Source organism: Salmo trutta, chromosome 25 (genome assembly GCF_901001165.1).
Source record: "Salmo trutta chromosome 25, fSalTru1.1, whole genome shotgun sequence".
NCBI classification, from domain to species: domain Eukaryota; kingdom Metazoa; phylum Chordata; class Actinopteri; order Salmoniformes; family Salmonidae; genus Salmo; species Salmo trutta.
The window spans coordinates 16,337,007-16,480,715 of NC_042981.1; the positions used below are offsets into that span (position 1 = coordinate 16,337,007).

At 42.4% G+C, this 143,709-nt stretch overlaps 7 protein-coding genes across 14 annotated transcripts in view; 5 read left to right on the plus strand and 2 right to left on the minus strand.

Annotated features, from left to right (window-relative positions):
* Positions 1-12,329: 12,329 nt before the first annotated feature.
* Positions 12,330-54,161, minus strand: LOC115162075 (protein transport protein Sec23A). Its single transcript, XM_029713024.1, has 18 exons — positions 54,022-54,161; positions 49,731-49,964; positions 45,209-45,353; positions 44,492-44,808; positions 43,013-43,157; positions 42,379-42,537; positions 41,439-41,554; positions 40,990-41,113; positions 40,608-40,688; positions 40,280-40,369; positions 30,217-30,323; positions 29,260-29,413; positions 28,781-28,858; positions 28,405-28,566; positions 25,030-25,116; positions 15,955-16,110; positions 15,801-15,866; positions 12,330-13,800 (listed from the first exon to the last, which is right to left on the minus strand). The coding sequence occupies exons 2-18, from the start codon at positions 49,949-49,951 to the stop codon at positions 13,711-13,713; spliced, it is 2,298 nt and encodes a 765-aa protein (XP_029568884.1). The 5' UTR covers positions 49,952-49,964; positions 54,022-54,161; the 3' UTR covers positions 12,330-13,710.
* A 545-nt stretch (positions 54,162-54,706) lies between these two features.
* On the minus strand, positions 54,707-61,617 carry LOC115162077 (signal recognition particle 54 kDa protein). The gene is made up of 17 exons (XM_029713027.1): positions 61,534-61,617; positions 61,022-61,136; positions 60,825-60,922; positions 60,584-60,675; positions 60,412-60,496; positions 59,659-59,763; positions 59,484-59,550; positions 59,325-59,382; positions 58,999-59,149; positions 57,274-57,422; positions 57,035-57,135; positions 56,849-56,935; positions 56,622-56,695; positions 56,217-56,325; positions 55,934-56,104; positions 55,534-55,629; positions 54,707-55,294 (listed from the first exon to the last, which is right to left on the minus strand). Exons 3-17 carry the CDS (start codon positions 60,900-60,902, stop codon positions 55,203-55,205), a joined length of 1,515 nt encoding a protein of 504 aa, XP_029568887.1. The 5' UTR covers positions 60,903-60,922; positions 61,022-61,136; positions 61,534-61,617; the 3' UTR covers positions 54,707-55,202.
* A 249-nt stretch (positions 61,618-61,866) lies between these two features.
* On the plus strand, positions 61,867-66,883 carry zgc:109986 (class I SAM-dependent methyltransferase). Its single transcript, XM_029713042.1, has 8 exons — positions 61,867-62,019; positions 62,131-62,252; positions 62,866-63,004; positions 64,786-64,907; positions 65,050-65,160; positions 65,270-65,376; positions 65,955-66,045; positions 66,171-66,883. Exons 1-8 carry the CDS (start codon positions 61,923-61,925, stop codon positions 66,285-66,287), a joined length of 906 nt encoding a protein of 301 aa, XP_029568902.1. The 5' UTR covers positions 61,867-61,922; the 3' UTR covers positions 66,288-66,883.
* A 520-nt stretch (positions 66,884-67,403) lies between these two features.
* LOC115162071 (bromodomain adjacent to zinc finger domain protein 1A) lies at positions 67,404-102,082 on the plus strand. 7 transcript variants are annotated; one of them, XM_029713015.1, is made up of 26 exons: positions 67,404-67,515; positions 67,843-67,993; positions 69,350-69,628; positions 74,027-74,188; positions 74,366-74,464; positions 74,592-74,679; positions 76,975-77,109; positions 77,356-77,410; positions 77,640-77,800; positions 77,927-78,022; positions 78,298-78,436; positions 78,610-78,756; positions 78,977-79,072; positions 79,176-79,400; positions 79,855-80,208; positions 80,426-81,013; positions 81,290-81,453; positions 82,241-82,383; positions 84,973-85,142; positions 90,464-90,535; positions 93,740-93,987; positions 94,263-94,432; positions 97,985-98,340; positions 98,615-98,796; positions 100,907-100,994; positions 101,093-102,082. In XM_029713015.1, the coding sequence occupies exons 2-26, from the start codon at positions 67,881-67,883 to the stop codon at positions 101,263-101,265; spliced, it is 4,503 nt and encodes a 1,500-aa protein (XP_029568875.1). In that variant the 5' UTR covers positions 67,404-67,515; positions 67,843-67,880; the 3' UTR covers positions 101,266-102,082. The 7 variants fall into 7 exon arrangements, with proteins under 7 accessions (XP_029568875.1, XP_029568870.1, XP_029568876.1 ...); XM_029713010.1 differs by having other exon boundaries at positions 100,907-100,966; positions 101,066-102,082; XM_029713016.1 differs by having other exon boundaries at positions 98,618-98,796.
* Positions 102,083-102,299: 217 nt separating this feature from the next.
* On the plus strand, positions 102,300-110,739 carry LOC115162087 (cofilin-2). Of its 2 annotated transcripts, none has more exons than XM_029713049.1 (4): positions 102,300-102,450; positions 104,506-104,813; positions 105,150-105,226; positions 109,706-110,739. In XM_029713049.1, the coding sequence occupies exons 1-4, from the start codon at positions 102,448-102,450 to the stop codon at positions 109,816-109,818; spliced, it is 501 nt and encodes a 166-aa protein (XP_029568909.1). In that variant the 5' UTR covers positions 102,300-102,447; the 3' UTR covers positions 109,819-110,739. The 2 variants fall into 2 exon arrangements, with proteins under 2 accessions (XP_029568909.1, XP_029568908.1); XM_029713048.1 differs by lacking the exon at positions 102,300-102,450 and adding an exon at positions 103,996-104,114.
* Positions 110,740-124,589: 13,850 nt separating this feature from the next.
* LOC115162079 (sorting nexin-6) lies at positions 124,590-132,284 on the plus strand. Its single transcript, XM_029713029.1, has 14 exons — positions 124,590-124,647; positions 124,809-124,859; positions 125,683-125,787; positions 127,641-127,751; positions 128,024-128,145; positions 128,375-128,498; positions 128,703-128,798; positions 129,083-129,188; positions 129,931-130,006; positions 130,106-130,145; positions 130,351-130,437; positions 130,658-130,817; positions 131,016-131,101; positions 131,196-132,284. Exons 1-14 carry the CDS (start codon positions 124,642-124,644, stop codon positions 131,247-131,249), a joined length of 1,224 nt encoding a protein of 407 aa, XP_029568889.1. The 5' UTR covers positions 124,590-124,641; the 3' UTR covers positions 131,250-132,284.
* Positions 132,285-132,516: 232 nt separating this feature from the next.
* The window catches only part of LOC115162084 (E2F-associated phosphoprotein), an 11,577-nt gene continuing 384 nt past the window's right edge, over positions 132,517-143,709 (plus strand). Inside the window, exons 1-7 of the mRNA XM_029713043.1 lie at positions 132,517-132,704; positions 133,091-133,278; positions 133,476-133,580; positions 133,754-133,871; positions 138,739-138,864; positions 138,978-140,169; positions 143,235-143,709. The exon at positions 143,235-143,709 is cut by the window's right edge and continues 384 nt beyond it. Coding sequence (XP_029568903.1) covers positions 132,634-132,704; positions 133,091-133,278; positions 133,476-133,580; positions 133,754-133,871; positions 138,739-138,864; positions 138,978-139,272 — 903 coding nt within the window. The 5' untranslated portion in view covers positions 132,517-132,633 and the 3' untranslated portion in view covers positions 139,273-140,169; positions 143,235-143,709. The remainder of the gene's footprint in view (positions 132,705-133,090; positions 133,279-133,475; positions 133,581-133,753; positions 133,872-138,738; positions 138,865-138,977; positions 140,170-143,234) is intronic.

Genomic DNA, 143,709 nt, shown 5'->3' on the forward strand with positions numbered 1-143,709 from the left:
GCATTGCCTCATAAATCTAGTCACAGTCTCTTGGTATTACTATCATCAATAAACAAGTGTGCTGCCTACTTGAATAGCAATTAAACTCATGATGAGTGCATGCACAATATTATCACGTGATGATGTATGGAGTTTGATTGACTCTTCAGCACAGCGTACAAGCCGACCGCCATATAACCTTTAAACCTCCATATAGGCTTTAGTTCAATCAATAGCCATTAATTGAAATAATATACTTATGTGTAAAATGTTCATTCGAGCCAAAGTTGCCATGGAAACTCAACTGCAATTTATATCACTGTATAGATCCCTTCATGTATTCATGTTGTATAAAAGCCTTTATAACTTCATGTTCTCTTTCACTGACCGGATCAAATGAAAACAAACTCAAATGTCACGCTTTATGCATCATGGATGTGTCATAGGGCGTGTTACGTGTTCTCACATCTGAATATATGGTTTCAAGTGCTGTACCATAAATACATGTTCAGCACAATGAATATATTGTCAGTCAGCTCGGAGCTGCTTATTACATGTATTTCTTCTGGTGTGCCAACCTGCCTCTGCTGAACTCTAATGATGTTGCCGCCTATCTAGCTCTCTGGAGGGTTGTTTGTCTCCATATATTACATTACAGCGTGTCTTCTATGTGAGACTGGGTGGAGGTTTAAGGTTGGAGAGTAAGTCGGGAAAAGCAATCTTATAGCTGAGCTATAGCACTCTGTTCTGCTCTGACCTGAACATGACCTAGGTTGACAGCTTCCTCCTGATTGGACGGGGATGTTCCAGGCTCTATTCAATTCACATTGCGGAAGTTCAGCTTGACAGCGTGATTTAAATGTAAAAGGCAATGTTCTCACTTTAGCGGAGACCGCGTTCATGGTAAACGCTGCATATGTCGGCTCAATCGAAAATTACTTTCAGCTTTACGCCATGATTGAAATGTAAAGTCAATGTTCCCGTTTTAGCTGAGACTGCATTCACGGTAAACGCTGCATATGTCGGCTCAATCGAAAATCACCTTTACATTTCTATCGTGGAATCTGTAACTCTTCAGCTTTCCAGACTGAACAGATCCCCAAAAGCCTCAGAGATGGTCCTATTTGAAGGAACACGGCAGAAATTGATAAAGCAGACATTTCCATTGGACATTTGGGTAAATTGGACCAAATCTGAGAACATTCCTTGTCTCACCGTACAGAAGCCATAGATGATTAGTGAAATCTGTCCTCCACCCCCAGACATACCCGCAGGAATTTGGAGTGAAATTAGTGCCAACAGATTCAAAAAGGTTAAATCCAGATTCAATTTATGTTGCCACTAATATAACTCCATATAGACATGCCTAAACCTTGCCATGTCTCTCTGATCAGTCCAGCTCTACAGCTGTATAGAAATGCATGGATCAAAACACATTTTCTTCCCTCCCCAATAACCTGTGCATGGTTGAATAAAAAAAACAGATACTGTAAAATTGGTCACATAATTACTAAACAAGTTGTAGGAAAAACTGAAATGGATATAAATTACTGGTACATTCAACCAAACTTGAAATTCTCTGCTGCAAGGCTCTATATACAGTTGAAGTCGATAGTTTACATACACCTTAGCCAAATACATTTAAACTCAGTTTTCACAATTCCTGACATGTAATCCTAGTAAAAATTCCAGTCAGTTAGGATCACCACTTTATTTTAAAATATTAGAGAGAATTATTTATTTCAGCTAACTTGAGTCAAAGGTTTCGGGTAGCCTTCCACAAGCTTCCCACAATAAGTTGGGTGAATTTTGTCCCATTCCTCCTGACACAGCTGGTATAACGTAGTCAGGTTTGTAGGCCTCCTTGCTCGCACACACTTTTTCAGTTCTGCCCACAAATCTTCTATAGGATTGAGGTCAGGGCTTTGTGATGGCCACTCCAATACCTTGACTTTGCTGTACTTAAGCCATTTTGCCACAACTTTGGAAGTATGCTTGGGGTCATTGTCCATTTGGAAGACCCATTTGCGACCAATATTTAACTTCCTGACTGATGTCTTGAGATGTTGTTTCAATATATCCACCTAATTTTCTCCCCATGATGCCATCCATTTTGTGAAGTGCACCAGTCCCTCCTGCAGCAAAGCACCCCCACAACATGATGCTGCCACCCCCGTGCTTCACGGTTGGGATGGTGTTCTTCGGCTTGCAATCCTCACCCTTTTTCCTCCAAACATAACGATGGTCATTATGGCCAAGAAGTTCTATTTTTGTTTCATCAGACCAGAGGACATTTCTCCAAAAAGTATGATCTTTGTCCCCATGTGCAGTTGCAAAACGTAGTCTGGCTTTTTTATGGCGGTTTTCGAGCAGTGGCTTCTTCCTTGCTGAGCGGCCTTTCAGGTTATGTCAATATAGGACTCGTTTTACTGTGGATATAGATACTTTTGTACCTGTTTCCTCCAGCATCTTCACAAGGTCCTTTGCTGTTGCTCTGGGATTGATTTGCACTTTTCGCACCAAAGTACGTTCATCTCTAGGAGAAAGAATGCGTCTCCTTCCTGAGCGGTATGACGGCTGCGTGATCCCATGGTGTTTATACTTGTGAACTATTGTTTGTACAGATGAACGTGATACCTTCAGGCATTTAGAAATTGCTCCCAAGGATGAACCAGACTTGTGGAGGTCTACAATTTTTTTTCTGAGGTCTTGGCTGATTTCTTTTGATTTTCCAATAATGTCAAGCAAAGAGGCACTGAGTTTGAAGGTAGGCCTTGAAATACATCCACAGGTACACCTCCAATTGACTCAAATGATGTCAATTGGCCTATCAGAAGCTTCTAAAGCCATGACATCATTTTCTGGAATTTTCCAAGCTGTTTAAAGGCACAGTCAACTTAGTGTATGTAAACTTCTGACCCACTGGAATTGTGATACAGTAGATTGTAAGTGAAATAATCTGTCTGTAAACAATTGTTGTAAAAATGACTTGTGTCATGCACAAGGTAGATGTCCTATCCAACTTGCCAAAACTATAGTTTGTTAACAAGACATTTGTGGAGTGGTTGAAAAACTCCAACCTAAGTGTATGTAAACTTCCGACTTCAGCTGTAAATGCAAAGTATTACTACGGCATGGGGGGCTGCCAGGTCCCTCACAAAAGAGGTTTCTAAAGAACGGTTAAATTGCACCCAATTCCCTTTACAGTCTACTACACTTATACTTGAGAGGTATTGACATGTTGAATGCACTGAGCTGGTTGTTTGAACTTCTGGCACACAGCTCGGACACCCATGCATGCCCCACAAGACATGCCACCAGAGGTCTCTTCACAGTCCCCAAGTCCAGAACAGACTATGGGAGGCGCACAGTAATACATAGAGCCATGACTACATGGAACTCTATTTCACATCAAGTAACTCATGCAAGCAGTAGATTTAAAAAACAGATAAAAATATACTTTATGGAACAGTGGGGACTGTGAAGCAACACAAAATGGGCACAGACGCATGCATACACACACATAACATACGCAATATACACACACGTACACATGGATTTTGTGTTGTAGATATGTGATAGTGGAGTAGGGGCCTGAGGGCACACACTTAGTGTGTTGTGAAATCTGTTGTAAATGTATTGTCATGTTTTTTTAAATTGCATAACTGCCTGAATTTGCTGGACCTCAGGAAGAGCTAATGGGGATCCATAATAAATCCAAATTGGATCATTGTCCTTACTTAGAATGTCTGCTCACTTGGTCTCATGGCAACATGCATACAGTACATACAACACTTTGATTTGTCTATTTCAGTGCCTTTTTCATCAACAGACTACCCATTCTCTCTGCTGTTGTTAGTCTATTCTGTTATTTTCTTGTATTATATATACACATTTAATATTTATACAGTATTTGTGTGGCTGATCTTGCCTATTGGTGTTATGTATTTTGTCATGTGTTCATGTTTTGTGCCGAGCCCAGGAAAAGTAGCTGCTTCTTCTGCAACAGCTAATGGGGATCCTAATAAAATACCAAATTGTATGCTCTTGTCATTTGCTCATAACACTATATCAGTGGCTGACATGAAAAAAAATTGTTCTTTGCTTACTTTGAACAAATAGTACAGCTTATTAGAGAACGATGAGTAATTTGCCCTATGTAACCTGTAACATGTGACCAACAATGCCTCATGTAAGGTTACAAGAAAATGTGCTGCTAAATGCAAAAGCTGACTCATCTCTCTTCAAATGTAATTTCAGGTTGTGTAATTTTGAGCCCTGATTGGAGTCCTTCAGGGCGGAACACAATTGGCCCAGTGTCGTCTGTCATTGTAAATAAGAATTTGTTCTTAACTGACTTGCCTAGTTAAATAAAGGTTACATTTTAAAAATGTAAACGTAACAATAACAATAGATACATTTTGAGGTCTGATCCAGTGAAAAGCTGCTTGCACAATGGCTGTGATGCTATTCTACAACTGAAATGCCACATAACCTCAGAGTTCAGTGAGATCTGCTGCGCTCTGCTGGTATACAGTGCATTTGAAAATTATTCAGACCCCTTAACCTTTTCCACATTTTGTTACGTTACAGCCTTAATCTAAGATGGATTTTTTTTTTTTGCCTCATCAATCTACAAACAATACCCCATAATGACAAAGCAAAAACAGGTTCAGACATTTTTTCTAATTTAGAAAAATGAAATATCACATTTGCATAAGTATTCAGACCCTTTACTCAGTACTTTGTTGAAGCACCTTTGGCAGCGATTACAGCCTCGAGTCTTCTTGGGTATGATGCTACAAGCTTGGCACACCTGTATTTGGGGAGTTTCTCCCATTCTTTTCTGCAGATCCTCTCAAGCTCTGTCAGCTGCACAGCTATTTTCAGGTCTCTCCATAGATGTTCGATCAGGTTCAAATCCGGGCTCTGGCTGGGCCACTCAAGGACATTCAGAGACTTATCCCAAAGCCACTCCTGCGTTGTCTTGGCTGTTTGTTTAGGGTCGTTATCCTGATGGAAGGTGAACCTTCACCCGAGTCTGAGGTCCAGAGCTCTCTGAAGCAGGTATTCATCAAGGATCTCTCTGTACTTTGTTCCGTTCATCTTTCCCTCGATCCTGACTAGTCTCCCAGTCCCTGCCGCTGAAAAATATCCCCAAGGGCATGATGCTGTCACCACCATGCTTCAACGTAGGGATAGTGCCAGGTTTCCTCCAGATGTGACGCTTGGCATTCAGGCCAAAGAGTTCATTCTTTGTTTTTTCAGACCAGAAAATCTTGTTTCTCATGGTCTGAGTCTCCTTTAGGTGCCTTTTGGCAAACTCTAAGCCGGCTGTCATGTGCCTTTTACTGAGGAGTGGCTTCCGTTTGGCCACTACCATAAAGACCTGATTGGTGGAATGCTGCAGAGATGGTTGTCCTTCTGGAAGGTTCTCCCATCACAGAGGAACTCTGGAGCTCTGTCAGAGTGACCATCGGGTTCCCCCGATTGCTCAGTTTGGTCGGGCGGCCAGCTCTAGGAAGAGTCTTGGTGGTTCCAAACTTCTTCCATTTAAGAATGATGGAGGCAACTGTGTTCTTGGGGACCTTCAATGCTGCAGAAATGTTTTGGTACCCTTCCCCAGATCTGTGCCTTGACACAATCCTGTCTCGGAGGTATACGGACAATTCCTCCGACCTCATAGCTTGGTTTTTGCTCTGACATGCACTGTCAACTGTGGGACCTTATATAGACAGGTGTGTGCCTTTCCAAATCATGTCCAATCAATTGAATTTACCACAGGTTGACTCCAAGTTGTAGAAACATCTCAAGCATGATCAATGGAAACAGGATGTACCTGGGCTTAATTTCGAGTCTCATAGTAAAAGGGTCTGAATACTTATGTAAATAAGGTATTTATTTTTTTATTTCTATTTTACATTTGGAAAAATCTAAAAAAAACTGTTTTCGCTTTGTCGTTATGGGGTATTGTGTGTACTGAATGTCAGAGAATAGCTTTGTATCCATTGCAGTGCTCTGGATGTTCTATCGTGCTTTCTTTGAATGCCTGACTTTTAAACCGACATATCTTTTCAATAAAGAACATTTATGCCAATTCAGTTAACTGCTCTGGTTCGCTTAAGTTCAGGTTGTGATTGTGCCTTACAACTTCAAGGAGATGGGCAGCATGTAGGAACATACAGGTAACTGCCAAAATAAAGGAAACAAATGAGTAAATTAGGAATACAAAGTATATTGAAAGCAGGTGCTTCCACACAGGTGTGGTTCCTGAGTTAATAAAGCAATTAACATCCCATCATGCTCAGGGTCATGTATAAAAATGCCCAATTGTCCATTATTTTGGCTACCATGGCTAGAAGAGAGCTCAGTGACTTTGAAAGAGGGGTCTCAAAGGAGCATAGGGGGTTTAAAGTGTGTGTGTGTGTGTGTGTGTGTGTGAGTGTGTGTGTGTGTGTCAGTTACCAGATCTCAACCCAATTGAACACTTATGTGAGATTCTGGAACAGCGCCCAAGACAGCGTTTTTCACCACCATCAACAATACACCAAATTATGGAATTTTTCATGGGTCAATGGTGTCGCATCCCTCCAAAAGAGTTCCAGACACTTGGAGAATCTATGCCAAGGCACATTGAAGCTGTTCTGGTGGCTCGTGGTGGCCCAATGCCCTATTAAGATATTTTATGTTGGTGTTTCCTTTAGTGCTGACCCCATTTAGTCGACTGGTCAATTGTTTGGTCGTTAGGTTATTGGTCGACTGAGATTTCTTTAGTTGAGTAGCAGCAAAACATATAGATTTTTTTTTAAATCATGGTGCGATTGGCACCTGTCTGAGCGGACTAATCCATTGTGGAGGCCATGGGGATGGCACAGTTCATCAGTCTAATATGTGCTACTGAAATTGTATCTGGTTAAATTACATAAGAACAATGGTGCAACACTAATAAAAATTATATTTATAACAAATGCGCTTTCTCCCGCGTTGGATAGTGGTCGGGGTCCGCGGTTCAGAAGCACATCAGTGAGCTGTTGAATTGGTGCCTTTTCCTAGACCATGTTGCTATGTGCATAATAGCAAAGTTAACCAGCATATTGGTGTTAAGAACAATGTGGGGGAAACAGCAGCAGAATGAGATGAGAAAACAGGCCTTGCCTTATTGTCTAAGAAAAGTGACGAGAGAGCAAACCTCAACTTAATTAGATCTATAATCAATAACCTAACGAATAAATGTGCCTGGATTTATAAATAATCAATATATCTACAGAAATAAGACAGATCCTGCTTCTGTTGCCTGTTTGAGTTTTTGTTTAATAATAGCCTACTGATTCCGCAAGCACCAAGCCTCACTCAATGACATGTCAAGTAAACTATTTTACAAATTTGACTGTTTTTAATCTTTGCTATACTGTAATTTGTAATTTGTATTAGGATCCCCATTAGCTAACGCCGTAACGCTAGCTAATCTTACTGGGGTCCAACAAAAATGAATAAGACTTTACAAACAATAACAAATCAAGACTTCACAAACATTCAACAAGTAGACAATTAAAATACCTGACAGGAAACACATTTAACATTCAGTTGATGCACAAGGCTGCAGGGCCAGATGGATTACCAGGACGTGTACTGCGAGCATGCGCTGACCAACAGGCAAGTGTCTTCACTGACATTTTCAACCTCTCCCTGTCCGAGTCTGTAATACCAACATGTTTTAAGCAGATCACCATTGTGTCTGTGCCCAAGAACATTAAGATAACCTGCCTAAATGACTACTGACCCATAGCACTCACGACTGTAGCCATGAAGTGCTTTGAAAGGCTGGTCATGGCTCACATCACCATTATCCCAGAAACCCTAGACCCACTCCAATTTGCATACCGCCCCAACAGATCCACAGATGATGCAGTCTCTATTGCACTCCACACTGCCCTTTCCCACCTGGACAAAAGGAACACCTATGTGAGAATGCTGTTCATTGACTACAGCTCAGCATTCAACACCAGTGTGCCCTCAAAGCTCATCAACAAGCTAAGGACCCTGGGACTAAACACCTCCCTCTGCAACTGGATCCTGGACTTCCTGACGGGCCGCCCCCAGGTGGTAAGGGTAGGTAACAACACATCCGCCACGCTGATCCTCAACACAGGTGCCCCTCAGGGGTGCGTGCTCACTCCCCTCCTGTACTCCCTGTTCGCTCATGACTGCACGGCCAGGCACGACTCCATCACCATCATTAAATTTACCGATGACACAACAGTGGCCCTGCAGCCTGATCACCGACAACGACGAGACAGCCTATAGGGAGGAGGTCAGAGACCTGGCCGTGTGGTGCCAGGACAACAACCTCTCCCTCATCGTGATCAAGACAAAGGAGATGTTTGTGGACTACAGGAAAAAGAAAACCGAGCACGCTCCCATTCTCATCAACAGGGCTGCAGTGGAGCAGGTTGAGAGCTTCAAGTTCTTTGGTGTCCACATCACCAGCAAACTAACATGGTCCAAGCACACCAAGACAGTCATGAAGAGGGAACAAGAAAACTTATTCCCCCTCAGGAGACTGAAAAGATTTGGCATGGGTCCTCAGATCCTCAAAAGGTTCTACAGCTGCACCATCGAGAGCATCCTGACTGGTTGCATCACTGCCTGGTATGGCAACTGCTCAGCCTCTGACCGCAAGGCACTGCAGGGGGTAGTGCGAATGGTCCAGTACATCACTGGGGCCAAGCTTCCTGCCATCCAGGACCTCTATACCAGGTGGTGTCAGAGGAAGGCCCTAAAAATGGTCAAAGACTCCCGCCACCCTAATCATACACTGTTCTCTCTGCTACCGCACGGTGCCAAGTCTAGGTCCAAGAGGCTTCTAAACAGCTTCTACCCCCAAGCCATAAGACTCCTGAACATTTAATCAAATGACTATCCAGACTCTTTACACCGCTGCTACTCTCTGTTGTTGTCATCTATGCATAGTCACTTCAGTAACTCTACCTACATGTACATACTACCTCAACTAACCGGTGCCCCCTGCACATTGACTCTGTACAGGTACCCCCCTGTACAGTCATGGCCAAAGGTTTTGAGAATGACACAAATATTAATTACCACAAAGTTTGCTGCTTCAGTGTCTTTAGATATTTTTGTCAGATGATACTATGGAATGGTTGAAGTATAATTACAAGCATTACATAAGCGTCAAAGGCTTTTATTGACAATTACATGAAGTTGATGCAAAGAGTCAATATTTGCAGTGTTGACCGTTCTTTTTCAAGACCTCTGCAATCCGACCTGGCATGCTGTCAATTAACTTCTGGGCCACATCCTGACTGATGGCAGCCCATTCTTGCATAATCAATGCTTGGAGTTTGTCAGAATTTGTGGGTTTTTGTTTGTCCACCCGCCTCTTGAGGATTGACCACAAGTTCTCAATGGGATTAAGGTCTGGGGAGTTTCCTGGCCATGGACCCAAAATATTGATGTTTTGTTCCCCGGGCCACTTAGTTATCACTTTTGCCTTATGGCAAGGTGCTCCATCATGCTGGAAAAGGCATTGTTCGTCACCAAACTGTTCCTGGATGGTTGGGAGAAGTTGCTCTCGTAGGATGTGTTGGTACCATTCTTTATACATGGCTGTGTTTTTATGCAAAATTGTGAGTGAGCCCACTCCCTTGGCTGAGAAGCAACCCCACACATGAATGGTCTCAGGATGCTTTACTGTTGGCATGACACAGGACTGATGGTAGCGCTCACCTTGTCTTCTCCGGCCAAGCTTTTTTCCGGATGCCCCAAACAATCGGAAAGGGGATTCATCAGAGAAAAGGACTTTGCCCCAGTCCTCAGCAGTCCAATCCCTGTACCTTTTGCAGAATATCAGTCTGTCCCTGATGTTTTTTTTCTTTGCTGCCCTTCTTGACACCAGGCCATCCTCCAAAAGTCTTCGCCTCACTGTGCATGCAGATGCACTCACACCTGCCTGCTGCCATTCCTGAGCAAGCTCTGTACTGGTGGTGCCCCGATCCCGCAGCTGAATCAACTTTAGGAGACGGTCCTGGTGCTTGCTGGACTTTCTTGGGCGCCCTGAAGCCTTCTTTACAACAATTTAACCGCTCTCCTTGAAGTTCTTGATGATCCGATAAATGGTTGATTTAGGTGCAATCTTACTGACAACAATATCCTTGCCCATGAAGCCCTTTTTGTGCAAAGCAATGATGACGGCACGTGTTTCCTTGCAGGTAACCATCGTTGACAGATGAAGAACAATGATTCCAAGCACCAACCTCCTTTTGAAGCTTCCAGTCTGTTATTCGAACTCAATCAGCATGACAGAGTGATCTCCAGCCTTGTCCTCGTCAACACTCACACCTGTGTTAATGAGAGAATCACTGACATGATGTCAGCTGGTCCTTTTGTGGCAGGGCTGAAATGCAGTGGAAATGTTTTTGGGGGATTCAGTTAATTTGCATGGCAAAGAGGGACTTTGCAATTAATTGCAATTCATCTGATCACTCTTCATAACATTCTGGAGTATATGCAAATTGCCATCATACTAACTGAGGCAGCAGACTTTGTTAAAATTAATATGTGTGTCATTCTCAAAACTTTTGGCCACGACTGTACAGTCTCGCTATTGTTGTTTTACTGCTGCTCTTTAATTACTTGTTACTTTTCTCTTATTCTTGTCCGTATTTTTGAAACTGCATTGTTGGTTGGGGGCTCATAAGTACCGTAATTTCCAGACTATTAAGCGCACCTGAATTTAAGCCGCAGCCACTGAATTTTTTAAAAAGTATTATTTTGAACATAAATAAGCCGCACATGTCTATAAGCCGCAGGTGCCTACTGGTACATTGAAACAAATTAACTTTACACAGGCTTTAACGAAACACGGCTTGTAACAAAAATAAATAGGCTTTAACGAAACACGGCTTGTAACAAAAATAAATAGGCTTTAACGAAACACGGCTTGTAACAAAAATAAATAGGCTTTAACGAAGCACGGCTTGTAACAAAAATAAATAGGCTTTAACGAAGCACGGCTTGTAACAAAAATAAATAGGCTTTAACGAAAAACGGCTTGTAACAAAAATAAATAGGCTTTAAAGAAACACGGCTTGTAACAAAAAATTTGCAGTAAACAGTAGCCTACCAAGAAAGTCATTGGTCACCATCTTCCTTCTCCTGTGCACTGAAACCATCTCCTTCGGTGTCGGAGTTAAATAGCCTCAGAATTGCTTCATCCGATATTGGATCGTTTTCATTGTCGCTCTCGTCACTTTCATCCGGAGGCAAATCCCCCGCTGAGCCCTCTTCAACATGCAGCAGTCCAGCCTTTCGAAACCTGTTGATGATAGTGGATTTTTTGACAATGATCCACGCTGTCAGGACCCACTGGCAGACTTGACCATAAGTTGCTCTTCGCATGCGGCCCGTTTTAGTGAAGGATTTCTCCCCACTTGTCATCCAAGCCTCCCGCTGAACACGGAGCGCCACCTTAAATGCACGATTTACACTGATGTAGAGTGGCTGCAAATACTTTGTTGTACCCCGAGGAATCAGGGTGACAAAATGACTACCGTAATCAGAATGATGGGAAGTTTGAGAGCGCTCGATTTAATCTAAACAGTAAACAAAAAAGTTGTTTGACCTTAACCCGTTCGGCAATTTCATTGGTCTAATGAAAGCTTCATGCCGCCAAAAAAACTGAGCACGTCACAGAATGTGTTTAAAAAAAAAAAAAATTGAAAGCGGGAAAAATCCATATATTAGCCGCGTCATTGTTTAAGCCGCGAGGCTCAAAGTGTGGGAAAAAAGTTGCGGTTTATAGTCCGGAAATTACGGTAAGCATTTCACTGTAAGGTCTACACCTGTTGTGTTCGGTGCATGGGACTAATAAAATTTGATTTGATACACTTTGATGTTATATGGTGGTCAGTGGAGGAGGGAGGAGAAACAACGGGTGCTCGTCACACAGTCACTCGCTGTCTCTTTTTAAAACACAGAGTAACAAGTCTGGGCCCGGCACAATCAATTGCTGGTTGGACTTCCTCTAGTAATTTGTGTTTAGTCATTGTTTAATCAAACAGTGTGCTTAAAACATCAGATAAGCTCAGTGCATATAGTTGATTTGATTAAACCACATAGGAAGTGTCAATATAAGAAAAATACACTTGAAAATTTGGACCAATCAATTGGACGACTCTTGGTTGACCAAGATTTATTTTAGTCGGGGACAGCCCTAGTTTCCTTTATTTTGGCAGTTACCTGTACAAGTTCATAAAATCAGATAAAACATCTAGTTGAAAACAGCATCACTCAAAGTAAATCAAATAGAAAGTGTTAATACACAACAAAAATGATTTTTACAGTAAGGTATTTTATTAGAAATGTCAAAAATAATACTGTTAGTAACAAGGCAGATATGATATGAGATCCGGAGAATAGGAAGGGCAGGTTTAATACCCTGCAAATCTGTCTGTATCGTGGAGCATGTTAGTACCACTGTCTGTGTAGTACAGATGTAGGATCTTCATTTGAGCCAGTTTGCTACAGCAGGAAAATAATCCTGCAGAAATAGAAAATGTAAATTATGTGGATTATAATTAATGCCATTTTTCTAGAGGTTGATACATTTTTTGTAAAGGAAAAGTCTGACATTACAAACTTCCGAAGCCTTTTTAAACCTCAAATACACTACAACTGTTAAATATAATGCATTGCAGGAATGTTATTCCACAACAAGGTGATCAAATTACGATCCAACCTCTGTACTAGGCAGGGTTTTGTACCACAATGAGTGTTTGATATGAATGACTAACATTAATTAGATAGCACACACTAAAGGTCTGAAAATAACCTATTATTCTGTGGCATATGCAGGGAGAACAGAAAACGAATTAAATTAAGTTGTATTGGATTCCCCAAGCTTTACCAACTGACGATACAACACCCACCTGTTCTCTTTCTGTAGCCTGCAGCTATGACAGCTCCGACTGACTGGACGATAGTATTGTACATTTCTCTGTTTGATATATATTTTTTTATAGAAACACAGACCGAAAATATAATATAAAGTAAGTCTGGATGCTGTATTGTTCTAGATAAAGTAGACGTATTGCCATTGAAGCATCAAAATAAAACATCCAATAAAATGTCTCCAACTGGATGTTGGGTTAGTTAGTGTTCTGAGGGGAAAGTACATCTACATAAATATCAGACTCATCTTACGATTCATATACTGATCCGGGACCAAACATTTAAGCTAGTAGTCACCAACTGATGTTTTCTTTTGTTTGTTCTTTTTACAATCATTGACCACCGACTAGTCGCATAAAAAGGCTGTTCTGCAGATCATTTTCTGTGTTTCGTCACATTCCTGTACATAGCCATTTCCAATATTAAAAAGGAGAAAGAGGAAGACATATCCTCTTCTGGTTGTTGACTTTCCCAAGTATAGTATGAGTTGACTGCTGTTGAGCAAACCTGGGTTCATATAGTATTTGTTTTCTCCAAATACTTTAAGTGTTTGAGCCTGTCTCGAGTGCCAGATGGGAGGGGTTTGCTTTTGGGTCTATTCCATTGGCTTTATTGCGCCAGACAAGCTCAATCAAGCGCAGATTAAGTACTTGAAAGAAAACAAATACAATCTGCACCCAGGTCTGCTGTTGAGTGAATGATGAGGTGGAACCATGGTCTGTGATGCTGACGTTCAGTGGTTACATAGGATCTGTCTCAGTCTCAGGCAGCGCTGGACACAGCCAGCTTCTTCAGGTGGTCCATGAATACCTGTAGACTGACATCATCTGTCAGGATTGGGGCTCCCGACTCCTACACAGAGGACGAGAGTGTAATTCAGTTATATAACCTGGAAAAGTGGTTACACCCTGGAGGCTCCTCAGAGGAGGAAAAGGTGGACCATCCTCAGTGAATTTCATAAAAATAATTAAGCATAAAAAAAGTGATCATTTTTAAATAAAACTATTCACGTCACCAAATAACGTATTAAAAAACACACTGTTTTGCAAAGGTCTACAGTAGCCTCAACAGCACTCTGTAGGGTAGCACCATGGTGTAGCAGGAGGACCGGTTCTCACCCCCTTCCATAGACTTACACAGTAATTCTGACAATTTCCGGAGGACGTCCTCCAACCTATCAGAGCTCTTGTAGGATGAACTGACATGTTGTCCACCCAATCAAAGGATCAGAGAATAAATAGTACTGAAAGCATAAGCTACATCTAGCTAGCATTGCAGTGCATAAAATGTAGTGAGTAATTGACACAGAGAGAGAAAGACAATAGTTGAACAGTTTTGAACAAACTAATTTCTTCAAGGCAAGAGAGAAAGTGAGAGCTATATTTCGTTGTATTTTATCCACTTTCACTTATCTAATGAATGCAGCTAGCTAGTTTAGCCTACTCAAACACCCGGCTCAAACAGAGAGGGATGCTATGTTAGCTAGCTGGCTATGGCTATCCAACACGGTAACTCTTCCAAGTCAAGGTAAGCTTTTGGCTTTATCAATTTATTGCCACTGGGGCCCACTGGTGTAACTGCTAAACTACTTGCTGACTGTACTGCATGATTGTAGCTAGCGGGTTCACTAATGCGTTAGTTCTAGTAGCTATGTTGACTATGACGTCAGCTAATATGGTTACAAAGATGTATGCTGTTTGTAGCGATTAGCGGTAATTATATGAAGGTTTGGCTTGGAAAGTTTTTTTGCATGGTCACAGACAGTTGATGTGTTGTACACTGAAGTCCACAAGCAAAGGGAAAAGGTGAGAGAAGGAGAGTGCGTAGATATAAGTAGAAATTATACAACGCGCAAAGTGATCATGCTGTTTGAATGTGGTAGCTATGAAAGTAAATTGTGTTTGCACGTGATCAGGGGTGTATTCATTCCACTGATTCTGTTGAATGAAACGGGGATAAACATACCTGAATTTGTCCAATAGAAACTTGTTTGCAACTGTTGGACTAATGATTACACCCTAGGTCAACTAGCTGCAGGCAATAGTGTGCAATGCGGTATTGAATGTGCCACTGTCTGTCACCATGATTACTTAAAATGTTCTCTTGACCTGTGCACTTAAGTTGTAAACTTTCATTCATAGACAAGGTTGTAGCAACCTCATGATCATTCGCTATAGGAAAAATCTGAGTATCACGTAGTAGTCTAAACCTATCGATGTTACATTGAGCTGGATGAATGGATTATGAATGACTGCCATCCAATATGCTGTAATAGAAATAAGGCCATGCTCATGAACAAAATGAGTGTCCTCCCTCATCTTAAATGGCACCGACCGCCACTAAGTTACACCTTCATTATCCACTAAAAAATGTAAGATGACTACACTAATTTGTGTAGACTTTACCAGCTTGTGTAAAAGAAACGGACAACAAGTAAGAGTTGAAGAAAAATGATTAGTCAAGAACAGGAGTAGGATTGTGTGCGTCTCAGGAGGAGTGTAATAATAATTCAAAAGGTTCCATAGGTCCATTACTCTCTGTGCGTCTCCTCTAATAAGTAGTAGTAGCAGCTGTAAGCCATGACAAACAGGTACAGGGACTCTCTCTCTCCAGCTACATAATGACTTTCAATATGACAAGCTGAGTCAGGCTGAACCACAGTGGACCCTATGCTCCTCCAGGATCAACAGTCACTATTGCACACACATGCCATTCAGAAAGAGACAACGTGCTTATCTTTTACATTATAAAATACTAAAAACACCATCCTTAGCAGTATGTACTTTTTATTAATAGTATCTTCTCTAGTTCCTGGGTAAAAAAATAAATGAAATAATCAGTAGAAGTCTTACCTGGCCCCACGCATACATGTTGTTGTGGGTTTGTGATGGGTTAACTTTAGATAGCAGGAAACGAGCCTAGAAAACAACAAGAACATCCATACATGAAGTTGAATAGACTTGACAGTTGACATTCACATACATTTTAGTGAGTGTGTGTATGTACCTGTGATCCGCCAAACTCTGTGTCTATGTAGCGGGGCATAGGGAAGCGGCTGTGCAGGATCTCCTGGGCGTCATCCGCTGGAGCCTGCAGCAGGTGGCGGAAGTTCTCGTACTCGGGCATCTCCTGGTAGCCTGCCTTACGCCACTGAGACACAGTCTGATGGATAGACAGAGAGAAAGGGTTAGAGAGAGGCCAGTTAGACATGAATAATTACATGTAGACGTTTACAGATCTGAGAAATTAAGAGAAGTCTGTTTAGGAGCAGATTGGTTTTGCTTGACATTATTTCAATAGCAATCAATGACACTGTGTTTAATGTATTTCTTTTTTTCAAACAATACAAAACATACAAACGCACACAAACATCAACGACCTCACACCCCCATCTCCAGCGCCCGCATCCCTCTCCGCCACATGGCCTCAAACTGCACCATTTTATTTCTCTCCGTCGACAACGCATTTTCAATATTTAGATAACAAAGCATCTGACATCTCCATTGTGTTAACTATGGAGTATTGGTTGATTTCCAATTTAAGTATACATTTTTTAAAGATGATTTCTGAGAAAAGTATCTCTATGCACCCTCATATGCCATATCTTGAAATATGCAAACAGATGAAAAGTACATTTACATTGTAATACTTCTGACAGCTAACTTTATAACTCCACCCATAACTTTTGGACTTTATAGCATTACCAGAAGGCATGGATAATTGAGTCATTGTTAGTTTTACACTTAAGACAGGACGCTTGTATAATATTAAGCGTACATTTTTGTTAAATAATGTCGTTAGTTATGCTCCAACATTCCCTCCATCTTGTGCTAATATAAGTCTTGGTTCCAATAGTTTATATTTTTTCTAAGAGGTTGTCAGTTGGATATGCTCTCTGCAAGGTTCTGTATAGCTTACCTATCATATGAACATCCTTTTCTGACTCAAATAGGATTCCCTCAAGATTGCGCTGATGACCAAGAGATTTCAAATCAAACATTTTTAAGCTGCATGTATTTGAAAATATCTACATTGGTCAGTCTAAAATTGCTTTTTAATTTTGTCAAATAAATAAATATATTTCCTATTACCAAGTCAGTTTTCCATGTGGACCATATTAAATCGGTGAATTGTGAAAAGCTATCCAAGGATTGTTCCATAGGGTTGTGTTTTTAGGTAGTGATAATAGTTATTGTAGAATATGTATCATTTTCATCAATATTGTTATAGTGTTCTTAACTATGAAGTTAATGTTCTTAGCTTTATCCTTTGAAAATAGACACGTGAAAAGATTCTGGGGATGCACATGCTCATCTTCAATATGTACCCATTGTTCCTCTTTAGTGCACTTAACTATATGTCGCAAATAAAAGCCTTGGGTGGCGAGTTGATACAATTCCAAGTCTGGAAGGATAAAACCCCACTCAGACTTAGGAAGATCTAAAACTTACATTTTTATTTCTATGAGTGTTATTTGCCCATAAAAAAGTATGTTATGAAGGAGTATAGTTTTTTTAAAGAATGTCTTTGGTGGGGTAATTAGAATCACTGAGAATAAATATAAAATATTTGGGAGCTATGCCATTTTGAAGAGGTTTAATCTACATGTAAGATTTATTGGTCCATTTAATAAGATCTGCTTTCATATTGGTAAGTAATGGGATTAAGTCATCTTTATATACAGTTGAAGTCGGAAGTTTACATACCCCTTAGCCAAATACATTTAAACTCAGTTTTTCACAATTCTAGACATTTAATCCTCGTAAAAATTCCCTGTCTTAGGTCAGTTAGGATCACCACTAAAGAATGTGAAATGTCAGAATAATAGGAGAGAGAAGGATTTATCTCAGCTTTTATTTCTTTCATCACATTCCCAGTGGGTCAGACATTTACATACACTCAATTAGTATTTGGTAGCATTGCCTTTAAATTGCTTAACTTGGATCAAACATTTCGGGTAGCCTTCCACAAGCTTCCCACAATAAGTTGGGTGAATTTTGTCCCATTCCTCCTAACAGAGCTGGTGTAACTGAGTCAGGCTTGTAGGCCTCCTTGCTCGCAAACGCTTTTTCAGTTCTGCCCACAAATTTTCTATAGGATTGAGGTCAGGGCTTTGTGATGGCCACTCCAATACCTTGACTTTGTTGTACTTAAGCCATTTTGCCACAACTTTGAATATGCTTGGGGTCATTGTCCATTTGGAAGACCCATTTGCGACCAAACTTTAACTTCCTGACTGATGTCTTGAGATGTTGCTTCAAAATATCCACATACTTTTCTCCCTCATGGTGCCATCTATTTTGTGAAGTGCACCAGTCCCTCCTGCAGCAAAGCACCCCCACAACATGATGCTGCCACCCTTGTTCTTCACGGTTGGTATGGTGTTCTTCAGCTTGCAAGCATCCCCCCTTTTCCACCAAACATAACGATGGTCATTATGGCCAACAGTTCTATTTTTCTTTCATCAGACCAGAGGACATTTCTCCAAAAACTACGATCTTTGTCCCCATGTGCAGTTGCAAACTGTAGTCTGGCTTTTTTTATGGCGGCTTTGGAGCAGAGGCTTCTTCCTTGCTGAGCGGCCTTTCAGGTTATGTAAATATAGGACTCATTTTACTGTGGATATAGATACTTTTGTACCTGTTTCCTCCAGCATCTTCACAAGGTCCTTTGCTGTTATTCTGGGATTGATTTGCACTTTTCGCACCAAAGTACGTTCATCTCTAGGAGACAGAACGTGTCTCCTTCCTGAGCGGTATGATGGCTGCGTGGTCCCATGGTGTTTATATTTGCGTGCTATTGTTTGTACAGATGAACGTGGTACCTTCAGGCATTTGGAAATTGCTCCCAAGGATGAACCAGACTTGTGGAGGTCTAGAATTATTTTTCTGAGGTCTTGGCTGATTCCTTTTGATTTTCCCATGATGTCAAGCAGAGGCACTGCGTTTGAAGTTAGGCCTTGAAATGCATCCACAGGTACACCTCCAATTGACTCAAATGATGTCAAGTAGCCTATCAGAAGCTTCTAAAGCCATGATATCATTTTCTGGAATTTTCCTAGCTTTTTAAAGGCACAGTCAACTTAGTGTATGTTAACTTCTGACCCACTGGAATTGTGACACAGTGAATTATAAGTGAAATAATCTGTCTGTAAACAATAGTTGGAAAAATGACTTGTGTCATGCACAAAGTAGATGTCCTAACCGACTTGCCAAAACTATAAACTGTTAAGTTAACCTCTACGGGCCACGGTGGCAGTATTGAGAATTTTGAAAAAAATACGTGCCCATTTTTAACTGCCTCCTACACCAACTCAGAAGCTAGGATATGCATATTATTAACACATTCGGATAGAAAACACTCTGAATTTTCTAAAACAGTTTGAATGGTGTCTGTAAGTATAACAAAACTCATATTGCAGGCAAAAACCTGAGAAAAATAGATTAAAAAAAAAATGAGAATTTTGTGGCTGTACTATTTAGTGTCATTGTTTATTAGATACCATAGTGAGAAAGGATTCAGTTCGCAACTCCTACGGATTCCACTAGATGTCAGCGATCTTTATAAAGTTGTTTGAAGCTTCCATGATTAACAGGGAGCAAATAAGAATGCATTGAAGTTGACGTCCGTGGGATGTCGTCACTTCCATTATGGCCTGCACCTGCGCAATCATGAGACACGGGACATTTTTCAAAAACGTTTTTCTAGACACAGGTGAGGTCGGGTTGAAACATTACTGATGTTTCACGTTAAAAATGGCTCTAAAGATTGATGCTAAACAACGTTTGACATGTTTGAACAAACATAAATAGATTATTTTTGTAACTTTTTTAACTTTTTGCCGTGACTTCACACACCCCCCCCGCGCTACTTTTTAGTAGCCACCGAAGCGCTAACAACATGGAACAACTTGGAGTTCTTTGGACATCAATTATGAACTTTGTCAAAAGAAACCACATTTGTTGTGGACCTGGAATTCCTGGAACTGCCAATGGATGAAGATAATCAAAGGTAATGGATTATTGACAATAGTATTATTGATATTACATGGTTACAAGATGATGCTAAGCTAATTAGGCTAGCTTATTGTTCTTAGCACAGCACCTGGTTTATTGCAACTTGTGATTTCCCAGTAAAGTTATTTTGAAATCTGGCAAGACAGTATCATTTACGAAATGTTAAACTATAATTATTTGAATGACAATATTATAATTTACCAATGTTTTCGAATAGTAATTTTGAAAATTGTAACGTTGTTCACCGGAAGCATTTCAGAGAAAAAAAAAATCAGAATTTCACAGCTACTGTAAAATGCGGTTTTTGGATATAAATATGAACTTGATGGAACAAAAAATGCATGTATTGTATAACATAATGTCCTAGGAGTGTCATCTGATGGAGATTGTCAAAGGTTGGTGCATAATTTTAGCTGGTTTCTGCTTTTGGTGACGCCTGACCTTGAATTGAAAATGGATGTTTGTACTTTTGTGGCTATGTACTGTCCTAACATAATCTAACTTTATGCTTTTGCCGTAAAGCCTCTTTGAAAATCGGACAATGTGGTTAGATTAAGGAGATGTTTATCTTTTAAATGGTGTAAAATAGTTGATTGTTTGAGAAATTGAAATTATTAGATTTTTGATGTTTTGAATTTCCAGCCTTGCTAGCAATCCCGTCTCAGGGTTCATTGCTAACCCGTGGCCTCAACAGGTTTTAACAAGAAATTTGTGGAGTGGTTTGAAAAACGAGTTTAAATGACTCCAACCTAAGTGTATGTAAACTTCCGACTTCAACTGTATGTGTTTGTTGTCACTAATTAAGCATCCTAAGTATTTAATATAGTTTTGTGGTCAATATAAAGGATTGTTGTAGATCATGAGTTATTATTTTTCTTATTGCCATTATTTCGTTTTTTTCCACTTGAATTTGAGTATTCAGAAAATATTTTTAGCGAGGGGGGCATTGAGTTTTTAATACTGGACATAATCTGCAAATAAATGCAGTTTATATTCATGTTCACCAAATACTCATACCCAAGCGGTTCAATTGCCAGTGCAAACAGGAAGGGGGGGACTTCCCTGTCTTGTACCTCTTTCTAAAGCAATTTCATGAGAAAATATAAACGCAACATGCAACAATTTCAAGATTTTACTGAGTTACAGTTCATATAAGGAAATCAGTCAATTGAAAAATGTATTAGGCCCTAATCTATGGATTTCACATGACTAGGCAGGGGCGCAACCATAGGTGGGCTAAGGGCACAGGCCCATCCACTTGGGAGCCAGGCCCTCCCACTGGGGAGCCAGGCCCAGCCAATCAGAATTAGTTTTTCCCAATGTTATGTGACAAGACTGCACGTTTTAGAGTGGCCTTCTATTGTCCGCTCTTGATATGCCACACCTGTCAGGTGGATGGATTATCTTGGCACAGGAGAAAGGCTCACTAACAGGATGTAAACAAATTTGTCCACCAAATTTGAAAAAAATAAGCTTTTGTGTATGGAACATTTCTGGGATCTTTTATTTCAGCTCATGAAACATGGGACCAACAGTTTACATGTTGCATTAAAATATTTTTGTTGACTATATTATTTCTGTATATTTTTGCTTAAGGTCAAAAGATTTGAATAGAAAAGACCATTCAAGACAGTCGAAAGCCTTTTAGTATCAACAGCCATTATTGATAAAGCGGGTGTAAAAAAACATTAGGAATACTTGTTCTTTCCATGACAGACTGACCAGGTGAATCCAGGTGAAAGCTATGATCCCTTATTGATGTCACCTGTTAAATCCACTTCAATCAGTGTTCACCAACCGGTCGTTTGCGATCGACTGGTCGATCTCCAAACCATTCTTAGTCGATCACCATCGAAACATTTCTGAAAAAACCCAACAATAAAGCCTTGCGTACCTAATTTTTGTATTTGTTTTACATTGTTGGCGGTAGGTGCACGTGATTCAGCAGCCCTAGTGCCGGGAAGGCAAAGTGTTCTCATTTTGAATCATTTCATGTGTCTGAAGGTTGAACTCTGCCTACTCGGCAGGCCCAGAGATCAAATCAAAGGCACCTAAAGGCCTACCGCTGGCCAATCAGACAGCGTCTTTCTCAACATTTTCCACACGCCATATACTGTAAAAGGAAGCCTCTAACGCACAGAAAAGTTGATCATGTGAGATTTCAAAACTTTTAAAACCATAACTAGAGACAGACTCAACTAATACAGCAAAGAGCTGCTGTTTTATTGAGTAAGTTCATTTTAAGTTGTTATTCAGCACTATCAACACTTCGTTCAACAGTTTAATAAGCCATTAAATGCGTGTTGTCCCTACTTCCACTCACGCTACAACCAGCACTTAAGCTGCAATAAAAGAGTATAGCTCTTTTATTGCGTTTCGATAAGCCTGCATTGTTATTATTTGCGGCTTGTTTTTTTTGTATCAAGGAATACATTGCTTTCTCTGGTCATAGGAGTAACATGAATTGCTGCATGAGGCAGAAATAATGCAATGCGACTTAAGTTTTGCCATCAGTTGGAAGACAGTCTCCTTTTCTCAGTGGAGAGAGGAGGGACGGTGAGTCAGGTGATCAGCAGCCTCACCGCTGCTCCCTCCCTACCCTCAGACTGACTGTCAGATGCAGGCCATCAGTCCAGTAAATAAAGGCTACTTATTATGCTCACTCAGCTGTCTCACAAGTAATACAACAAATGATATATTACCAGTGTGATCATTTACAGTGAGGGAAAAAAGTATTTGATCCCCTGCTGATTTTGTATGTTTGCCCACTGACAAAGAAATGATCACTCTATAACTTTAATGGTAGGTTTATTTGAACAGTGAGAGACCTGGGGACCGTCGCCGGAAGCTCTGGACTGGGGACCGTCGCCGGAAGCTCTGGACTGGGGACCGTCGCAGGAAGCTCTGGACTGTGAACCGTCGCCGGAAGCTCTGGACTGGGGACCGTCGCCGGAAGCTCTGGACTGGGGACCGTCGCCGGAAGCTCTGGACTGTGAACCGTCGCCGGAAGCTCTGGACTGGGGACCGTTGCCGGAAGCTCTGGACTGTTGATGCGCACTGGAGGCCTAGCGCGTGGAGCCGGTACCATTTGTACCGGAATGATTACACATTTCGCACAGCGAGTGCGGGGAGCTGGCACAGGACGTACTGGGCTGTGGAGGCGCACTGGAGACCTGGTGCGTAGAGCCGGCACAAATTGTACCGGAACGATGACACATTTCGCACAGCGAGTGCGGGGAGCTGGCACAGGACGTACAAGGCTGTGGAGGCATACTGGAGACCTGGTGCGTGGAGCTGGCACAGTTTTTACCAGACTGCTAGCACGCTCCTCAGGATGAGTACGGAGAGCTGACTCAGGTGGCATCAAACAGATAACACGCTCCTTAGGGCGAATGTCGTGCATCATACACCAACACAACAACTCTCTCATTTCTCTCTCCTCCAATTTCTCCATCAACTCACTGACGGTCTTTGACTCTCTCCGTTCACTCTCCTCCAATTTCTCCCTCTTCTCCCAGATTGGCTCTGGTTCACTCCTCGGCTCTGCCGACCACCTCGTGTGCCCCCCCCCAAAGAAAATGTGGGCTGTCCTTTGGGTTTTCTTGTGGCCGCGAACCCCGGCGTCGTCGCTGTCCTCCCTTCTCTTCTTGCGTCTGCCGCCAAGGAAGGCAATCCTGTCCTGCAAGGATTTCCTCCCAAGTCCAGGATCACTTCCCATCCAAAATCTCCTCCCAAGTCCAGGATGCTCTCTCCTCCTGGGCACGCTGCTTGGTCCTGTTGTGGTGGGATCTTCTGTCACGATCGTCGTAAGAACATTCAGACCAAAGCGCAGCGTGAAATTGGTTCGACATTTTATTTGAAGTGAACCGAAATAAATAACAAACGAAACGTGACGTTCTGGAGTGCTCACAGGCAACTACACAAAAATAAAACAAGATCCCACAAAACACAGTGGGGAAATGGCTGCCTAAATATGATCCCCAATCAGAGACAACGATAAACGGCTGCCTCTGATTGGGAACCATACCAGGCCAACATAGAAATAAAACAACCTAGATTACCCACCCTAGTCACATCCCGACCTAACCAACATAGAGAATAAAAGGCTCTCTATTGTCAGGGCGTGACACATAGTATGAATACATAGTTATTGAATACATCACATATATACACTACCGGTCAAAAGTTTTAGAACACCTACTCATTCAAGGGTTTTGATTTATTTTGACTATTTTCTACATTGTAGATTAATAGTGAAGACATAAAAACTATGAAATAACACATCATGTAGAAACCAGAAAAGTGTTAAACAAATCAAAACATATTTTATATTTGAGATTCTTCAAATATCCACCCTTTACCTTGATGACATCTTTGCACACTCATACATACATACATACATACATACATACATACATACATACATACATACATACATACATACATACATACATACATACATACATACATACATACATACATACATACTTACACACACTTTTTTTGGGGGGGTGCATAAAATACAAAAAATACCAGCAAATCAGCTCCAAGTGATTTTAATTATGGAAATCTGTCCCAAAGTATTCTGACGCATAATAGAGAGGTATACAAATGTAAGCAAGGTTTGAAATTATTACGTTTTAGTCAAATACTATATCTGTTTGGGCTACTTGCAGTCAATTTGCAGTCTGCAAATTATGTGTAATTATGTTCCGGCACCCTGACCATCCACTGCGGCTGAATCTAGTTGATGATCCCTGCACTAGTGCAACACTGGCATTACAGTCCCTACAACTCCCTCATCTATTCACAAATTTCAAATAAGGACAATAGTATCTGGCTGCAACCTGAAATGAAATCAGTCTAGTGTTATGATAGAACAGGGATCATCAAATAGATTCAGCCGCGTGACGATTTTTTCTTGAGCGGATGGTGAAGGGGCTGGAACATAATACAAAATAACTTGTAGACTGCAAATTGACCGCAAGAAGCCCAAACAGATCTAATATTTGATGTAGTCTGTTAATAGGTATGTTGATTATGATTGGATGACTGATGAACATACCTCGCCATGGTAGATGAGGATCTGGAAGAAGGTGTCCATGAGAAGGATGCGATCAGGAAGGATACTGCTACTGTCCAGCAACACAGGCTAGGAGAAGAAAAGTTGAAAAAGTTCTACATTTAAACCACATGTAAACAATACTAATAGCAGGATACTGAACACAGGCTAGGAGGATACTGAACACAGGCTCATCCTTCTAATGCAGCTCCAATCAATAATACTGTTTAATGACTAAACCAGGTTTGTTGAGGTATGGGGTGGGGGTTAATCCCAGATACTAATAGGAATGTCACAATATCGGCATATTCCAAAACAAATGTCACAACACACCAACTCTCATCTCAGGTACAAAAAAATGTGTTGGTGTTTTAAAGGACACAAACAGCGCAGATGGAGTGGTTCTGTTTATCTTTCAATGTTTAACAGGCGAGTAGACAGAATATAAAGTCAGAGCCAGTGGAAACATTACAACTGAATCCCAAATGGCACCCTATTCCCTATATAGTGCACTAAGGTCAAAACTAGTGCACTATATAGGGAATAGGGAGCCATTTGAAAGGTAGCCTAGGTCTCTGCTAGTCTAAAAAAGGAATAGAGGTCGACCGATTAATCGGAATGGCCGATTAATTAGGGCCAATTTCAAGTTTTCATAACAATCGGTAATCGGCAATTTTGGACACCGATTGTGGCCGATTGCATTGCACTCCACGAGGAGACTGCGTGGCAGGCTGACTACCTGTTACGCGAGTGCAGCAAGAAGCCAAGTTAAGTTGCTAGCTAGGATTAAACTTATCTTATAAAAAACAATCAATCTTAACATAATCACTAGTTAACTACACATGGTTGAAGATATTGTCCTGCGTTGCATATAATCGATGCGGTGCCTGTTCATTTCTCATTGAATCACAGCCTACTTCGCCAAACGGGTGATGATTTAACAAGCGCATTCGCGAAAAAAACACTGTCGGTGCACCAATGTGTACCTAACCATAAACATCAATGCCTTTCTTTAAAATCAATACACAAGTATATATTTTTAAACCTGCATATTTAGTTAATATTGCCTGCTAACATGAATTTCTTTTAACTAGAGAAATTGTCTCACTTCTCTTGCGTTCCGTGCAAGCAGTCAGGGTACATGCAGCAGTTTGGGCCGCCTGGCTCGTTGCAAACTGTGTGAAGACCATTTATTCCTAACAAAGACCGTAATTAATTTGCCAGAATTGTACATAATTATGACATTACATTGTGTGTTTATTATGTTATAATTAAGTCTATGATTTCATATTTGATAGAGCAGTCTGACTGAGCGGTGGTAGGCAGCAGCAGGCTCGTAAGCATTCATTCAAACAGTACTTTCGTGCGTTTGCCAGTAGCTCTTCGCTGTGCTTCAAGCATTGAGCCGTTTATGACTTCAAGCCTATCGACTCCCGGGATTAGGCTGGTGTAACCGATGTGAAATGGCTAGCTAGTTAGCAGGGTGCGCGCTAATAGCGTTTCAATCAGTGACGTCACTCGCTCTGAGACCTTGAAGTAGTTGTTCCCCTTGCTCTGCAAGGGCCGCGGCTTTGTGGAGCGATGGGTAACGATTCTTTGAGGGTGGCTGTTGTCGATGTGTTCCTGGTTCGAGCCCAGGTAGGGGCGAGGAGAGGGACGGAAGCTATACTGTTACATTGGCAATACTAAAGTGCCTATAAGAACATCCAATAGTCAAAGGTATATGAAATACAAATGGTATAGAGAGAAATAGTCCTATAATTCCTATAATAACTACAACCTAAAACTTCTTACCTGGGAATATTGAAGACTCATGTTAAAAGGAACCACCAGCTTTCATATGTTCTCATGTTCTGAGCAAGGAACTTGAACGTTAGCTTTTTTTACATGGCACATATTGCACTTTTACTTTCTTCTCCAACACTTTGTTTTTGCATTATTTAAACCAAATTGAACATGTTTCATTATTTATTTGAGGCTAATTTTTTTTTATTTATGTATTATATTAAGTTAAAATAAAAGTGTTCATTCAGTATTGTTGTAATTGTCATTATTACAAATAAAAAAACATTTAAAAAAAATGGGTATCGGCTTTTTTTGGTCCTCCAATAATCGGTATCGGCGTTGAAAAATCATAAATCGGTCGACCTCTAAAAAGCAACACCTGAAGAGCTGTGCCAGAAGAATTTCACTGTTAAATGACTAAGACTAACATACTGACCACACCGCTCGCGTTGAAAAATAAATTCACACATACATGTTATTCAATCATTGCCCCCACACTGCCTGTGCGCCTCAGCGAGCATCTGCTTGGCCAGGCGCTAAAATAGAAATAGGTTCTATTTGTGACACTCAACGCGCTGCAAGTCCGGCCTCTCCCTTCTCCTCATTGGTTTTTAGGAGCATATACCCACGTGGTTGATTGAAAGATTAACTGACGTCCACACTCCAGTCGGTTGTAGTTATGCACCGTAAAGTTGGTTGCCAACCACCATATAAAGTCCAAAGAAGTCAAAAAGAAGCCAGAAGAAGGAGGAGAGATGACGAGAAAGGAATTTGGTTTACCGTTTTATGTGTGGATTAATTGTCGGAGTAGAGGACCTTGTGCATTTCAGGTAAAATAACAACCAATGTTTATATCCAAGGACAAATTAGCTAGCAACAGCAAGCTAGCTAGCTAAATTGCCATAAATGTTTAATGCTTTTCGACCTGTCCCCAAATTAATATAATTGGTTCAGAGTTTGTTTTGATATTTCAACCTGCGTGTCGTGATCGTGTTTGGTGTGAGGGTACAAAATCAACAGGCGCAGGCAGGTGACACGCGCACGTCCGGTTTGGTCAGCATGTAAGTCCCAAATGGCACCCTATTTCCAACGTAGTGCACTATTTTTGACTAGAACCCCGTAGTGCACTATGTAGGGAATAAGGAGCCATTTGATGCAACCACTGTTAAATAACTTACCCTTTTCAGAAAGGTGTGTACTACGCTGTCTGTCTGTAAGTTGTTAAAAATCACACTGTTGATATCTGCACTGAAAGAAACGCTTTTCTGGAACACATTACTGTACTCACACACACTACACTAATTAACCACAAGGTTATCTGTAATAAAAGGACCGGGGAATTTGTGCACTCTCTCTCTGTTGACCTGAGGAACACAGCTAGGCTTGCAGAATGTGAGTGGGAGGGAGGTGGGAGAGTCAGAGATTGAGGTCTTCATTAGGCATCCATGATTTACATTTAGAAAGAAGACTGAAAGCACATTTTTCAATGGAAAAATGAGTTTGTGAGTGTCTGTGTGTGTGTCTGCTTGTGCATGTCTGTGTCTGTGTGCGCGTTGGTCTGTGTGTGTTGGTCTGTGTGTGTGTCGGTCTTACCTCTGGGGGCCCGTTGAAGGAGTAGGCATAGAGAATGGGTTGTATCATGATGAGCGACTGGGTCAGGTCCTGACGCATGAACTGGTGTCTGTAGTACGAGCTCTCATCTGGACTGTTGTTGAACACTTGCAGAAAGGGAGACCTTCTCAGATGGAACATAAACTGAGGGACAAATGAGAAGCAGGTTTTAAAAAGCATTCCATCATGCTGCCAAAGCTATAATGTGCATTTTAAAATCCTCTTCATACAAAGACTGAAACATTACTTAAAAATATATATTTTTACCGTTAAGCTATTTATAACACATCTGTGTACTAGCTATAACTGTGCTGTTCCACTAAAGAGCCAATCAGTCATTCAGCACATTATCACTTACCTGGGGATAGAGAGAAAAGGTTTCTGAGAAGCGGAAGGAGTTGGGATCATCCTTATGATAATCTCCAAACTTCTGACACTGGAAAGGAGAGAGAAAAAGGCAATGAAACAGGAGACCAACCAGAAAGTCCTGCCTGCAACAGAGTCTACACTAAAAAAAAAACGTGACTTCACACTTCATCACACTACTTGAGCATGCCTGCTAGCCTGGAAATTGCTACTTTCACTGGTTAGCAGTAGGAAATAATGATATTGTTACATTTCAACATCTCCATTTAAAAAAAAAAACCTGGTCCATTTATGAAGGCTCTGTGGAGGGGAAAATAAAGCAGCCCCCTGCCTTGACCCCTGCCAATCTTCCATGTCATGTGTTGCTCTGTCTTACCTATAAGGCTCTGGCCAAAAGTGGTGCACTATAAAGGGAATGGGGTGCCATTTGGGATGCAGCGACTAGGAATAGTAGTGAGAATACTGTCTTACCAGTCGGATGAGCTGTCTGTCCAGCCAGCGTAGCACGTCGGGACCCTCCTCCGTCTCAGCGCGATACACAGCCAGTCTAGCCATCAGGATGGCTGAGGCCTCCTGGTCAAATGATGCTGCAATGCTCTGGATCTGGGTCCCTGCATCTGCCCAGCTGAGAGGGAGGGGTGAGAGAGGCAGAGAAAGAAAGAGGAGAGAGAAACAACCTGCATAAGCATTGCATATCATTTGACGCAAACACTTTTGTTTATTTCAGTTGTAAGGTTCTCCTTTATAAGGCAAGTGATACTACCAACACGAATCTCAACTATAGTTAGTATGGCTACATGAGTTAAATTAGGGATATGATTTCAGATGTTTTATTTTGGTTGCTTTGACATCGAAAAGCCTTTAAGCATAATAAGCCCTTTAAATGAGTAAGTCCACCCCAAGTAAATTGAACTGATGTTTTGAAAACAGTCTGGGACTGCTTATCTATACAAATTTCCACTTGCCACTGCCCTGTCACATGTTGAGCATTGTATAAACACAGATCTCATAAGGTAAAATACAATAAAATACAATAACAAACATGAACTTCAACACTGATCAAACCCCATACTGAGAGTTACATCACAGCTCAGTTAGTATCTACATAAATACACATTTAACAGTAACAACCAAGATAATCTCCTCTGATCACAAGACAACAAACACACTTTGCCCTCTTTCCCTATCGCGTTGCTATGGAAACAAGATGCATTTGCAGATGCAGTTCCATAGTGGAATAAAAAGTGGTAGATAAACCTTAAAGTCTATAGTTACTTTGAAAAGAAGATGTAAATGATGAATCAAATCCAGATTAATATGTTTGTGTGTTTTTATAAGTTTTATGTTTTGAAGTGAGTTAAATACGCAATCTGTGTGTGTGTGTGTGTGTGTGCGCGCGCGCATGCGCGCATGTCTGTGTGTATTTACTTTCTGGCTGTGGTGGTGACTCGGATGCGTTTCTGTCCACTGGAGTGTTGGTACTGGGTGACGTACTGGACCGCTCCTCGGCCCCCCTGGGGTATAGGTGCATTATGCTGTGTAGAGAGGAGACAAGAACGGTTGGTAGGATCATTAGAAAACAATTGAGAACAAGCTATCTGATTATAAATGTGCACATGTTATAAAACAACGGCAAGATATGATAAATGTAAATTACCCATCTAACTAGGCTAATATAAGTGGGTGGTACCTGTGAGTTTTATTCAAATGGTTTGCCCTGTACAAACACACAACTGCTACTGCCTTCTGGACAACTTTCAGAACAACTGAAATAATTGTGTGATATGAGGGGGCTTAATAATTCATAATAATTCATTAATAATTCATGATTGGGAGCTTAGATCAAATTAGAGGCATGCTCCTTACCAATAACCCCAAAAACACTCCAGAGCCAAATGGCTCATTAACTGTGCTGCAGCCATTAGAGTGGAGGAGAGGATATTGGATCTCAAGCTTCTGTTTACACAGAGAGCATCTCTCTCCCTCTCTCACTCCTCAAAAATCTAGTGCTTGAAAGTGAGTTGTTCTGGTCTGTTTCTCTTTCCCTTCCACACTCTAATAGTGTATAGTAAGGAGCAAGCTAAGCCTTTGTACTGGACTCCACAGGCCGGAGAATAGGAGGATAGCTTGATGACTTGGAGAGGACCATCCCCTCCCAGAGAACAGCAGGAGACTGACACATCACAACGTCAACCGGCTCCCTGGAGCCCCAGAGGATCGACACACACAGGATAACGTGACTTTACACGTCAGACTCTGTCCACCAGTCAGCCAGTCAAGTCAGCCAGTCAGTGCTCATGGACTGAACCAGGTGAGAGGAGAGTTAGCAGCCAGCCAACCCAGGGAGGCCGTGAGGATGCCGGTGGCCCAGGTCTATGCAGCTCTGATGGTGGTCTCCAGTCTGTGCTCTGTGTGTGGTAATGTGGTTTTATTACTGGTGGTTCTTCTCAACAAGGAGCTCCGCACTGAAACCTGGGCCCTGACCCTGAGCTTCTGCCTAAGTGACCTAGCCCTTGGTCTCTCCATCATTCCCTTCGGAGTCCACAACAGCCTGTTCAGAACGCAGGGCTACCCCAGCGACGGGCCCCTCTGCCAGGGCAGTGCCTTCCTCTACCTGCTTCTTCAGCTGGCCTCCATCCACTCCCTGACCTGGGCCACCATCGACAAGTTTACAGAGATCTGTTTCGCCCTGAGCTACAGCACCATCTGCACGTCCAGGAGGACCAAGGTGGTGCTGGTTCTGGTGTGGCTCTACGGCCTGATCAACGCAGCCTTGCCACTGCTGGGCTTCGGCCACTACACCTACAGCAGCACCAGGTTCCTATGTGCCCCCAGCTTCCAGCCAGACTACAAGGGCTTCAGTCTGCTCTTCATCGTGGTCGGGATCATAGCACCCATACTCATCATGTGCTCCACGTATGCGTACATTGTGTATATTGTGAGGAAACAGGTGCGGCGAGGGACGTTTGTTTGCAATGACCAGCACTGTTTTTATGTCCCTGCTAATAACTACTTCAGGAGCTCCTTAGTGATGGTGGCAACTGTGGGTGAGTCTCAATGGTGCTTAACCTTGTGAATAGTACAGTGAAGCTATTGATTTGTTGATGCAATTTATTTAAAACAAAGCCTTTGATATAACCCTTTGATATACTCTGAGCACTGAGCACAGACACAGAATAAAAGCCTTTTATGTAAGGAACAAATGCAAACAAAATGTCAAGGTCCATCAGTGGCTGTTACTCACATTTTTCTGTTGGCTACATTTGTAGATGGTGAAATTCAGTCTTCTTGAATTTGTTAATATTAATGTGCTACAATAACATTACACGCATCACAATAAGGCTCATTGTTATATATTTGCGAGATTCCATAAATATACCAAATAGAATTATTGTAACGTTCCCGTAATTAGTAAAATAACCGCCTTTCTGTATTTTTCCATAAATATACTTTTCTAACGTAATTACTCTGATAATCTCCTGTCTTAATTCTCTCCATTGTAAGTGTGCCTGCTAGTGTGCTGGCTGCCTTACATCACCACCTGTTTCTATGAGACGTTCAGTGGCCATGACCCGCCAGCAGCAGCCTCAGCCGTGGCTACCTGGCTCATCCTCCTCACTTCCGCTCTCAACCCATGGATCAACTCCATGACGCAGACGTAAGCAATAGCCAACAACTGCTCGCTGGGCGCCGATGACATGGACGTCGATTAAGGCAGCCCCTTGCACCTCTCTGATTCAGAGGGGTTGGGTTAAATGCGGAAGAAACATTTCAATTGAATGCATTCAGTTGTGCAACTGACTAGGTATCCCCTTTCAACTTCCCCTTAATAGCCCCAAACAAACAGTCATTCAGACAATATAAAGTAATTTAAATGCTGTGTCTCAGGAAGAATAAGGATCAATATTATGAAGCTGTTATACCTCAATATAAAGCCACTCGAAATCCTTGTGGCCCATCAATGGCCACATGAAACCAAAATCAGAGGGAATTGAGAAGTGATCAACTCCATGATTCAGAAGGGATAACCAATAGGGCTGGGACCTCACAATACTATCAAGATACTTAGGTGCCAATACAATATGTATTGCGATTCTCACAATTGTATATGTATTGCGATTCGATACTGCGACTTTATTGTGATTTGATGTTCCAAACACGTTGTAGGGCGTTCACTCATGCTCTAGTATGTAGTGAAATACAGGTCAATTCAAGAGGGTGCTACTAATTTAATGTCTAAATGTGGCCGATGTCATTATGAATCACCTAAAATAAATCATCAGATTGTTGTCTACAATATTACAACCTTTATATGCTTGTGCTTAACAGTATTGATGAACTAAGAACGTTTGCTGTGACCACTGCTAGTTTAGATCGCACAGCTCTTTGTTGTATCTCTTCCATATTTTAGTGTTGGGAGGTGGTAACATTTGGTCCAAAGCACGGAAACACCTCCAATCAAAATCAACTTGATACCCTCCTCATTTTCATCTCCAAATCCATGGCTTTCTATTCCTGTAACCTCAGTCAATCAACGTTGAGAGGGGCTGTTTCTATGGAGATTTAAATAGAAAGACTTTCTTTTTTTGGTTAGTTTTGTGTGTGTGTGTGTGTGTGTGTACAGTGCCTTCGGAAAGAATTCAGACCCCTTGACTTTTTCCACATTTTGTTACGTTACAGCCTTATTCAAAAATGTATTAAATAAAACAAATCTTCAGTAATCTACACACAATACCCCATCATAACAAAGCGAAAACAGGTTTAGAAACTTTTGCAAATTTAATAAAAACAGAAATACCTTATTTACAGAAGTATTCAGCCCCTTTGCTATGAGACTCGAAATTGAGCTCAGGTGCATCCTGTTTCCATTTGTCACGGTTGTCGTAAGGAGAAGCGGACCAAAGTGCAGCGTGTGTGTCGTTCCACATTTTATTTACACTGTGAAACTAAGTTTATGTTTATGTATCGAAACAAAAGAACAAAACAACAAACCGTGACGCAGAGTCGAAACATACACTACTCAAAAAACAATCTCCCACAAACCCAGGTGGAAAAAAACCCTACTTAACATTTACATTTTAGTCATTTAGCAGACGCTCTTATCCAGAGCGACTTACAGTAGTGAATGCATACATTTCATGCATTTTGTTTTAAAATATATTTTTTGTACTGGCCCCCCTGGGAATCGAACCCACAACCCTGGCGTTGCACACACCATGCTGGCGTTGCAAGCACCATGCTCTACCAACTGAGCCACTGGGAAGACTAAGTATGATCTCCAATTAGAGACAACAAGGACCAGCTGCCTCTAATTGGAGATCATCCCAAACAAAACCCCAACATAGAAATACAAAACTAGAACCTGACAACATAGAAATAGAAAACAGAGAAAAAACCCTGTCACGCCCTGACAACAACAACCCCCCTCCGCCCCCCAAAAAAAGGGAGGGTAGGGTGGGTAACTACTGTCTATGGCGGCTCTGGTGCAGTACACATGACCTTCTCATCCCGCGGATCCTCCAACAGAGGCGGCGGCTCCGGTTCGGGGCGTAACCCCCGCTCCGCCCGCTGATCCCTCTGCTTCTGTGCCACCGGACCGTGGATCGTCGTCGGAGGAACCGGACCGTAGATCATCGCCGGAGGCTCTGTGCTGCAGGCCGCCGCCGGAGGGTCCGGACTGGGGAACGTCGCCGGAGGTTCCGGACTGGGGAACGTCGCCGGAGGTTCCGGACTGGAGAACTGTCGCCGGGAGCTCCGGACTGGAGAACTGTCGCCGGGAGCTCCGGACTGGAGAACTGTCGCCGGGAGCTCCAGACTGGAGAACTGTCGCCGGGAGCTCCGGACTGGAGAACTGTCGCCGGGAGCTCCGGACTGGGGAACTGTCGCCGGGAGCTCCGGACTGGGGAACTGTCGCCGGGAGCTCCGGACTGGGGAACTGTCGCCGGGAGCTCCGGACTGGGGAACTGTCGCCGGGAGCTCCGGACTGGGGAACTGTCGCCGGGAGCTCCGGACTGGGGAACTGTCGCCGGGAGCTCCGGACTGGGGAACTGTCGCCGGGAGCTCCGGACTGGGGAACTGTCGCCGGGAGCTCCGGACTGGGGAACTGTCGCCGGGAGCTCCGGACTGGGAACTGTCGCCGGGAGCTCCGGACTGGAGAACTGTCGCCGGGAGCTCCGGACTGGGAACTGTCGCCGGGAGCTCCGGACTGGGAACTGTCGCCGGAAGCTCCGGACTGGGAACTGTCGCCGGAAGCTCCGGACTGGGAACTGTCGCCGGAAGCTCCGGACTGGGAACTGTCGCCGGAAGCTCTGGACTGGGAATGCGCACTGGAGGCCTGATGCGTGGGGCTGGCACAGGTGGCGCCAGACTAGTAACACACACCTCAGGGCGAGTGTGGGGAGCAGGAACACGACACCCCGGACTGGGCAGGCGCACTGGAGGCCTGATGCGTGGGGCTGGCACAGGTGGCGCCAGACTGGTAACACGCACCTCAGGGCAAAAGCGAGGAGCAGGCACTGGGCATACCAGGCTGAATAAACTCACTGGAGGCCAGGTACGTGGGGCAGGCACAGGATATACTGGACCGTGGAGGTGCACTGGAGATCTCGAGCGTAGAGCCGGCACAACCCATCCTGGCTGGATGCTCAACCTAGCTCGACAAATGCGGGGCGCGGGCACAGATCGCACCGGCCTGTGAATGCGCACTGGCGACACAGTGCACATCACCGCATAACACGGTGCTTGCTTCGTCACTCGCTCCCCACGGTAAGCACAGGGAGTTGGCTCAGGTCTCCAACCTGACTCTGCCAATCTCCCTGTGTGCCCCCCCCCAAAAAGAATTGGGGGGCTGCCTCTCGCACTTGCCTCGTGGTTGGTATAGTGCCTCGTAATATCGCGGCTCAGCTTTAGCTACCTCAATCCCCTCTTTTGGATGGCGATACTCCCCAGCCTGACTCCAGGGTCCTTTCTCGTCCAGAATTCCCTCCCAAGTACATTCCTGTTTCTCCTGGGCACGCTGCTTGGTCCATTGGTGGTGGGAGATTCTGTCACGGTTGTCGTAAGGAGAAGCGGACCAAAGTGCAGCCTGTGTGTCGTTCCACATTTTATTTACATTGTGAAACTATGCGATACATAAACATAAACTAAAGAACAAAACAACAAACCGTGACGCAGAGTCGAAACATACACTACTCAAAAAACAATCTCCCACAAACCCAGGTGGAAAAAGCCCCTACTTAAGTATGATCTCCAATTAGAGACAACGAGGACCAGCTGCCTCTAATTGGAGATCATCCCAAACAAAACCCCAACATAGAAATACAAAACTAGAACCTGACAACATAGAAATAGAAAACAGAGGAAAAAACGTCACACCCTGACCTACTCTACCATAGAAAATAACATCTTTCTATGGTCAGGACGTGACACCATTGATCATCCTTGAGATGTTTCTACAATTTGATTGGAGTCCACTTGTGGTAAATTTAATTGATTGGACACTATCTGGAAAGGCACAGCCTGTCTATAAGGTCCCACAATTGACAGTGCATGTCAGAGCAAAAACCAAGCTATGAGGTCGAAGGAATTGTCCGTAGAGCTCCTAGATCTTGGGAAGGGTACCAAAACATTTCTGCAGCATTGAAGGTCCCCAAGAAGACAATGGCCTCCGTCATTCTTAAATGGAAGATGTTTGGAACCACTAAGAGACTCTTCCTAGAGCTGGCCGCCCGGCCAAACTGAGCAATAGGGGGAGAAGGGCCTTGGTCAGGGAGGTGACCAAGAACCCAATGGTCACTCTGACAGAGCTCTAGACTTCCTCTGTGGAGATGGGAGAACCTTCCAGAAGGACAACCATCTCTGCAGCACTCCACCAATCAGGCCTTTATGGTAGAGTGGCCAGGCGGAAGCTACTCCTCAGTAAAAGGCACATGACAGCCCCTTTGGAGTTTGCCAAAAGGCACCTAAAGACTCTCAGAGCATGAGAAACAAGATTATCTGGTCTGATAAACTCTTTGGCCTGAATGCCAAGCGTCACATCTGGAGGAAACCTGGCACCATCCCTACGGTGAAGCATGGTGGTGGCAGCATCATGCTGTGTGGATGTTTTTAAGCGGCAGGGACTGGGAGACTAGTCAGGATCGAGGCAAAGATGAACGGAGCAAAGTACAGAGAGATCCTTGATGAAAACCTGATCCAGAGCGCTCAGGACCTGACTGGGGCGAAGGATCACCTTGCAACAGGACAACGACCCTAAGCACACAGCCAAGACAATGCAGAAGTGCTTCGGGATAAGTCTGAATGTCCTTGAGTGTCCCAGCCAAAGCCCGGACTTGAACCCGATCGAACATCTTTGGAGAGACCTGAAAATAGCTGTGCATCGAAGCTCCCCATCCAACCTAACAGAGCTTGAGAGGATCTGCAGAGAAGAATGTGAGAAACTCCCCAAATACAGGTGTGCCAAGCTTGTAGCGTCATACCCAAGAAAACTCCAGGCCGTAATCGCTGCCAAAGGTGCTTCAACAAAGTACTGAGTAAAGGGTCTACTTATGTAAATGTGATATCAGTTTTTAGAAGTAATAAATTAGCTAACATTTCTAAAAATCTGTTTTTGCTTTGTCATTATGGGGTATTGTGTGTAGATTGATGAGGGGAAAAAAACAATTTAATACATTTTAGAACAAAGCCGTAACATAACAAAATGTGGTAAAAGTCAAGAGGTCTGAATGAAGACTTTCCGAAGGCACTGTATATTATTTAGTAGGTCTATATGTAAAGACAAGACTACATTAAGAATAGTCTGATGGATGACAATACTATCACTTGTGAATGATGTATTTATTATCACATGTGAATGATGCCCATAGTGTGCAGTAAATCAAGAAACAGCGCATGCCTTTTTTTGCGACTTTTTCTAATCATAGTCGCACACCTCATCTAGCCTAGCCCATAGGCCTATATGTTTGATAAGGATTGTATCACAACTAAAACATCCTAATAACCTAAAATTAAGCACATTAATCCGCTTTGCAACTGGTGTAGAGCCTAACTGGCATACATTGGATGACATGGGTCCCATTATGCCTGGCAAAAACCAAACACTGCATTCCACAGTAAGAGCCTCATATCAACGGTCAAGCATGGTGATGGTTTGGGAATGCTTTGCTGCCTCAGGACCTGGACGACTTGCTTTAATAGAAGGAATCATGAATTCTGCTTTGTATCAGAGAATTGAGCTGAAGTTAAAGTGCAGCTGGGTCATGCAGCAAGACAATGATCCAAAACAAACAATCAAGTCTACATGAAAATGGCTAAAAAGCAACATATTTGAAGTTTTGGAATGGCCTAGTCAAAGTCTAGACCTAATCCCAATTGGGATGTAGTGGCAGGACTTGAAACAAGCAGTTCATGCTTGAAAACCCACAAATGTCACTGAGTTACAGCAGTTCTATATGAAAGAGTGGGCCAAAATTCATCCACAGTGTTGTGAGAGACTGATCAACAACTACAGAAAGTGTTAGGTTGGTTGGAGTCATTGCAGTTAAAGGTGGCACAACCAGTTATTGAGTGTAAGGGGGCAATTACTTTTTCACACAGGGGAATTGGGTGTTACATAACTTTGTTTATGAAATATGGAATTGTTGTGTTATTTCTTCACTCAGGTTCCCTTTATCTAATATCAGGTTTGGGTTGAAGATCTGATAACATTCAGTATCAAAAATATGCAAAAGTAGAGTAAATTAGAAGGGGGACAAATACTTTTTCATGGCACTGTATATAATATTTCTACAAATCGATACTTGGGAGTCAAAATATTGAGATAAAATCATCCAAAATAATAATATGTAACTCTAGGGTTTTTTCCAACAACACTTACAATCAATATCCCAAACAGTCATTCAATAATGTAGTGAGTAGTTCTCTCTCTCATTCAACAAATATAAAGACTAGTCCAACTTCCCCCACCCCCATATCTCAAGAACGAGGCTCAATCTTGTACAGGTGATATGAATTGCCAATAGCCAATTGAAACAAATCCTGATGGAATTCACAAGCTAGCTCCAGTACATTTCTAAATGACGACTGTTATGAGGGGGAAAAGCTGAGCGTTTAAGATTATGAATTGAGCTTCTCAGTGATGCCGATGAGGCCGAGTGGCTGGCTACACTGCATTGTTGGTTGGTTATTTATTTACTCTCTCCCTCCCTCCCTCTCTCCCATCTCTTTCTCCCTCCCATCTCTTTCTCCCTCCCATCTCTTTCTCCCTCTCAGGCGCTACAGAGCGGCTCTGCGGAAAAGCCTGAATAAAATACGATGGCTGTTCCAGCGCCCTCTGAAGAACTCCTGCCCACAGAGCACCGCCATCCAACTTGAGATAGTGAGCCAAGACCACCAGCATCACAACATCTCCAACCCATCACTCCTGTCAGAAACCAACTCCAAAATAGGGTCACCAGAGGCCAAGTCTGTGTCAGAGGTGACTATGGAGGATGGTAAAGAGACTATGGACACTACACTAGGCCAGGACTCTGTCACTGTGGTGCCATCTGGAAAACTAGCCTGACTACAGATTAAAATACAGACAAACTACAGACTTGATTTTATGAATCCCAGGACTCCCTGAAAAAAAAGTGCCAATTGTTACTGAGTGAACAAGATGAATGAATGAAATGAAATACAATACAGGTTGGGACTAAACACCAGAGAAGGACCATATGAAGGATCATTGTGGCGACAGGATGCAACAGACTGACAGTCTCTAGTATGACCAATGGGATTGTGACACTTATGTCTTAAGTGGATCTATACACCAAGATCATCATATCAGCGATCTTATCTGTTCTGTTTCTAACTGAAAAGGCTAGCTTACAATGCACATTGTACAGTCAATCAGGGACATTGGACCATTGTCTGTTTGAACTACAATGTTGAACTACAATGTTTGAACTAGATTGCAGACAGTACTAAACTGTACATATACAAACATTACTGTCTATCCAAATGTTTTCTTCCTCAATAAATATACCTATGGCAACACTGCCCATCTAAAATCATTGAAATGTAATTTTTCAGTTTATCATAACTGGACGTATTGGATTAAAATGAATGTGATCTTCTCAATTACATTTATAGATCAATTTTATACTACTGTATGTTTCATAAAGAGGCCATAGTGGTTTAATATACGAGCACACCATCTGGTGGCACAGTGATACTGTTGCACCTCTATCCAGTACCTCTGACCAGCCCAGTACAGCAGTGGAAGAGATCACTATGGAACAGCTAGTACCCTCTATGGTGGTGCAATCAAATTCTCTGAGTCTTTGGCACAAGTGGAACATTGCTTTGTGGATCACCTAATCTCAGATTACTGTGATATAAAAGCGACTACTTAGCGATCTTGACAATAAAAAGCTTTTAACACAAAACATGGCAGTTATTGACAAAAGTAGCTTAGTGATCACAATCCAGAGTGTGTAATATGAAGGCATACCTGATTGACCACCTCAAAGTACACTGCCAGAGTGGTGTTATGGTCAAGACCACATATCTTCCATTGAGATGTGCCCCCTGTTCCAATTTCCTTTAAGGAAACAAACAGAAGGTATCAGTATCAGAATGACATTGTTCTAGAAGGGATCAGAAACAGAGCAACGTTGTTACATCTCCTTCAGCAGAAATTCAGGACACACAATATTCTGGATAAACAACTACAGTTACAAAAGGGTTGACCGGTCAAAAGTACAAGTCTGTTCTGCATATCAGCTGATTGATGACGTAGAGTATTCGGTCACTGGTCTATGTATTTGACATGGACTCACATTTTCAGACACACACGGTCCTTTGGCATTTAATGACACACATGGCCCGATGGCTCCTGAAATCTTGATCTCTCGAGACGTCTGAAATGAAGAAGGACAGGTGATATTAGAAGATATTAGCAGTTTGCACACAATTCTATTTGGTAAAATACAAAGTCAAGAAATCTGAAATTTCCCATCGAGTTTTATGGATAGAATCAACTATCCAAGAGAGCATGTCGCTCTGTTCCAATATCCACACTACGTAGAAGCAATGTATTAGGTATGCGTGGATATTGGAACAGTGGCTGTGTTCTAAAATGACACCCTATTCCTTAAAAGTGCACTACATTAGGTAAAACAGTACCATTTCAGACACAGCCAGTCTGTGCAATGGCTCTACCTTTATCTCCAGAGTGCCAGCGAAGGCCATCTTGAAGGCTCCAGACACATCTTTGGTAAAGACCCTCTGGAAGGTTTGTTTGAATAGTGAGGTGTTGAAAGAGTCTGCCATCACCATGTAGCCTCTGCAAAACAGATATACTCATAGGAGTTCAACTATACATAGGGTGAATCTCAGAAGTCTCTCTTCGCCGCCTCCTTTCTCCTCGCCTTCCTTCTCTTCCTCAAAGCATCAGACGAGAGCATTGGAGAAGAAGAACAGAGGACAAACTTTCCTCTTACTATGGGAGGAGCCAGTGTTATTGACATGTGTGTGTGTTCAGCGTATCAAATGGCACTCTATTCCCTATATAGTGCACTACTTTTGACAAGCCCTGGTCAAAAGTAGTGAACTATATAGGGAGCCATTTTGGACTCAGCCTGTGTGTTCACCAGACAGAGTGTCCTCACCCGGTGTGATTGGAACAACACTTCATCTCCAGCAGTCCGGTCTGGTCCAGAGCACAGGCATAGATGTCTATGATGTGGCCGTTGGTGGAGGCACGGCTCGCCAATGCCTCGTAATGCTGAAAATGAAGAAAAGGGTTTTACCCCAACTTCATACAGGATAAAAAGAAGATCCAATATCAGGTTGTTTTCTGGATCAAAAAGGGGTGGTGGGCGTGGCAGGGGGCGTGGCACTACGCTCACTGGGCGTGGTTGAATTTCAGAGAACATTTTAGAGGCCTCCCATCTTGGTGGTGTAGAGATGTTTTTGCATTTTTCAGTCAATTTCCTGTAATTCTACACATTTCTTCATTGAGGTGAGAGAAATGTTTAAACCTGTAAAGGACATTTCCGCAATTCTACACATTTTGCTATGGATCGGAAAGAAAATGTTGCAGTTTTAAAGCTATTTTACATCGAATCTACATATTCTGCCATGGAGCTGAGATAGCAATCAGTTTTAAAGCTAATTTCCTGCAATTCTCATGCTATGTTCTTTTGCTCAAACATAATCAAATCTATACTGATAAATTCATTGTTTGGGGAATTTTCTATTCTACCTAACTGTCTAGCTTTTATGGTGATTGTTAGTTCTCAAATATTATAAAAATAAATGTAAACATTTAGGCGGCCCAAAAAAACACTTAGGAAGCCCGCCCAAGGATTTCCATGGCAGAAAAATCCCATAATATAATATACAGAAAAAGGTAATACCTGTCTGTAACTTGTTATGCTAAAACACACATCTAGCCATTTAACTGATTGTCTCACTTTAATGTGTTATAACACAAGACTTCATCATCATTCACAGACAGTGGCAACGGACCTGAAAAAAGTTCAGATCATGGTAAACTCATCTAAATAACAGGAAAAGTGAACAGTCAAAGGTTGAGCCAAAACTTACTTTGGTCCCCTTTTTCATGAACTTGGCGTTGTCCTTCTCAATGTCGTGCCAGGAGCGAATAGGGGTCTTCAGCTCATCTCCTACCACCATGCCTGGACCCTGAGTGGCTGGTCCACCGATGAAGGTCATGATGCGTGCCCCAGTGTTAGGGAAGGTGCACTGGATAGTGGAAAAAAGGGACATTTTATTACAAAACATTTCTATGAAGCTGAGTAAACAATGCAACCAAACACAGACTAAAGCTAGTAATTCTGGCCTGTTCCCATGGCATAATAGGTTTATACATCTTACAAATCCTACTTCATACAGAGGAACACAGGGAAATATGAATTTGAAGTAGTGTGCGGGGGCTGAGCAGACTAAAACGGTAATATTGAAAATGGTGTCATTGAAATATGTACCATTATATTCCAATAACAAATATGAACAGACCTGGGTTTAAATATTATTTTAAATCTTTCAAACACTTTGAAAACACTTGCTTGAGTCTGCCTGAGATGCCAGATAACTATTTTATTGGTGAGGTTGGGTAAGGAAAAATCTATCAAATCAAGCAAAAGTATTTTAAATATTTAAAATACTATTTGAACCCAGGTCTGCATTGAGGCAGTTTATATTTCTGTCTAGGTCTAACCTCCAGCAAGCCAACAGCGATGGACATGGCCGACCCTAACGAGCGGAGGGGCCGTTTGCCCTGAGTGACAGGCCAGGGATCCCTCTGGAGCTCTCCGAGCAGGTCTGTCAGGTTCATGTCAATCTTCTGGACAGGCTGGAGGAATCTAGGCAAAAGGAAATAAGTCCTAAGATTAGACTCATTTTGTGTCATGCTAAATTATTTTAATGTACAGTACCAGTCAAAGGTTTGGACACACCAACTCTATCCAGAGTTTTTCTTTATTTTTACTATTTTCTACAATGTAGAAAACTATGCAATAACACATCTGGGAAATAAAGAAAAAAAAAGTGTTAAACAAATCAAAATATATTCTTCAATGTAGCCACCCTTTGCCTTGATGACACCTATTTCATAGGTTTGATGTCTTCACTATTATTTTACAATGTAGAAAATAATAAAAATAAAGAAAAACCCTTGAGTGTCCAAACTTTTGACTGGTACTGTGTGTACTGCCATGGCATTGGTGTGTGGCTGTATGTGTATTTGTTTTCTTATACATTCAATAAAATCAGCCAATTCAACCAATCTACAGACCACAATCCAAAAGTTACTATACTGAACAAAAATATAAATGCAACATGCAACAATTTCAACGATTATACTGAGTTTATTATATAAGGAAATAAGTCAATTGAAATTAATTAATTAGGCCCTAATCTATTGATTTCACATGACTGGGCAGGGGCACAGCCATGGGTGGGCATGAGCCCACTCACTTAGGAGCCAGGCCCACCCACTGGGGAGCCATGCCCAGCCAATCAGAATAAGTTTTTCCCCACAAAAGGGCTTTATTACAGACAGAAATACTCCTCAGTTTCATCAGCTATCCAGATAGCTGGTCTCAAATGATCCCACAGGTGAAGAAGCCGGATGTGGAGTCCCTGGGCTGGCGTGGTTACATATGGTCTGAGGTTGAGGCCAGTTGGACGTACTGCCAAATTCTCGAAAACTGCGTTGGAGGCGGCTTATGGTAGAGAAATTAACATTGAATTATCTGGCAACAGCTCTGGTGGACATTCCTGCAGTCAGCATGCAAATAGCATGCTCCGTCAAAACATGAGACATTTGTGGCATTGTGTTGTGTGACAAAACTGCACATTTTAGAGTGGCCTTTTAGATTCCCCAGCACAAGGTGCACCTGTGAAATGATTATGCTGTTTAAATCAGCTTCTTGATATGCCACACCCGTCAGGTGGATGGATTATCTTTGCAAAGGAGAAATGCTCACTAACAGGGATGTAAAAAAATGTGCGCGCAAACTTTGAGAGAAATAAGCTTTTTCGTGGTCTGAAAAATGCCTGGGATCTTTTATTTCAGCTCATGAAAAGATGGGACCAACACTTTAGATGGTGCGTTTATATTTTTGTTCAGTATACAATGTCAAAACAATGTTGTAGACTGTAGCTTTGTAGACTGTAGCTTTGAAGAGTGGTTTACCTGTTGGAGAGGGGGGGCTGTGGAGCTTGTGGTCCCCGTCCTGCCTGTGCAGCAGTGGGTTTGGTCAAGCCCAGCATCTCCTGCAGCTGCTTGGCGTTAAGGTCTTTAGTTCCCCTGAAGACGTAGCTCTTTGAGATGCCATCGCAGCCCAGCTCGTGGACCTGGATCATGCGTCCGAAGGTGACGAGGCCAACCAGGGCTGTAGGAGGCAGCAGCGACAGGGACATCTGTAAGGACTCCTTCAGGGCCTGCAGGTCTTCATCCTCCATGCAGGTGTCCACCACGTACAGGAAGACCAGAGGCATCTGGGGACCTCTCTGTGGGGTAAAGAGAGAGAACCTGGTCAACTATCCTATTGCATAAAACAGTGAAAGGATGCTAGAATCCAACAGATGACTGACAGTTTCATTTTCACCTCTCTGTGGGGGTCAGGGGGACAGCAAACTCATTTTAAGGTGGACTAATAAAAAATGACAAAATGGTTTTCAAGTAACATTATCAAGATGTATGAGAGGTCCATCACAGGCCTTGTTTTAATACACTAAATGAAAATGAAATAACATAAATGTGTAGGAAAGATGAGATCTTATCTGAATGCTGTTAAAAACTATTATAAAACGCATCAAATTGAGATAAATGAAAATATTTTGATTTGGGGGAAAAAAAATTACTGTATTACAATATGAGAATCCAGCATCGATCAAATAGAAACATTACCTGGACAACATATTCAATGGTGGAGAACTGTGGCAGCAGCTCAGCTGGCTGGTTCACCTCTGATATCCCAGCATAGGTAGGTGGAAACTGATTTCTCTGATAGCAGAAGTTGCAAGCCCACAGTTTGGCTCCGTAATCCACTTGGCTAGGTTGAGAGACAAAATTATTGTGGTAAAAATCTGAGAGAGAATGACCACACAGTTTAGTGGCAATTCCACTGTAACAGAATTACGCTTTAACTCACATTTTTCAACAAAAAACATTGATTTCAAAGTTTAACAAACAATACAACTCTATGCACAAGGATTACGAAGAAAATGTACACAGAACAATTCACATACATATTTACTGGAAGAATGTGCAGATGCAAAGTTTGGTAACAGAACTACGGTAAAATGTCTCAGTTTGTTATGCAACCACATTTTCCAAAAGCTCTTAAAAATCTGTTCTGAATTACAATTTAAAGATGTGGCATGACACATTGAGTTTGAAAAAAATACACACAGTATTTTGGTTATTCAAATACAGTAGGAGACAGACTCCGGTAACAGAATAACGGTAACAGAATGACATCACGGTTCCCTGATCTGTACTACACAGAAATTCATCATTATGGATATGTATATCATTCCCGTCATGGTGATGTATCCTGAATAGGTACACAAAAAGGTAGAAATATGCAATATCCTTTATTTGCATATTTGGGTATTATTCTAAACACTGACTATTATTGTAATGAGCTCAGCCCCCAACAAGACCACATCAGGCCCACCGCGGCCCATAGTTTAGGAAACACTGTCAGAAAGAGCCGGGAGAGGTGACATTAACTTGAGAGAAAAGAGAGAGAGCGGCAGAGAGACAAAGGGAGGGGTTGTTCCGACTCTTTTCACAGTCTTGCTTTGACCACCACGACAGAAAGAGAAAAAATAAACAGTTATGAGCTGAACATAATAGTATGCCAGAGGAAGGGAGCACAGTAGCAGGTGACCTAACTGTGATTTGTGACTACTATTATTTCCTATTGTAGCCAATTCAATTGCAGTAATTTCATTACTGATTTGGTTACAGACTTACAAGTTTTAATCACTTAATAATTCATAAACAAACTTTATATCAGTAAAAACACAAACTAAATTGGTAGGTCTACCTTTACTTGTTACTTCTGTGAACTTTCATTATCCTCCCTCCTCACGAGGGATGGAAATTAGGAAATATCTTCAAGATATGTAGGTTTTTGGTAACGGAGTTACAAGGCACAAGGCAACGTTTCTTAAACGTACAGAAGGCAAATAATTTATCCAAAACGAAATAGAAGTGCTGATATCAGTTGGAAGGGGTATTTACTTCAACATTATAGTGTTTTGATGTATTTCTAATACCTTTTAGACAACATCTACCATAAAGTCTCAAGACCCCTTTTCCATCTGTTTGACCAGAAACCAAAGCCTTTACTTACTCCAAATTTTTATATGCCTTAATTTCTCAAACATATAGACTCTTAGCTTTCATTTGACACCCAATTTGACATGCTCCTATGAACTTCACATGTTGGTGGTCATGGGTCCTTTTACATGGAAATGCTCCCAGACTACAACTATTTAAACAGTACATGTGAACCTTCTGAAGGCTGAGGATGTGTAAATCACCTGATTACAGTTAGGCTACAAATGGAGGAGTAGACTACAAGTCATGAATGAGGAAGAGAGAGAATAGGGCAGGGGTCTCCAACCTTTGAGCATGAGTGCTACTTTTACAAAATGAAACGTTGTGAGCTACTGATGTTTTTTCTTTAAAGAAAAAGCATTCTTCTCCTCTCCTCTCCCCTCCCCTCCCCTCCCCTGCAACGCAACTCAGCTCCAGGTTCTTAGTGTAAAAGAGAAAGACGTGCACCGTTTTCCGTCAATATACCTGGTAAAATAATGGTTAATAAAAAAACTCTAATGGGGCCCTATAAAATCTGTGTTTTTTTCTCCCCAAATTATGTTTAATATTTTCCAAAATTATGTTCCTAGTTTTATTTTTCCTGGCTTTAATTAATTTCACACTCAAATTTACAATGGTTCATAGAGAAACATCGAAATTGGATGTTCCGAGTCGATGTCAATGCTTAAATCACATCAGAAGACCATTTTTGGGGGGAGGTATAGAAAAAAAGGGTAACAAATGTAGATTTGTGTAATTCCCCTTTAATTGGGACCTTTAATTGCACATCTAGTGTGCCATCTAATGTGCCAGTCTAGCGATGATTCTGTACTGCTGCTGCTCATTTCATGGCAAAGTTTTCAAATAACAAATAGATACAAATGATATACTTTTACCAGGTAAGCCAACTGTGCAGTTAACATTTAATTGAGAAGGTTTTGGGGAAAGTATTTCTGTCAACTCACAAGACGGTTATCACATCAACTGCCAGTGATGGGCATTCCAAGTCTTTTCGAAGTAGATGTCCTAACCGACTTGTCAAAACTATAGTTTGTTAACAAGAAATTTGTGGAGTGGTTGAAAAATGAGTTTTAATGACTCCAACCTAAGTGTATGTAATCTTCCGACTTCAACTGTATATTACTGTAAATATTGATCACTTTCCCTGTGTGTATGATCATATATTTTGATACATTGAATGTTAATACTGTGAAACTGTTAAACATTTTTTTTACCTCCTGTTTCAGGAAGTGATGTCACTGAATACTGCCCCTATATATATTACCTTCCACCATCACCTGGGATATGGATGCCTGATGATGACCTAAGGGTCGAAACGTTGTTGTAAATAAATATCACCTGGGAGCATGAGCAGCAGTGTGCGGCGTTGTCCTTTCTGTTTTCCATGAGTTTGCCTACAACTCCAGCTCCTGTGGAAAGTACCTGGATGTGTGTATGTTCAGCTTTTGTATCAGACCGTATACCACGGGTATGACAAAACATGTATTTGTACTGCTCTAATTACATTGGTAACCAGTTTATAATAGCAATAAGGCACCTCGGGGGTTTGTGGTATATGGCCAATATACCACGGTAAAGGGCTGTTCTTAGGCACGACGCATCGCGGAGTACCACACCCCCTCGGGACTTGTTTTAATAATCGACATCTGCGGCTCAAAAAGCAATAGAAACAGCATGCAAATCAGGGAGCCAAATTACATTTGCGATTCGGTTACCGACGTTCACCAAAAAGAGCCGTTCAAAAAAGAGCCATTCGTTTGCAAACGACCCATCACTACTGACTACACAAGGAGTGCTAGACAAACGCCCGTACTACACAGACAGAAACGGGCAATATTTCTGGAAATTATTTGGCAGATATTGGCTTTATAAGCCAGTAGTGTCTAACCAGGGGTGGGATAATGTCAATGTTGCATTGGTTAGATAGCAGCTGGAGTTTCCAGTGTCTGATACAAGGTAGATTTGGTTATGACAGTTAGAGGTGGAACACGTGAAAATTGCATGTAATTTCAGAATTGTTTGGCGAGCTACACATAGGTGGTCGGCAAGCTACTGGTAGCTCGCAATTGACCTGTTGGAGACCCCTGGAATAGGGAATGCTGCTTTGTTCCAGTGAAAAATAAAAAAGATTAGGAGCACAATTATCAAAATGTACCAGGCATTTATTCACTCAGTGGCCAGTTTATTAGGTAAACCACCCTGTTCACAAAAATGGTTCGTTCCTACAGGCAGTGAGTCACGTGGCCATGCTATATAAAGCAGACGGCCATCCAGTTAGTGCTTGAGTGAACGTTAGAATGGGCAAAACGAGTGACCTAAGCGACTGAGCGTGGAATGATTGTCAATACCAGGCCTGCCGGTTCCAGTATCTCAGAAATGGCCGGTCTCCTGGGCTTTTTACGCACGACAGTCTCTAGGGTTTACCGAGAATGGTGCAACAAACAAAAAACATCCATTCAGCGGCAGTCCTGTGGGCGAAAACAGCTCGTTGATGAGAGAGGTTGAAGGAGAATGGCAAGAATTGTGCAAGCTAACAGGCAGGCCACAAACAGCGCAGTAAAACAGGGGTGTGCAGAACGGCATCTCAGAACGCACAACTAGTCGGTCCTTGTCACGGATGGGCTACTGCAGCAGACGATCAGTACAGGTTCCACTCCTATCAGCTAAAAACAAGAATAATTGGCTACAGTGGGCAGGCAATCACCAAAACTTAACAATTGAAGAGTGGAAAAACATTGCCTGGTCTGACGAATCCCGGTTCCTATTGTGTCATGCTGGTGGCAGTCAAGATTTAGCATAAGCATCATAAGTCCATGGCCCCTCCTGCCTTGTGTCAAAGGTACAGGCTGGTGGTGGTGGGATGGTGTGGGGAATGTTTTCCTGGCACACGTTAGATCCCTTGATACCAATTGAGCAGCGTTTCCATGTCCCAAAGAATTCAGGCTGTTCTGGAGGCAAAGGGGGGGGTCTGACACAGTACTAGATGGGTGTGCCTAATAAATGGGCCACCGAGTGTAGTGTATATCTGCTTTATTTGAAACGTGAAAAATACAAAAGTGAAAAAGTATTGTTGTCTCACCAGAGCGGGTTAAGGACAGCGCGGCAGGTCGCCCTGCTACACAGCACAGGCTCATACTGGATGGGGGGCAAGTCTGGGCGCTCCTTCAGGGGGGTGAACAAAGAGGCCACGGGGACCACCATGCGGGTGGCCTCCAGACGACTGGAGGGCCAGACGTTCCAGCTGAAACGCACCCCATCACGCTCCTCATTCTGGGCGATAAACTCTGGGAAGGTCGCCATTGCACCCTACAGTCTGAGAAGGAGAGAAAGGAGTTTCTGCGTGTTATAGCAATATAGGCTATACATTTTATGGTCATGATTCCATTTGACATTTCAACATAACATTAATTATATAATAGTCCACTGCACTGCAAGGAGTCTCATAATATTATATTTTTATAATTGCCTGGCTTTTTACCTTTGCAGTGTCCTGAGGTACCCTTTTGGACTTTGAGCATAATGTTACACTCCAGCATGTTTACTTCCAATTTGAATGCGTCATATCAATAAACGGGTAGAGGAAATGCAGTCAAATGTTATGTAACCTATGCTATGGGAAATTCTGGCTTACTTCTAAATGGGGAAAAAATGGGTCTAAAAGTCATGGCTAGAACCTGGCTAAGGTACAGAATATGATCCTGACTGTGACCCACTTCTTCACCCACTGTCTGATCAAATGTTCAAAATAATTTACTTTGAAAACACACTGAATCTGAATAGAAGTCCAATCAAATCGTATTAGTCACACACGCTGAATACAACAGGTAACCTTACAGTGAAGCCCCTAACCGACAGTGCAGTTAAAAAAAATACGGATAAGAATAAGAGATAAAAGTAACAAGCAATTAAAGAGCAGCAGTAAAAAAAGAACAATATATACAGGGGGGTGCCGGTACAGAGTCAATGTGTGGGGGTACCGGTTAGTTGAGGTAGTATGTACATGTAGGTAGAGTTAATTAAAGTGACTATGCACAGATGGCAACAGAGAGTGGCAGTGGTATGGAGAGTGGAGGGGCAATACGAATAGTCTGGGTGGCCATTTGACTAGATGTTCAGGAGTCTTATGGCTTGGGGGTAGAAGCTGATTAAAAGCCTCTTGGACCTAGACTTGGCGCTCTGGTACCGCTTGCCGTGTGGTAGCAGAGAGAACAGTCTATGACTAGGGTGGCTGGAGTCTGACAATTTTTAGGGCCTTCCTCTGACACCACCTGGTATAGAGGTCCTGGATGGCAGGAAGCTTGGCCCCAGTGATGTACTGGGACGTTCGCACTACCCCCTGCAGTGCCTTGCGGTCGGAGCCCGAACAGTTGCCATACCAGGCAGTGATGCAACCAGTCAGGATGCTCTCGATGGTGCAGCTGTAGAACCTTTTCAGTCTCCTGAGGGGGAATAGGTTTTGTCATGCCCGCTTCACGACTGTCATGGTGTGCTTGGACCATGTTAGTTTGTTGGTGATGTGGACACCAAGGAACTTGAAGCTCTCAACCTGCTCCACTGCAGCCCCATTGATGAGAATGGGGGCGTGCTCGGTCCTCTTTTTCCTGTAGTCCACAAGCATCTCCTTTGCCTTGATCTCGTTGAGGGAGAGGTTGTTGTCCTGGCACCACACGGCCAGGTCTCTGACCTCCTCCCTATAGGCTGTCTCGTTGTTGTCGGTGATCAGGCCTACCACTGTTGTGTCATCGGCAAATTTAATGATGGTGTTGGAGTCGTGCCTGGCCGTGCAGTCCTGAGTGAACAGGGAGTACAGGAGGGGGCTGAGCTCGCACCCCTGAGGGGCACCTGTGTTGAAGATCAGTGTGGCGGATGTGTTGTTACCTACCCTTACCACCTGGGGGTGGCCGTCAGGAAGTCCAGGATCCAGTTGCAGAGGGAGGTGTTTAGTCCCAGGGTCCTTAGCTTATTGATGAGCTTTTAGGGCACTATGGTGTTGAACGCTGAGCTGTAGTCAATGAATAGCATTCTCACATAGGTGTTCCTTTTGTCCAGGTGGGAAAGGGCAGTGTGGAGAGCAATAGAGACGGCATCATCTGTGGATCTGTTGGGGCTGTATGCAAATTAGAGTGGGTCTAGGGTTTCTGGGATGATGGTGTTTATGTGTGCCATGACCAGCCTTTCAAAGCACTTCATGGCTTCAGTGAGTGCTACGGGTCAGTAGTCATTTAGGGAGGTTACCTTAGTGTACTTGGGCACAGGCACTATGGTGGTCTGCTTAAAACATGTTGGTATTATAGACTCGTACAGGGAGAGGTTGAAAATGTCAGTGAAGATACTTGCCAGTTGGTCAGCGCATGCTCGCAGTACACGTCCTGGTAATCCGTCTGGCCTTGCGGCCTTGTGAATGTTGACCTGTTTAAAGGTCTTACTCACATCGGCTGCGGAGAGCGTGCTCACACAGTATTCCAGTACAGCTGGTGCTCTCATGCATGTTTCAGTGTTATTTGCCTGAAAGTGAGCATAGAAGTAGTTTAGCTCGTCCGGTAGGGTCCTGTGACTGGGCAGCTCTCGGCTGTGCTTCCCTTTGTAGTCTGTAATGGTTTGCAGGCCCTGCCACATCCGGCGAGCGTCAGAGCCGGAGTAGTACGACTCCATCTTAGTCCTGTATTGAAGCTTTGCCTGTTTGATGGTTCGTCGCAGGGCATAGCGGGATTTCTTTTAAGCTTCCGGGTTAGAATCCCGCTCCTTGAAAGCGGCAGCTCTAGCCTTTAGCTCAGTGCGGCTGCTACCTGTAATCCATGGCTTCTGGTTGGGGTATGTACATACGGTCACTGTGGGGACGACGTCATTGATACACTTATTGATGAAGCTAATGACAGATATGGTGTACTCCTCAATGCCATTAAAGGAATCCCGGGACATATTCCAGTCTGTGCTAGCAAAACAGTCCTGTAGTTTAGCATCTGCTTCATCTGACCACTTTTTTATTGATCTAGTCACTGGTACTTCCTGCTTTAATTTTTCCTTGTGAGCAGGAATCAGGAGGATGGAATTATGGTCAGATTTGCCAAATGGAGGGCAAGGGAGAGCTTTGTATGCATCCCTGTGTGTGGAGTATAGGTGGTCCAGAGTTATTTTCCCTCTGGGTGCACATTTCACATGCTGATAGAAATTTGGTAAAACTGATTTAAGTTTCCCTGCATTAAAGTCCCCGGCTACTTGGAGTCCTGTGTCTCTGTGAGCGTTTTCTTGTTTGCTTATGGCGGAATACAGCTCATTCAATGCCAGTGAATGCATAGTGGTGCCAGCTAGTAGTAAGCTCATTGTATTGAACCATCACTAACCTTTGCGATCTCCTGAAGTCACAATATTTGACCTGATGAGATTCTATCAGATGCAAATGTTCACAATTCCTTAAGAGTTAACAAAGGTCTTTCAAAATGGAAACACTCACTGTATTGGGCTTTTATCTAGCTAGTTAAGTATCTGACCTGAATCAAACATTAAGTGTAACCGATGTGAAATGGCTAGCTAGTTAGCGGTGGTGCGCGCTAATAGCGTTTCAATCTGCGACATCACTCGCTCTGAGACCTTGAAGTAGTTGTTCCCCTTGCTCTGCAAGGCCCGAGACTTTTGTGGAGCAATGGGTAACGATGCTTTGAGAGTCCCTGTTGTCTGTGTGCAGAGGGTCCCTGGTTCGAGCCCAGGTAGGGACTGAAGTTAAACTGTTACATAAACACGCGTACATTGTGGTATAACACATTTGTATTGTAGATATGTAGTGTAATAATGTAGTGTAATAATGTTATCATGTACCGTTTTATCTTTTGTGTGATGTAAGTGCTTTACTGTGTTTAAACCTAGTAGTTGCTGCCTTGGCAGGAACAACTGTAATGGGGATCCCTAATAAATACAAATGGTAACTCAATCAACAGGATTTACAAACGGATGCTGGATTAACAGCAAAGCTATTTTGATTGAATGAACAACCAGTCTCTGTACAACAACAACATTAGCTAGATACAGTAGCTAACAAGGGCACGCCAAAAACAATTACAATTGCTGAAAAGATTTCACGAGAGAAAATCACATCACAAAAAAGATAGCCAACCAAAAAAGTAGACAAGCTAGCTAACTAGAATAAATCATTGCATTCACCATGTTAGCTACCTAATTTAGCTTCAGAGTTAGCGGACCGACCGGCGAATGCAATGTGTAAAAAACATTTTTTTAAATCACCCTGCTCAGCTCGCTAAACCGCTACACAACTGTAACTTAAGTATTACATTCAAAATACATTACGTAATACACATATCCCAAAGATATGTCTTCGTCAATATTTACAGCAAATAGTAGCACATTTGAATATTTACCTGATGTCCTCAGACTGGTCGTCTGCTACGTACTGTAGTGACAGTGAACAGCGCCAAGCATAACGTTGGCTGACAACGTAGCAAACAACATGGCTGCGAGGAGTAATGCCACGTCAAGAGGTGTCCAATCATAGCCCCTCACCCAAAATAGTTTTAAGGACCGTTTTATGACAGAGTTGTTAACTAGGTTTCATCACCTTCTTATTTATTTTCAACAGTAATGTTTTGGACCTGTCTGGCTTTGTTCCAAAAGACAGAACTACCTATACAACACGTTCTGTTTGTTGGACTGATAAGAACAATAGGGAGACTATTGGTTCAACGTTTCCTTTGGAATACATTTAATATGTGAAGTGCTTGACTTGGGCTGAAATAGATACCTTTACTCATTTTCTGGGCAGGTAACGTTACTGTTTATTTGTAGATACAGAAACTCTGCAATACTTTTGAGCTAATATTCTATAAGAGGTGCTGGTACTCAGCTCCCATGATCTCCTGCCCAAGTTAAGTGCTGTATGTGATAAACACCACAATTCAACATGAAAATCAGTAGCTTTATGTACATTTACATTTTCTGCTCAGTTTCCAATCATATTTGTTATCGCTCTTTATTTGATAGAGCGATAACAAATATGATTGACAACAATGACAATCATTGCTCAAACAGAGAAAAGGAGACACTGGCTTTTTAAAACATTGCAATACAAATTTTATTACATTATGACAACAAAAAATATCCAACTAATTTCAGCATATCCTTTGCAACGTCTCCAAATAAGGGTTGGGTTCATTAGAGCACAGCGGAAAACATTTTAAATTATTTTGCAATTAAAAACACAAAAGGTTAGGGTATCTTATTGGACAAGTCCAATAGTGACTCCGGTTGAAGTCCATTTTCTTCTGTTTGGTGCCTAATGAACATGACTCAGGACAAGCATCATAATCCCATTATTTATGTATCTTTCGTGCCTAATTTACAATTAGTGTAAAAATCACAGAACTTCTTTTGATTTATCCTGATAAGTAAATAAGCCTCTGCATAATTTTATACAAACATCTTAATGAATTATATCAGAGGCAAAATAACTCGTCTCTCATCTCCTCGTTGCTAAATATTCTTCACACCTTCTTGCTAAATCCAAATGACAACCTTTTATTTAACCGGGTTAAGGCTCAGTGGTTCACATATTGTTGAATCCCATCATTCCTTTCGCGTTGCCAGCTGCACCCTGTTGGAACTGTCTCATCATGGACTGGAGACCAGACATTCCACCTGAAGAGAAATGATAATCAGAGTGTTTCAGGGGGATCAGTTAAACTCCAGAGCAAGGCAGAGAGGCACAGAATCGCTAAACAAGATCAAAGAGGTTATTTGGGTTGCAAGGCGATTTGTAGATCAGGGATTCTGCAGTCTATATCACATCTATGTCATTACGTTTGGACCGACCATGCTCAAAGTAACAAAGGAAGTTAAGGTAAAGTGAAATTACTTATTGTAAAAGTCAAGCCTACCCATATGGTGGAGAACCCTTGGGTCCATCATCTTTGCCATCTGTTGGTTCAACTTAGCCATCTGAGAGGGGTTGACATTCTTGGACATATCACCACCTGCAAACGTGTAAAAGTGCAAAATAATTTAGAGACATTCTACTGCTTGATGAAAGCAGAATTGTGTAATTGGACCAGTGCTTCCGTTTCCGGGCTGAAACGTGTCTGAAAACATGACTAGTCATGAAATCCTTGCTTCCTCTGTCCTTGTTTCCTCCCCTCACAGAGTGCATTGAAGGAGAGGATCCAAGGTCCTTCCCCTCAGACCTCCTCCAATGCGATTTGAGAGGGAAATGGAGGAAACGTGGACAGAGGAAGCAAGAATGACAACTTGTAATGTTTTAAGAGCCAAAAAAGTGCATACCTTTGAACAGGCCTTTAATGCCACCCATCTTCTTCACCATCTGGGCAAACTTGGTGTACTGGGTGAGCAGCTCCTGGACGTCCCTGGTGGCAACCCCTGAACCGCGTGCCACTCTGGCGATTCGGTTCGGCCCCTTGCTGAAGAGCTTTGCACCGTCTTTGTTGTCAAGTTCTGCAAAAACCAAAGAAAGAAACCAGTGAGGAAAACATGTACGCATTTTGTATAACCCTTTTGTTTGTATCACTTACTGTTGTTAATTGATGAAAGTGGATTGCATCTTTACCTTGGTCGTTCATGCTGTCCATAATTGTCATGAGTTTCTTCAACCTAGCCATGGACTCCTGCTCGTTGCCTTTGCTCATAAAGTCTGTTCCGAAGCCTGGGATCATACCCTTGTGACATTAACAAAAGTAAGATTAGCATTGTCATCTTTAAATACATCCCACACATGACCAGAAGAATATAAAATATTCTTAGGTATTCATTTTTTACATTTAAGTCATTTAGCAGACGCTCTTATCCAGAGCGACATACATTTACCAAGGGGGGGGGTTAATACAGTTGAGATTGTTTTCGAAAGGCCTTTGTGCTGAGACGTTGACCGTCTTCTTGTTTCATCTATAGTATGTACCCCTATGGGGACCTACATTTTTCCCCCTATTAGGTATTCTGGTTGCCGCTTACTTACCATGATCTGTCCGAAAGGTCCCATCTTCATGATGTTCTGAAACTGCTCGTACATGTCACGAAGAGTGAACTGACCTGCGGTGCAAATTGTGATTAGAAGAAACTTAAAAACCATACCGCATAACAATGTACAACTATGTTATAGACTACAGAGCATATGCATACTGTATGTCAGTTATGATATGGGGCTGGTATTACAAGTATGTCAGCTGATGATCTCATTCTCACCATGTTTCAGCTTGTCAATCAACTCCTCGTTGTCATCCAGCTTGAGTTCATTGACTTTGTCTATCAAACCTTCAATGTCTCCCATGCCTGAGGACAAAATACACACAACTCCTTCAATACTGGTTGTACATAATGTAAATGTAATGTCTTATGATGATCCATGATTCAAAAGGGAAAACAGTTTACCCAGTAGCTTGCTGATGAAGGGTTGGGTCTTAAATGGCTCTAAGTCATCAATGTGTTCTCCAGTACCAATGAAAATGATGGGACTCTTAGTAGCAGCCACTCTATAAAAGGAAACATGAGTATGAAACATTACCTAACCATCAGGATTATCATGGAGTTAATGAATTCTGCAGTCGTAAGGAAACTCAGTTGACCCTAACTTGGATAAACTGTCAAAACAAAGAGTGACATTTACTTACGCACTGAGAGCACCACCACCTTTGGCGTGACCATCCAGCTTTGTCACTATGACGGAAGCAACTTCTACTTTGTCTTTGAAGGCCTTCGCCTGGGCTTCACAAGCTTGGCCAATGGAGGCATCCATTACGTACACAATGTTGTCAGGTTGCTGGAGGAAATAGAAACATGCTTGGGGTAAGACCATGCATGCATTGATGCATTTTCTCTAAAGCAATACAGTGCATTCGGAAAGTATTCAGGCCCCTTGACTTTTTCCACATTTTGTAACGTTACAGTGTTTTTCTAAAATGTATTAAGTTGTCGTCCCATCCCCCCCAATCAATCTACACACAATAGCCCATAATGACAAAGCATAAATAAAATATCACATTTACATAAATATTCAGACCCTTTCCTCAGTACTTTGTTGAAGCACCTTTTGCAACGATTACAGCCTCGAGTCTTCTTGGGTATGACGCTACAAGCTTGGCATACCTCTATTTGGGGAGTTTATCCCACTCTTCTCTGCAGATCATCTCAAGCTCTGTCAGGTTGGATGGGGAGCATTGCTGCACAGCTATTTTCAGGTTTCTCCAGAGAAGTTCAATCTGGTTCAAGACCAGTCTCTGGCTGGGCCACTCAAGGACATTCAGAGACTTCTCCCGAAGCCACTCCTGTGTTGTCTTGGCTGTGTGCTTAGGGTCATTGTCCTGTTTTTTTCCCCCATCAAGGATCTCTGTACTTTGCTCCGTTCAGCTTTTCCTCGATCTTGACTAGTCTCTCAGTAAATGCTGCTGAAAAACATCCTCACCGTAGGAATGGTGCCAGGTTTCCTCCAGACGTGACGCTTGGCAATCAGGCCAAATAGTTACATTTTGGTTTCATCAGACGAGAGAATCTTGTTTCTCATGGTCAGAGTCCTTTAGGAGCAGTGGCTTCCATATGGTCACTCTAACATAAAGGCCTGATTGGTGGAGTGCTGCAGAGATGGTTGTCCTTCTGGAAGGTTCTCCCACCACAGAGGAACTCTAGAGCACTCTCAGAGTGATCATCGGGTTATTGGTCACCTCCCTGACCAAGGCCCTTCTCCCTTGATTGCTCAGTTTGGCCTGGCAGCCAGCTCTAGGAAGAGTCTGTTTGGTTCCAAACATCTTCCAATTAAGAATGACGGAGGCCACTGTATTCTTGGTGACCTTCAATGCTGCAGAAATGTTTTGGTACCACTCCCCAGATCTGTGCCTCGGGGCGCAAAGGACAAATCCGTTGACCTCCTAGCTTGGTTTTAGCTCTGACACCCACTGTCAACTGTGGGACCTTATTTAGACAGGTGTGTGCCTTACCAAATCATGTCCAATCAATTGAATTTACCACAGGTGGACTCTAATCAAGTTGTAGAAACATCTCAAGGATGATCAATGGAAATAGGATGCACCTGAGCTCAATTTTGAGTCTCATAGCAAAGGGCCTGAATACTTACGTAAATGTGATACTTCCATTTTTATTTGTAATAAATTTGCAAACCCTCCCAAAATAACTTTTCTCTTTGTCATTATGGGCTATTGTGTGTAGATTGATGTTGGGAAAAAATTATTTCATCAATCTGAGAACAAGGCTGTAACGTAACATAATGTGGAAAAAGTCAGGGGGTCTGAATACTTTCCGAACGCACTGTACATTTTATAATGACGATGCAAAAGCTCAGGCTGGCAGAGAGATGATCACAGCGGCGCAAAAATACTACTTACCACTGCATTGGAAACCTGCAACATCTCCTCAAAAAGGGAATCTTCTTGCTTGTGTCGGCCACTGGTATCAACAATGATTATTTCAAAGCTCTCATTTTTGAACTTTTCCACACCTTCCGCAGCTATGACGACAGGGTCCATCTCTGTGTAACTGGATTTAACAACGTTATTGTACGGTATGCAGCAAAGGCCCTGTAAAAGACTTGCGTCCCGTCTAGGGGGTGTACTTGTACATCAAGGTTCCTTACCATATACACTAGCATAAAAAAATGACTTGAGATGCATCACATACAGATTAGAAGCAACCAAATGCAAAGCATACATACCTTCCATAGAATGGAATTCTGGCTTTTGTTGCATTTTGCTTCAACTGATCGAAGGCACCTGCACACACATAAAAATGTTGTTGACTTAATTTTCTTTTAGCTAATTTTCTTTCTTTTGAGAAGGAATATCAAACAGATACATTTTGAAAATGAAACTACCAGCTCTGAAAGTGTCAGCGCATATCAAACAGGTTTTCCACCCTTTTCTTTGGTAGTAGTACGCCAGCTGTGGAAAAGGTATTCAATACAGAACATTAGTGATGGCATAATATATTTTGGACAAATGACCACCTGAATGTGCACATCTTTAGGCTGAAATCCAGGAATGGCTCACCTTGGAACACGTTGTAGTTTTCCCACTGCCCTGAAGACCCACAAACATGATGACATTGTTCTTTCCCTTTGTGGGTGTCCAAGCCTTGACCCCTGGATCCACCAGCTGAGAGACAACCACAACATTAAATCTTAGACACACTCACATCGCATCAAATGCAACAAACACAGAAACATTGCATCTTTGTAAAATATGTGAAGTGAGAACATAGGGACGGCCTCTCCAAACCACACAAGCCTCTTTAAAAAAAAAGTGTAAACAAGCCATCTAAAAGTACTTGGAAAGTCTTCTCCCCACCCAAAGACCCACATGAAATCTAAACTGATCAGTTGAGTATCCATGTCCGAGGGTAGGCCTTCTAATGTGAAACTAATTATGTATTGAGCTGAGCAATCAAAACCTTTAAATACAGGTAGACTACAGCTACTGGATCCCTTAGTTCAATTAAGGTCATTGTTTGATGGGGATGACTGTTTTGATGGTATAGTACATTGCCGAAACAGTTTACAAAACACTGTGGAATATCAATAGACCAAATGACTTTTGAAAACCACTAATATAAAAAATAACCAGGAAATCCCACCAACAACTGTCAGTCATCTACCCAAGTTTTCAATCAAAAATTAACTCCTTGGTTACTTTACACTAGACCATCATTAAAGTAATACTAATGTATTACAATACGTTCAGTTTCACACCACAACAACTGACTAACAAACAATGAAGTAAGAATAGTCAGAGAATGACACTGACCTTGACGAGCTCCTTGAACACAGAATGCTGGATCATTCTCCTCTTGTTCAGCCCAGAGGCCATCTCCTCCAGGTCAATGGATGATCTGTGGTCAAAGAAAGATTACATTAGTAGGATACAGAATTCAGCTTGTCTACTACAGTACAATGTGTTCCTGAATAATGCTACTCACTTTACATTTTCTCTGAGCTGCTTTACCAACTTGATGTTGACATCAGCTTCCAGGAGGGCAGCACACACTTCTTTCAGCATGGCATTTAATACCTAGAGAAAGTTAGAAGACATTATCTATGAGAAATATCATATGGTCTTGCATGGTTGAAACCTGGCAACATATGTAACTACTATTTAGTTAACAACACTTTGCCAAAAGTTGTACAAAAATAAGAAGTCTGATTTGGTACTAGATATACCTCCTCATTGATGATGGTGGCATTGCTCAGTGATCGCAACGCCGAGGTGATTTTTCTTCCCAAATCGGCTAACACCATGTTGGCAGGTCTTGTTGAACCTGTAAAAAATATTTAGATTGTTAAATTTGGTTATACTGCCATCGCCAACTACTATACTACTTCAATGTTGGATAATAATGTTATGGAAAGGGACTTACAAAATCAGTTGAGAAATACGGCCTCTTCGGCTTCAATGTTGAGGGAAACCCCCTTGTCTCCACACCTTTCACTGCCACTTATTGGTGATCAAACGTCCGTTGTTGACTTCCTTAACTGAGAAATGAACGAAAACAATGAGTGAAATCTAGAGATTAGTTTAGCATATAGTCAGGACAACATGACAAAAATTCTTCAAAAACTTTTCGACAAATTAGCTAGAAAAATACCGTAGTTAACTAATACAATACGTGTATGTAAAGAATACATAATATTGACCCAACTGCATCCACACAGCTCATAAAACTATCTAGCTAGATAAATTGCTAGCTAGCTAACGTTAACATCGATAACTCGAGTAAAGGCCGTGGTTCTCTGAGAATAGGATACATATAAAGACAGCATCATCATTTCATTCGATGAATGGATAGCTATCGTGCTAACATTACGACATTTACAAAACAGTAGCTAGCTACTAAATTACCATTATTATAATTTGAAAGATGATCGTTACCTAAAGCTTGCCAACTTGCTTGAGAAAAGCAACCAAACGAACGTCATCTCAATCCCAGATATCCCAGAATGCCTATCTACTTCCGGGGTTATGTTTACTTCTTTGTAACCCCTGTATTTTTAAGGTCGTCTGAAATGTCATGTTTTCTACTTAGAGTAAACGGTCATTTCATACGTGTCCATTTAATTTGCCAAAATCAATATAGTTCTACAATATCAGTTACTTTAAATGAAATAATATATACTAAATTCTCTCCATTTCACCACTACTATTAATAGGGCTCCAATTATCGCGCCTCCTTAAATCTCAAATACGTATCTGGTGTTTTCTACACATGCGTTCAATACATTCAAGCATGAGCAATCGTATGTGGCAAAATATTTGTTGAAATGAACTTTTCAGACGCAAAAAACGAAATCGTACGATTACTATCCAGAGTAAATTCCAAGGACCTGCCACGTTTAATTGACTGGATGAAAAACTCTGGTATTTAACCCTGGCATGAGCTATTTTAAGCCTAAACCAACCATCCCATGTTCATGTTGGATTATGATGCTTCAACTGTATAACATTAGCTATTCATTTTGTTTCTTGTAGATGAAGTGGATGATGGATTGGTTGACAATCAAAAGGTTATACTTCAAAGTATTTCAGAGGATCTTAGGGCATGTCTTCCTTTGGAGGCTGTGCTCTCCTCCGAGTCCTTGGCTATTCAGAAGGTGGGTTACTGTAATTGCTTTCATTCCTCAACATCTTTACTCAGGGTCAAATTTACTTGCTGGGTGCTTGTATTTGGTGCAAGGTGTGTATTTTATTTTCAGAGAGAAATAAAAATACTCACACTTAAAATTTGACTTTTAAAATGTTAAACGGGTAGTTCACCCAAATTACGTTGGTTTCCTTACGCTCTAAGCAGTCTATGGACAAGGTATGACAACAATCCATGCTTTGGTTTAGTTTCCCTGGAACTGTTTCCACATGCTAACGTGTGTGGTACAAATCCCAATCAAGTCATGGGACTGTTTTTCACACATCTCCAAATAATCCAAAAGTATCTAAACTTGTGAAACTCAACAAAGTCACAGATGATTTGAACACGTGTGAAGAATGTATTATCGGTCCCATGACTTGAATGGGATTTGTGCCACAAATGCTAAAATGTTAGCATGTGGAAACTGTGCCAGGGAAACTAAACCAAAGCATGGATTGCTGTCATACCTTGTCCAGAGACTGCTTACAGTGTAAGGAAACCAATGTCATTTTGTAATTTCGTGGGACTATCCCTTTGACTAACACAAATGAACTAATTCTGTTCATCAATTGATTATTCAGACCCAACAGAACCCCCAGCCCACACTGCATGTGGATGCTTTCCTGTATGACGAGGACACCGTGGATACACTCTGTGAGGAGGGCAAGATGAGCCGCAACTACTGCCTGAACTGTGGCACTCACAGAACAGCTCCCCTGGGTAGGTTTGCCTTGCATGGGCCTCCCGAGTGACGCAGCGGTCTAAGGCACAGCAAAGCAGTGCTTGAGGCGTAACTAGAGACCCGGGTTTGATCCCAGGCTGTGTCAAAGCCAGCCATGACCGGAGACCCATGAGGCGGCGCACAATTGGCCCAGCGTCGTCTGGGTTAGGGGAGGGTTTGGCCGGCCAGGATGTCCTTTTCCCACCGCGCTCTAGAGACTCCTTGTGATGGGCCAGGCACATGCACGCTGACTTAGGTCGCCAGTTTTACGGTGTTTCCTCCGACACGTTGGTGCGGCTGGCTTCCTGGTTAAGCAAGCAGTGTGTCAAGAAGCAGAGAGACTTGGCAGGGTCGTATTTCGGAGGATGCATGGCTCTCGACCTTCGCCTCTCCCGAGTCAGTACGGGAGTTGCAGCGATGGTACAAGACTGTAACTACCAATTGGATATCACAAAATTGGGGAGAAAAAGGTGTAAAAAGTAGAATAATTTTTTTTTTGCCTTGCCTGGTTAATCATTGTACTTGTTCTGAAGGATCATGCCATCTCACCAACAATCCAATTACCCAAAGCCCATCAATAATCATACTGAACAAAAATATAAACATTGCATGTAAAGTATTGGTTTCATGAGCTGAAATAAAATGTCCCATAAATGTTCCATACGCACAAAAATATTATTTCTCCCAAATGTTGTGCACAAATGTGTTTACATCCCTGTTAGTGAGCATTTCTCCTTTGCCAAGATAATCCATCAATGTGACAGGTGTGGCATATCAGGAAGCTGATTAAATAGCATAATCATTACACAGGTGCACGTTGTGCTGGGGACAATAAAAGGCCACTCTAAAAATGTGCAGTTTTATCACACAACACAATGCCACAGATGTCGCACATTTTGAGAGAGCGTGCAATTGACATGCTGAATACAGGAATGTCCACCAGAGCTTTTGCCAGAGAATTGAATGTTCATTTCTCTATCATAAGCCACCTCCAACGTAGTTTTAGAGAATTTGGCAGTACGTCCAACCGGCCTCACAACCTCGGACCTCATGTATGGTGTTGTGTGAGTTGAGCGGTTTGATGATGTTAACGTTCTGAACAGTGCCCCGTGGTGGTGGGGTTATGGTGTGAGTAGGCATAAGCTATGGACAATGAACACAATTGCATTTTATGGATGGCAATTTGAATGCACAGAGATACCGTGATGAGATCCTGAGGCCCATTAGCGTGCCATTCATCCACCGCCATCACCTCATGTTTCAGCATGATAATGCACTGCCCCATGTCACAAGGATCTGTACACAATTCCTAATGCTGAAAATGTCCCAGTTATTCCATGGCTTGCATACTCACCAGACATGTCACCCATTGAGCATGTTTGGGATGCCCTGGATCGACGTATACGACAGCGTGTTCCACTTCCCGACAGTATTCAGCAACTTTGCACAGCCATTGAAGAGGAGTGGGACAACATTCCACTGGCCACAATCAACAGCTTGATCATGCGAACGAGAAAATGGCCAGATTATTATAATTTTTTTTAAGGTATTTATGACCAACAGTTGCATATCTTTATTCCCAGTCAAGTGAAATCTGTAGATTAGGGCCTAATTTATTTATTTCAATTGACTGATTTCCTTATGAACTGTAACTCACTAAAATCTTTGAAATTGTTGCTAGTTGCGTTCATATTTTCGTTCAACATAGATGTGTAAGATAAGGGTGGGTTTATAACCCTCATGTTGCAGCATTGTGTCAAATGAATGTTTATTTTCTCAGAGTTCATCTCTCACTCCTTCTCGATATTGGAGCTCCAGTTCCTATTCCAGCATGTCCTACCAGACCTGACTGGGAGACTAGTGGTGGATGTGGGTTCCAGGCTAGGGGCAGTACTCTATGGGGTAAATTACAGTTTGTTTTGGAATGAAAGGGAAACCATTTATGGCATTGAGATGTATGGTTATGTGAAAATATTGCAGGAAAATGTCATGAATTCTTTGGCCAAAAAGTATTTACTCTTCCAGTCATCTGTTTGTGCTTCAGGGGTACCTGTACAGCTCTGCAGTTCGGCTTGTTGGGGTAGAGATCAGTGCAGAGTTTGTCAGGCTTCAGAATATGGCTGTGGAGAAGTATGGCTTCAGCGACCGAATACAGGTAAAGCGATCATTAGTATAATTTTACATATATTTATCTTGATCTTTATTTTATGTTTTTAAAGAATGTAAGTGCCACAGCTTTCTCTCATTGTCTCACATGTCTGCAGGTCATCCATGGAAATATCAGTACTCAGGATTCCCTGTTACAGAATGCAGATGTTCTCATCATGAACAATGTGTTTGAGTACTTTCTACAGCCCAATGACCAAATTAAGTAGGTAAACCTTGGACACCACACCAGGGGTGTATTCATTAGGACATATCGTTTCAAAACGTTTTCCAACAGAAAATATCATTATCCTATAATGCAGCGTTTCCCAAACTCGGTCCTCAGGAACCCAAGGGGTGCACATTTTGTTTTTTGCCCTAACACTACACAGCTGATTCAAATGATCAAAGCTTGATGATTATTTGAATCAGCTGTGTAGTACCAGGACAAAAACCAACACGTGCACCCTTTGGGCTCCCAAGGACCGAGTTTGGGAAACGCTGCAATATAGGATGCAGTAAGTGATCATTGGAAGATTTCAATTGAATACTCCTCGTGTCCTGTCTCCTTCTCAAAATCCATTGGATGAGAAAGCCAGAGGTCCCGCCCCTCTGACCTTTTCCTCCAATGGGTTTTGATGAGGAGAGAGGGGTAAGGATGCAATTGAGATCTTCCTCATATATTGTATCTGGTAATGATGCTGTGTAGTACCAAGACAAAAACCAACATGTGCACCTCTTGGGGTCCCGAGGATGGAGTTTGGGAAACCCTGCTCTAATGTCTCTATCCTCTTGCTTTTGTAGAGCCTGGTATTTTATCGTTCACAATTTCCGCAAGAAAGGTGCTCTATTGGTTACAGTTCCAAGCCTCCAGGAAGCACTTTCTTCACATCAGGTAAGTACTGAAAATGCCTGTAAAAACGGTCTGTTTTCCACACTTTGAGAATTGAATGTTTCTATGATGTGTAACTTCAAGCGTAATGCACACCTCTCTATTGCTGTACTGTGCTCCTCCTTCAGGGAGGGATCAACCTCAGCAAGTGGGTAGAGGAACTACCTCTGGATTACAACGTCTATCTGGGGAAGGACGGTGACCCGGACGCATTCAAAAATATACGCCTGTATAGGGTACTGTGACCCTGAGTGAAGACCAAACATCCGCTCAGACTTTCTGTCCCTTGGATATTGACTTTCTGCTGCTTTTTGCAGATGGATTCTCTTCTAGGACTGTGCCCTACCATATCATGTTCAAGGTATAACAATCTATAAAGATGACCGAGTGATCTGTGACAAGAAATCCCAAATATCACTCTGATAATGTTATGTACTTTACAGTTCAGTGAATGATTTGTCAGCCTTTTTACAGAAAATGTTGGACAAATGTCTGAAATACTGTAGTAAATGAGTGGTTAAAACATTTGCCTGATGGTTCTTGTACGTTCCCCTCTCACCCACACTACTGAAACAGGAAGCATGGGAGGGTAGCATAATTACAGCAGAAAGTGGCTATTAAATGGCACCAGCTCTGAGGAACTTCTGTGTTGCCTTCTTTACCAACAGCATGGCATCACATCTCTTTTGCAGTGCTTTAATAGTGTTTCATTTTGGACTCTGTGGCCATTGTAATTACAACCTCTTTGATGGATTTTGAACCTTAGTTATGAGGCTCTTTAACCACACCAGACAGGCATCATGCAGTCATGTTATAGTAAATAAACCATTGTTGAACATTGGCCTTCAGTCACCATCAGTATTCTGTTTATTGAAATATGACAGAAGCCAAACTAAGGCTGCGTTTACACATGCTGACCCTTTTTTTTTTTTTACCAATCATATAAGCTCTTATGCAAATAATTGGTCAATATATCAGAATAGGGCTGCCTGAGTAAACGCAGCATAAGAACAAAGCACGTACATATTGGTGATTCATACCCCCTCATGGCGGACAGACGTGAAGTTGGATGCATGTGGAAAATGTTAGGCGCTATAATATGTTGTAACTGATTATGATCACTCACTTAAACCTGTACAAAAGTTGCGTATCAGTTAAAAGTATGTTTTACCAGAACAGATATGTTATGTTCTACTATTCATTTCAAGTAGTAACAAATCCCATATTGCTTCTCCACTCCTCTGATGTTCAACGAACATAAATATGATTGGTGGTGATGATGCGAGTGGCGGGATAAACAACCAATGGAGATAACATAGTCTTCACTCAAGCTACGCCCTCCTCATCTGTGAAATAGAGCGGATCAACTGTATAGTCAACACGCAGTCTGTCCGCTGGAGAAGTGGGACAGGCCGTTGACTTTTTGTATTTTTCTCCCGCGGATTATTGTTTTAACATTACATAACCGATCCGGTAAATCTCTTGAATTCTTTCTCTAGTATGCGAAAATGTTCTCAGGTGGTTTAAACATCGAGGTTTTTAATTGATCATGTCAGACAGATTCCCATTATTTCAGCACATTTTCATGTGAGTTGGTTGGAAAAGCGTCACTTTTGTGTGTTACTGGAAGCGTGTGTCATTAACAAAGGCTAGATTTCCTCTTAAAATTGTAGATTATCACGACCATTTTTTTTGTATGTTTGGGTCACTGTCCTCATGTCTGAGTTTATTGCCGATGAATACTGATTTAAAACTTTATGTAATTACATGGTTGGCTTTCTTTTCCCCTCCTTTTTTGAGTATCAAAGAGGACAAATCGGAGACGAAGATAAAGAAAGATGCCGCTTCTCCACAGAAAGCCGTTTGTCAGACAGAAGCCCCCAGCGGACCTCAAACCAGATGAAGAAGTGTTTCTTTGCAAAGTCACACATGAAATCTTCAGGACATACGAGTACGTTAAGACCAAACTGATAAATTAATTAACGTTAAAGAATTATCAATGTTAGACCATCCGACTTTGGCTCAACTCAAATTAGGAAAGTTTAACCATAGTGACAGCAAACATTAGCTAGCTTGCTAAGAAGCTAAAATCCACTGCAGTGCTGGAAGATGGACAAAGTTCTACTTATTATAAACTAGTTGGTAAATCATTAATAATGTGTTGTCTGGTTGACACCTATTTAGCTAGTCATCAGATGAAATGGGTCGGAACCGTTATTTCTGTCCAGTTGTCAAACTTAGTTTATAGCAGGTGTAGCCAGCTTGATCACCGCTAGTTTAGCGGCTACTATTGCTAGCTAGTAGTGTTGGAGCGACTACCATTTAACGTTACCAGCCGTGTTAACCAAGTATTTGGGCCTGCTACCAGCTTGAAGCTAGCGTTGCAAAATATCCAATTTGAGTCAACTTTATTTGACTAGAATATAATTATTGCCGTAATTTACTGTCATATCCATCGAGTAACTGGTTGGTAAATCTAGCCAGTCTTGTTAGAAGTTATCGGATGCTCTCAGATACTTTTACATAGTCCTAAAATGAGAGCAGAGCAGTTCGCGCTCGTCACAACTCGTCTTGCCTCAGTTCCCTTCTGAAACTTCGGCAGGGCTATTGTCGTGTGATTGTTTTATAGCTAGCTAACTAGGAAGCAACATGTTAACTAGTGTGTTTATTTGAGAAGTTTATAGTGAAATAATTTAGCAATTTGTAACCCATAGCATAAACAAACTTTCTATGTAGGACTTGCCTACGAATAATACTCTGACTTATTTCAAGGGGGTCTTGAAAGGTTAACAATTTTCACCCTGGCCCTCATATTCCAGATAGACCGCAAGTTCGCATGTTACTGTAAATTTAGTAGAGGGACAGTGACAGGCATCTTTTAGTTTTGTTCATTATTTTATAACTATTTTGAAGATGGGCTGTTTTATATTTGTGGTTTTGTTTTAAGGTATGATTTCTTTGGAATTGTATTTAGTCAGCATGTGTGACCGACTGATCAACATGTCTTTGGAAGACTGAGGTCCTATCGATGTTTACAGTGTACACAGATGAGCAAGGTATTTGTTCATGTTGTGCAAGTGAGGTTGTTATATTTTCAACGCTGATTTGGGGTGAGCATTGGTTTTCGTTTCCTCCTATGATTATGTGGGCAGCAATATTTTGCATGTGTCCAGTCCAACATGCAAAATTAGTGAGCAATTTCATTTCATGCCCTTAAACATTAGGGCCCTTGTCAAAAGTAGTAACGTTACACTATAGGAATATGCAATTACCTGTACTGACTAGAATCACCCTGTCTCCCCACAAGTGACTTCTTTGAGAGGACCATCCTGTGCAACAGCCTGGTGTGGAGCTGTGCGGTGACGGGCAAGCCTGGCCTGACCTACCTGGAAGCTCTGGACTGTGAGAAGAGAGGTCGTCAGAGCCTCCAGAGCTTCCCCTCAGCTCTGGTGATCCCCCTGCTGCACCTCACAGCCCTCACATACCGTACCCGGCTGCACGAGATCTGTGATGATGTGTATTCTTACGTCAAGGAGAGGTTCTTCCCTGGGGAGATCGTGGACGTTGTGACCCGCTCCGATACCAGGTAAAGCGTTAATTTAACCACATGACCTCACCAAGCATCATCAGTTGTACTCAACTTTACTGTAATCTGGGTGTTCTGAGCCGCACCAGTGTCGGGTAATGTGTTAATTTTATCCATATGATGACCTCCCCGACAGTCATCGGTTTCTTTATTTTATACATATGACCTCATCTAGTGTCATCAGTTTCACTTCTAACCAGGGGTCTGATATCATTTTGGTGTTGTACCACCTTCCTGAAGGACTACAATGCCTTTTACGTTCTCTCCCTATGAGTCTCAGTGCTTTGATAGTTTCCGTATTTAGCCAAAGGAGTATTCATCCAATGTATTGTGTTTATGTTCACTAGCATTACCTCGGTGAATGTAGATCCCAGCTCTTTGACAGTGAAATCATGTTCTCTGTAGTAAACCGATACATGGATTTTTGTCAATGCGGTTGAGAGTTGGCTATGACCTCTTTGGAGAGGGGCACCAGAGGAGCTCTAATATAAAATTGTATTCGTCACAATGCGCCGAATACAACAGGTGTATACCTTACTGTGAAATGCTTACTTACAAAGTAAAACATAAACTAGCATTAATAACAATAACGAGGCTATATGCAGGGGGTACAGGTTTGTCGAGGTAAAATGTACAGTACCAGTCAAAAGTTTGGACACACTCATTCAAGGATTTCTTTATTTTTACAATTTTCTACATTGTAGAATAATAGTGAAGATGTCAAAACTACGAAATAACACATGGAATCATGTAATAACCAAAAAAGTGTTAAATCAATCTATTTTTATATTTGAGATTCTTCAAAGTAGCCACCCTTTGCCTTGATGACAGCTTTGCACTTGTTGGCTGCTTTTCCTTCACTCTGCGGTCCAACTCATCCCAAACCATCTCAATTGGGTTGAAGTCGGGTGATTGTGGAGGCCAGGTCATCTGATGCAGCACTCTCCTTCTTGGTGAAATAGCCCTTACACAGCCTAGAGGTGTGTTGGGTCATTGTCCTGTTGAAAAACAAATGATAGTACCACTAAGCGCAAACCAGATGGGATGGCTTGTCACTGTAGAATGCTGTGGTAGCCATGCTGGTTAAGTGTGCCTTGAATTCTAAATAAATCTGTGCCACCAGCAAAGCACCATCTCCATGCTTCATGGTCGGAACTGCACATACAGAGATTGTCTGTTCATCTACTCTGCGTCTCACGAAGACATGGCAAATGTCCATTCATCCTGTTTCTTGGCCCAGACAAGTTTCAAATCAAATTGTCACATTTCACCTTACAGTGAAATGCTTACTTACAAGCCCTTAACCAACAATGCAGTTTTAAGAAAAAACTTCTTTTTTTTTAAAGTAAGAGAAGAATAACAAATAATTAAAGAGCAGCAGTAAATAACAATAGCAGGGCGGTATACATGGGCTACCGGTACAGAGTCAATGTGCGGGGGAACCGGTTAGTTGAGGTAGTATGTATATGTAGGTAGAGGCCAGAGGCTGCTGTTCTGTCCTGTACCAGAGGCTGCTGTTCTGTCCTGCCGATGGCGTGTATAACCCACCAGCTGTATGTTCTTAATGTCGTCGTTCAGCCACGACTCGGTGAAACATAAGATATTACGGTTTTTAATGTCCCATTGGTAGGATATACGTGCTTTCAGTTCGTCCCATCTATTTTCCAGCGATTCAACGTTAGCTAGCAGGACAGAAGGCAAATGCAGATTAGCCACTCGTCACCTGATCCTCACAAGGCACCCTGATCTTTTTCTGCGAAATCTCAATTTCCTTCTCCAGCGAATGCCGGGGATCTGGGCCTGGTCGGGTGTCTGTAGTATCTCCCTCCCGTCCGACCCATTGAGGAACTCTTCGTCCAGTTTGAGGTGAGTAATCGCAGTTCTGATGTCCAGAAGCTCTTTTCGGTCATAAGAGACGGTAGCAGCAACATTATGTACAAAACAAGTTACGAACAACGTGAAAAAACAAACAAAACAGCATGGTTGGTTATGAGCCGATAAGACTGCAGCCATCCCCTTCGGCGCCATCTTCAAACACATTGGCTGTCTCTTCTTATTCGTGTCCTTTTAATAGTGGTGTCTTTGCAGAAATTCGACGATGAAGGCCTGATTTCACGCGGCCTTCTCCGAGCAGTTATTATTTATGTGTCTGTTACATTTATTTAGGCTGCAATTTTTGAGGCTGGTAACTGGAATGAACTCATCCTCTGCAGCAGAGGTAACTCTGGGTCTTCCTTTCCTGTGGCGGTCCTCATGAGAGCCAGTTTCATCATAGTTCTTGATGGTTTTTGCGACTGCACTTGAAGAAACGTTCAAAGTTCTTAATTTTCCAGATTGACTGACCTTCATGTCTTAAAGTAATGATGGACTGTTATTTATCTTTGCTTATTTGTGCTGTTCTTGCCATAATATGAACTTGGTCTTTTACCAAATAGGGCTATCTTCTCTATACCACCCCTACCTTGTCACAACACAACTGATTGGCTCAAATGCATTAAGAAGGAAATAAATGCCACAAATTAACTTTAAACAAGGCACACCTCATGAAGCTGGTTGAGAGATTGCCAAGAATGTCCAAAGCTGTCTTCAAGGCAAAGGGTGGCTACTTTAAAGAATCTAACACTTTTTTTCTTTTTTTTTTGGTTACTACATGATTCCTTATTTGTTATTTCATAGATTTGATGACTTCACTATTCTACAATGTAGAAAATAGTAAAAATAAAGAAATCCTTGAATGAGTGTGGGTCCCAACTTTTGACTGGTACTGTATATAATTTCTTCAACTTCCTGAGTGGGAAGTTGCCTGACTCCTTCTGGACCTCCCCCCTACATAACATTTAGGCCTACGTCAGCACCACCTTCTCAGAAAATCCTAGGGAGTGCCCTGATTGTACATTTTTAAATGAATTTCTTGTTGGTTACTGAAAAGCAGCCAGGTACCCATAACATTAAGTCTATAGTTACCATTCCTACTAAGGGTAGTCTTCTGCCAACATTATTAGGCAACAAAAAATATGCTTTGGCCTTTTGATTTGAGTAGTGTGGATGTCGCGTGCCATTGTAGGGTCCTTGGGACCGGGGTACCGCCGCTGCACAGAAGTGGTATTGGGAAACATTCTTCAAGATTGGCAAGTCTGCTGCATCGAGATAGATGGGGGCGTGCTCTTCCCTCTTATTCCTGTAGTCCACAATCAGCTCCTTGGTTTTATTGATGTTGAAGGAGAGGTTATTTTCCTGGGACCACACTAAGTCTCAGACCTCCCCTCTGTAGGCTGTCTCCTCACTGTCATAATCCTGTGGCTACTAGATTATAGAAGCCACTGGGCATATGGATCTAAATAAATGAGTCCTCTTTATTCCAAGAGAACATCGGTCAGCCATCATAAACTGAACTTGGGGGGGGGGGGGCCAGTGGTTTAGGTATTAGTGTGAGCATGTATTGTTACAAATATTCTTAAGTCTGGGCCTCAACAATGACCATTCTTTAAATTCTGCTACTATGACTATTGTTACAAGTACAGTTACTAAATCTGCTCAATCTCATTGTAAACACAAGTTAATGAACTGGACCTAGAGCCTTGCACGGCATGAATTTTAAACCCTACCCATGCTCGTGACGTTCAGACCCTACCCTACCTATGCCCAATTTGCTTCTGTGAAATTTAAGCCCCGGTCCTGCCCTAAATCAGAAATAACTTATTGTGGGAAGCTTGTGGAAGGCTACCTGAAACGTTTGACCCAAGTTAAACAATTTAAAGGCAATGATACCAAATACTAATTGAGTGTATGTAAACTCTGACCCACTGGGAATGTGATGAAATAAATAAAAGCTGAAATAAATTATTATCTTATTCTGACATTTCACGTTCTTAAAGTGGTGATCCTAACTGACCTATAACGGGGAAGTTTTACAAGGATTAAATGTCAGGAATTGTGAAACTGAGTTGAAATGTATGTAAACTTCCGACTTCAACTGTGTATGTGTTTTTGCCCCCATTTTTCTCACCAATTGCTGGTTATGACGTTGTCTCATTGCAACTCCTCAATGGGCTCGGGAGAGGCGACAGTCGAGACATGCGTCCTCTAAAACATAACCGCCTAGCCACCTGCTTCACACTGCTCACTTTACCTGGAAGTCAGCGGAGGGCTCCGTATAGCTCCGCATTGACATGATTGGTTGACGGTAGGTGGGGGCGGTAAGGTCCTGTTTAAACAAGCTCACTTCCTAGACAACTTCCTTCACAACAGCTCTGCTACACTAAGTGGAAGAAGTATAAATGCCCTGACTTCTGCAGAGGCCGTATCGCCGTAAGTGCTGCATAGCCAATGCAGGCATCGGTTTGACCATGCAGCTGTGTTTTTCAATCAATTGAAATGTGTTTTGAATATTTCCTACAGGCAGCTATGTGAAATCCTGGATGTGCAATCTCCCCACCATTCCAATGGGCCGGTCAGTGGGCCGGTCAGTGGGCATGCCAGACTTCAGATGGAGGGGGACTTCATCGTCATCAGTGACAGTGAGGAGGACACTCCTAAAAGCCCCAAATCAAAGGCCAATGGGTCAGTCTGTAAGCCAAGCTATTCAGAGCTGCATCTGCATCCTAATCCCTATGGTCAAAAGTAGTGCACTTTATAGGGACTAGGGTGCCATTGCACATGCACACCAAGTCTGCCCCTGTTTAGTTTCTTTGTTAGCATGGATTAATACCTTTTTGTTTCCTCCCCTCGTGTTTAAAGCAAGAAAAATAAATCTGTCAACCCGTCTGTGTTCAAGTACAAAGTACGGCCCATCAAGGAAGGCAGTGTTCCCATATTCACCAAGGCTGGTCAGATGAGGTGAGACTAACCTACTGACTAACAATGTTCTGTTAGCTTGTATTGTTATTATTCAACAGTTAATCCCCTCTGACTTTTTAAATGGAAAAACTAACTGTTATTCCTGTCTCTTGCTCGCTTATTTTAGCCGTAAGAAGAACACGTTTTCACGGGACAGACTAAAGCTGCTGCTCAAACAGCACTGTCAACCACAGAACGGAGTCGTTATGATCAAGGTATTAAGATTGAACTTTAAAGTATTATGATATATGCCTGTTGGTGTGAGTTCCTTTTAAAGCAAAAACTCTAAGGATCTTGTGGCCATTTGAATCAAGTAGGGCTGTCCCCAGAGAACCTTGGTCAACCAAAATGTGTCTGTTCTTTTGACCAATCGATTTGTAAATGTGTTTATTTCCATATAGACAGACCCTATGTGTTATTTTTATAAAAATCCACTGTATGCATTGAGCTTATCTGATGCTTTAAGCTTACTGTTCGATGAAATAACACACAAATGACTCGAAGGAGCCAGAGATCTAATGACCCAACCATTCTCTTCAAACTGCTGCTGGCTTTCGCAGTGTCATTACTCTCCTGAAGTTGCTTATAATAGGCTATACGAGGAGGCGGCAACCTTTCTCATGTGGAATGCCAATTTCTTACCAATTCTACCAATCTGGGTGCCAGTTATGTTTTTCATATTAACATTTTTTGTGGAACAGTTTCATTTATAATAAGTCTTCATATCTCAATCATTGTCATGTGATTTAAGAAAAATTATATCTAAAAGAAAATTATACTTTTTAGGTGTAACTTCTATTTAATCCCAGCCCCCGTCCCCGCAGGAGGTCTTTTGCCTCTTGGTAGGCCGTCATTGTAAATAAGAATTTGTTCTTAACTGACTTGCCTTGTTAAATAAAGGTTCAATAAATTAATAAATATTGCCAACTATGTAAAAATAGCCTACTTAAATCTAACAAATTAAACATTAAGTCACATTGTCTAAGCATGGCCTGTCTGCAGTGAACTGGAAACATTGTATCAACTATTAACTTGGCTCAGGCCTGAAGCTGGTGCTGGTGAACTTGCAACATTGTATCAAATTTCTGGGCCCTCAGTTTCCTGCACCAGTGAGCTTGGGACAGACACAGCTGTTTGTTTGGAAAGTTCTCAGACCCCTTGACTTCTTCCACATTTTGCTACATTGCAGCCTTATTCTAAAATTAAAATCTACACACAATACCCCATAATTACAAAGCGAAAACATGTTTTTAGAAATGTTCACATTTTATTTAAAAAATAAACATACCTTACAAGTATTCAGGCCCTTTGCTATGAGACTCGAAATTGGGCTCCGGTACATCCTGTTTCCATTGATCATCCTTGATGTTTCTGCAACTTGATTGGAGTCCATGTGGTAAATTCAATTAATTAGACATGATTTGGAAAGGCACATACCTGTCTATATAAGGTCCCACAGTTGACAGTGCATGTCAGAGCAAAAACCAAGCCATGAGGTCGAAGGAATTGTCCGTAGAGCTCCGAGACAGGATTGTGTCGAGGTAAAGATCTGGGGAAGGGTAATAAAACATTTCTGCGGCATTGAAAGGTCCCTAAGAACACCGTTGCCTCCATCATTCTTAAATGGAAGAAGTTTGGAACCACCAAGACTCTTGCTAGAGCTGGCCGCCCGGCCAAACTGAGCAATCGGGGGAGAATGGCCTTGGTCAGGGAGGTGACCAAGAACCCGGTGGTCAGTCTGACAGAGCTCTAGAGTTCCTCTGTGGAGATGGGAGAACCTTCCAGAAGGACAACCATCTCTCTGCTGCACTCCACCAATCAGGCCTTTATGGTAGTGGCCAAATGGAAGCCACTCCTCAGTAAAAGGCACATGACAGCCTGCTTGGAGTCTTCCTAAAGGACTCTGACCATGAGAAACAAGGTTCTCTGGTCTGATGAAACCAAGATTGATCTCTTTGGCCTGAATGCCAAACATCACGTCTGGAGGAAACCTGGCACCATCCCTATGGGGAGCGTGGTGGCAGCATCATGTTGTGGGGATGTTCTTCAGTGGCAGGGACTGAACGATTGAGGCAAAGATGAACGGAGCAAAGTACAGAGAGATCCTTGCTGAAGCCCAGTCGGAGGCCCTGAGCAGGTTAACAGGACAACGACCTTAAGCAGACAGCCAAGACAACGCAGGACTGGCTTCGGGACAAGTCTCAATGTCCTTAAGTGGCCCAGCCAGAGCCCGGACTTGAACCTGATCGAACATCTGGAGAGACCTGAAAAATAGTTGTGATGCGACGCTTCCCATCCAACCTGACACAGCTTGAGAGGATCTGCAGAGAAGAATAAGGCTGTAATGTAACAATGTGGAAAAAGTCTAGGGGTCTGAATACTTCCCGCTGTGTGTGCGCGCTACTGCTTGACGACAAAAAAAATCTTTGTCAACCAACAGCCTGTCGACTAATTTGGGTCAGCCCTAGAATCAAGTTGCCAACAGTTTCTTATTTGTGTTTCATGCTTAGGCATCAACTGTTGCTAAGTACAAGTTGGCAGAACAGCAATTCTCCCAGTTTTTCCCTGACCAGCCGCCTGTGTTCGTCTTCAGTCCTCCTCCTAAAGGGCGGAGCAGGCCCAAGAATGATTCTTCTCCTCGAGAGGTGAGGTTTGCAATGTAGTTGTCCCAAATGGCCCTACAGGCCCTGGTCAAGTCCTATAGAGAATAGGGTGCCATTTGGGACACATCCCATATGTACACCCTTTGTTATGATTACTCAGCGACGATAACAATCGTATTATATTGTAATACTAACTTTTTGTTTGACTTCCACCATGAATTTGCTCAGTACGAATTGTGAAGCATTTTAAGACGATTGCGTTTTGATGATTTATTTCCTTTACTGAAGGCAGCAGAGGAAAAGCTTCGTCTGATGCAGCAGAAAGAGGAGATGATGGCTACGGGTGAGTCCAGTAGATTAGTTGTATATTGGCAGATGATTGTTAGCATGTTATCATGTAAGTGCAGAAAGTAGTGCACTGTTAGCATGTAAGTGCTAATGAGTCTGTGCCAAAAGATGTACGAATGATCCCATGGTTTGGCTGCCACATTTAATCTATATATCAAGAATGGTGACTTTCACAGCATTAAAACAATATGCGTTTGTTTATACAATAAATCTGTTGTGTTCAGCACATGAAAAGGCCAATCGGGAGAGGGAAGATGACCTGGGGGCCAAAAAGAAAGAGAAGGAGGACAAAGAAAAGAAGCGGGAAGAGATGAAAAAGATGTTTGAAGAGGAGAAGCAGAGGAGGAAAGACGAGAAAGAACGCATGAAAGTGGAAAAGGAAAAAGTACGTTACGATTAATGTTATTTTTGATCGATGTTGCTGGGTTTTTAATTTACATTTGTACACCATACAACGTCTCAGATCACTTAATATAGATTATACTGTATGTATCGTTATACTATATTGCAGGAGAGAGAGAAGCTGAAGGAGGAGAAGAAGAAATATGCAGAGAGACTAAAGATCTGGAGCAAACCCAGAGAAGACATGGAGTGTGACGACCTGAAGGTAAGCAGCCCCAACATTAGCTAGTTTTTGTTTGGCCTCATCCTCTGTAATTGAAACGCTTACTTTTTCTAATTGATACAAGAAAGTTGGTGCTGTATAGGCAACTTCTGTGTTCGATATGAGTTGGCTATACAGCAGAAAAACATCTGCGACCATGTTAGCCTTTTGTGTTTTAAGACACAAAGGTTGTGAAACATTGTCCTAAATGGGATCTCTAAGTTGGTAAGTAAATTTAGCATGTTTAGGCCTCTGACTCTCTATGGAATCATGTCCAGGATCTCCCAGCCCCTGTCCCGGTGGAGACCCGTCTGCCTGCAGAGCTGTTTGGAGATGCTCTCATGGTGCTGGAGTTCCTCAAAGCCTTCGGAGAGCTCTTTGACCTCAAGGACGAGTTCCCAGAAGGCCTCACGCTCGGTGAGAAACACTGGCAAAACATTGTAAAAATACAATCACCTGTTCTACAACTTTAGGTTTATCACCCATGTTTGATATTAGAATATAGTTAATTGTGTGAAAGTAGTGACAGTCTGGTTTAGTGTTTGTTGTCAGGAGTTTTCTGACTGTTGGGCCTTGTCTGTGTGTTCCAGAGGTTCTGGAGGAGGCCCTGGTGGGGTCGGACCCCGAGGGGCCACTTTGTGAGCTGCTCTTCTTCTTCCTGTCGGCCATCTTCCAGGCCCTGGCTGAGGAGCAGGAGGAGGTGGCCCGCGACCAGGTGGCTGAGGTTGACGCCAAAGGTAGGGACAGAAACGGGCCTCGACAACGCTTGTTTACTGTCAACACCCTGTTTAGTCTACTTAACCGATCGTGATTGGTCACCAAATATACTTTGGTAGTGAGCAATACAAAGTTATTAATGGTGACATTTCACCCAGGCTGTAGAATTGACTGACTAATGACAAAGTTTAGCATATTGCAAATATATTAGTTTGTCAGTGTGTGAATCTTCCTTGTTAGATCTGAGTGAGGCTCTGGATGATGATGCGGACCCCACCCAGTCTGCCATCAGTGCTGTGGCTTCCCTGGCTGCTGCCTGGCCTCAGCTCTACCAAGGTGAGAGAAGGACGACAGTCTTTAATATAGTCAATGTTCATATACAACTACTCGCATATTTCTTTCTTTTGTACTGAGAGCCTGACTCTTCATGTCTCTGTAGGCTGCAGTCTGAAGCAGTTGGACCTGGACAGCTGTACTCTGTCAGAGATCCTGAGGCTGCACATCCTGGCATCGGGGGCTGACTGCAACTCTGCCAACGCCAAGTTCCGCTACCAGAAACGTGGAGGATTCGGCTCTACAGACGACCCCTGTGTTGAGCTAAGGCTGGCCAACCCTGGGTTGCTCAAGAGGCTGTCCTGCACTGCTGTCTACGACCTGCTGCCAGGTAACACTGAGACAAGCATATATATATATATATATACACAGCCAGCCAGCCAGCCTCTTCAGGTTGTTGCTTAAGGAAAGAAGCAGAACTGAAGAAGCTTTCTCTTTTTCTTTCTGTGCCCCCAAGTGTTCGGCTGTAGGCTACTAGGCCTGTCAATTAGACACGGAAGAAAACCAGTTTCCCAGGAATATGGGTCATATCTGGTGAACTGTTTGGTCTAGAAACACGCCATTTAAGCTGTAGTAATGGTACCACCACAGAGTTAACGACTATGCAAACTTTTTTTCTCTCTAGGGTTCCTGGAAACAACGGTAGAGCGACGCTTAATCATTACAACATATCTGGCTTTTATTAGAATTCCAGTTCTCACTCAAATTGTCGCACTTCAGAGCCATGCTTGGGAATAAGTACTGTTTATCGAATTGAGTGTAATTTGTCTGGTGTTCTGTCCCAGGTGAGAAGCTGAAGATCCTCCATGCGTTGTGTGGTAAGCTGCTGACTCTGGTGTCTACCAGGGACTTCATAGAGGACAGCGCTGACGAGCAGAGACAGGCCAAGCAGGAGCTCAGGGAACTGAAGGCTGAGCAGCACCGCAGAGGGAGGGAAGAGGCTGCAATCAGAGTACGGAAGAGGAAGGAGGAGAAGTTAAAAGAACAGGAGATGAAATTGAAAGAGAAACATGAAAAGCTGATGGAAGGAAGAAACAGCGACATGAAAACTGAAGAGATGAACACCAGCACTGAGAGCCTGAAGGAGGAACATCAGACCGAAGACGAGGAGGAGCAGACGATCAACAGGACTAGGAAGAGTAATAGCCTTCAGTCCTCTTGGCATACTGCTATCAATCATAGAAAGCGTTCACATAGTGTGACTCGATCAATTGTTGCGGATAACAATAGAATGCACATTTTGCAATGGAAATGTTTTATATTCTGTAGTCCAGTTCTATATGCATCGTCAAATATTTTCACCTCTGGTTAGTACCATATTGCCATTCTAACACAACCCTTTGATTTCACCCTTAGTGATGGGCAGCAATCTCAAGGAGAAGCAGCCTAAAGAGGTGAGCCCAGGCCTGACCCCAGAAGAGCTCACTGAGCAGCAGCCGAGGGAGAAGGATCTCCAGGAGCGCATCCAGAAGGTTGCAGCCTGCACTTATATCCTCCCCCTGGGGCGTGACCGCCTATACCGTCGTTACTGGCTCTTCCCCTCCACATCTGCCCTCTTCGTGGAGGATGACTACTTCGGCCTGACTGAGGACATGCTGGAACCCCAGGAACCGACCTCTGAACAGGAAGCAGCCAAGGCTGAGGAGATGGAGGTGTCTCAGAACGAGGCCGGAGAACCAGAGGACCTCTCCCAGACAGGCTGTACCCCAGACCCTGACTCTAAAACCATCTTCCTAGCCCCCGTCCAGAGCAGCTCTGCTCCCCCAGTGAACCGTCCTAACCACTGGGCCTTCTACAGCAGTCCCCAGGAGGTGGAGGCACTGATCGAGGCCCTGAATCCACGGGGTCACAGGGAGAGCACCCTGAAGGAGGTCCTGGTGCAGGAGAAGGAACGTATTGCACAGCTCCTCGGTACAGCAACCGCTGACCGCTACCACCAGACAGGTACTGACTACTGCAGTCTACCAGACTGTAGAGGAGAGGCCTCTGGCTAGACTAGAGCAACCTGATCCAAATGGCAAATCAATCAAATGTATTTTTGAATCACTTTTTTATTATTTTACATCAATTGTCATCAAGTCGACTATGTTGGTTTGTCTCACTGCACTTCAGCTGACAATCGCTTCAGGAGTGAATGATTGGAGTATTGAGAGAGTGGAGTATCCCAAACTACTGGACGTTTGGGATACTCACTGTTTTGCCTGTCTTTTCTCTCTCCAGATATTAAACCAGAGGCTGGTGTTAACAAAGCTGTCTCAGCCAAGTCTGCTCCTCTCCCAGAGGGCACAGCGGCTCCTGCTGAGGACTTCATGGGCAACAGGCTGAGAGATCTGCTGCTAGATATAGAGGACCGCATCTACCAGGGTACACTGGGACAAGTCAAGGTAAGACTACATCTGCCAGGGTACACGGGGAATGGTCGAGGTTAGACTACATCTGCCAGGGTACACTGGGGAATGGTCGAGGTTAGACTACATCTGCCAGGGTACACTGGGGAATAGTCGAGGTTAGACTACATCTGCCAGGGTACACTGGGGAATAGTCGAGGTTAGACTACATCTGCCAGGGTACACTGGGGAATAGTCGAGGTTAGACTACATCTGCCAGGGTACACTGGGGAATAGTCGAGGTTAGACTACATCTGCCAGGGTACACTGGGGAATAGTCGAGGTTAGACTACATCTGCCAGGGTACACTGGGGAATAGTCGAGGTTAGACTACATCTGCCAGGGTACACTGGGGAATAGTCGAGGTTAGACTACATCTGCCAGGGTACACTGGGGAATAGTCGAGGTTAGACTACATCTGCCAGGGTACACTGGGGAATAGTCGAGGCTTTGGTTGGGCAATAGCTCTTTCTGATCAATAATTTGTTTTATTTCACATAGTAATTAAGTTGAGATGCAACCGCATTACATTTACATTTGAGTCATTTAGCATACCATCTTATCCAGAGGGACTTCCATTAGTGCAAATCAGTTCATTCTTATAGTAATGATTAGGTAATTACACTTGGGTAAGATGAGGAATGAGCTGGTATGCAGAAGTGCTGTATGTTGAGTCATGAATTGCATCTGAATGCAACAAAAAAAACAACTCCCAAACTCTAAATACAAATGTAATTTTCAGTGAGTAAAAACATGGGTGCTTATTGTCTGTCTTGTATGGTAGGTGATGGAGAGGAGTGTATGGAGGAAAGCACTGGAGGAAGGACACTATGAACTACTGAGCCCTGAGCTGAAGGAGAATGGTGTCACTAAAGGAGCGAACTGTGACGTGGAGAACATGGAAATACATTACTTGAAAAAAGACAGGTAAGTACTGTACACTCACCACATCATAGTCCAGTCTGTCATCTTGTGCACCGACATTAGCTAGCTATAATGAATATTGTTTAGGGGTGTAAACGTTAAAACAAAGTTGGGAACCGAACTGAAACCCCCCCACATAATTAAAATCAGTGCCGTTGGCACAGCATTATTTTCTGTGTTATAGCCTAACTAAACGATATGGTTATAAAGGCTTGGGGAAAGGCGTGTAATTTAAATAAAACCAGAGGAAGAGGAACTTTAGGCAACAAGGTGAATTTGCAAGACAATTGCGAGATGTAGATTACCAAAACATGCTCATGCCTGCTCCGCCTCTCTCGCACTGCCTGCTCTTTCTCTTTGCTACTGACCAGTGTTCAGTCTTTGGTATGCTGCGTGTAGAATGTCCTAGCTTAGGCTATTCATGGGACCGAGATGGAAGTACAGTATCTTCAGGCCAGTCTTTCGAGCACGGGGTTGGCTAATCTTCGTTGCTGAGTGTGTGGGGGGTGTTTGCCTCATATATGAAATGACCATAGGCTACCGGTATAGCCTGTATCGGTTAGGCCTACGCTTTTCAGATAGAATGGTATGTAGCCCTTTGAAAGTGCTACGGCATGTCTTTTAGGCTAGGCTACATTACGGCTTCTAAACGTCGACACGAAACCTTCTCTTATATGAACTGTATTTTACTTGTCTGTAAAGTAACGCTGCTTCTGAAGTGGGACTCACTTCCATCAATAGGCAACCAGAACGGTCAATCCTAGCATGCCTGCTGCCTTGCACGCTGACTGCTCTTTCCTTAAAGTACTTTAGTTTTTTTAATCATCGACTTACTAAGACATTTACTTACCAAACAATATAACATGTATATGACGGCACAGAATTTTACTGTCCGCAAAGGTACAGACGCTTCTGATGCAGCACTTGTAAGTGTCTGGGAGGTTATAAATTATCGCCATGTTACTGTAGCTGCGTTCTGTGTTTTTAAAGGTTTGCGGGAGAGAACTTCATTGCCCGGCACTAGTGGTCATACGGATGTAATTGGACCATTAAAGGCTCTGCATGGTCAATCCAATCTCTGCTGTGGCCGTGCAGCATTTACTGTGATACGGCCTCTGGAGAAGTCAGGGCATTCATACTTCTTGCGCTTTGCAGAGCTGTTGTGTGAGGAAGTTATCAAGGAAGTGAGTTTGTTTATACAGCACCTCCCGCCCCCACCAACCGTCAATCAATCAATCATGTCAATATTGACATAAAATTGTATGATTAAAAAAAAAAGATAAAATGGCAGTTTAAACGTTAAAAGTTGTCCGTTTGTCACATCCCTAATATGGTTACATTGAGCTCAATTATGGTTATGTTTGAGAAAAAGGCATAGCCACCAGACACTTAAAAATGAGTAACTTTTTTTATTCCCAGTATCTTTGACTCCCTGAGCTGAGACTGCACTGGATCAGTAAAAAGCATTTATTTTTTTTCTCCAGGTTACAGGTTTCACTGGTCAGGTGACAGGAGCTGAAGGCTGAGACCAAGAGGTTAGCTAGATATATGGTTACAGTGTGAGTTAGTTGAGAAAAAGCATTCTGTTGACTAACCCCAGTCCATACAAATTTGCTCAACCGCGACTTTCAATCGAGGCTGCAATGAAAACTAATGGAACTGTAGCGACTGTGTTGTCATCAAAATCTGGGGTGTGTTGTAGGTTCCTATTCAAGCATTGATTGACATGGTAATGGCTCGATAGTATTGGAGAAAAGTAGAAAAAACCGGACCCCTCTGACGCTGTACGTTAAATTGTGACGTGTCGTACAGCCTCTCTCCACCAGGTGTAGCGCTTCTCTCACGGATATAAAACAGGAAAGGGACAGGGTAAGGAGGGATACCTAGTCAATTGTACAACCTGAATGTATAATTTTTTTTGCGTCATCACTGCAAGCCGCCGTGACAGCTGCTGTTTACTTCTGAAGATAACTTTAGCGCCACCCTTAAAACCTGACTCAAATTCGACACACCTTCAAATAGGTATTTAATGACACACTATAAAGAGTTTATATTTACATTTTAGAGGTGATAAGTTGGACAGGTCAGGTGAAAAAAGCAGTTTCCCCACACAGCTTATCTTTCACTATCACGCAGTAGGTTTCGCTTCCCCACCTGACATTTTTTAAAAGACCCGACGGCGCTCATTGCCTTCTTCAATCATGCAGAGACGGGCAGCATGAAGGTCTCGTCATTGATATTGTGGAAAGGGTACAAATTGTGCTTTACAATGGCTTTCATATTACAGTTGACCTGGAAGTATTACGTTTTTATGGCCGCTAAAATAAGGTAAATTGTAAGTTACAGTGCGATGTACAAAAGTGCGTTAGCTAACTATAGGTAACAGACTTGTAAAAATGTGTTGAACTCTTTTTGTCAATGTTTGTAATGGGGAAACTCATGACCCCAAGAACAAGCAACATCTGGTACAATAAGTCATACATTCCACATACCTTCCTGTTTTGTTTTTTTATCCCCACAGTATCTTAGACTGCGCTTCCCCAGGAGTCAAAGTTTAACACAATCTCTCTCGGTCTTGTCCGTGTTGTGCAGGTTACAGGTGTCATTGTTCAGGGTACAGGAACTGAAGGGGGAGAGTATGAGCACAGCGTCCCCCAGCCCCAACACCCCTCAGATGGTCAACAACACTGTCCACTACCTGGCTCAGGCCCTGGCCCACATCCAACAGGGAATTGAGAGAAAGTTCCTCAAGGCTCCACTGGGTAGGCCAGCAAAACTCCTCCTCACATCATAACGCCTTTCTGCAAAGAAGAGGAATTGTCCCAATTGGCACTCTAATACCTTTTATAGTGCACTACTTTTGACTAGGGCTCATAGGGAATAGGGTGCCATTTGGGACGCACAGTGTGCACACTTAGATCAATGCTAAATTTAGTAATTTTGAGATCCAGAATGAGACTTTTCCTGGATTAAAAAAATTGTAATTGAGAATCTCTTAATGCTTTTTAGGCCAAGCTTCTAGTCACAGACGATGTTCCCTCTAAGCTACGAGTGTGCGCAGTAGGCCCGTGACTTCTGCGCACCTCCCCGCTACTGCTGCGCAGAAATATCAGCCCACAGAGAGAAGCACGAGATTTAACTTCTTTACTCAACTTTCTAGAGCACCAACTGGGTGATCTCTATGGCATTCTTATTCCATCACCAAACATTTCTGTAAAAAACCCAACGATAAAGCCTTGTGTTCCCTTTTTTTTTTTTTATTCATCACGGGCTGTTGACGGTAGGTACACCCGCTTCAGCTGCCCTGCGCACCGGGTAGGCCAACTGTTGCCATTTTGAACCATTTCATGTGTCTGAAGGTACAAACTCTGCCTTCCCGGCGGGCCCAGGGAGGCCTACCTCTAGCCACTCGGATGGCTTAGATGACCTTGTCTGCAGTAACGTAGCAGGCATAAAAGAAAGCTCCAGCTAAGTTGATACTGTGAGATTTCAAAATGTTTAAAACCATAACTAGAGAGATTATCAATGAATACAGCAAAGAGCTGCTGTTTTTGAGTGAGTTCATGTTTAAGTTATAAGCCATAAAAAGCGCCTTCTGCCTATTTCCACTCAGCGCTGCAACAAGCACTGCAGCAGTAATGAATGAGGAGGATTTGTATTTTATTTCACCTTTATTTAACCAGGTAGGCCAGTTGAGAATAAGTTCTCATTTACAACTGCGACCTGGCCAAGAGAAAGCAAAGCAGTGCGACAACACAGTTACCCATGGGATAAACAAACGTACAGTCAATAACACAATAGAAAAATATATGTACAGTGTGTGCAAATGTAGTAAGTTAAGGGAGGTAAGGCAATAAATCTGCCATAGAGGTGAAGTAATTACAATTTAGCATTAATACTGGAGTGATTGATGATGATGATGATGTGCAAGTAGAGATACTGGGGTGCAAAAGAGCAAAAATAAATAACAAAATGGGGATGAGGTAGTTGGGTGTGCTGTGTACAGGGATCGGTAAGCTGCTCTGACAGCTGATGCTTAAAGTTAGAGAGGGAGATATGTCTCCAGCTTCAGTGACATTTGCAATTCGTTCCAGTCATTGGTAATAGAGAACTGGAAGGAAAGGCGGCCAAATGAGGAATTGGCTTTGGGGATAACCAGTGAAATATACCTGCTGGAGCGTGTGCTACGGGTGGGTGTTGCTATGGTGACCAGTGAGCTGAGATAATGCGGGCTTTACCTAGTAAAGACTTTTAGATGACCTGGAGCCAGTGGGTTTGGCAACGAATATGTAGCGAGTGCATACAGGTCGCAGTGGAGGGTAGTATTTGGTGACAAAACGGATGGCACTGTGATAGACTACATCCAGTTTGCTGAGTAGAGTGTTGGAGGCTATTTTGTAAATGACAATGGGCAAGTTTCTGCGGGGGGTACAGAGCTGTTGGTAGGGGTAGCCAGGTGGAAAGCATGGCCAGCCGTAGAGAGATGCTTATTGAAATTATCGTGGATTTATCGGTAGTGGCAGTGTTTCCTAGCCTCTCCTAGTGCAGTGGGCAGCTGAGCTGGGAGGAGGTGCTCTTATTCTCTATGGACTTTAGTGTCCCAGAACTTTTTTGAGTTTGTGTTGCAGGAAGCAAATTTCTGCTTGAAAAAGCTAGCCTTGGCTTTTCTAACTGCCTGTGTGTATTGGTTTCTAACTACCCTGAAAAGTTGCATATCACGGGGGCTGTTCGATGCTAATGCAGAACGCCACAGGATGTTTTTGTGCTGGTCAATGGCAGTCAAGTCCGGGGTGAACCACAGGCTATATCTGTTCTTTGTTCTACTTTTTTTTTTTTTAATGGGGCATGCTTATTTACGATGGTGAGGAAAGCACTTTTTAAAGAGCAACCAGGCATCCTCTACTGACGGGATGAGGTCAATATCCTTCCAGGGTACCTGGGCCAGGTCGATTAGAAAGGCCTGCTCGCTGAAGTGTTTTAGGGAACGTATGACAGTGATGGTCGTTTGACCGCGGACCCATTATGGACGCAGGCAATGAGGCAGTGATCACTGAGATCCTGGTTGAAGACAAAAGAGTTGTGTTAGGAGGGCAAGTTGGTCAGGATGATATCTATGAGGGTGCCCATGTTTATGGATTTAGATTTGTGAGATTGAGGGCATCTAGTTTAGATTCTAGGATGGCTGGTGTGTTAAGCATATCCCAGTTTAGGTCACCGAACAGTACGAACTCCCATCTTCAATCAATTCACATATGGTGTCCAGGGCACAGCTGGGGGCTGAGGGGGGTGTCTATAACAAGTGGCAATGGTGCGAGACTTGTTTCTGGAAAGGTGGATTTTTAAAAGTAGAAGCTCTAATTGTTTGGGCACAGACCTGGATAGTATGACAGAACTCTGCAGGCTATCTCTGCAGTAGATTGCAACTCCACCCCCTGGCAGTTCTATCTTGTTGGAAAATGAAATTTCAGCATTTTTGGTGGCCTTCCTTAGCAGGATTCAGACACAGCTAGGACATCAGGGTTGGCGGAGTGTATCGATAGGCTTGCGTTTATTAGTGGCTTGGGTATTTTTTTAAACGTCAATGAATATTTCACTTTCTCTGTTCATAGGAGTAACAACATGAATTTGTGCATGAGGCAGAAATAATGCGGTGCAACTCGAGTTTCACCATGAGCTGGAAGATGGTGTCCGTTTTTTGGTCAGTGGAGGAAAGGGATAGTGGAGTGATGTTGAGAAGCAGGCCCTCAGTCTGCTGCGCTCTCCTTCCACTAAGACTGACCATCATATCCAGGCACCATCCACCCAGTAAAATAAATAGCAAATTATTTAAAATGTATGCTCACTCAGCTGTACTTCACAAGTAATACAACAATGGATATATTACTGGTGTGATCATATAGCATGCCTCAAATTTTGAAATATAATTTTAAAAAATGGCCTGAACAACAATGCATTCATTGGCAGGGCAATTCAAGCAAAGCCAATATGTGGTGGTAAGGTTTTGGGTCTATAGCTTACTGCGCAAACCTCATTGCCACAGTACTGTTTTAATTGGTTAATGTTGCATAGGCTTACGTTTTTTTTCAAGTCATGTTAAAAAATAATCTGTGCGGTAGATCTCGGCTTGCATTTTGACTGAAAGTTATCTTGACTCAGAACAGTGGTCGCTAAAGTTTTCCCTGTTAACACTATCAACATGTCCATTTACTGTGGCAATTGTGATTGAATCAACACAATGTTAGCCATTTTCAATGCAACATATCAAATAAAACAAACAATGCAAGAGATTTTATTGTAGGCAGAACATATCAGAGTAGGATTCTATTGCAATGACACGCATGACTCAACCTGTATTTTATGTAACACTGGTCTATATAAAGTATGCAAATAGACCATTGCCGTATGGATTTGTGCCATTTACTTTGAACTGGACTGTGTTTACAGCATGAGTAGATGCGCTTGTTTTGAGATCAAAGCAGAGGCTGCATGTAGCCACGTGTTCATATCCTTTGCTAGTTAGTGAGTTATTAGCTAAGTTATAGATCATTTGTTGTCAGGAATAGGGGAGTGATTGCTTCCTACAAGAGCACAAAAGGTGTACGTTTCTAGACATCTTTGAAAAGTGAGTAAGGTGAAGTTCTTATTTTTTTCTTAAAGGGACAGTGTTGTATTTTGAAACGGGCTTGAATAAATCAAGTCGGCAGAGGGTAGCATCATTTCTGCTTCTTTGTAATAATGGTATGGGAATAATAGTGCATTTTATTTTGTAAAGTGGTTTCTTGCATCAACCACATTTTCAGTCACGTCCGAAGGACAAGTGGATAAACGGGTTAATGTCAAGCCCTGCATGTTTTTTTCAAAAGTCTCATGGATTGTAGGCCTACATTGAACATCTCACATTGGCTGCTACTGTAGGCTGAACGATAGAACAGCTTTTTCCATGTTAAAATGTTATGGGATGCATTTTCTCCATTGTTTTTGATGGTAGGTCACTCTGGTAGGCCTTAATTATGAGCAAATAGCCACAGTAGCCAACTTGGCCACTGTTATAACTGTAACTTAAAGTGGGTACAGCCTCAGTGTTCAAAGTAAACGCACGCTGGAAGTTGGACAGACTTTTCACAACGTTCAAGTCTGCACTCAGCAGACCTGAAATTTGCTCCATGCCGGAAAAAATTGGAGAGGACATGGTCAGAGGCCTTTATCTGAGCATATTTTAACTAGGGCTGAGCACTTAGTGCTTACTTGAGGTCAGTTCGATTTATTTAAATAATCACTGATTTTGATTGTTTGGGTTGAATTCTGTAACAATAAAACAATTAATACAAGTCCTGTGATGGTAGTGATTGCCCATTACTGCTTATCACCGATTAACCATTTATTCGCATTACTTTTAATTTATTTGACTTTATTTAATTACTAGTCATCTCTATAGAGCTGCTTCCTATGCTGTCTGACAAAATCACTATTTTGTAGTTCTTCAAACTAAGGCATACTTTTATGACTGCTGAATGCCAACTATCAGTCACTTAGATGATGTGTTTTCAGGGAGAGATACCTCGCCAAGCAACAGCTGCTCTCTATATCCCCTCACGATCACAAATTCCTCTTCCATACCAGGCATAAAAAACAGACCGGACAAGTAGATGCACAATGGCTTATGGTCATTGTAGGTAGTTTAGCGCATAAAATGAAGAATGTTGGCAACTACAACTCCTTCTACATCACACAGGCTGGATCTGATTCATCTTTAGAGAATGCGTTCATTGAGCTCGCAGAAAAAAATTGAATTCAAATAATTGAATCGATGTCAGTCAGTTGTTTTAAAAACGGAAAAATAAGACATTTTGGTTAATCTCTCAGCGCTACTTTCAACAGACCTTATCTGCCAGCCAGGCAGGGAATGAGTGCTCCCTGTGGTTTGTCTGCTGTGACCTGTATTTTTCACTCTAAACTGGTCATTTGAACAGTCCTCACTTATTATATTTTAGGGTTTAGCACTTTTGATTATGTTTGACATACAAATTGATATCTCTTGACTCTCATGGCAAAACATTGCCTCACCTTATTCCCCCTCCAACAGGCGACGAAGACTCTAAAAAGGACCAGAAGGCAAAGAAGAAGGAGAAGAAAGATGAGGATCAACACAGTGAAGGTAAGGATGATAGGAAGCAAGAAAGGCAAAATGAAATCTTGTACTTTTTCCTCTAGCATAACGGATTTGATGGTCTTACTCAAAAGACTGGTTGTACCCCAATAAAGGTAACCTGAAATTAGATGACAATATACAGTGAGGGGAAAAAAGTATTTGATCCCCTGCTGATTTTGTACGTTTGCCCACTGACAAGGAAATGATCAGTCTATAATTTTAATGGTAGGTTAATTTGAACAGTGAGAGACAGAATAACAACAAAAAAATCCAGAAAAACGGATGTAAAAAATGTTATAAAATGATTTGCATTTTAATGAGGGAAATAAGTATTTGACCCCTCTGCAAAACATGACTTAGTACTTGGTGGCAAAACCCTTGTTGGCAATCACAAAGGTCAGACGTTTCTTGTAGTTGGCCACCAGGTTTGCACACATCTCAGGAGGAATTTTGTCCCACTCCTCTTTGCAGATCTTCTCCAAGTCATTAAGGTTGAGGCTGACGTTTGGCAACTCGAACCTTCAGCTCCCTCCACAGATTTTCTATGGGATTAAGGTCTGGAGACTGGCTAGGCCACTCCAGGACCTTAATGTGCTTCTTCTTGAGCCACTCCTTTGTTGCCTTGGCCGTGTGTTTTGGGTCATTGTCATGCTGGAATACCCATCCACGACCCATTTTCAATGCCCTGGCTGAGGGAAGGAGGTTCTCACCCAAGATTTGACGGTACATGGCCCCGTCCATCGTCCCTTTGATGCGGTGAAGTTGTCCTGTCCCCTTAGCAGAAAACACCCCCAAAGCATAATGTTTCCACCTCCATGTTTGACGGTGGGGATGGTGTTCTTGGGGTCATAGGCAACATTCCTCCTCCTCCAAACACGGCGAGTTGAGTTGATGCCAAAGAGCTCCATTTTGGTCTCATCTGACCACAACACTTTCACCCAGTTGTCCTCTGAATCATTCAGATGTTCATTGGCAAACTTCAGACGGGCATGTATATGTGCTTTCTTGAGCAGGGGGACCTTGCGGGCGCTGCAGGATTTCAGTCCTTCACGGCGTAGTGTGTTACCAATTGTTTTCTTGGTGACTATGATCACAGCTGCCTTGAGATCATTGACAAGATCCTCCCGTGTAGTTCTGGGCTGATTCCTCACCGTTCTCATGATCATTGCAACTCCACGAGGTGAGATCTTTCATGGAGCCCCAGGCCGAGGGAGATTGACAGTTATTTTGTGTTTCTTCCATTTGCCAATAATCACACCAACTGTTGTTACCTTCTCACCAAGCTGCTTGGTGATGGTCTTGTAGCCCATTCCAGCCTTGTGTAGGTCTACAATCTTGTCCCTGACATCCTTGGAGAGCTCTTTGGTCTTGGCCATGGTGGAGAGTTTGGAATCTGATTGATTGCTTCTGTGGACAGGTGTCTCTTATACAGGTAACAAACTGAGATTAGGAGCACTCCCTTTAAGAGTGTGCTCCTAATCTCAGCTCGTTACCTGTATAAAAGACACCTGGGAGCCAGAAATCTTTCTGATTGAGAGGGGGTCATATACTTATTTCACTCATTAAAATGCAAATCAATTTATAACATTTTTGAAATGTTTTTCTGGATTTTTTTGTTGTTATTCTGTCTCTCACTGTTCAAATAAACCTACCAATAAAATTATAGACTGATCCTTTCTTTGTCAGTGGGCAAACGTACAAAATCAGCAGGGGATCAAATACTTTTTCCCTCACTGTATAATAATTCATAATATATTTTAAGGGAATTAGTGAGTGATTGCTGTTGATCTGACCGTTTGTCTCCCCTCTGAGTGCTGTGACTGGTGGGGTGGTAAAGACTGTTGGCTTATTGTAGATGATGGAGAGGAGTGTTGCATTCTGTGACATGTTTCAAGTTTTTTATGTCATGTGCACAAGAAAAGTGAAATGCCTTTCTTGCAAACTCTAAACCCAATAATGTAGTAATCAATGTAGCACTAAAAATAACAAGGTAGAACAAAAACACACAAAGGTAAGAAGCTATATGCAGGAATACTGTAGTGTTGGTGGTAGATATGTATAGGGGTAAGGTGACTAGGCATCAGGATATATGATAAACAGTAGCAGCGTGTGAGTCCTGTGTAACAATAAAATACAAGGGTGGGTCAACTCAGTCCTTGTAGCTATTTAGCAGTCTTATGGCTTTGGGATAGAAGCTGTTAAGGACTCTTGGTGTCAGACTTGATGTACCGCTAGCCATGCGGAAGCAGAAAGGACAGTCTATGGCTTGGGTGGCTGGATCTTCTGGGCCTTCCGGACTGTCTGTCTCTTCTCTCTGAACCTCAGACGGTAGGGATGGTGGTCGGGTCTAGGGATAGGCACGGATATTTGAATAGCCAAATTGAAGTTAGTATTTGATTACTTGTGAGTATACTTCTTTTCTTTTTTTTTAAGAAATGTAATTATCGACGTGACAGTGCTACATACAAGGATCAATCATGACATTAGACATTTTAATAAAACAGGTTGACTTTTTGAGTGCGCCCTGATAAAGTAAGATGTACTGGTCGACAACACACTTTTGGTGCATGTAGCTTATTGTCTGACGATCAAAGCAGCACTACGGTCAGAGGCTCCTTGTGTAGCAAGTGAAGTAGGAGGTTTCTAATTGATGCAAAAAGGAATAAATATTACAGAAATAAGTTGGCTAAATGAGAAGTAGTAGGCTGCAATGATCAACCAACAGGTAGGCTGTTTTTTAATATGAATGGATGTGGGGAGTGCAGCAAAATAGCCTTAGTTACTTAGCCTTGCTAGCTGGCTAACTTAACTGGCTAGTGTAGTTAGCTAGCTTCTTTAACCTATCGCAGCAACAAGTTTGTCTAACTTGCGCAAATGGGTTTGGCTACTTTCTCTCTCCTTCCGTGTCAGACACACTGGCCCCTGCTCATCTCGCACCCCTCCCCACCATCTGTGCTGAAACGAGTGCGCTTCCGCGCGAGCAAGAACCCATTGCAGTAGGAAAAGTTGTTTCTTTTAAACACATGTATTTCGACTATCCGGATATCTGAAATACATTGTGACATCTTAAATGCCCATCCCTAGTTGGGTGGTGAATAATACTGTAATAATGTCTGACTGTGTGTCTCTTCTCTCTCTGACCAGACGGTAGTGACGGGGTGGTGAATACTACTGTAATAATGTCTGACTGTGTGTCTTCTATCTGACCAGACGGTAGTGACAGTGGTCGGGTGGTGAAGACGGTCCAGGAGCGTTGGAGGGAGTCTCTGCTGGGTTGTTCCAGCATGTCCCAGGTCTTCCTCCACCTCTCCACCCTGGAGCGCAGTGTCATCTGGGCGAAGTCCCTGCTCAACACCCGCTGTAAGGTCTGTCGCAGGAAGGGAGATGCCGAGAACATGCTGCTGTGTGACTGCTGCGATCGAGGACACCACATCCACTGTGTCCGCCCCAAACTCAAGGTAGGATGGACGATGCTTTTCTTCTCACATGGCCTATGGATACCCTGTGTTTCCCCTACAATTTTAATGGTGGGGAAAGCACCCCCCGCCCCCCCCCTAAAATAATTGGAACTCGATCGATACAATTGGTATGAAACCTTTTTGAGGTTCATTTGGGGACCCTGTTGTCTTCTAAAGTAACCTGCTGAAAGGGTGTAGTTCCTGGTCGCCTGTAACTCTGCTGTCTACTGTACTGGTGTAATCTAAACCTCTTCTTTGCTCTGTGTTGTGTCCAGGCCGTCCCAGAAGGGGACTGGTTCTGCCCGGAGTGCCGTCCCAAACAGCGAGCCAACCGCCTCCCCTCCCGCCAACGGCCCTCTGTCGACTCTGAGGAATTGGAGAAAGAGGAGGACTCTGAGGAAGGAGACTCTGGGGAGGAGACGACGGAGGAGGAAGAGGAGAAGAGGTGTGTTCTGGGCATCACTGTACTTCATTGGGTTGATATTAGGCAGACCCCGTTTAGTCCATAGGCTGTTGGTCGACCGAGAATTCTTTAGTCAAGTAGTCACAAATTATATTTTTGTGGTACAAAACACCTGTCTAATTTGCGCCTTTCTCAGTGGACTAATCCATTGTGGAGGCCGTGGGGATGGCACAGTCCATCACTCCAAGACGTGCTACTGAAGTTGTATGTGTTGCTATTACATAAGAACGATGGTGCAACAAAAATAAAAATAATATTTATTCTATAACAAATGCGCTTTCTCCTGCGTTAGTGGTCGCTGTCCACGGTTCTGACACGTAATCTTCAGTATGCAGTTGAATTGGCGCCTTTCCCTATATGTTGCTATGCGCATAATAGCGAAGTTAACCAGCATATCGGTGTTGAAAACAATACGGCGTGGCAGCAACGAAGTGAGGAAACGGGCCTTGCCTTAATTGTCTAAGGAAATTTAGGAGAGGAAACCCCAATTGAATTAGGTCTATTATCCAATAACCTAACTGTTTAATTTGCCTGGCTTTATAAATCCATATATACAGTTGCAGTCTGAAGTTTACATACACCTTAGCCAAATATATTTAAACTCAGTTTTTCACAATTCCTGACATTGAATCCGAGTAAAAAAATCCCTGTCTTAGGGCAGTTAAAATCACCATTTTTTTATTTTAAGAATGTGAAATGTCAGGATAATAGTAGAGAGTGATTTATTTCAGCTTTTATTTCTTTCAGCACATTCCCAGTGCGTCAGAAGTTTACATACACTCCAATTAGTATTTGGTAGCATTGCCTTTAAATTGTTTCACTTGGGTCAAACGTTTCGGGTAGCCTTCCACAAGCTCCCCACAATAAGTTAGGTGAATTTTGTCCCATTCCTCCTGACAGAGCTGGTGTAACTGAGTCAGGTTTGTAGGCCTCTTTGCTCGCACACGCTTTTTCAGTTCTGCCCATAAATGTTCCATAGGTTTGAGGTCAGGGCTTTGTGATGGCCACTCCAATACCTTGACTTTGTTGTACTTAAGCCATTTTGCCACAACTTTGGAAGTATGCTTGGGGTCATTGTCCATTTGGAAGACAGATTTGCGACCAAGCTTTAACTTCCTGACTGATATCTTGAGATGTTGCTTCAAGATATCCACATAATTTTCCTGCCTCATGATGCCATCTATTTTGTGAAGTGCACCAGTCCCTCCTGCAGCAAAGCACCCCCACAACATGATGCTGCCACCCCCGTGCTTCACGGTTGGGATGATGTTCTTCGGCTTGCAAGCCTCCCCCTTTTTCCTCCAAACATAACGATGGTCATTATGGCCAAGGAGTTCTATTTTTGTTTCATCAGATCAGAGGACATTTCTCCAAAAAGTACGATCTTTGTCCCCATGTGCAGTTGCAAACCGTAGTCTGGCTTTTTTATGGCGGTTTTGGAGCAGTGGCTTCTTCCTTGCTAAGTGGCCTTTCAAGTTATGTCAATATAGGACTCCTTTTACTGTGGATATAGATACTTTTGTACCCGTTTCCGCCAGCATCTTCACAAGGTCCTTTGCTGTTGTTCTGGGATTGATTTGCACTTTTCGCACCAAAGTACGTTCATCTCTAGGAGACAAAACGCGTCTCCTTCCTGAGCGGTACAATGGCTGCTTGGTCCCATGGTGTTTATACTTGCGTACTATTGTTTTGTATAGATGAACGTGGTACCTTCAGGTATTTGGAAATTGCTCTCAAGGATGAACCAGACTTGTGGAGGTCTACAATTTTTTTTTATCTGAGATCTTGGCAGATTTTTATTTGATTTTCCAATGATGTCAAGTAAAGAGGCACTGAGTTTGAAGGTAGGCCTTGAAATACATCCTCAAATACACCTCCAATTGACTCAAATGATGTCAATTAGCCTATCAGAAGCTTCTAAAGCCATGATGTCATTTTCAGAAATTTTCCAAGCTGTTTTAAAGGCACAGTCAACTTAGTGTAAGTAAACTTCTGACCCACTGGAATTGTGATACAGTGAATTATAAGTGAAATAATCTGTCTGTAAACAATTGTTGGAAAAATTACTTGTGTCATGCACAAAGTAGACGTCCTAACCGACTTATCTAAACTATAGTTTGTTAACAAGAAATTTGTGGAGTGGTTGAAAAACGAGTTTTAATGACTCCAACCTAAGTGTATGTAAACTTCCGACTTCAACTGTATCTACAGAAATAAGGCGTATCCTGTTTTGTTTAATAGTCTACTGATTCTGCGAGGACCAAGCCTCACAACCACATGTCAGATAAAGCAATTTCACAAATTCATCTGTTTTGTCATATCTTTGCTATGCTGTAATAAAGGCTTTAAAAATATATATAATAATTTAACAAACTCTGGTATTATAATTGATTTAGTGTTTACACTGTTCCAAGTGGTCAGAAAAATATTGGCATCTAACAGCATTTAATAATATGTACGCAGCTCTTGCTCCTATACCCTCCTTTTTCTTGATCTCCTTATTGTTATTACAATAATTATAATCTGTAGGCCTAAGAGTGCGTCTGGTTTAGACTTAATACTGTAATTTACGCCTATTTCAATATAGGCTACTGTATCAATTATTCCTTCATGTAATCACTCAGCATGCATGCTTTGAAATGCAATCAAGCATTTTTGTTTTTAAAATGTAATAACAAAGGAAGCCTTGAATAATTAGCCTAAACAATAAATGTTTTTTGTCTTTGCTGTAATAAAGGCTTCATAAAAAATATAATTAGGACAGTCTATGGTACTTATAATTTTTGTGTTTACACTGTTCCAACTTTTTTTTTTTTATTCTCATGCAGCGCTTGCTCCCATAACCTCCTTTCCACAACTAAGTAAAATGTCTTACCCAGATCTAACTTCCCCCTTCCCTCCTGAGCAACCAGTAAACATTCCCATGTTTCGAGTTTATTTTTCATGTCCACTGCATCCATTTTGCTGTCACGTATAGAGTTTATAACCAATTTATTGATGCGATTATGATAGGCTATAGGTCAGGCCTTATTGGTCACGAGCATGCAATGCACACATTTCAAGCAAAGAGCGCAAAAGTTGAGGGAATAAGGAATATTTTTCCTAAACAAATGAGGGATTTCGGTAACAGAACTTTTCAGTCCAGAAATAAACTAAATGGCTGTAATTATGTTGCAGCTTCAGCACGGACGGTGAGATAAACACATGCTGTGCTGCCTGTCAGATGCAGCAGGGAGGAGCGAGACCACATGCGCCAGACGCACTCGCTGTATTTTTTTATGTTTCCTTTTGAGTCATTTGTGTGTCATTATTTCATCAAACGGTGCACTTAAAGCATCAGACAAGCTCAGTGCATAGGTGTCTATCGATTGATCGAAAGAACAAACGACTCTCGGTCAACCAAGATTTTTGTTGTACAGCTGTAGTTTCTATTAAATTGAATACTTTAAAACAATAAAAACAACCCAACACATTTAGTTTATTCAGATATCTGAAGTTTCCCTCCCACAATTCTGTCTCCCTCTTCTCCTTTAGTGCCACTAAAAAGGTCCGGACTGCTGTGAAACCTCCTGTGCCTACTACCAAAGGAAGTCGGTCGAACAGCAGGACCAACTCAAGTCATTCCACCCCCCGGAGCCAGCAGACCACCCCCAAACAGGCCCTCTCAGCTGCGAAGGGAGCTGCTTCCAGGTCCTCAGGGAAGAAGCCCACCCCAGTCTCCAATAAGCCCACCCCAGTCTCCAACGGCAGACCTCCACCACGGCCAGGCAGCAGAGTCAGCTCCCGGCTCAGTCATGAGATATTGGCAACCAACGGTACCTCTAGCAGGCCAGGCAGCCAGCCCGCTCCATCTCCCTCTCTGGCAGTCTCCCGTAAAAGACCAATCTCAGGTAAGACCAGTTAAGACAGTGGGAGGGGGAGATGGAAGAGGGTTGTGTTGGGTGATAAAAAATACAAAAATGTGTTCTTGTAAAGTAGTGTCAACATGATGTGCCAGGGTCTTTATATTGCTGAAGATGTAATGTAAAAAAAAATGTATGTTTGTATGGAAGTGTTGAATGTTAATTTTCTCATGTATCAATTACACAACTTCCCTCTAGTTGGGGCTTTCTCACTTACTGTGCTCATCTTTGGGTTTATATTCTCCTTCCGCTGTTTCTCCAGCAGAGGTCTCCCACAAGCCTAGGCTGGTCCTGACTCCCTCAGTCTCAGGTTCTTCTTCCAATCGCCGCAGCTCAGGGAGGAACCTAGGAGTCCATGAGCTGTCTGCCTGCGAGCAGTTGACTGTAGAGCTAGTCAGACATGAAGACAGCTGGCCCTTCATGAAACTGGTGTCTAGGACACAGGTAATACATGACTTTAAAGGCTGATAGGAGAGGCACGCAGAGCGACATGCATGCATTTAAAAAAACAGCACACACACATGCAAGCACTTCTATGAATACGTTTTCCTATACTATTACATAACTAGCTACGTCACTAGTGACACGCATACAGTGCCTTCAGAAAGTATGATTATACCCCTTGACTTATTCCACATTTTATTACAGCCTGAATTCAAAATCGATTCAATTTATTTGTTTCTCACCCATCTGCCACATAATGATAAAGTGAAAACATGTTTTTTTAAATGTTTGCACGTTTATTGAAAATTAAATCCAGAAGTATCTTATTTACATAAGAATTCACACCTTTGAGAGTAAATACTTTTGTAAAAGCACATTTAGCAGTGATTACAGCTGGGAGTCTTTCTGGGTAAGTCTCTAAGAGTTTTCCACACCTGGATTGTGCAACATTTACCCATTATTCTTTTCAAAATTCTGCAAGCTCTGTCAAATTGGTGTTTGGTCATTGCTAGGCAACCATTTTCAGGTCTTGCCATAGATTTAAGTCAACTGTAACTCTGCCACTCAGGAACCTTCACTGTCTTATTGGTAAGCCGCTTTGGCCTTTGTGTGTTAGGTTATTGTCCTGCTGAAAGGTGTCTGGTGGAAAGCAGACTGAACCAGGTTTTCCTCTAGGACTTTACCTATACTTAGCTCCATTTCTTTTTATCCTTAACTCCCCAGTCCTTAACAATTACAAGCATACCCATAACATGATGCAGCCACCACTATGCTGAGATTGGTACTTAGTAATCTGTTGTGTTGGATTTGCCCCATACGTAACACTTTGTATTCAGGAATAAAATGAATTGCTTTGACATTTTTTGCAGTGTTACTTTAGTGCCTTGTTGCAAAAAGGATGCGTGTTTTGGAATATATTTATTTTGTAGAGGCTTCCTCTTCACTCAGTTAGTAGGTTAGTATTGTGGATTAACTACAAAGTTGATCTATTCTCCGTTTTCTTCTATCACAGCCATTAAACTTGAACTGTTTTATAGTCACCATTGGCATCATGGTGAAACCCCTGAGTGATTTCCTTCCTCTCCGGCAACTGAGTTAGGAAGGACGCCTGTATCTTTGTAATGACTGGGTGTATTGATACACAATCGAAAGGGTAATTAATAACTTCACCATATTCAAAGTCTGCTTGTTTTTTTGTTTGTTTTTTACCCATCTACCAATAGGTGCCCTCCTTTTACAAAAACCTCCCTGGTCTTTGTGGTTGAATCTGTTTGTTTGAAATTCACTGCTCGACTGAGGGACCTTACTTACAGATAATTGTATGTGTGTGGTACAGAGATGAGGTAGTCATTCAAAAATCATGTTGAACACTATTGCACACAATGAGTCCATGCAACTTAAAACCTCTTAAGGATCGGTCCCTTTTTTACATTTTTGCCTAAGATGACATACCCGTAGCTGTAGCTTAGGACCTGAAGCAAGGATATGCATATTCTTGAAACAGTTTGAAGTTTGTGGAAATGGGAAATTAATGTAGGAGAATAACACATTAGATCTGGTAAAAGATAATACAATGGGGGGAAAAAACTTGTTAATTTTATTTTGTTTCCCCCATCTTTGAAATGCAAGAGAAAGGCCATAAAGTATTATTCCAGTTTAGGCGCAATTTAGATTTTGGCCACTTCAGTTTTGACTGATCCAATGACCCATTGCATTTCTGTTCAAAATGTTGTATCAAATCTGCCCAAATGTGCCTAATTGGTTTATTAATACATTTAAGTTCATAACTGCACTTTCCTCAAACGATAGCATGGTATTATTTCACTGTAATGGGTATTGTAAATCGGACAGTACAGTTACATTAACAAGAATTTAAGCTTTCTGCCCATATCAGATGTCTATGTCCTGGGAATTGTTCTTGTTACTTACAACCTTAAGCTAATCACATTAGCGCATGTTAGCTCAACCGTCCTGCAGGGGAGCACCGATCCTGTAGAGGTTTTAACTACTTCACTAGTCAACCTCAATACTACCTTGTTGTATTGCTTTGAGATTTGCGGATTGTTTTGTCTTTTTTAAATGACCTGATTTTGTCTCCTCACTTCTGCAGGTTCCAGACTACTTTGACATTATCAAAAAGCCCATTGCGCTGAGCACTATCCGAGAAAAGGTTAACAACTGTGCATATAAAACAGCCAGTAAGTTGATATTTTGCTTTTCTGTGTTAACTAACACATGTTTATGCCGTCATGTTTCTGTACTTCACCAGATGGGGACTTTTTTTTCTCTCTCACAGCGGCGTACGTTGAGGACGTGGAACTCATGTTCGCCAACTGTTTACAATACAACCCTCAGCACACAAATGAAGCTAAAGCAGGAGCAAGGCTCCAAGCCTTCTTCAACTCCGAGATCTCTAACCTGGGGCTGGCGGACCGGACCACTCCTCCACCGAAGCGGTCCCGGATGTAAAGCTGATTGACTGAAACTACTTGGACGTATTCATTAATGCACACCGTAGCAAAATGTTTTTTTACCTGGATGTTTTTCGACAAAAACAAGTTTATTGGACAAATTCAGGTAGTCCCTTCCTGTTTCGCTTTTGTTTTCATCCATTTGTTTTCTAGTGAATACCATCATTCATTGGAAAGTCTGAACATTCCCAAAGCATTGTGCAGTGTAATATCATTCCCTCAAGATAATGCAGGAACAACTATCTCGCTGTGAAAGTATTTGCACTGAATATTTGAAAACTACTCTTTTCTATTCGTATTCACTCAGGGAAAACGAATTGTGGTTGGAAATAAGTGTTTAACAGTGCATTTTTATATTTTGTATCTTGTGAGCATTTCTACACTTTCTTTGTGCACATACTTTTCTTCGACCATTTCAGTTAATTTAGATGACTTGAGTATTAAGTTTTTAATATGGACAGTTTTGCATTTGTTCGTTTCACAGTAGTGAACAGTAAAAACAAATTTTGCATGGACTGTTTCAGGTTCCCATCTTTCAGGGAAACACTACACTGGAATCTGATTTACTGTTCCTTATTTCCTATAATTCATTGGTTATTTATTTTAGTTAAGCTAAGAACTTGCTTTAAATTATATTTTTATAGAACGTTTGTTTTTGTAAAGAATTATTGGCATCGTTTTTAGTTCAAACTATAGGAAACTGTTTGGGGTAGGGTTTAAATATGGAGTTTTGTCCCCATTTCTTTCTCACCTCTGCTTTTGTATTTGCTATCGTGTATATTTTCTATATGTAAAAAATAAATTCAGTTTTAATATTTCTTGGTCAGCTCTCACTTGTTGCCAATCTCTGATGCATAAATATAGGGTGCATGAATATATTAATGGCGTCTATATTTTAGGTTATTTTTTTCTACACCTCACTGAGATAAAATGGGCTCGATCTTTTGATAGGGTTTGAGAAATAACTTAACTTTCCTGGTGTGTAGAAGTCCGCAAGTCAATTTAGCTTTGTTGTCAACCGTATGTCACAGGACAAATTCCCCTTATCCCATTGCTGAGCCCGCCCGCCGCAAGTGCAGTGGCTCATACCACCCGGTCAGGACGTTCATTCCCATATCTCTATACCCCTAAAGATTTCACCACATAATAGCAAATCTCACGGGACCGACGATCTTACAACATGGTAGGATAATTTACTCTTCTAGTTGAGTGCTGAAGCTACTCTGGAAGTTTCTAGTTGAGTGATGATTTTAACTTTTTGTAACTTTGTTGCAACATTGGGTAGTGTTCGACAGTAACATTGGCTTGCTTGCTTACGCACCAACGTCTTGATTGCTGGTTACAGTTCGACATTCCGCAGTGGTGAGCTATAGCTACAAGGTTTGTTATTTATATATATATATATATATATATATATATAAAAACGTGATTTCGTTTGTAAAATCAGTTCCAATTTAGGATTGTTACAGGGCCTGCATCCTCAGGCGGCCATTTTAACCTAATTATAGCGCAGTCCGCTATCTAACGTTTCTCACTCTACTACTGACAGTTACCTTCATGATCTGAAAGTTTAGCCAAGTTGGCTTGCTAGCTAATAACATAGCTACCTGATAGCAATTACATTTTCTACACGACAAGCCACATTTAATGATTGGGACAATCTAACGTCAACTTGTAATTGTCTTGCCTGCCTCCTGTGTTGTTTGATTGCACTCAAGCCAATACGCCCATGCGGGTTTGCAAAAGTTAATACTGTTCCCATAGCTACTGGTTTACTGTAGTGGGCCTAACCGACTAAACTCAACTATTTACAATATAGTTGAGTGGCGACGCACTGGAGCTACGAAGTCATACACAATTATTTCAGGACCCAAAAGACAAGTGTGCAATTGCAGGCTATGCTTTGCGTGCTCAAATCAGTCGTTTTTAAAAACGTAATTTTGTGACGTTGTTGCTCCAGTCCGCCCATACTGATCGCACCTCAACACAACTCGTGGAGTTGAGTTTAATCGGCTACGGTGGGCGTTGACACATGCACATGTTGCTATACACCAAGCGAGTTACCTGTCTCATTCACTGACGGTTGACAGTGTGGTTGTCACCAACTAGTCACTGGTCAGCGAGTGTCGTGCACTCTTTTGATATATTGAGGGTGGCTAATCAGCAGTCACCACTGTTGGAATGTCCTAATATTGCCACAGCTTGGCTTTCTGGTCCGATTGTCATCTTTAATAGAGAGAACACTTTGGCCAACTGACATAGCAGCCTATGTAGTAGCCCGAAGGCCGATAGATGGCGATATTGTTGATCCAAACGCATGTGTATGCAGTCGGTAATACACTCCTATACCCCGTGGACCGGTTCGTACCTAAAACGTTCTCCATTCAAGGCCGAAAAGTCGTCGATTTCCTCCTTAACTACATTTACTGGCGAGAAGACCATTTCCACCACCATGATAATGTTACATCCTGATGTTGCGCCCTGCTTTCAGCCAGAGTTAACAACGGACTGCTGCAAGCTAATTGGCTGAACGCGATTCGCAACATCCACGACCAGCATTCCTAGGCGCATTAGCGCTTTAGCATTGTAGTGGAAATGTGTGTCTCATAAAGAAAGTACGCATATTTTTCGTTTTTTAAGTCTACTCCAAGACAAAATAAAAAAGGTGAAAAAATAAAAATCTATGCCTTTGCAGCCTGAATCGAGAATGTTTTAGGTACGAACCGGTCCGAGGGGGATATGAGTGTATTGCCGGCTGCATACAAAGCTTTTGGACGGTAAAATGAAACCATCAATACGCCATCTCCCGGCCTGCAGCCTATGCAAAATGACTCGGCATGTGTGGTGGTAGGTAGTGCCAGAGTAAAATGGTGTTGATTCGTTGTGAGTGTCAAAGGAAAGAAAGGCTATGATCAATGCTGCACTCACTTGTTATTCTGTCTGCATGACTACTGGTAGCTAGCTACATACTGTATGTGTGAAGGTTTGTATTTGTAATACCTTGTTAAGGAAAGCATTTCCCATCGCCATGCTGTTAGCTATAGACCTAGATTCAATGTCCACATCATAAATAAACAGGATGTCTTTGCAGTCTTTAATATCAGCCATGTACCCTGTGTTTACTAGCTATTGAAGAGACGACAACAATAATCTAGGCTGCTATATCATCTGGTTCACATTTGAGTTCTAAATCACACCTTGAATGAACCTTGTATATCATTCTCCCCTCTTTCCACAGGCCTCAGGTGTCACTGTCAACGATGAAGTCATCAAGGTCTTCAATGACATGAAGGTCAGGAAGTCATCCTCTACCGAAGATGTAAAAAAGCGTAAAAAGGCTGTGCTGTTTTGCCTCAGCGATGACAAGAAGAAGATCATCGTAGAGGAGGGCAAGTGGATCCTCGTTGGTGACATTGGGGAGTCGGTGGACGACCCATACGCCTGTTTTGTCAAGCTTTTACCGCTCAACGATTGCAGATACGGCTTATACGATGCCACATACGAAACAAAAGAATCCAAGAAAGAAGACCTGGTATTTATATTTTGGTAAGTTTGTACGTTGCCCTTTGTTAGTTTGAAAGGTGCAAAGCTACTGTCAATAATGTTTCTTAAAAGCCTATATTCCCTAGCTTGGCTGGGGTGTCATTTGGTAGGCACCCTAGATCAGTGGCTGTGTCAACCACTGGTTCAATCGCTGGGATCTGACAGTGATTGAGTGTTATTAAGTGTTATCAGGAGGACCATAGCTTGGTGGTCCCTGGTATAAAAAGTTTGAGAAACAGAAACATTGCTGCTGCTTTCATTTGTGTAGTATGGATTACTATGTAATAAGCCGTTATTAGCTAGGCTTATTAAGTCATTGTGTTTCCTTCCTCATTCCAGGGCACCTGAGGGTGCGCCCTTGAAAAGCAAGATGATCTATGCTAGCTCTAAAGATGCCATTAAAAAGAAGTTCACAGGTAAGTGAAAATTGCTATATACAATCGCTATTCCTGTATGTTTGACCTGATATTGAATGATCGTGTGGTTCAGTAATTTATTCAGGTGATGTCAGAGAATTTGCATGGTAAAAACATTTACATTTACATTTAAGTCATTTAGCAGACGCTCTTATCCAGAGCGACTTACAAATTGGTGCATTCACCTTATGATATCCAGTGGAACAACCACTTTACAATAGTGCATCTAAATCTTTTAAGGGGGGGGGTTAGAAGGATTACTTTATCCTATCCTAGGTATTCCTTAAAGAGGTGGGGTTTCAGGTGACTCCGGAAGGTGGTGATTGACTCCGCTGTCCTGGCGTCGTGAGGGAGCTTGTTCCACCATTGGGGTGCCAGAGCAGCGAACAGTTTTGACTGGGCTGAGCGGGAACTGTGCTTCCTCAGAGGTAGGGAGGCGAGCAGGCCAGAGGTGGATGAACGCAGTGCCCTTGTTTGGGTGTAGGGCCTGATCAGAGCCTGAAGGTACGGAGGTGCCGTTCCCCTCACAGCTCCGTAGGCAAGCACCATGGTCTTGTAGCGGATGCGAGCTTCAACTGGAAGCCAGTGGAGAGAGCGGAGGAGCGGGGTGACGTGAGAGAACTTGGGAAGGTTGAACACCAGACGGGCTGCGGCGTTCTGGATGAGTTGTAGGGGTTTAATGGCACAGGCAGGGAGCCCAGCCAACAAGTGCCTGGATTAGGACCTGCGCCGCTTCCTGTGTGAGGCAGGGTCGTACTCTGCGAATGTTGTAGAGCATGAACCTACAGGATCGGGTCACCGCCTTGATGTTAGTGGAGAACGACAGGGTGTTGTCCAGGGTCACGCCAAGGTTCTTAGCACTCTGGGAGGAGGACACAAGGGAGTTGTCAACCGTGATGGCGAGATCATGGAACGGGCAGTCCTTCCCCGGGAGGAAGAGCAGCTCCGTCTTGCCAAGGTTCAGCTTGAGGTGGTGATCCGTCATCCACACTGATATGTCTGCCAGACATGCAGAGATGCGATTCGCCACCTGGTTATCAGAAGGGGGAAAGGAGAAGATTAATTGTGTGTCGTCTGCATAGCAATGATAGGAGAGACCATGTGAGGATATGACAGAGCCAAGTGACTTGGTGTATAGCGAGAATAGGAGAGGGCCTAGAACAGAGCCCTGGGGGACACCAGTGGTGAGAGCACGTGGTGCGGAGACAGATTCTCGCCACGCCACCTGGTAGGAGCGACCTGTCAGGTAGGACGCAATCCAAGCATGGGCCGCGCCGGAGATGCCCAACTCGGAGAGGGTGGAGAGGAGGATCTGATGGTTCACAGTATCAAAGGCAGCAGATAGGTCTAGAAGGATGAGAGCAGAGGAGAGAGAGTTAGCTTTAGCAGTGCGGAGAGCCTCCGTGACACAGAGAAGAGCAGTCTCAGTTGAATGACCAGTCTTGAAACCTGACTGATTTGGATCAAGAAGGTCATTCTGAGAGAGATAGCAGGAGAGCTGGCCAAGGACGGCACATTCAAGAGTTTTGGAGAGAAAAGAAAGAAGGGATACTGGTCTGTAGTTGTTGACATCGGAGGGATCGAGTGTAGGTTTTTTCAGAAGGGGTGCAACTCTCGCTCTCTTGAAGACGGAAGGGACGTAGCCAGCGGTCAAGGATGAGTTGATGAGCGAGGTGAGGTAAGAGAGAAGGTCTCCGGAAATGGTCTGGAGAAGAGAGGAGGGGATAGGGTCAAGCGGGCAGGTTGTTGGGCGGCCGGCCATCACAAGACTCGAGATTTCATCTGGAGAGAGAGGGGAGAAAGAGGTCAAAGCACAGGGTAGGGCAGTGTGAGCAGAACCAGCGGTGTCGTTTGACTTAGCAAAAGAGGATCGGATGTCGTCGACCTTCTTTTCAAAATGGTTGACGAAGTCATCCGCAGAGGGGGGGGGGGGGGGGGAGGAGGATTCAGGAGGGAGGAGAAGGTGGCAAAGAGCTTCCTAGGGTTAGAGGCAGATGCTTGGAAATTAGAGTGGTATAAAGTGGTTTTAGCAGCAGAGACAGAAGAGGAAAATGTAGCGAGGAGGGAGTGAAAGGATGCCAGGTCCGCAGGGAGGCGAGTTTTCCTCCATTTCCGCTCGGCTGCCCGGAGCCCTGTTCTGTGAGCTCGCAGTGAGTCGTCGAGCCACGGAGCAGGACGGGAGGACCGAGCCGGCCTGGAGGATAGGGGACATAAAGAATCAAAGGATGCAGAAAGGGAAGAGAGGAGGGTTGAGGAGGCAGAATCAGGAGATAGGTTGGAGAAGGTTTGAGCAGAGGGAAGAGATGATAGGATGGAAGAGGAGAGAGTAGCGGGAGAGAGAGAGCGAAGGTTGGGACGGCGCAATACCATCCGAGTAGGGGCAGAGTGAGAAGTGTTGGATGAGAGCGAGAGGGAAAAGGATACAAGGTAGTGGTCGGAGACTTGGAGGGGAGTTGCAATGAGATTAGTGGAAGAACAGCATCTAGTAAAGATGAGGTCAAGCGTATTGCCTGCCTTGTGAGTAGGGGGGAAGGTGAGAGGGTGAGGTCAAAAGAGGAGAGGAGTGGAAAGAAGGAGGCAGAGAGGAATGAGTCAAAGGTAGACGTGGGGAGGTTAAAGTCACCCAGAACTGTGAGAGGTGAGCCATCCTCAGGAAAGGAACTTATCAAGGCGTCAAGCTCATTGATGAACTCTCCAAGGGAACCTGGAGGGCGATAAATAATAAGGATGTTAAGCTTGAAAGGGCTGGTAACTGTGACAGCATGGAATTCAAATGAGGAGATAGACAGATGGGTCAGGGGAGAAAGAGAGAATGTCCACTTGGGAGAGATGAGGATTCCAGTGCCACCACCCCGCTGGCCAGATGCTCTCGGGGTATGCGAGAGCACGTGGGCAGACGAGGAGAGAGCAGTAGGAGTAGCAGTGTTATCTGTGGTAATCCATGTTTCCGTCAGCGCCAAGAAGTCGAGGGACTGGAGGGTAGCATAGGCTGAGATGAACTCTGCCTTGTTGGCCGCAGACCGGCAGTTCCAGAGGCTACCGGAGACCTGGAACTCCACGTGGGTCGTGCGCGCTGGGACCACCAGGTTAGAGTGGCAGTGGCCACGCGGTGTGAAGCGTTTGTATGGCCTGTGCAGAGGGGAGAGAACAGGGTTAGACAGACACATAGTTGACAGGCTACAGAAGAGGCTACGCTAATGCAAAGGAGATTGGAATGACAAGTGGACTACACGTCTCATTTTTACATTTACATTTTTAGTCATTTAGCAGACGCTCTTATCCAGAGCGACTTACAGTAGTGAATGCATACATTTCATACAATTTCATACATTTAAAAAAAATAAAAATTCTGTGCTGGCCCCCCGTGGGAATCGAACCCACAACCCTGGCGTTGCAAACACCATGCTCTACCAACTGAGCTACAGGGAAGGCAATGTTCAGAAAGTTAAGCTTACGTTGCAAAAAACGTATTGACTAAAATGACGAAAATGATACAGTACTGCTGGCTGGTGAAGTAGGCTAGCTAGCAGTAGCTGCGTTGTTGACTTTGTTTGAACGTGTAGCTGGCTAGTTAACCGCGATAGTTTCAGTACTACACCTTATCATGATACAAAAGCAACTATGTAGCTAGCTAACATAGCACTAATCAAGACGTTCCTTTGTAATGTATTTAGTTTCTACAATGCTGCTCGTCGGTAATAGTTGGCTAGGTTTGGAAAAATGGCGTCGCGGGGGACGAAAATAGCTGGCTAGCTAACCTCGATAATTACTCTAAACTACACAATTATCAAACTATGACAAAGACAACTATGTAGCTAGCTAACACTGCACTAGTCAAATCGTTCCGTTGTAATGTATTAGTTTCTACAGTGGTGCTAGTCGGTAAAGGTTGGCTAGCTAGCAGTGGGTTTGATGATGACTAGGTGTGTTGACTAAGTCTGGAGTCTGGACAACGGCGTCGCGGCTGGCTAGCTAACCTCGATAATTACTCTAAACTACACAATTATCTTAGATACAAAGACAGCAAAGACAACTATGTAGCTAGCTAACACTACACTAATCAAGTCGTTCCGTTGTAATGTAATAGTTTCTACAGTGCTGCTAGTCGGTAGAAGTTGGCTAGTTGGCTAGCTAGCAGTGTTGACTACGTTAGGAGGACGAAAATAGCTGGCTAGCTAACCTCGATAAAAACTAGGCTATCTTATCAAAACTATCAATTATTAATAACTACGAGTTATTTTATTTTCGTATTCATGTTCTATGAAAGTGTCGTGAATGTCGGTGTTGGCGTTTCAAATTTTTCAAAATACCATTTAATTTCTACCCCATAGATCCATTGAAAGTTTAGAGAAGAATGTGTGGGATCAAACAAAATTCCCCCAGATACCCCTGCAATTTTTGAAAGTGCTTCCTTAGTATTCAACACAACAGTATAAAACAGATGGGAATTAACTTGATATACTCCCCTTGGTTTTTCAGGTATCAAACACGAATGGCAAGTCAACGGATTAGACGACATCCAGGACCGCGCCACCCTGGCAGACAAGTTGGGAGGAAACGTGGTGGTATCACTCGAAGGGTTACCATTGTAAATGGGAAATACTATGTGCCATCTGGATTCCAGACGCTTTCATCTTAGCAGCTGTATCTATAGCATTTGAGTCTAAAGGAATAGCTTTAGCCTTTTTTGGTCTGTATTTTTTCCACACAATGGAAGGAGATCTCATTAACATATGCGGAAGCCTACAAGTTATTTTGCCAGACAACTTCTTCAAAAAAATCCTGGTATTTTTGATTTTTTTTTAACCTTCAAGGAATGATCACACATCACAGGTTTTTCCAAACAAATATGAACAGCAACGCCACACTACCTGAGATTAATAACACTCCCACAACAAAAACATTAAGATTAGCACTGTTTTTGCGTTCTTTGCCACTTAAACAATGATGACTAAATGCTCAGTAGCATAGGAAAATGTGAATGCTTTCTATAATGCCTTGACAGTCATATTCACTGCCCAGGTTACAGCTAATAGCAAGTATTTTGCACTCATGAGGTTTTCATAAGACTGACTTATTTATTTTCAATGTTCTATCTTATCCAATATGTTATTTGACATGGCAAAACACGTAATAGACTATGCATATACTAAGCACTTTGTTAATACACTACAAAAGTTGAGGCAAAAAGGTCAAGAATAACTAAAGAATATCTGTATTTATGTTAACTAGATAGAGATGTTACCAGTTTTCATTCCTTTTATCCATATGGACAAGAACAGATTAGTATTTGACTGTTCAATTGCCGCCTTACTTTCATTTGAATGTACAGGACACCACAGTAAAAAGGAGGGTTGGTGCTTGCAGTTTTTTTAACACTAAAAGAAAGATATTTCAAATATGTCAATAAAGATGGCAATATGTGCATTTAGAGCCTTAAGTGGAACATTGATTTTGAGATTGGGTGAGGAGGTTGCCACTTTACAATAAAACCTTGTGGCATATAACAGAAAGAAGTGTCTTTTGTTCTGTGTTGTCTGTCTGTGTGCATCTGTTCATCAGGAGGGCTGGGCAACAATACAGAGATACGTGACTGATTTCCTCTAACAGGAAATAGAAAAGATCTGGTCTACATGCTGTGTTCTGCTACATTGTACTGGTTAATGTTTTATTCAATTAAACCTGATGCAGTGGGTGACGATCTTCTTGGCTCAGTTCAGAACAGTACAATGTTACAGAACATTCGCATAGAAATATATTGTTTAGAATAGATAGCATTCTCTGTTGTGTAGAAGAAGGAATCATTTCAGTTCTATAATTTCTGTGTAAGGTGGTTTCTCTGATGCTTTTTATATGTAATGTCTACAGTCTTAGGAGGGAAGCCAAACTATTAAGGCTATTTCTGTAGGAGTACAGTAAATCATGCATGACCGATCATACTGTATGTCATGATGAATTGGAGTACTGTCAACTGTTTTTATTTTATTTAACTAGGCATTTGGTATTTTATTATTACAAAAGCATCAGCTGCTCTTCCTGGGGTCCACACAAAACATGAAACAATACAAAATGACATAATACAGAACATCAATAAACAAGAACAGCTCAAGGACAGAACTACATACATTTTTAAAAAGGCACACGAAGCCTACATATCAATGTATACACACAAACTATCTAGGTCAAATAGGGGAGAGGCATTGTGCCGCGCGGTGTTACTTTATCTGTTTTTTGAAACCAGGTTTGCTGTTTATTTGAGCAATATGAGATGGTAGGAAGTTCCATGCAATAAGGCAATAAGGGCTCTATATTATACTGTATGTTGTATTGAATTTTTTCTGGATTTGGGGACTATGAAAAGATGTCTGGTGGGATAAGTGTGTGTCAGAGCTGTGTGTAAGTTCACTATGCAAACAATTTTAGATTTTCAACACAATGTTTCTTATAAAAAGAAGTGATGCATTCAGTCTCTCAACTCTTAGCCAAGAAAGACTGTCATGCATAGTATTTATATCAGCCCTCTGATTACAATTAAGAGCAAAATGTGCCGCTCTGTTCTGGGCCAGCTGCAGCTTAACTAGGTCTTTCCTTGCCGCACTGGACTACACAAATGGACAATTATCAAGATTAGACAAAACTCGAGCCTGCAGAACTTGCTTTTTGGAGTGTGGTGTCAAAAAAGCAGAGCATCTCTTTATTATGACTAGACCTCTCCCCATCTGAGCAACCATTGAATCTATATGTTTTGACCATGACAGTTTACAATCTAAGGTAATGCCAAGTAATTTATTCCTCTCAAACATTTTAGAAAAAGTTGTTGCACAGCAACTCACTGCCTTCCTGAAGACAAACAATGTATACGAAACGCTTCAGTCTGGTTTTAGACCCCATCATAGCACTGAGACTGCACTTGTGAAGGTGGTAAATGACCTTTTAATGACGTCAGACCGAGGCTCTGCATCTGTCCTCATGCTCCTAGATCTTAGTGCCGCTTTTGATACCATCGATCACCACATTCTTTTGGAGAGATTGGAAACCCAAATTGGTCTACATGGACAAGTTCTGGCCTGGTTTAGATCTTATCTGTCGGAAAGATATCAGTTTGTCTCTGTGAATGGTTCGTCCTCTGACAAATCAATTGTAAATTTCGGTGTTCCTCAAGGTTCCGTTCTAGGACCACTATTGTTTTCACTATATATTTTACCTCTTGGGGATGTTATTCGAAAACATAATGTTAAATTTCACTGCTTTGCGGACGACACACAGCTGTACATTTCAATGAAACATGGTGAAGCCCCAAAATTGCCCTCGCTAGAAGCCTGTGTTTCAGACATAAGGAAGTGGATGGCTGCAAATTTTCTACTTTTAAACTCGGACAAAACAGAGATGCTTGTCCTAGGTCCCAAGAAACAAAGAGATCTTCTGTTGAATCTGACAATTAATCTGGATGGTTGTACAGTCGTCTCAAATAAAACTGTGAAGGACCTCGGCGTTACTCTGGACCCTGATCTCTCTTTTGAAGAACATATCAAGACTGCTTCAAGGACAGCTTTTTTCCATCTACGTAACATTGCAAAAATCAGAAACTTTCTGTCCAAAAATGACGCAGAAAAATTAATCCATGCTTTTGTTACTTCTAGGCTCGACTACTGCAATGCTCTACTTTCCGGCTACCCGGATAAAGCACTAAACAAACTTCAGTTAGTGCTAAATACGGCTGCTAGAATCCTGACAAGAACCAAAAAATTTGATCATATTACTCCAGTGCTAGCCTCCCTACACTGGCTTCCTGTTAAGGCAAGGGCTGATTTCAAGGTTTTACTGCTAACCTACAAAGCATTACATGGGCTTGCTCCTACCTATCTTTCCGATTTGGTCCTGCCGTACATACCTACACGTACGCTACGGTCACAAGACGCAGGCCTCCTAATTGTCCCTAGAATTTCTAAGCAAACGGCTGGAGGTAGGGCTTTCTCCTATAGAGCTCCATTTTTATGGAATGGTCTGCCTACCCATGTGAGAGACGCAGACTCAGTCTCAACCTTTAAGTCTTTACTGAAGACTTATCTCTTCAGTAGGTCCTATGATTAAGTATAGTCTGGCCCAGGAGTGTGAAGGTGAACGGAAAGGCTGGAGCAACGAACCGCCCTTGCTGTCTCTGCCTTGTCGGTTCCCCTCTTCCCACTGGGATTCTCTGCCTCTAACCCTTTTACAGGGGCTGAGTCACTGACTTACTGGTGTTCTTCCATGCCGTCCATGGGAGGGGTGCGTCACTTGAGTAGGTTGAGCCACTGACGTGGTCTTCCTGTCTGGGTTGGCGCCCCCCCTTGGGTTGTGCCGTGGCGGAGATCTTTGTGGGCTATACTCGGCCTTGTCTTCGGACGGTAAGTTGGTGGTTGTAGATATCCCTCTAGTGGTGTGGGGGCTGTGCTTTGGCAAAGTGGGTGGGGTTATATCCTGCCTGTTTGGCCCTGTCCGGGGGTATCATCGGATTGGGCCACAGTGTCTTCTGATCCCTCCTGTCTCAGCCTCCAGTATTTATGCTGCAGTAGTTTATGTGTCGGGGGGCTAGGGTCAGTCTGTTACATCTGGAGTATTCTCTTGTCTTATCCGGTGTCCTGTGTGAATGTAAATATGCTCTCTCTAATTCTCTCTTCTCTCTTTCTTTCTTTCTCTCGGAGGACCTGAGCCCTAGGACCATGCCTCAGGACTACCTGGCATGATGACTCCTTGCTGTCCCCAGTCCACCTGGCCATGCTGCTGCTCCAGTTTCAACTGTTCTGCCTGCGGCTACGGAACCCTGACCTGTTTCACCGGACGTGCTTGTTGCACCCTCGACAATTACTATGATTATTATTATTTGACCATGCTGGTCATTTACGAACATTTTAACATCTTGACCATGTTCTGTTATAATATCCACCCGGCACAGCCAGAAGAGGACTGGCCACCCCTCATAGCCTGGTTCCTCTCTAGGTTTCTTCCTAGGTTTTTGGCCTTTCTCAGGAGTTTTTCCTAGGGAGTTTTTCCCAGCCACCGTGCTTCTTTCACATGCATTGCTTGCTGTTTGGGGTTTTAGGCTGGGTTTCTGTACAGCACTTTGAGATTTCAGCTGATGTACGAAGTGCTATATAAATAAATTTGATTTGATTTGATTTGATTTAATTTAGTCTCCTCAACTTGTTCAACAGCCACACCATTCATTACCAGATTCAGCTGAGGGCTAGCACATAAGGAATGATTTGTACCAAATACAATGCTCTTAGTTTTAGAGATGTTCAGGACCAGTTTATTACTGGCCACCCATTCCAAAACAGACTGCAACTCTTTGTTAAGGGTTTCAGTGACTTCATTAGCTGTGGTTGCTGACACGTATATGGTTGAATCATCAGCATACATGGACACACATGCTTTGTTTAATGCCAGTGGCAGGTCATTGGTAAAAATAGAAAAGTGTAGAGGGCCTTGAGAGCTGCCCTGCGGTACACCACACTTTACATGTTTGACATTAGAGACGCTTCCATTAAAGAAACCCTTTGAGTTCTATTTGATAGATAGCTCTGAATCCACGATATGGCTGAGGTTGAAAAGCCATAGCACATACGTTTTTTCAACAACAGGTTATGGTCAATAATATCAAAGGCTGCACTGAAATCTAATAGTACAGCTCCCACAATCTTCTTATTATCAATTTATTTCAACCAATCATCAGTCATTTCTGTCAGTGCAGTACATGTTGAGTGCCCTTCTTTATAAGCATGCTGAACGTCTGTTGTTAATTTGTTTACAGAGAAATGGTATTGTATTTGGTCAAACACAATTTTTACCAACAGTTTGCTAAGAGCTGGCAGCAAGCTTATAGGTCTGCTGTTAAAACCAGTAAAGGCTGCTTTACCACTCTGGGAGACGGAATTACTTTGGCTTCCCTCCAGACCTGAGGACAAAGACTATCCTCTAGGCTCAGATTAAAAATATGACAGATAGGAGTGGCTATAGAGTCAGCTACCATCCTCAGTAGCTTTCAATCTAAGTTGTCAATGCCAGGAGGTTTGACATTATTGATAGTTAACAATTTTTCCACCTCTCCCCCACTAACTTTACAAAATTCAAACTTGCACAGCTTTTCTTTCATGATTTGTTTTTTTATGCATGAATATAATTGCTCACTGTTTGTCGTGGGCATTTCCTGACTAAGTTTGCCCACTTTTCCAATGAAATAATCATTAAAATAATTGGCAACATTAAATGGTTTTGTGATGAATAAGCCATCTGATTCGATGAAAGATGGAGTTGAATTTGTCTTTCTGCCCATAATTTCATTGAAAGTACTCCAAGTTTTTTCCATCATTCTTTATATCATTGATCTTGGCTTCATAATAAAGTTTCTTCTTCTTTTTGTTGAGTTTAGTCACATCATTTCTCAATTTGCAGTAAGTAAGCCAGTCAGATGTACAGCCAGACTTATTAGCCACTCTTTTTGCCCCATCTCTTTCAACCATACAGTTTTTCAATTCCTCATCAATCCACGGAGCCTTAACAGTACTAACAGTCAGTTTCTTAACAGGTGCATGTTTATCAATAATTGGAAGAAGCAATTTCATAAATTCATCAAGAGCAGAGTCTGGATGCTCCTCATTAATCACATCAGACCAACAAATATTGTTTAACTGACCAGCAAGTCAGTTAAGAACAAATTCTTATTTTACAATGACGGCTTACCCCGGCCAAACCCTCCCCTAACCCGGACAACGCTGGGAAATTTGTGCGCTGCCCTATGGGACTCCAAATCATGGCCAGCTGTGATACAGCCCGGAACTGAACCAGGGTCTGTAGTGACGCCTCTAGCACTTAGATGCAGTGCCTTAGACTGCTGCGCCACTCGGGAGCCAACTGTAATTTGAACATCTATAGATTAACTCATATTTGTAATTTATTTTATGCAGCGATCTTTCAACCTTAACACTAATAGTACTGCAGCTTCCCGAATTAATGTAGCCAGCTTTTCTTAAGGTCTAACTTTCAACGAACAGCCAGTCCGGTTGTTCCCTGTCCCTTCATTTGAGCAGGGCCGAGTGTTTCTAGGAGAGAGAGCAGACCGGTGTGTCTTCTACTGCAACTGGGCTGGGGGCCAGGCCTGCTGCTTGCTCCCTGTGGAGAATTTGATCTGCAGGCAGTGAGCAATCCTCTGCTGGTCAGAGCTATTTATGGCCAACACATGCTTTTGTGTCTTGTCGTCGTTGTCCACAAATGGCAAAATGGACAAGCTTCCAAAGAGCAACGAAAGGGAAGCCCTGTTAGAGGAGGAGAGCAGGCAGTTAGAGTACACACGCCCACTGCCCCCTACCAAGAATGCTTTTCACACTCAACGAACAGAATAGGAGAGGAAAGAAAGGAATGGAAAAACACATTGAAAAAATCCTTGAAGTATTATAAGATGTAAACCCCTGCTTATGGGAACTATATAAAGTTGAAGTCGGAAGTTTACATACACTGAGGTTGGAGTCATTAAAACTTGTTTTTAACCACTCCACAAATGTCTTGTTAACAAACTATAGTTTCGGCAAGTCGGTTAGGACATCTACTTTGTGCATGACACAAGTCATTTTTACAACAATTGTTTATAGACAGATTATTTCACTTATAATTCACTGTATCACAATTCCAGTGGGTCAGAAGTTTACATACACTAAGTTGACTGTGCCTTTAAACAGCTTGGAAAATTACAGAAAATGATGTCATGGCTTTAGAAGCTTCTGATAGGCTAACTGACATCATTTGAGTCAATTGGAAGTGTACCTGTAGATGTATTTCAAGGCCTACCTTCAAACTCAGTGCCTCTTTGCTTGACATCATGGGAAAATCAAAAGAATTCAGCCAAGACCTCAGAAAAAATATTGTAGACCTGCACAAGTCTGGTTCATTCTTGGGAGCAATTTAAAAATGGCTGAAGGTACCACGTTCATCTGTACAAACATTGGTACGCAAGCACAAACACCATGGGACCATACAGCCATCATACAGGCTCAGGAAGGAGACGTGTTCTGTCTCCTAGAGATGAACGTACTTTGGTGCGAAAAGTGCAAATCAATCCCAGAACAACAGCAAAGGACCTTGTGAAGATGATGGAGGACACAGGTACAAAAGTATCTATATCCACAGTAAAACAAGTCCTATATCGACATAACCTGAAAGGCCGCTCAGTAAGGAAGAAGCCACTGCTCCAAAACCGCCATAAAAAAGCCAGACGACGGTTTGCAACTGCACATGGAGAAATGTCCTCTGGTCTGATAAAACAAAAATAGAACTGTTTGGTCACAATGACCATCGTTATGTTTGGAGGAAAAAGGGGGAGGCTTGCAAGCCAAAGAACACCATCCCAACCGTGAAGCACAGGTGTGGCAGCATCATGTTGTGGGGGTGATTTGCTGCAGGAGGGACTGGTGCACTTCACAAAATAGATGGCATCATGAAGAAGGAATATTATGTGGATATATTGAAGCAACATCTCAAGACATCAGTCAGGAAGTTAAAGCTTCGTCGCAAATGGGTCTTCCAAAAGGACAATGACCCCACGCATACATCCAAAGTTGTGGCAAAATGGCTTAAGGACAACAAAGTCAAGGTATTGGAATGGCCATCACAAAGCTCTGACCTCAATCCCATAGAAAATGTGTGGGCAGAACTGAAAAAGCGTGTGCGAGCAAGGAGGCCTACAATCCTGACTCAGTTACACCAGCTCTGTCAGGAGGAACGGGCCAAAATTCACCCAACATATTGAGGGAAGCTTGTGGAAGGCTACCTGAAACATTTGATCCAAGTGAAGCACTTTAAAGGCAATGTTACCAAATACTAATTGAGTGTATGTTAACCTCTGACCCACTTGGAATCTGATAAAAGAAATAAAAGCTGAAAGAAATAATTCTCTCTACTATTATTCTGACATTTCACATTCTTAAAATAAAGTGGTGATCCTAACTGACCTAAAACAGGGAATTTTTACAAGGATTAAATGTCAGGACTTTTGAAAAACTGAGTTTAAATGTATTTGGCTAAGGTGTATGTAAACTCCCGACGATCTGAGATGAGTAAAGCAGAATGTAAACATTATTAAAGTGACTAGTGATCCATTATTAAAGTGGCCAGTGATTCCATGTCTATGTATATAGGGCAGCAGCATCTAATGTGCAGGGTTGAGTAAGCGGGTGGTAGCTGGCTAGTGATGGCTTTTTAACAGTCTGATGGCCTTGAGATAGAAGCTGTTTTTCAGTCTATTGGTCCCAGCTTTGATGCACCTGTACTGACCTCGCCTTCTGGATGATAGCGGGGTGAACAGGCCGTGGCTTGGGTGGTTGATGTCCTTGATGATCTTTTTGGCCTTCCTGTGACATCGGGTGCTGTAGGTGTCCTGGAGGGCATGTAGTTTGCCCCCCTGTGTTGCGTTGGGAAGACCGCACCACCCTCTGGAGAGCCCTGTGGTTGCGGGCGGTGCAGTTGCCGTACCAGGCGGTGATACAGCCCGACAGGATGCTCTCAATTGTGCATCTGTAAAAGTTTGTGAGGGTCTTAGGGACCAAGTTGAATTTCTTCAGCCTCCTGAGATTGAAGAGGTGCTGATACACCTTATTCACTACACTGTCTGTGTGGGTGGACCATTTCAGATCGTCAGTGATGTGTATTCAGAGGAACTTGAAGCTTTTCACCTTCTCCACTGCGGTCCCATCAATGTGGATAGGGGCATGCTCCCTCTGCTGTTTCTTGAAATCCACTCTGCCAGGGCCCGTCTCGTCATTGTTGGTAATCAGGCATACTAATGTTGTGTCATCTGCAAACTTGATGAATGAGTTGGAGGCGTGCGTCGCCATGCAGTCATAGGTGAACAGCGAGTACAGGAAGTGGCTGAGCATGCACCCTTGTGGGGCCCCTGTGTTGAGGATCAGCAAAGTGGAGGTGTTGTTTCCTTCCTTCAACACCTGGGTGCTGTTTCCTACCTTCAACACCTGGGTGCGGCCCTTCAGGAAGTCCAGGACCCAGTTGCACAGGGCTGGGTTCAGACCCAGGGCCTTGAGCTTAATGATTAGCTTGGAGGGTACTATGGTGTTGAAGGCTGAGCTATAGTCAATGAACAGCATTCTTACATAGGTATTCCTCTTGTCCAGATGGGATAGGGCAGTGCAATGGCGATTGCATCATCTGTGGATCTATTTGGACGGTATGCAAATTGAAGTGGGCCTAGGGTATCAGGTAGGGTGGAGATGATATGATCCTTAACTCGCCTCTCAAAGCACTTCATCATGACAGGAGTGAGCGCTATGTCGTCGCCCGAAGGAGGAACTAGAGGAAGCCAAGAGGGAGCGATGTTACTACGAAGCTCTATATCAACCTATAATCAAGGTGGAGAGGCAGCCCCATACATTTTTTGGGGGGGGCATAAGGGGAGTTTGTCAACATCAGGGGGAGCCCTGATCGAACTTCCCGTGCCTATCGGAGAGAGCCGTGGAGCAGACAGAAGTCAGTACAGGAGTCAAGCACGGAGCTCGACGTGAGATTCCGAAGGGAAGTACTGGCAGAAAGAGCACGGCGGAGCGGGCGTGTGGAGGAGCGAGCGATGAGTTACGGTGTGGTGCGCACTATATCGCCCATACGCACTCACAGCCCGGTGCGGTCGGTGCAAGCTCCTCGCCAGTGTAGGGCGAAGATGGTCATTGAACCCAGAAGGAGTAAGCCTGCTCACCATGCCAGGTCCCCAGTTCGCCTACATAGCCCGGTACGTCCTGTTCCTGCTCCCTGCACTCATCTTGAGGTGCATGTTACCAGTCTGGCGCCACCTAAGCCAGTTCCACGCATCAGACCTCCAGTGCGCATACCCAGTCCGGAGTGTCCTGTTCCTGCACAAGTCCTGAGGTGCGTGTTACCAGTCTGGAGCCACCCAAGCCAGTACCACGCACCAAGTCTGCAGTGCGCATCCATAACCGAGTACAGCCAGTGCTTGCTGTGAGCACTCGGCCCTTAGTGCATCTCCCCAGTCCGGTGAGACCGATTCCTGCTCCTCGCACTCTCCCTCCAGTGCGCCTCCATAGCCCAGTATGTCCTGTTCCTGCTCCCCGCACTAGCCCTGAGGTGCGTGTTACTAGTCTGGCGCCTCCTATGCCAGTCCCATGCATCAGGCCTCCAGTGCGCCTGCCCAGTCTGGGGTGTCCTGTTCCTGCTCCCTGCACTCGCCCTGAGGTGCGTGTTACTAGTCTGGCACCTCAGCCCGGGGCCTCCAGCGACGCTCCTCGGCCCGGAGCCTCCAGCGACGCTCCTCAGCCCGGAGCCTCCAGCGACGCTCTGCAACCCAGAGCCTTCAGCGGTGGTCTGCAACCCAGAGCCTTCAGCGGTGGTCTGCAACCCAGAGCCTTCAGCGGTGGTCTGCAGCCAAGAGCCTTCAGTGGCGGTCTGCAACCCAGAGCCTTCAGCGGCGGTCTGCAACCCAGAGCCTTCAGCGGCGGTCTGCAACCCAGAGCCTTCAGCGGCGGTCTGCAACCCAGAGCCTTTAGCGGCGGTCTGCAACCCAGAGCCTTCAGCGGCGGTCTGCAGCCAAGAGCCTTCAGCGGCGGTCTGCAGCCAAGAGTTTTCAACGGCGGTCTACAGCCCAGTGTCTTCAGCGGCGGTCTACAGCCCAGTGTCTTCAGCGGCGGCCTTTAGCCCAGAGGGGGGGGCGGGGTACTGTCACGTCCTGACCCTAGTAAGATGTCATTTTCTATAGTAGAGTAGGGCAGGGCGTGACAGGGGGTGTTTTGGGTTGTTCTATGTTTTCTATTTCTATGTTTAAATTCTAGTTTGTCTATTTCTCTGTTGGGATTGTTTGGGGTTGATCTCTAATTGGAGGCAGCTGATCCTCATTGCCTCTGATTAGAGATCATATTTAAGTAGGGGTTTTTCTTATTGTTGTTTGTGGGTTATTATCTTTTGAGTAGTGTGTTGTCCTCTCTGCGTCACGGTTTGTTGTTGTATATTCAAGTATTTAAGTGTATTGCATTCAGTTTCACGTTTAATAAATATATGGAACTACGAACACGCTGCATTTTGGTCCGATCCTTCAGACAGCCGTGACAAGGAGGGACTGGTGCACTTCACAAAATAGATGGCATAATGATGAAGGAAAATGATGTGGATATTTTGAAGCAACATCTCAAGACTTAAGTCAAGAAGTTAAAGCTTGGTCACAAATGGGTCTTCCAAATGGACAATGACCCCAAGCATACTTCCAAAGTTGTGGCAAAATGGCTGAAGGACAACAAAGTCAAGGTATTGGAGTGGCCATCACAAAGCCCTGACCTCAATCCTATATTAAATTTGTGGGCAGATCTGAAAAAGCGTGTGCGAGCAAGGAGGCCTACAAACCTGTCTCAGTTACACCAGCTCTGCCAGGAGGAACGGGCCAAAATTCACCCAACTTACTGTAGGAAGCTTGTGGAAGGCTACCTGAAACATTTGACCCAAGTGAAACAATTTAAAGGCAATGCTACCAAATACTAATTGAGTGTATGTAAACGTCTGACACACTGGGAATGTGATGAAAGAAATAAAAGCTGAAAGAAATTATTCTCTCTACTATTATTCTGACCTTTCACATTCTTAAAATAAAGTGATGATCTAACTGACCTAAAACAGGGAATTTTTACAAGGATTAAATGTCAAGAGTTGTTAAACTGAGTTTAAACGTATTTGGCTAAGGTGTAAGGTGTATGTAAACTTCCGACTTCAACTGTACATATGTTAAACAAAGTGCTTGTCATTCATGACAACTCAGAAAATATGTCAGGACAAGTGAGCTGAAAATAAAAAAGTGACCTCTCCTTGCTCTCAACAAAGATTGTCCATGCAAACAGGATGAGCACAGCCAGCCAGCACATGTAGCCTTTTCCAGCTACAATAGTAATTTACAACATTAATTAACAATGTCTACACTGTATTTCGGATCAATTTGATGTTATTTTAATGGACAAAAAATGTGCTTTCCTTTCAAAAACAAGGACATTTCTAAGTGGCCACAAACGTTTGAACGGTAGTGTAGGCGTCAAAATTATTGCCACCCGTTTTGTCATACTTTGTGCACCCTTCCCTTGCTAGGATAACAGCACTGAGCCCTTTTCTATGTTTTATGAGATTGGAGAACACATTGGGAGGGATTTATTCCTCCATACAGAAGCAGGAAATCATGGCAGGCCCCAATACAGATCATTAAGCTCAGATGAACTTAAGAAAGTAGAATGTTAATGCAGATTTTTTTAATTATTTTTTTTATTTATAACAATCTTAAGGGTGCCAATAATTTTGACACCTAATATTTTCTGTATTTTTTTGTATTACTTGTTAAACAAAATATATTTCTCTAAGCAATTGTATTAGTGTAAAGTAATATAATTTCCCTATTTATTTTAGCATACAATGTAGCTCAGTATTTGTAATTTTTACTTTTATACAGTTTTGTGCTCATCTTTATCAAGGCTGCCAATAATTTTGGGAGGTGACTGTATAGTCAAACCTAGAAGTCAAGCAAAACATCAGAGATGTAATGACGAAAGGGCATACATACTACAGTATCTAGTTGTGTGGATCAAACGGTAATGTATTGTTATGAAGTAACAAGGTGTTGTCACAGTTCTGCACCATGTCAAAACATATTTCTCAATTTATAAGGATTGCAAAATAGAACAACAACAAGCCTTGTTGATGCTGTGATAAAGTTACACTCACGTCTACAATTGAAGCGATCCATTACATTGTTTGTGCGTGTTTTGTATAATTGCATCAAATCACAGCAAGACACAATACATGTTTTGTAGTTAATATAATGAATATTTAAGATATTACTTTCAAGGTAAGAAAACGGAAAGATTTGATGCAATATATTACATGGTAATAACATGGCATCATACCAACACTCGCGGACTTGTTATCACTGTGTGAGTTTTGTGCCATCTATTGGTTGTTATAATATATACATGCCAAAGCTTTATGTATTTCAACAAATTGTAGTCAGCACACAGAACAAAGTTCACACCACAACTGTACCTCCAAGACAAGTTGTAGACACGCCTCTTACCCCCTTTGTTTAATACTGTCCAGTATATATTTTTCCTTCTGTCTCCCCCCCTTTCACACCCAGCTAATGCAATTACAAAGACAACAGAACTAATATAATATGAGGTCAGCTGTTCTGGACTGTCAGATTGTCGTTTATAACCATCACATTTCAAAGTACATATTCTGCCAGGTGTTAGGTAAAGAAGCAGATCAGTAGCCAGAAGATATTCTATTCCATTATATTCTTACAAAACATATTACTTTAATTGATTTTGATGTAGCTATGGTAGCTATGGTAGCTATTGCACACACATGCACGCGTACACACACAAAAACACAAATGAATTAGGGAAAAAGTCATGAAATGCTAAGAATTATGGAAAACCTTTTGCTGTTGATTCTGAATCAATAGGTTATTTAGATTCTAGATCACATGATCACTAACTCAGGGGGGTTAAGCACTGAGGCAGCCCTCATTCTCCACATACAACACCTGTTCTTCCAGTCACATTCTGTTAAAGGTCCCCAAAACATACACATCCCTGGGTCGCTCCTCTTTTCAGTTCGCTGCAGCTAGCGACTGGAACGAGCTGCAACAAACACTCAAACTGGACAGCTTTATCTCAATCTCTTCATTCAAAGACTCAATCATGGACACTCTTACTGACAGTTGTGGCTGCTTTGTATGATGTATTGTTGTCTCTACCTTTTTGACCTTTGTGCTGTTGACTTTGCCCAATGTGTGTACCATGTTTTTGTGTTGCTACCATGTTGTCGTCATGTTGTGTTGCTACCATGTTGTTTTGTCATGTGTTGCTGCCTTATGTTGTTGTCTTAGGTCTCTCTTTATGTAGTGTTGTCTCTCTTGTTGTGATGTGTGTTTTGTCCTATATTTATATTGTATTTATTTTGTATTTATTTTTAATCCCAGGCCCCGTCCCCGCAGGAGGCCTTTTACCTTTTGGTAGGCCATCATTGTAAATAAGAATTTGTTCTTAACTGACTTGCCTAGTTAAATAAATAAAAATATGACATGAACCAAGGTCATAAATTGGTGGTCTGTGCTGCTCAGCAAATGCAAATATAATCCCCAAAGGTCAAATAACTCAGTTGGATCTATCCATAGACCTGCCTAGTCAATGTTTAAACCTTTAGAATAGTTTGTGAATGTGGTGGGATGAAATTGTAAGAGTGAAAATACTTGTAAGGGCCTATTAGTACTAGTCAAGTGGCTACTCTTGGCCCCACTTGAAGATTTGGATTAAAAACTCCACGTTTTATCATCCCCACTGCGGCCTCGTCACGTGACGTCACACGACTTCCTCACTACTCCACCCGCAGCAGCCATGATGGTAGGTGTTATTCACAATTTACTCTAGCTAGCTAACCTTGTTGTTTTATGTGTGCAGTCATCTGACACATTCATCAGTAAACGATGCTTACGGTAATGTAAACGGTAATGTGGCTAACGCATGTTGTCTTGTGCCGCCGTCTTCTGTTTAACGTTACCTAGCAAGAAGGGCTGGACGATGGTCCCGATTTCCTCTCCGAGGAGGACAGAGGAGTAAGTTGTTCTTCTTAGATTTAAAAAAATATTTATCTTATTTGTCTCTGGCCGTAACCGTTAGCTAGATTAGCTATTTACCTAATTGGTATTCTGCAGTAATTACTTATTGCATGATCTGATCAGCTGTTAGACAGGTGACGTCAAATTTGTTGAATAGCTAACGTTAGCTAAGTTAGCTACAGTAGTCAGCTTGACCACATCAGAAGTCAGTTGACTTCCTAGCTGGCCAGCAACTGTTACAATCCAGTAGGTAGCTCCCTCTTGTTAATAGTGAACATGCATAACCTTATTTTAACATGTCGCTGTATAAATAAGAAGTATATTGCCATTGCTAACTAGTAGCACACCTATCTAACTATGCACTTGTATTAGCTTTCTGCTATTGTTTTGCTGGCCAGCTAAGCTAGGAAGTGCACAGACATCATTTGACAGCGCTAACTAGCCGTTATGTAATTGTTGTGTCCTGTTGGAGCATTAGCTATGTAACTAGCAGGCATTGCATGCTTGCCGTTCTGTTCATTCATTCATAATGCTGAGCAATATTGTGCTATCTTGCTAGTATAATTGGATAACAACAACATGACTTACCTTAGTAGGCAAACAAATGAGGAAGACTGCTGTCAACATTTAGTTTAAAGATTCACATACCTTCTCATTTGTATTTTGGTATATCTCTCCTCCAACAGGGGGAAAACAAACAGTAGAGTCTTGCTATATCTATCATCTCTTTCTGTTGAATGTAGCCAGCTTTAGTTGGGGGAATGGAGATTTTTGTCATTGGCTTGTCACTAAATACACTATCTATTACAATATTTTACAGCCTAGGGCAGTCAATGTTGACCTTGAAACTGATGCAACACTTCAAGTGGACATTTCTGATGCATTAAGTGAGCGGGACAAGGTTAAGTTTACTGTCCATACTAAGGTAAGAGAGTTGACCTATTTGTCAATATTTCTTCCTGTTTTCCCTGACACTTGGCACATAAAAGGGCAATAACACAGATATTTCACCAGATGTATACATGTGAAGCATCTGCTTGGCTGGCAGTGGGAGAAGATGGAACGAGATGGATTTTGGACTACATTTTGATCATTTTCTCATCGATGAAACATTTAATCTTAATTCAGTTTTCTGTTCCCAAAACTGGAATCTGTTATGAACAGAGTGCACTAAGTTTTGTAGACTTTACCCGTTGCAAAAGTTTTTTAAAAATCACGTTGTTTAGAAGGAGTGCGAAGGCGAATGGGGTTATTTCACACACACACACGCTGCGAAGAGTAGGCGTTCCCTAACGGAAATATGCAGATGCATGCTAGAACGCACCAATAGGATCTCGCTAGCTCGTGCTTGGCTCTGCCCACCTCCTTGTTTGTTCTGCCCACTATGATTAATTTGTTCCCATTAGAAACAACAGGCTGTGGTCTCTTGGTTTAGTTATAAAAAATCTTGCCAATAATGTGCGTTTCTCTGGCTGTCTGAATCGAGACATATGTCACATGACTTGCAAATATGTTCCTCCCCAGCAGTTGTGTTATCGTCACATTCATTTTGTCTTCTGAAACCGAGTGTGCATGTATGCAAAATATGCTTTGTTGAAGTCATGGAATGCAAATTAAGATCTGTACATGATCACATTCCACTCCACTTCATTTTCAATGCAGAGAGAATTCCAATAGTCATTACCTTACACTGTCAGTGTAACCTCATAATGTCATGGGTTTATGTTTTTACGGCAACTTTTATCATGATGCAAGGACTCTTGTGAAGGAAGCAATTCAATCATGATTGAAGGGGGTGAACCGTTGCCTTGACGCTTGAGATCATTCTGATCCAGATCGTCTGGCTTTCCCCTTTTATTGAGCTGCACATTCTAATTGGCAGAAAGATATATTTTTAGAAGAGCCATAGATATGCCATACTCTATTCGGCTATGATTTTCAGTAGAATTTGTTCCACTAGTGACCAATTCCCCTCGGACTGCTTCACAGAAGAAATATGAGCCTGCGCAGAGAAGCACAAGATTCAACTTTCTACAGTTTTCCCCTTCAGTTAACACTATCAACGTTTCATTCTACTGTGGGAATTATGATCGAATAAACGCAATATTAGCCACTTTCAATGTAATATAGCTAAACAAAACGAACTATGCAAGATTTAGTTTGCAAAACTAACTGTGCAAGAGATTTTCTTGTAGGCAGAGCGCATTGGAGTAGGATTCTATTGCATTGACAGGCACGACTCAGGTCCGTAATATAATTTCTCTGATTCTCTGTAATAATTGTATGGGAATAATAATGAATTTTATTTTGTAAAGTGATTTCTTGCATCAAACACATTTTCAGTCACCTCCTTGTCTGAAGGACAAGTGGATAAACAGGTTAATGTCAAGACCTGCATGTTTTTTATTTTTTATTTTTCAAAGTCTCATGGAATGTAGGCATTGAAGACTACACATTGGCTGCTACTATAGGCTGACTGATAGAACAGCTATTTCCATGTTAAAATGTTATGGGATGTGTTTTTCTCTGTTGTTTTTGATGGTAGACCACTCTGGTAGGCCTATGTTATGATCAAATAGCCACGGTAGCCTACTTGGCCACTGTTAAAACTGTTACTTAAAGCGGGTACAGCCTCGGTTCACAGTAAACGTGTGCTGGAAATTGCAAAGAATTTTCACAACGTTGAAGTTTGTGCTCAGCAGACCTGAAATTTGCTCAGTGCAACAACAAAAAATAACATTGTCAGGGACATCTGCTTTCTACTGTATTGTTTCCCAGAGCACTCTTCCTAACTTCAAGCAGAATGAGTTTTCAGTGGTGAGGCAGCATGAGGAGTTCATCTGGCTCCATGACTCCTTTGTGGAGAATGAGGAGTATGCAGGCTACATTGTAAGTACTGAGCTCCATCAGAGACTCTGTGGATGGGTCCCAAATGGCACCCTATAAAGTAGTGCACTATATTGGGAATAGGGTGCCATTTTGTGACTCAGAATGTTTTTGCTTTCAGGATAAGTACATAAACTTAGTGTTTTGTAAAACAATGTAATTATTAATTGTCAATCCCCTTTCTTATTCAAACTCCCTGGTTCCATGCAGTAATGAACTTAGCAAGATGTTCAATTTCAAAACACTGTACTGATTAAAGTGTTGATTCCCCATAGATTCCCCCAGCCCCACCAAGACCTGACTTTGATGCCTCCAGAGAGAAGTTACAGAAACTAGGGGAAGGTGAAGGTTCCATGACCAAGGAAGAGTTCACCAAAATGAAACAGGAACTTGAAGCGTGAGTGTTATAGAGTTCATGGACGGGTTCATTAGGGCACATTGTGTTTCTTATTTGACAAGTTCAGATAGTACCACACTGTTTTAGTGTTTTCTTCCGTTTTGTTCAAACTGAACATGACCCATGTTGCTCTGACATTGTTTTTGTGTTTCAGTACAGTGGTTTGGTTGGGATAATTTGGTGTTATGAATACTATTGGTAATATGTAGGCTATGTCTGTGTGTTTCAGCGAATACCTGGCTATCTTCAAGAAGACAGTGGCGATGCATGAAGTGTTTCTTTGCCGTGTGGCTGCGCATCCTGTCTTGAGGAAAGACTTGAACTTCCATGTGTTTTTAGAGTACAACCAAGATGTAAGTGGGGTTTTAATGATCAAATTAGGATTTTGGAGACGATTGTTGCTGTGGACATGTTCTTAGACAAGCTCTCTCTCGTTTTCATGAACTTTAGATAACTCAAAAGGCTAGTCGGATGTGCCTGAAAACATTAGAATATGCCGTTCCCTTACCCTGTCTTAGTTTTATCATTGTCGTTTTGTCCTTACTTTTTTTTCACAGCTAAGTGTACGAGGCAAAAACAAGAGGGAGAAGATGGAAGATTTCTTCAAGAATGTGGTGAAGTCTGCAGACGGTGTGTTAGTGGCAGGGGTGAAGGTGAGTTGGTTTGCTTTTCTATGTAAACCATTCATCCACTCTTCTATGTAAATCCATTCAGACAAGCAAATGGGTATTGAACTTGCTTTGAGTTTTATATTATAATGAAGGCACAACATAAGCATTTCACGACTTAAACATTGTTTAAAAAACATTGTTAGCATCATGAATGGTGCTCACATTTGTGTAAACAAATTTGACAAATGCATTTATCTTCCGATTTGTATTATTTCTAACAGTTATTACTTGTATAAAGTTTGATGTGATTGTCTTTTGGGTTTCAGGATGTAGATGATTTCTTTGAGCATGAGAAGACATTCCTTTTAGAGTACCATAATCGTGTCAAAGATGCCTCCGCCAAATCTGATAGAATGATCAGGTCTCACAAAAGTAAGTCTCCTCTGTCGCATAATCTCCACGTGCTAGGTAAGCTTTTTGCTATATACATGGATTTTAATCAGTTACTGAGAATGAGATTGATTTGAGTAATTCCAATTGAATGTGTTCAAATGCATTTTTTTTGTGAACTGTGAGTGACTGAGTCACTTTGGTATCATGTTTTAATGTTTGTGGAAACCAGCCTGTCTGTTTGTCCATGTGCTGTGCATTGTATTTTACGTCTATTTTTTGTTTTATATTAATTCGCTGACAAATATGGAAATGGGTAAGTTGTATGTTTATTTGTAGTTGGGTCAGTCAGTCTTAATGTATTGGGGATGACAGCCGACTCATTTCGAAACTTTTTCATGTTCCGTTTGTAAAAATAAATAAATAAATATGATGAGGACAATATCTTGTATATATCCTAACAGGTAAGAACCATGCCTTTAGTCTCTTGAATGAAAAGTTTGACAAAGCTTCAGGATACAAATTTCACTCATAAATATATAGTCGTCTGTCATTCCCATGAACCAGATGTATTGTAATATACTTCATTTCCACAACATTAAAACGTGATACTATATTAGAAAAGTGACTCACTGCGTATTTGAAAATGTCCAGCTGCAGATGTTATTTTCTAAAAGATCTATGCTTGCATTTTGTTCGATGCATTTTGTACATGATTGACCTGTGTGTATGAGTACGTGGGTTTAGGTGTTATGTAATCTAAAGTTGTGTTCTTATGTTGCAGGTGCTGCAGATGATATCAATAGAATTGCCTCCACACTGTACACTTTAGGAACCCAGGACTCCACAGATGTGTGCAAGTATGGAACTCAATTATTTGTCCTTTTCTCCCCATATATTGTTTGCTGCCAAAAAGCGTTGATCCAACTGTAACTCAAATGCAACCCACTGTTTTCCAGATTTTTCTTGAAAGTCTCTGAACTGTTTGAGAAAACACGGGTATGTTTTTTTTTTTGCCTGATCTTTTGATTCTATGTATCACGCAATTGTTGTGTACTAGCAATGTTCACTGATGTCAATAACTAGGCCTATATTCACTACATGTCAAGTAGCTTCATCTATCAGCTGCAATGCAGATTAGCATCAATGACAAAATGAGTTTTGTCTGAAGTCTCACGTTTCTGTTGGTGTCCTTCCTTGACAGAAAATAGAGGCTCGAGTGGCTGCGGATGAGGACCTGAAACTTGCAGACTTACTGAAGTATTACCTCAGGGAGTCGCAAGCTGCTAAGGTACAATATCTAACTTCACCCTGCTTTTCTTATCATCAAACAATTATGATCAGATACGCTGGTCTGTTATCAAAGGTAGTATCGGCGCATTTCCTGAAGAAACGTCTCCTCAACTTCCATATGTTTGCATTTGTTGGTATTAATGGATTTTTCATCAGACAGCGTAGTGTTTATTATTATTATTCATGTGCAAAATGGAGTCTGCTGTTTCTTTCTTAAGGATCTATTGTACAGACGAGGGAGGGCCCTGGTTGATTACGAGAACGCAAACAAAGCTCTGGACAGAGCCAGGGCAAAGAACAAAGATGTGCTTCAGGCAGAGACCAGCCAGCAGGTGTGCTGTCAGAAGTTTGAGAAAATCTCAGAGTCTGCAAAGCAAGGTACTTTATCCACTAACATTTATATATTTTTATACTTGTTTAAGAGTATTAACAATACATTTCATACTTTTCCAAAAACTATTCCTCCCTTTTGAAAATGAAATCAGTGTCCCAGGTTTTGCATGTAAGAGAAGCTATACCAGATTCATGGATGTAGAGAAGTTAATCTGATAATATTCTGTTTATTCTGGAATACAGAGCTCATAGACTTCAAGACAAGACGAGTAGCAGCCTTCAGAAAGAACTTGGTGGAACTTGCTGAACTGGAACTCAAACATGCTAAGGTCATTTTGCATTACACATGGTTGTCGATAAGACAGCCTAAACTGGTGCCTGTGCTTAGTAAAAGGCTGAACCTTTTTCTCTCTTTCTCCACAGGGTAATTTACAATTATTGCAAAGCTGTCTCGGAGTCCTCAAAGGAGACACTTAGGTCTTTGCTGAAGGTTCACTGTACAGGGTTTTCCCCGCTTTGGCCTGATCTTCACTGAGAAAATGGAAGAAAGAGCATATCTGGGGTCAGTTTGTTTTCAGGATGCCTGTTCGTAGTCATCACTACTACCAGAGACACCAAACTCCCTCCACAACCCACACTAAAAACGTGAGGAAGCCAGTGTGGAATACCTGCAAAATCCACACAGCACATGAACCTATAACTTTGTTTAATCACGTCAACTTTTTCATTAACAATCATCGTTCTCGATGGGAATCTTCTCCCAATCTATATAATGTCTGTCCAGATTTATTATTTGTTATTATTTTACTTAGAGTAATTGTTGAGGCCAATAGTTTCAGTAAAACTTTTCTGTGATGCTGCTCAGTTACTTTGTTCAAGATGAGCTGATTGTTACTATTATTAAAATGTATTGTCACTAAAAGCCTTGTAAATGTTGTATTAGTTCTTACTGTACTGCTAATGATCAAAACAATCTTTACTAATACTTTTGTTTTCAGTTATTTCATACAAATCCTGTTATTTTTCATTCCAGACAAGTAATGCTTCAGTATGTTTGCCTTAATGTAGATTAATCCTATCAAGTAAAAAAAAAAAAAAAAAAAAAAGACCATAAATGGATACGGTTGTTTTTGTTTTTCCCCAGATTTTTTAAAAGTGCTCTGTATATGAATGTTTTTTTTCACTCTCTGACCAAAGCTTCCATTTATGTAGATGGAGAAATGCTGAAACAAACAGTAATACTGATAATTATGATAAAAATTATGAAAATAGTAATAAATTATACTATTTACCTTAGAACCATTCTGAACATAATTTCATTCAATGTTTTGAGTAGACTCTTTGTTTATCTATCTAGTTGTAATCCTTTCAGTTCTGTAGCTTTTATGACCCTGAGAAACATGGAAGAAAAGCCAGGGGAAGCCAATGGAAAACGTCCTTCAATATCATACTAAACTCGGTATCAACTGTTCATATTAAGGTTGAATAAAAAAAAGATGGCCACTTTTTAAACTGCTTGTAATAGGTTTCTTTCACCCTGGAAATGTGTAGTGTATTAGGGGAGGGGGGGACATTTCATAAATAGTTATTTTTTTTAGTAATTCCCGTTTACTCCAGTCATTAAAAGGAAGAAACAGACATTAAACTAAATCAGTGAAAACTGTCTGCTACTTCAAACAATTTCGTTTCTACTGATGAATCTCACACACCGAACTTTTACTTTGAAAAGCGCAAACCGGAAGTAATCAAGAAGTTAGCTACAAGATAGTGGCGTGCGTATCAAAAAGTTTCCTCCTCTGTTTATCTTTAGCTACCTCAACCGTTTTTGTTGGTTAGATTGTTAGAATTCTCAAAATACCAAATGAACAGACACGTAGAGGATGATTCATATGAGATAGAGGAGCCAAGTGATGAAGAAAGAGCTGAAGACAGGTAATTATGGTTGTATGTTTTGGCATTAGCATTTGGATAGATGGCTAGCAGACTTAAGCTGGTGGTTCAATGCAAGTACGGTCGCTAGTGATGCTATCTAACCAGTAGGCTAACGTGTCAATGTTAATGGTTTGGGTGTTGTGTTAACATTATGTTGCCTTGATTTGCTTTTAGGCCCATAAAATGCAAGACTACTTGGACAAATCTGTGATGCAGGGTTGGGGTCAATTCCATTTCAAAAAGTGGCAATTGAAATCATCGACCTCAGTCCTCCATAAGTACTTTATTGTTGGGGCGCTAAAGTTCTGAGTGTTGTTCAAACAGGATCTGACCCATTTAAAACTGTACATCATCAAGACCCCCCTATGCTGTTGCTGTATTTCCAGCTCTGAGGATGAGCTGGAAGTGCTCTTGAACGGGACCCCGGATCAGAAGAAGAAACTCATCCGAGAATACCTCACTGGGGAGAGTGAGTCCTCCAGTGGGGATGAGTTTGAGAAAGAGATGGAGGCAGAGCTTAGCACCACCATTACAACTATGGAGTGCAAATGGTTGCCCCCTACAGCATCAGCAGGTGGAATTTCCTTCTAGCATTATTTAAAAACATTTTGGTGGGTGATACTTGTCCAATTAGTAGGCCTATCTATGCACAGCGTTCTGTTATGAATAGTGATAACACTTCAGCTGCATTTACTGAATTTGTTGACCATTTTTATCTCAATAACATTGTACCGCTGTACTCATTGATAAGTGTCCATCTGTCCATCCCAGGGGAGACTTCGGGTACCAATGATAATGCTTCAACACCTGGGTTGCCAGAGCTTTATGACAACGTTTATTTTGACTCCGATTCAGAAGAGGAGGAAACAGCTCCAAGTAAGTGTGTAGCTTGGATTCATTGGTAAACCAAACTCTGAGCCTAGCCCTGGGCTAAAAAGCTATTTCAATGGAGATTCTCCATCCAGCATGTTTTTAAGTTCAGGACAGAGTCTTATTGTGTTGTACAGATACTGCAATAAAAAACATAATTGTTTGATCCTCTTCTGCAGGTAGTTCGTCGGGTAAGCGATGCAGGAAACAGCGATCCATCCCCACCAACGATGAACTACTGTACGACCCTGATGAGGATGACCGGGATCAGGCATGGGTGGACGCCAAGAGGAAGAGGTAAGCAATGTATCCACATAATACAAACGGTTACAAAAGTCTTTTGGTGTGTAAGAGGTACTGGTGCATCAAGTCTGACACCAACAGGCTCTTGAACAGCTTCTATCCCCAAGCAATTCGACTGATAAATAGCTAACAAAATATCTACACAGACTGAGTTTACCTTGTATCTTTATTGACCTTCATTTCAGTATTTGCACTGTCTCTGCACACTCACAGGGCCCTACACACACACACACACACACACACACACACACACACACACACACACACACACACACACACACACACACACACACACACACACACACACACACACAGTCCAACACACACAAACACTCACTCCATCATTTCCTCACTCACACATTATGCCTTGAATCTATTCTACCGCGACCAGAAACCTGCTCCTTTTAATCTCTGTTCCGAATGTACTAGACGACCAGTTCTTATAGCCGTTAGCCGTACCCTTATCCTACTCCTCCTTTGTTCCCCTGGTGATGTAGAGGTTAATCCAGGCCCTGCAGTGCCTAGCTCCACTTCTACTCCCGAGGCGCTCTCATTTCTTGACTTCTGTAACCGTAAAAACCTTGGTTTCATGCACGTTAACATTAGACGCCTCCTCTCTAAGTTTGTTTTATTCACACTCTGCCAACCCAGATGTCCTAGCCGTGTCTGAATCCTGGCTTAGGAAGGCCACCATAAACCAGGAAATTTCCATCCCTAACTATAACATTTTCCGACAATATAAAACTGCCAAAGGGGGCGGAGTTAGCTTGCAGAGTTCTGTCTTACTATCTAGGTCTGTGCCTAAACAATTCAAGCTTCTACTTTTAAAAATCCACCTTTCCAGAAACAAGTCTCTCACTGATGCCGCTTGCTATTAAACCCCCCCCCCCCCAGCTGTGCCCTGAACACCATATGTGAATTGATTTTCCCCCATCTATCTTCAGAACTCGTGCTGTTAGGTGACCTAAACTGGGACATGCTTAACACCATGGCCATCCTACAATCTAAGCTTGATGCCCTCAATCTCACACAAATTATCAATGAACCTACCAGGTACAACCCCAAATCTGTAAACACGGGCACCCTCATAGATGTCATCCTAACCAACCTGCCCTCCAAATACACCTCTTCTGTCTTCAACCAGGATCTCAGCGATCACTGCCTCATTGCCTGCGTCCGTAATGGGTCTGTGGTCAAACGACCACCCCTCATCACTGTCAAACGCTCCCTAAAACACTTCAGCGAGCAGGCCTTTCTAATCGACCTGGCCCATTGACCTCATTCTGTCAGTAGAGGATGCCTGGTTATTCTTTAAAAGTTCTTTCCTCACCATCTTAAATAAGAATGCCCCATTCAAAAAAAATGTTGAACCAGGAACAGATATAGCCCTTGGTTCACTCCAGACCTGACTGCCCTTGACCAGCACAAAACATCCTGTGGCGTACTGCATTAGCATCAAATAGCACCTGTGATATGCAACTTTTCAGGGAAGTTAGGAAACAATAAACACAGGCGGTAAGGAAAGAAAAGGCTAGCTTTTTCAAACAGAAATTTGCATCCTGTAGCACAAACTCCAAAAAGTTCTGGGACACTGTAGAGTCCATGGAGAATAAGAGCACCTCCTCCCAACTGCCCACTGCACTAAGGCTAGGAAACACTGTCACCAAAGATAAATCGACGATAATTGAGAATTTTAATGTCTTTTTTTACAGCTGGCCATGCTTTCTACCTGGCAACCCCTACCCCGTTCAACAGTCCTGCACCCCTCACAGCAACTTGCCCAAGCCTCCCCCATTTCTCCTTCACCCAAATCCAGATAGCTGATGTTCTGAAAGAGCTGCAAAATCTGGACCCCTGCAAATCAGCCGGGCTAGACAATCTGGACCCTCTCTTTCTAAAATGATCAGTCGAAATTGTTGCAACCCCTATTACTAGCCTGTTCAACCTCTCTTTCGTATCGTCTGAGATCCCCAAAGATTGGAAAGCTGCCGCGGTCATCCCCCTCTTCAAAGGGGAGACCCTCTAGACCCAAACTGCTACAGACCTATATCTATCCTACCCTGCCTTTCTAAGGTCTTCGAAAGCCAAGTTACCAAACAGATCACCGACCATTTCGAATCCCACCGTACCTTCTCCGCTATGCAATCTGGTTTCAGAGCTGGTCATGGGTGCACCTCAGCCACGCTCAAGGTCCTAAGCGATATCATAACCGCCATCGATAAGAGACAATACTGTGCAGCTGTATTCATAGACCTGGCAAATGCTTTCGACTCTTGTCAATCACCACATTCTTATCGGCAGACTCAACAGCCTTGGTTTCTCTAATGACTGCCTCGCCTGGTTCACCAACTACTTCTCAGAGTTCAGTGTGTCAAATCGGAGGGCCTGTTGTCCGGACCTTTGGCAGTCTCTATGGGGGTGCCACAGGGTTCAGTTCTTGGGCCGGCTCTTTTCTCGGTATACATCAATGATGTATCTTGCTGCTGGTGATTCTCTGATCCACCTCTACGCAGACAACACCATTCTGTATACTTCTGGCCCTTCTTTGGACACTGTGTTAACTAACCTTCAGTTGAGCTTCAATGCCATACAACTCTCCTTCCGTGGTCTCCCAACTGCTCTTAAATGCAGGTAAAACTAAATGCATGCTCTTCAACCAATCGCTGCCCGCACCTGCCCGCCCATCCAGCATCACTACTTTGGACGGTTCTGACTAGGAATATGTGGACAACTATAAATACCTAGGTGTCTGGTTAGACTGTCAACTCTCCTTCCAGACTCACATTAAGCATCTCCAATCCAAAATTAAATCTAGAATTGGCTTACTATTTCGCAACAAAGCATCCTTTACTCATGCTGCCAAACATACCATCGTAAAACGGACCATCCTACCGATCCTCGACTTCGGCGATGTCATTTACAAAATAGCCTCCAACACTCAGACTGCATCCAATTTGCTGAGTAATCACAGTGCCATCCTTTTTGTCACCAAAGCCCCATATACTACTCACCACTGTGACCTGTATGCTCTCGTTGGCTGGCCCTCGCTTCATATTCGTCGACAAACCCACTGGCTCCAGGTCATCTAAGTCTTTGCTAGATAAAGCCCCACCTTATCTCAGCTTACTAGTCACCATAGCAGCACCCACTCGTAGCACGCACTCCAGCAGATATATTTCACTCGTCACCCCCAAAGCCAATTCCTCCTTTGGCTGCCTTTCCTTCCAGTTCTCTGCTGCCAATGACTGGAACGAATTGCAAAAATCAGTGAAGCTGGAGACTCATATCTCCCTCACTAACTGTAAGCACCAGCTGTTAGAGCAGCTCACAGATCATTGCACCTGTTCATAGCCCATCTGTAAATAGCCCATCCAACTACCTCATCCCCATACTGTTATTTATTTATTTATTGCTCTTTTGCACCCAGTATCTCTACTTGCACATTCATCTTCTGCACATCTATCACTCCAGTGTTTAATTGCTAAATTGTAATTATTTCGCCACTATGACCTATTTATTGCCTTACCTCCCTTATCTTACCTCATTTGCACACACTGTATATAGACTTTTTCTATTGTGTTATTGACTGTATGTTTGTCTACCCCATGTGTAACTCTGTGTTGTCACACTGCTTTGCTTTATCTTGGCCAGGTCGCAGTTGTAAATGAGAACTTGTTCTCAACTAGCCTACCTGGTTAAACAAATCACCTCAAATAGAAGTAGAGGGACTTGTGTCAGAGGTTGCTTGTTGTGAGCGCTGAGGAAACTTTATGCACTTGGCCAGATGATTCTGCATCTTTGTTGCATTCTTCACATATGATTTGGCACAGTATTTGCAGTGAAATGTCTCCACACGTCAGATAGTGCCCGTGGCATTTTCCTGTAAAGATTTGAAAAAATGTAGTTTAAAAAAAGCAAATACAGTTCCATGTACAGATAAATAGTTAAGCAGTTAGATTAAACAACTCCTTTTAAGATGCATGTTTTAAAATGAAACATGTATGGAAACGGGTGAAATAATACTCCTCAGTTAGCAGGCTCAAGCAAGCTAAAACCCACATGGTAGCAAAAACAAACTAGCATAAATTGTTAACAAGTTCGAAATGTTTTAAACACACTTTGCTGTAGGCTACCATTTACTACTTAACAAAAAATAATGTATGTCATATAAAATATATTCCCCCCCACCCAGTATTGTATTCAAAACTTACCAGAAAGCATGTAGTACTTGGCTCAGACAGTGTAGTAGTGTGGGCTCAATAGCATCTTGTTAGTGTGCAAGATCTTGAGAATCAGCTGCACATATGATGGAAGAGTGCACTGCACATGTGATGGAAGAATACACTGTGCATGCAGAGGGTTGCAATTCCATTGAATTGGGGATAGTTTAACCAAAATATGGCACAAGATCTAGAATTACCTTATGCGTATCCCACAAAAAAGGTTCACTGTTATAAGCTAACTTTTTTTGATGCATTTAAGCAAAATTCCCCAAATTCCACGGCTTAACTTCCCATGGAAAATTTCTGGAAAAATTTCAACCCTTTGCAACCCTATATAGTATGCTTTCTTACTTTGTGTATTTGTTATTTCTTGTTTTTTTTCTGGTAAAACATTTTTGATTATTGAATTATTGGGCTTTGAGTTTGCAAGAGAGTCATTTCACTGTACTTGTGCATGTGACATAAAAAAAAAATAACCAGGTGAAGGTTTAAAGAAAATCTAAATATTTAGGGTCGGTTTCCCGAACCCAGATTAGTAAAGCATGCTTGGTGGAGAATCTCCTTTGAAAGTGCTTTTTAGTCCATGAGTAAGGTTGGTTTTGGTCACAGATGTCAATTATGTTCCTCTATTTGATCAGGTACAATGAAAAGAGAAGATTGCCATCTTCACAGAACAGAAGAGGGCAGTCCCAGGGGCTTCCAAGCAGCGACGCTGTCCTTAACTGCCCAGCATGCATGACCATGCTGTGCCTCGACTGCCAAAGGTAGGAAATTAAGACTTGTCGATTAATTTGGCTGTGAATATTGTCTTTAATCGAAATAGAAGAAAAATGTCATTTGTCTGAGTTGACCGTTTTTTTTTTTTTTTTGTCCACAGGCATGACAAATACAGGACCCAATACAGAGCCATGTTTGTCATGAACTGCACAGTAAACAAAGAGGAGATTTTACGGTACAAAACACTCAACGAGAAAAATCTGAGGAACAGAAAGAGGAAAGGGCGTCAACCAGAGCCAACAACGGCAATGGAAGCCACAGATTCAGGAGTGGTGGTGGGGATGGGCGGAGAGATCTACCATCCTGTCCAGTGTACAGAGTGCTCCACTGAGGTGGCAGTGCTCGATAAGGATGAGGTCTACCACTTTTTTAACATCCTCGCCAGCTACTGCTAAAATGACTGTTGCTGTGACCTTTGTGATATCTCTGTTAAGACATTTGTTACCTAAATGCACATGCCAACATATTTTTCTGTTATAAAGTATGCTGTACAGCCACTGTCCTCCAACGTTATACTAAATTTATCCCTATGGTATTTATTGTATTTTTCTTGAGAGAATATATATCTACTTTTTTTTTGTGTGTGTGTGTGCGCAACAAATCTACTTATTTTGTTTTTCTGAAGTTGGACCTGGCTACCACAGATATTTGGTCATTAGTACATATCAAAATAAAATGTTCATGTTTCTAATATTATTTTGTAGCTAAACTCTTACAGAACTTTCCTCTGATTGTATTACTAGAAATAAGAAAAAAAAAACATACGTTTGAGTTTATTGCAATGAGCAAAAATGTAAAGGGAATATTTCAACCCAATGTCATTGAATCATGTAAACTAGATCTTAGTTGTAGCAAAGAGATTTGGTTCAGATTTATCCTAAAAGTTTTATCCAAAAGCAAGGAGGGACCAAGTATGAAGGGGCCACGGTATGGCGACATTACTGGTCCCTAGTGGGCTTAAATTGGCACCAAAGATTGTACTTTCCATTTCTTTGGTAGCAGTGTATTTTATAGAATAAGCTTTTCTTTTGAAATCTGAGGAGTAAGGACAGGAAGTGGGAACTCCCCTTTGCGTGTCGTTTTTCATGGAATTCGTGATTGGTTGACAAAGAAAAACGTGTGATTAAACGTCATTGTTACCAGGAACTAATCGGCGATCATTAAAAAGAAGAGAATACGACGTAAAGTTATGGCGTTTGAAGATGTCTGGAAGAAAATCTCCTGGTTGTATTACCAGTATATTCTCGTCACGGCTTTATACATGTTGGAACCTTGGGAGAGAGCAATCTTCAGTATCCTTTTTGGGTCGAGAATGGTTGGAAAAAAGCTCGGCTACTTGGGTATCTTAGCCTGAGGTGTTGTAGTTAATTACCTTACGTAGTCGACTGAACTCAACGTTTTGCAATGTAGTTGAGCGGGGACTAGTATGGTAAATCTTAGGTGAAGCCGACTAAACGCTTGCGCTACAATTTCGAGTCGTTACAAAGTAATAAACAATTACTGCTGATGGACAACCGTACTAGTCCGCCCTAGGACAGTGTGGTGAAATTGGTCGAATTTTTACAGACAGGTAGTAGGGCCTTGTCGCACCTGTAAAAATGCGTGTTTGCGCAACTCTCGCGAAATGTGGAACTCTGGTCTCCATCTGTATTTCAAATATTCATTCCATTAGCTTTATCTGGCATAAGAACTGAATGTGTTGACCAAAGATGTTTTATAACTAACCCACGATAGATCGCAGCTTGTCGTTTCCAATGGGAACACATTAATCATAGTAGGCAAAACAAACAAGGAGTTATTTGCATGTATTTGCATATTTCATTTAGGGAACAGCTGAAGTGCGCGTGTGCAATAACCAGTAGTGTGTGCCACAGAAAGTATTTGACTCTAGCCACAAAATTAAGGAAATTAGAAAAGGGGGGGGATTTCGGTAAGGCAATTTTCTTGCCTGCCGAAATTCTCCCCCCCTTTTATCTTGGGACTACAAGGCCTAGCACACTTGAGTCATTTTGGTAGCTCATGTTGACCAGTAGTGTGTGCCACAGAAAGTATTTGAATCTAGCCACAAAATTAAGGGAATTAGAAGGGGGGGATTTCGGCAAGGCTATTTTCTGGCCTGCCGAACCCCCCCCCCCCCTAATTTCCTTAATTGTGTGGCTAAAGGAAATTAGAAGGGGGGGGGGGGGGATTTCGGCAGGCCAGAAAATAGCCTTGCTGAAATCCCTCCCTTCTAATTTCCTTAATTTTGTGGCTAGATTGAAATACAAGCCATGATCCCTTATTGATGTCACTTGTTAATCCTTAAATCCATTGATGCACCCAATCTAAGAAATTTAATAAAAAAATCCCCATCGAAATCCATCTGTTTAAACTAGAGATATTATTTTTTTTGCATGGGATGTGTCTCGATGCACAGCATCCGCCTATAGGGGTTTAAACAGAATACACAAACGGAGCCGTGCAATGTATTTTTCCTCACAAAAGGGGCGGCTCCTTGTAATGCGCTCCGACATTCGAGTACTTCCGTGCCACATGAAAATTGGAACGCACTGTATCGTCCCTTCCATAGCTGTGGGGGCAGTGTTGTGTAGGCAATGAAGCTTGATCTATAGGCTATGCATCAAAGTACCCTCTTTTGCATCGATAAGCAAATATAATCTAAGCAACTGTTCAAACAATAAACCAAACAACATTGTAGTTTTATTAGAATCTCCCCCAAAATGTTTTGGGGTTAGAAGTAATAACTAGTGATTACAGGTGACTGTGAAGCTAGCCATGTGCTTTTTTCTCCATTACCGAAACATGACATATTTGTAGCAGATATTGGAATGAATACATGAGCATTAATACACGAGCACCATATCAAACTGTGATAATGTTTAGGTTACACCGGCAAGTATAAGAATATTTGCCAGGCATATTTGGGGCTCCCGAGTGGCGCAGCGGTCTAAGGCACTGCATCTCAGTGCTAGAGGTGTCACTGCAGACCATGATTCGATTCCAGGCTGTATCACAACCGGCCGTGATTGGGAGTCCCATAGGGCGGCGCACAATTGGCCCAGCGTCGTCCGTGTTAGGGTTTGGCCGGGGTAGGTCGTCATTGTAAATAAGAATTTGTTCTTAACTGACTTGCCTAGTTAAATAATAAATATAAATCTGATAATTTCACATGGAGATGCTGAAAATCCACTTCACTCAGTGTAGATGAAGGGGAGGAGACAGGTTAAAGAAGGATTTTCAAGCCTTGAGACAATTGAGACATGGATTGTGTATGGGTGCCATTCAGAGGGTGAATGGGCAAGACAAAAGTGCCTTTGAACGGGGTATGTTGCACCAGTTTGAGTGTGTCAAGAACTGCAACACTGCTGGGTTTTTCACTCTCAACAGTTTCCCATGTGTAACAAGAATGATCCACCACCCAAAGGACATCCAGCCAACTTGGCACAACTGTAGGACGCATTGGAGTCAATATGGGCCAGCATCCCTGTGGAACGCTTTCAACACCTTGTAGAGTCCATGCCCCAACGAATTGAGGCTGTTCTGAGGGCAGAAGGAGGTGCAACTCAATATTAGGAAGGTGTACCATATTTAGCTTACCTGTGGCTTGCTGTGTTTTACTAAAGGCCTAGGCTGCGTTTCAAACACATACAAGACACCCTCCTCCACTTACCCTCGCCTTATGCCCTTGGGGGAATCCCCATGGCCATCTTTGTCGTCGGTCCAAATGATTAGCCAAGCAAGGGAAGTTGGCAACATAAGCCCCTCAGCCCTCGTTTTTGATTGAGTTTGCGAGTGTACAATTATGTTCACTCCGGGGCCTGAAATGCCCCATAATTCAATTTACGATGATTGTGCATCTGCTAAGAAAAGTCAGCCAAAACTTAAAACCAACATTAATATGGAGAAGTCAACATACAAGTGTAAGTAAAAACAAATGTAAATAAGTTAGAAATTGTGCTACTAATGCACATGACGGCTCAAACACGTATCATAAAAGTACTTTTTTTTTATGGTTAGCTTTTGGAAACGTTAGCTTGCACATACAACTTTCCCTGACATCACACTTATACATTGTAATTTCCGATATACCTGATATAGTCGGATGGCTAGTATTCGATGTCTTCAGATGCATTGTCTTCTAGCCAAGATATGAAATGCAATCATAATTGACTGTAGCACATATAAAGCACACACAACAGCTACTGGTGGTTCCATAATGACTGAAAACACAACCGTGGGACGAACAAGTGAACATTTCCGGGCAAGAGCGGTCCACTTAATTTGAGGGCTGTTTGTAATGCAGCCCTAGTCAATAATAGTTATAAGTATTGGTACATTTCCTTAACCTCTCTCTCAGACTCCATCCTGATATCTGTAGCAGGGATGGCTGTGTACACTGGCTACGTGTTCATGCCTCAGCACATCATGGCCATACTACAGTACTTTGAGATGGTTCAATGACACGAGTTGTACCCAAGCCTGGGTGTGCCTGTGACTGCTGTCACCATGGAATTAGAATGAATTCTCATTTTAATTTTATGGCTGTCACCTGGACCTGGAGGGCAGACGGGGAGAGAGAGAACGAGGATCTCATTCCATTCCCTGGAACTATTTTTTTCTGTGCTCGTCATCATGGAAACATGAACAGTGTTCTTGGACGGGGTGGGGGTGGTGGGGTACAGAGAGGAGTCCAGTGGCACATCTGATGTTCTAGGGCATTAAACCATTGTTGTCTTACTGAGTTGCTTTGCAGTTTGCACAGCAAATGTAACGGTTTTGTTGTTTCCTATTGCACAGATATACACAGTTATTATTCACTGTACCTTTTTATA

Bases quoted from the DNA above. Each gene is read 5' to 3' on its own strand.
- LOC115162075 (XM_029713024.1), bottom strand. From the start codon at position 49,951: ATGGCGACCTTCCCAGAGTTTATCGCCCAGAATGAGGAGCGTGATGGG. The intron at 41,555-42,378 runs GTAAGTTTTGGC...CTTCATTTTCAG, and splicing joins TCATGAAAAAGGGGACCAAA to CATTACGAGGCATTGGCGAG. The intron at 15,867-15,954 runs GTACATACACAC...GTTGTTTTCTAG, and splicing joins CAGAGTTTGGCGGATCACAG to GCTCGTTTCCTGCTATCTAA.
- LOC115162077 (XM_029713027.1), bottom strand. From the start codon at position 60,902: ATGGTGTTAGCCGATTTGGGAAGAAAAATCACCTCGGCGTTGCGATCA. The intron at 59,383-59,483 runs GTAGTTTCATTT...ATGTGTGTGCAG, and splicing joins CGCTGACACTTTCAGAGCTG to GTGCCTTCGATCAGTTGAAG. The intron at 56,326-56,621 runs GTAAGTAAGCGG...TAATGTCACAAG, and splicing joins GACCTTTCGGACAGATCATG to GGTATGATCCCAGGCTTCGG.
- zgc:109986 (XM_029713042.1), top strand. From the start codon at position 61,923: ATGAACTTTTCAGACGCAAAAAACGAAATCGTACGATTACTATCCAGA. The intron at 62,020-62,130 runs GTATTTAACCCT...TGTTTCTTGTAG, and splicing joins TGACTGGATGAAAAACTCTG to ATGAAGTGGATGATGGATTG. The intron at 65,161-65,269 runs GTAAAGCGATCA...ACATGTCTGCAG, and splicing joins GCTTCAGCGACCGAATACAG to GTCATCCATGGAAATATCAG.
- LOC115162071 (XM_029713010.1), top strand. From the start codon at position 67,881: ATGCCGCTTCTCCACAGAAAGCCGTTTGTCAGACAGAAGCCCCCAGCG. The intron at 78,023-78,297 runs GTAAGCAGCCCC...AATCATGTCCAG, and splicing joins TGGAGTGTGACGACCTGAAG to GATCTCCCAGCCCCTGTCCC. The intron at 79,401-79,854 runs GTAACACTGAGA...GTTCTGTCCCAG, and splicing joins TGTCTACGACCTGCTGCCAG to GTGAGAAGCTGAAGATCCTC.
- LOC115162087 (XM_029713048.1), top strand. From the start codon at position 104,088: ATGCAAAATGACTCGGCATGTGTGGTG. The intron at 104,115-104,505 runs GTAGGTAGTGCC...CTCTTTCCACAG, and splicing joins ATGACTCGGCATGTGTGGTG to GCCTCAGGTGTCACTGTCAA. The intron at 104,814-105,149 runs GTAAGTTTGTAC...TCCTCATTCCAG, and splicing joins GACCTGGTATTTATATTTTG to GGCACCTGAGGGTGCGCCCT.
- LOC115162079 (XM_029713029.1), top strand. The intron at 128,799-129,082 runs GTGAGTTGGTTT...TTTGGGTTTCAG, and splicing joins TGTTAGTGGCAGGGGTGAAG to GATGTAGATGATTTCTTTGA. The intron at 129,189-129,930 runs GTAAGTCTCCTC...CTTATGTTGCAG, and splicing joins AATGATCAGGTCTCACAAAA to GTGCTGCAGATGATATCAAT.